This window comes from Phodopus roborovskii, unplaced genomic scaffold (assembly GCF_943737965.1).
Source record: "Phodopus roborovskii unplaced genomic scaffold, PHOROB, whole genome shotgun sequence".
Classification (NCBI taxonomy): Eukaryota; Metazoa; Chordata; class Mammalia; order Rodentia; family Cricetidae; genus Phodopus; species Phodopus roborovskii.
Genome location: NW_026125052.1, coordinates 31,542,769 through 31,649,565, shown reverse-complemented (window position 1 = coordinate 31,649,565; position 106,797 = coordinate 31,542,769). Strand labels below are relative to the sequence as shown.

Here is a 106,797-nt window from a genome sequence, read left to right as displayed (position 1 = left end):
TTAATTCACGCTGTTGTGACACATCTCTCTCTCTCTCTCCCTCCCTCCCCCTCTCCCCCTCCCCCTCTCTCCCTTCTCTCCCCCTCTCCTTCTTCCCCCTCTCTCTCCATCTCTCTCCCCTCTCTCCATCTCTCTCCCCTCTCTCTCCATCTCTCTCCCCTCTCTCTCCCCTCTCTCTCCCCCCTCTCTCTCTCCCCCCTCCTCTCTTCCTCCTCTCTCTCCTCTCTCTTCTGTCTTCTCTCTGTGGTGACATAGTATTTATGATTTATTAAAGCTTGCCTGAGGATTCAGAAGGCAAAGTCAGCCTCAAGCTATAGCGATCAGGTGGTGGTGGCACACACCTTGAATCCCCCCTCTTGGGAGGCAGAGGTGGACAGATCTGTTTGTTCAAGGCCACATTGAGCTACAAGAAATCTATCCAGCCCTAAGAGAAACAGCACACACAAAGATGATCTCAGCACTTGGGATCACACACCTTGAGTTCCAGGACTCATGAGAGGTATCTAAGACAGGAACAGGGCTCAGAGAGGGTACTCATTTCCCAGCCACACTCGATAGGCAGCAGTCTGAGGTCTGGTTAGGGCTGTGGAGACAGGATCAGCCCTTTCTGCCTGAGGTAGAGGTAAGAGCCAATGGCCGGCTGCTTTGCTTTTCTGATTTTCAGCTTGAAACTTGAGCCCCAATATCAGCCTCTGGGTCTTTTATTTTTTTATGCTACACCTCTCCCTCATGGACACGTGAAGACCACAGACAAGAGCTGCTTCAGCCACCATGACTCCCCTGTCAGAATGGACCGTACCCTCTCAAACTGTGAGCCAACAGGCCCCTCCCTCATACGATGCTTCTAGCGGGTCATTGGTCAGAGTGGTGGGGAGTAACAAATACAACATAGCTACAGAAGAATGTCCCAGAAGGCTCAGAGAGGTCCTAATGCCCTGTGCAAGGCATAGAATCTTGGAGGCTGGGGATGAAGGGAGAAGGTTTTACCTTCCATATTACCCACACACGTAAAGTTTCTGTTGAGCAATAGGGCTGAAGAGATGGCTCTGTGGTTAAGAGCACTGGCTGCTCCTCCAGAGATTTAGGTTCAGTTCTCAGCACCCACAGAGTGGCTCACAGCCCTCTAACTCCAGTCACAGGGGATTTTGTGCCCTCTTCTGTCCTGTACAGACCAACTGCAGGCTTGTGGTGCATATACATAGTCTTTCAGGCAAAAGGTCAACACACATAAAATAATTTTAAAAAATGAAATAAGCCAGGTCTTGCGGCACACACCTTTAATCCCAGCACTCAGGAGGTGGCAGAGGTAGGTGGATCTCTGAGTTTGAAGCCTGTTGTGGGATATTTGCATTCATGATTGGTTTAATAAAAAGCTGAATGGTCAATAGCTAGGCAGGAGGTGTAGGCGGGGACTTCCAGAGAGAGAGAGAGAGAGAGGACTCGGGGGAAGAAAAGGCAGAGTCTCCAGCTAGACTTGGAGGGAGTCTGAGGTACAGAATAAAGGAAAGGTTAAAAAGCCACATGGTAGAACGTAGAATAAAAGATATGAGTTAAGTTATAAGAACTAGTTAGGGACAAGCTTAAGCTAAGGCCAAGCTTTCATAACTAATAAGTCTCCATGTCATTGTCTGGGCGCTGGCTGGAAGGACAGAAAGGAACTCGTTACAGAGGCCAGCTTCATTTACAGAGTGAGTTCCAGGACAATCAGGGCTACACAGAGAAACCCTGTCTCACCCCCCGCCCCCAAAAGAAGAAATCGAAACAGTAAATTTCTGATTGCTAACTAGGTGGATCCAATAAAGAATGCTTGAGGTGGCACTGGCTGAGGTCCCTTAGTGCTGGCATCGAAGGCCTCACGCTTGGTGTAGGGACCACTGGGGCTTTGTTCAGAGGTGGCACCCAGTTCCGGCTCCTGGCACTAATGTCAAGCAGCTCACAATCACCGCCACTCCAGCTCTAGGGGATCCGACACCTTCTGCTGGCTTCTGGGGGTACATGGTGTACATGCATACATGTAGAAAGACAAAATAATACATCTTTTTTTTTTTTTTTTAAAGAGCAGAAATGGGTCACCAGCCATCCTAGAGGCTTCTAGCCCTAGCTTCTGGGACTTAAGCACAGGCAGGGCTGCCCCAGATGACGGTGTTACGTGTGGATGGCATCTTCTGTGAATCCCTACAACACACAAGGAGAAGCTCTTAGTGCTAATCTCTTCCAAGGGTCATTCCCACATAAGACTAGCGTGGGACTCTGGCCATTCAGATGGATGGGGCATGACTGTGGTGAGAGCTCCCAGGCCACACACGCGCGCACATGCACACATGTATGTATATACACACACACATGCACGCACACACGCATGTATATATATATATACACACATAAGTATACACACGCACATACACACATATATGTATATACACACACGCATGCACACACACATGTATACACACGCACACACATATGTGTGTATATACACACGCGCACACACATATATGTATACACACATGCACACACACGCACACACATGTATATATATATACACAAGTATACACACACATATATGTATATACACACATGCATGCACACACACACACACATATATGTATACACACACACAAGTGGAGCCTAACAACCGAGGAAGGTACAAACATGTACACCACACATAAAATGAAAGGTTGTTTCGCTGGGCCCTGGAGGCTGGGAAGCCTGGGGAGTTTGGGCTTGACACCAGTGTCTACTGAGGTCTTCTATAGTGTGGTGGGGACAGATACCACATGGACAGGCGGAGCAGGCTCGCCAGTGAGGTTCCTTCCTCTCGTAATCAGCAGTCCTGTTCTTAGGGCCCTCATGACCCTACCTAATTCCAGTTGTCTTTGGAAAGCCACCTTCAAATTCTATGTCGGTGTGGATCTCGGGATTACATTCCCAACAATGTAGCCTTAATGAGACTCAGGAGCCTGGGGTTGCAAAGGGGACCAGGTAGCAGACATGTTTTTCCTGTCATGTGTGCAGGCTTTGCATGGTCCCAGGGATCATTCCTGCTTTCTGCCACCAACAGGGCAGAGCCAGAGGCAGCAATGTGACCATCAACAATCTGCTACTGAGTACACACACACACCAGTCCCTCCAGTCTCCAACCCAGCGAGCATCCTGAGGACTACTGGAGCCCTCCCTTAAAACACCATTATGCATGTGCCTGTCACCTCCCTCAACTGCCTGAGGACCAGGACAAGGCCAAGCAAGGCCTGTGTTTAGAATCTCCAGATCGCTGAGAGAAGGGATTCCTGAGAGAAATTAGAGGGAGTGGTGGAAAACAGGGTTCACAGGCATGCAGCACCATGCTCAGCTTAATGACCGGTTACTGAATAAAGGAAAGAAGAGAGAGCACAGCATTCACACCTAGCAGCCAATAGCCTTGTGCAGATGCCAAGCCCAAACTCCAGGGCAGATCAGTCAGCTCAGAGAAGCAGGCCTAGAGACACTCAGCTGGGAGAGGACTTGTCTAGCACACGTGCACAGAGCCCTGGGTTCAATTCCTAGCACCGCATAAACCAGGTGTGGGGACACACGGTTCGTCCTAGTACTTTGGAGGTGAAGGCAGGAAGATGAGCAGGTCAACGCCAGGTAGTGATAAGTCAGAGGCTAGCCTGGACCACGTAAGACCCAAGTTCAGCGCATACGTGCACGCGCGCGCGCACACACACATACCCCGCACATACTCTGATGCACATAACACACATGTAAATAAAAAATAACTACAAGCGAGAGTGGGGGGAGGAGAGAGAGAGAGACAAAGAGAAGGAAAGAAAAAGAAAAACAAGCAAGCAAGGAAGGAAGATGGGGGGATGTAGGGTCTGGAGAGAGGGCGAGCACTTCCTACTCTTGAGGACGACCTGGGTTCAGTTCCCAGCACCCACATCAGGCAGCTCACAACTGCACACAACTCCAGCTACAGGAGATCGGATACCCTCTTCCGGCCTCTGTGGGTCCACACATGCATAAAAATAAATCTTTTCTGTTTTGTTTTGTATTTTTCAGGGTAAGGCTTCTGTGTGGCCCTGGCTGTCCTGGAACTCATCCTGTAGATCAGGCTGGCCTCAAACTCAGAAATCTGCTTGCCTTTTGGGGTGCTGCCATTAAAGGTGTGCACTACTACATCTAGCTTTTGTTGTTGGACGGATCTTTTCTTAAAGAGTAGAGGCGTGTAGTCACAGGAAAAGGGTTCCTTCTGAGGTTATCGGGCCAAGCTCAAGTCTGGAGGAAGAGCCCTCAGCAGGGTGTGAGGCCCAGGCGAGGCATCAGTTAACCACGGCTCAGGAGCAGGGGTGGAGGAGCAGGTAAGGGTTCAGGGAGGACAGGAGAGAGCTGAACTGAGCTGGCAGCCATGCAATCGGGACTCTTTGAAGTTCATCTGAGCCAACTGCAGTCCTGGGCGTGACTTCTCCAGCGTGAGTTAGATAAGGGGACACGGCCGGCCAAGTGCCAGCTTCACAGCCGCTCTAGCCAGGAGCCTCCAGCCATCTGTAGACAGTGGGTCCCTGGCATTGGTGTCCCTGTCTGAGGAAGGACCCGAGCGGACCCCGAGGAGGTACACCTGTGTCCTGGCTTCAGCTTCTCTGCTGCCTGGGACCCTGCCTGTTCCCAGAACACAGTCTGCCCCAGAGGCCGTTCACCCTGGCTAGGCATACCAGACCAACCAGGGAGCCAGGGGTCTGGAGTGAAAGATGCCAGCTCCACTTAGCTGACCAGAGGACAAGCACTTTGGGCCACCTGAGCTGTCCCTTTGATGGTGGTATCAACTGCTGCCAGGGAAAGCTGGTGAATGAGAGGAAGGTAGAGGCCACCTCTACTCAGGAGCCTGAGGCTTTCTGTCCAGGCTCAAGCCAAGGCCCTGGACAGGAGACTTCAGCCCCCCCCAACCCCCTCCATTGCAGGGATTCTAGTTAGAGGCTGGTCTGAGGAGCCCCACCCCCACCCCACCCCAGAGGACTTTGACACCCCTCCTGTGACTGGGAATGATCTAAGGGAGCAGCCAGTCCATAGAGCGAGTGATCTTCTGTAAAAGGAGGTCCATGTGTTTTACCTCCCAAGGGGGCTGCTTAGGGGCTCAGGCTGGGCGTGAGGGGCGTGCCAGCCTAACTCTGTCTCCCGGTCTGCTCCAGCCTCCCCGTAGACACCTGGATGCCACAGCTGCCACAGTGATGGACGTGGGACTTGAGGCTAGGACAGATGTGTCTGCAGGGCTGAGGGGACCCTGAAAACACTGGGTCCCCAGTCCAAAGACAGGACTTTCGAGATGTTGACAGGAGCCACGTTAAAGGAGCCATGAGGGGTGTCTGACTCAGGAATTGTGCACTTTGAGGTCACTGGTACCAGAAATTCATCCTGAAGGAAAGGCCCCGAGGCTGCCTGGCACCCACCTGGCAGGTGACAGCTTTGTCAGCGAAGGGCAGGCTCTTTTTCCCTAAGTCTGAGAAGGCTCCCTCTCCCTAAGAGGCAGGGCTCCTTGACACTGCCCCTACCCAGGTTTGTTTGTTTGTTTTGTTTCTCGAGACAGGGTTTCTCTGCATAGCTCTGGCTGTCCTGGAACTCACTCTGTAGACCAGGCTGGCCTCGAACTCACAGAGATCCTCCTGACTCCGCCTCTGCCTTCCGAGTGCTGAGGTCAAAGGCGTGCTCCACCAACACCCCTACTCCCTACCCAGTTTTGAAGTCATATCTGGCAAGTTATTCTCTGGGCCCCCATTTCTCTATCTGTGAAATGGGTGTGTTTTTATCCGTGATTTACTACTGAGTTATTTCTCATGACTCACATGCCAGCCAAGTAAAAGCCCCAGGTAATCTCCCCCTACCCCCACCCCCTATCGCCATGACCTCATTTGCTCTCCTGGGGTCACCTCCTGCACTGACTAGCCTCCAAAGTGTAGAAAGCCAAGCCAGCCAGCAGATACGGCCCGCACCCACGCCTTCCCAGGTTCCCCAGTGGGAACACATATTCCTCAGCTTTGGCTTTTGCTGAGCTGCAAAGCGCTCCCCCTAGTGGCCTGGTGTGAAGATGCTACTCTGGGCCGGATCTCACCCCGCGGAGGAAGCGGGAAGCAGCTAGAAGAAGCTGCAACCCCCCCCCCTCCCCTTCCCGTGTTGGAGGCTCCTAAGCTCCTGCCTAGTTTATGGAAGCGCCTGCACACCCGCTTTGTCCCTTCAATCCCTTCAAGCAGCAGACCTGGGCCACCTGCAGCTGCAAAGCAGCGGCTCAAAGGAGACCGCTCCCCACCCCCACCCCACCCCCGCCCGCCGTCGGAGGGGGCCCAGGCCCAGTAACACACAGCAACCAGGGTTCGTAGCTCTTACACAGATGGCAGAAGGAGACAGGCGGGTGATGGACACCTAAAGCCTTGAAGTCGAGGTAGAGAGAAGGTTGCGTAGGAGGAAGGGGGTGCAGGGGCCGACGATGTCTGTGGAAGGGATGAGTTACAGAATGCTCTAGCACTTTAAGCCTTTTAGGTTTTGAGGTAACAATCTCGCTGTGATGCCTGACCTGGCCTGGAACTCACCACGTAGCTCAGACTAGTCTTGAACTGGATGCAGTCCTCAAGTGCTAGGCATGGCCCTACCGACTGTTAACTCCCCGGTATTTTATTGTTGAGACAAGGACTCACTCTGTGCAACAGGTAGCCTGGGACGCTCTATGTAGACCAGGCTAATCTTAAACCCATTGCAAATCTGATGCCTCGACCTCTTCGGTGCTAGGATTACAGGCATATACCACCACACCTGGCCCCAGGCACATTTCCTTGGGCATTCCCCATATAAGCTGAGGGTGACCCTGAACTTGTGAATGTCAGAGTCACAGGTTTAAGCCACCAATGCCAGGTTTATGTGGTGCCCTGGGTGGAACCCAGGGCTTTGTGGATTCCAGGCAAGCATTCTACCAACTAAACTCCACCCCAAACCACCACCACTGCTTTTTAGAGTTTCCCTGGCTGGCCTTGAACTCACTGAGATTCGCCTGCCTCTGCTTCCTGAGTGCTGGGATTAAAGGCGCGCGCGCACACACCCAGCCCCCTGCTTCTCAAACCCTCCTTAAGGATAGATTCCTAAGGGTCCTTCAAGGCTTGGGCTCAGTTGGAGGAGAGCCCAGGCATCTTCATTTCAGACAGCAGGTGAGGCTGATGAACAAATCTGAGTCTCCTAGCTTCCCTGTGGCAATGTCAGCCACCTGGGAACTTATGAGCTTGGCCCCAGGGGTGGGACTTGGAGTCAGGAGGGCCTAGGTGCCCCTCCTGTTTATTTAACACACACCCCAGATTCTGAGGCACCGGGAGGAACCACAGATCCAACGGTACAAGCAAGGGGCGGACACAGGCCCTGGCGACCTCGGCCAACCCCAGGGACTTAGGACAGGAGACACCTGTCCCCTCCAGCGCTGAGTAGTCTAGGGGGCACTTACTTGCCCCACCCCACCCCACAGCAGCTGTGCCTCCACGCAGCCCACCTGCTCCCTGACCTTAGTGTCTATCATCTTGTGAAGCCATCAAGTCTGTGGGATCCTCATTAGCTGAGTTCTTGTCCCAGTTTGCACTTTTACCACTGTAAAACCAAAAGCAGCGCGGGAGGAAAGGGTTCGTTTCCCTCGGCTGGCTGGCATTTCCATGTCACAGTCTGTCTTCAGAGAAGCCAGGGCAGGAGCACAAGGCAGGATCTGAAGACACCGTGGGGGAACGCTGCTTGCTGGCTTGCTCAGCTTGCTTTCTTACACAGCCCAGGACCACCGGCCTCGGGTCGGTACTGCCCCCATCAATCATTCACCAACAAAATGCCCCTCAGACCTGCCCACGTGCCAGTCTGATGGAGGCAACTCCTGAGCTGAGGCTTCCTCTTCCCAGGTGACTCTAGTTAACTTTGTGTGTCCATGACAAACTAACCAGTACAGCCTTTTCAAAAACAAAGACTCGAGTCTTCTGTGTTATCCGCAGGTGTCTTGTCGAGCTTGGTACCATTCACCTCCCCAACAGAAGCCCTGCCCCTGTGAAACGCCCTCAGCTCTTCCGGTCGCAGCCTGGAAGCCCCATTCTCTTCTCTCTGGACTCAGCCTACACACACATCCTTGCGTCCAGCTACCATCACTGAACAGTGTCCTCAAACTTCATGCCATAGCATGTGCTTGCATTTCCTTTTTTGCCTGAGCAACGTTTCATTGCATGGAACAATTGTGTAGCAGACAGACACTTGAGTTGCAGCCATCCTGGCTTGAATGCTTGCCTGTGAACACGGGGGGGGGGGGGGGGTAAAAATGTGTAAAACCCCTGCTTTAATTCTTTGTGTGGTTCTGGGGATGGAAGCCAGTGTCTTATACATGCCAGACAGATGTTGGTGAGGTTACTCTATCTCTCTTTGTTTTTGAGATAGGCTCTCACTATGTGGACCAGGCTGACCTCAGACTCAAATCAGCTGCACCTACTTTTTGAATGCTTCAGCTCTTTTGTTGTTTTGAAACAGGATGCTCCTCCTGCCTGGACCTCTCAAGCGCTGAGATTATAGGTGCCCACGACTATGTCTATGTGTGGGGTCTAACCTAGGACTCTACCAGTGCTGTGGGGTCTAACCTAGGACTCTACCAGTGCTGTGGGGTCTAACCTAGGACTCTACCAGGGCTGTGTGGGGTCTAACCTAGGCCTCTACCAGTGCTGTGGGGTCTAACCTAGGACTCTACCAGGGCTGTGTGGGGTCTAACCTAGGACTCTACCAGGGCTGTGTGGGGTCTAACCTAGGACTCTACCAGGGCTGTGTGGGGTCTAACCTAGGACTCTACCAGGGCTGTGTGGGGTCTAACCTAGGATTCTACCAGTGCTGTGTGGGGTCTAACCTAGGCCTCTACCAGTGCTGTGTGGGGTCTAACCTAGGCCTCTACCAGTGCTGTGTGGGGTCTAACCTAGGCCTCTACCAGTGCTGTGTGGGGTCTAACCTAGGCCTCTACCAGTGCTGTGTGGTCTAACCTAGGACTCCACTTCCCTAGTATATGCTGTCTTGTTAGAGCCCTGATCATTCTTCAGGCCCTTGTCTAAAGTTATTTTCCTACCTCAGGATTATCTTTAAATGCCATCCCACTGGAAGTTAGAGCCTCAACTGTCTATGGGCAGTGTCGCTAACATTATATCTCGGTGGGGTGGGAGAGAAGTAAACAGCATCTCCCCTTCTCCTAAGGCCCCAACACTTTGCAGCCCCAGGCACAATTCAACCAAAGTTCACTCTAAGGAACCAACAGCTTTATCGGCCTTTTCTTTGGGGTGGGGTTGGGGTGGGGGGTGTGTAACCTTTGCTCTGCAAACCAGGCTGACCTTAAACTCAAGACACCTGCCTGCCTCTGACTCCCGAGTGCTGGGACCAAAGGTGTGCACCACAACCAAGCGGTCATCAGACTTTCTTACAAGTTTAGGCGATTGATTGATTGATTGATTACTTACAGGAGTGATGTCCACGACTCTGGAAAAGCTGTACCAGAAAGTCCTTACCCAGCAGGGACCACGGCTCTCCCACTGACAGCTCCATTGTTAGAGCCCCCTCCCCAGCCTATATGCCCCAGCCCCTCTCTGAGGGCAGCTTTGCATGCAACAGGTGTTACTCAGATAAGGCCCTCCCTTATGGACAGACAGCAAGCCCAGCTGGGGTGATCTCTTCAAGCAGGCACAGCTGAACACCCCCAAGATGGCAGCCGTTTGGCTCAGGTGGTGGCAGAGCTGGGAGCAGAGGGACCCAAGCCAATCCTGAGTCCTTTCTCATGCCAGTGTTAGCACCTCGGGTTCTCCAGAGTCTCTGTTGCCCTGCGGCCCAGGCAGCTCCGCCCTGAGGTTGCCTAATGCCTGTCCCAGGGGTCCCTTGGCCTGTCTTGGGTTGTGTCACTTTTCATTTCAGGATGGGAGGCAGCACAAATGACCCCCAAGGAAGAGGAGTATTGAATTGTGTCAGATTCCCCAGTCACCAGCTCTACACACTACCAGGAAGCGGCAGCCGGGCCCCCAAACTGGGGACAGGCCACAGGGCCTGCCCATTTCCTTTTCCATTGTTAGTGGTTTTGTTGCCATCCAGTTCGTAGTCCCTGTGCACAATGTGAGGGCTCTCCATGTGTCAGCAGAGTTGGGCAACCATCACTGCAATCCAGGGTAGAACGTCCTCCCTATCCCAGAAAGAAAAACACCTTTAGCTACCACTCTCCACCCCCATGTCCCAGCCCTGACAACCTCCAGCCTGCTGTCTGTCTGTGGAAATTTCCAGGAGTGCTGTGTTCAGTCATGTGTTGCATGAGCCTGCTTTCTACAAGCTGAGCTGACTTGGGCCCTCACCCTGCCCACCTCTTTCTCCATCCTCTCGTTTTCAGGAGGCCCCTCTGAGGTTGCACCTAGGACCAGCTCTTCCAGTCCAACAACCTGTAGGCCTGGGACAGGGTGGGGAGTGTCTTCCTTTCCGTGCATCTCACACTGCTGGGGTCCCATCACAACATGTCCCAGCAAACGAAGGGAGCATACACATAGTCCATGTGTCTCTTACAGCGCACTACCCGCGTGGTGATGGTGGTGATGATGGTGATGGTGGTGGTGGTGGTGGTGGTGATGGTGGTGGTGGTGGTGGTGGTGATGGTGGTGATGGTGGTGATGGTGGTGATGGTGGTGGTGGTGGTGATGATGGTGATGGTGGTGGTGGTGATGGTGGTGGTGATGATGATGGTGATGATGGTGATGGTGGTGGTGGTGATGGTGGTGGTGGTGGTGATGATGGTGATGGTGGTGATGGCAATGATGGTGATGGTGGTGGCGGCACTACAGAGGGTTGGACTGGCCCTCCAAAAGATTTGCTACCCTGAACAATAAAGGTGATCTTATTTGGCAAAAGCCTATTTGCAGATGTAGGTAGGTTAAGAATGTGTTTTTGGTTTTAGAGTTTTGGTTTCTTGAGACAGGGTTTCTCTGTGGAGCCCTGGCTGTCCTGGAACTCTGGAACTCGTTCTGTAGATCAGGCTGGCCTCAAACTGAGATTCTTCTGCCTCTGACTCCCGAGTGCTGGGAGTAAAGGCATGCACCACCATACCTAGTTCAGATTAAGAATTTTAAAGTCAGGGCCTGAAGGATTAGTGGTAATCCCCAAACACAAAGGTAATTTTTCTTTTAAAGGTGCTTGCTAGCCCAATATAGTGGCACATGCCTTTAATCCCAGCACTTGGGAGGCAGATGTAGGTGGATCTCTGAGTTCCAGGCCAGCCTGGTCTACAGAGTAAGTTCCAGGACAGCCGGGGCTACACAGAGAAACATTGTCCTGAAAACAAAACAAATAAATTCTGTTGCCAACACCCATATCAACAGCTCCCAGGTGGCTCACACCTGCCTGTAACTCCAGCTCCAGTTCCTGTGATGTTTACAGGCATTCATCATCACCTGCACATCACAGACAGACAGACAGACACACACAACAAAAGTAAAAAATCTATTTTTGTGTGTGTATTTCTTTTATTTTTAAATTTTTTTCTAAAGAGAGGCAGAAGAAATGACAGGCCCAGAGCTGCACAGAAGCAAAAGCTACGGTGATGTAGCCATAGCCAAGGACACCAGGGCCCATCAGCTGCTGGAGGACCGGGGTGGGTGGGGGGGACTTTCCTGGGCTCAGGCTTCTGGTCTCTAGGACCGTCATACAATCCACTTCTGATCATAGCACCCAATGCTTTGTTCCAGTGTCCTCAGAAACTGGACACAGGGCTAACCTGAGGGTCCCCCCAGAGCCTGATCTTCTCAGTGTTTGGGCCCAAGCGGGGTCCCTCTTGTCCATGACTGCTGGGCTGTGTAGAGTTAAGTAGCTGGATCCTGCTGTGGCCTGCAAAGTTGCCTCACCCCTTTGAAGTCAGCCCAGGAACCCCCTGTTGTCCAGCTCCCCTGTTGCTGTCTGGGCAGGATGGAAAGAGAGAGGCCACTTTTTCCGAGAAAGATGCCTAATGTGCTTACAGGCACTCCGTTATTACGTTTATTATTTACGGTTAGTTTTAGGGACATGAAATTGCTGCTGTATTGTTGGAAGTAAATTTTATTTCCGTGGCTTTAAAAACACACAAAAACAAAAGTAATAATCCCATTAGCAGCTGGATGTTGTCATAGTCACAGAATAACAACTGTGAAATTCCAAGAACCTGTTGCAGCAAGATTGTTGGAAAGTGACTGCTGGTCCCAAACCCAACCCATCATCTCCTTCATGGCTGCAAAGGGGCCTGCTGGGGAGCGCAGATGGTGAGGGCTGGGGAGCTGACATTACCTGGTGTGTCGGCTCACTGGTTATCCTGGAACTTGGGAGCTGATAGGAAGGTTGTAAGTTCCAGGCCAGCCAGGGCTATGTGGTGAGACTCCGTCTCAACAACAATAAAATCCAAAATCCCACAAAACCCAAAATAAGATGCTAGAGAGATGCTCAGCAATGAACAGCACTGGCTGCACAATCACCAAGATGCTCCCACACGTCCAGCAGGGCACCCTGCACAGATCTGAACCCCAGCTCTGAGGAAGATAGCACACTGGGGGTATTTCTAGGGCTCGTAGGCTTCCAATGATAGCTTCAGGTTCAGGGAAAACCCTGCCTCAAATGAACAGGTGGAGTCGTAGGGGATGCCTAATCCCTTCACTGGTCTCGGTATGTGCACCCACCAAGCTCTCCTGCGTGTGCGAACACAGACATGACATACGTACACAAATAAATCAGTCCTTATTGTTGATTTGAGACAGGGTCTCACTATGTAGCTACGACTGGCCTGGATCATGTACATCCACCGGCCTCTGCCTCCCAAACCTGTGTAGTTCTTGCCATTTGCTCTTATTGCTTCACTGGCGACAGGTCTTAAGTGTGTATGTTCTTACTTTCTCCTCCTAGAGCATACTTGATATTTACTGTCTTGGATCAAGCCTAAATCTTTCCTTTAGATTAAAAGGGGAATTGTAGCGAGACATCCACCCTGCCCACACCTGTTGCACTGACCACGCCCACTGGAGCGTGGGAAATAAGATTCACTGGGACAAAGTGTAGGTTGATGTTTATTCCGGGAGAAATCACTTACACCTGAAACAGATGACTGCCGCAGGTTCCTGCTCTAAACACGCCACCTGGATGCTCTCTGCAACCTGACCAGGAAGAGTGAGCGTGAGCTGGGGTCCGGGACCCCAGACCTAGCCTCTCACAGGTCAAGTGTGCACCTGTGGCCACGCCCCAGTGGGCATGGTCAGTGCGACAGGGGCGGACAGGGTGTGTATCTCACTACAAACCTGAGATTAAAGGACATCCAGCCAAATAAATCTTAAAATAAGACATGGGCTAGGGGTGTATCTCAGTGTCTGTGCTGAAGACGGGGAGTGGGAGTATCACACACCTGAGGCCAGCCTGGGCCACGCCCTTCCTGGAGCTGGGAATATAGCTTATGCAGCATCCCTGAGGCCTGTATTCAACCCCGGGCACCATGAGGGTGGGTGGGGGTGGGGATGCCTGGCCCTAAGCTCTTAGCTCAAACCCAAGCACTACATTAGGAAATAGGCTACACCTGTAGCCCCATTACGTGGCGGGGGGGGGGGGGTCAAGAGGATCAGTTGTTCAGGGCCATCCTCAGCTATGTAGCTGGTTATAGGCTAGCCTGGGCTATACAAAACTCTGTCTCAAAGCAACCAATTAACCAACAGCCAACAACAGAATGCTAATGAGAGAAAAGGAAGAGGCCAGGGCCCCCTGCCCCCCTTTAAGGACAACCCCCCCACACCAATGATCAGAAGACCTCCTACTAGGTCCTATCTCCTAAAGGTTCTTCCCTCCAATGGCATCAAGCAGGGGGTGGAGGGTTAGCCTTTGAAGAATATTCCAGGATCAAACTGCAGCTTGGAGGCTTATTGGGGGAGGGGCAGGGAAGCTAGGACGGCATCAAAGCCTCTGAGCTGCAACCTCAGCCCCCTTTAGTTTGCTTTTTATTTTGCGACAGGATCTAGCTAAGTTGCCCAGGTCAGTGTCTTAGTTAGAGTTTCCACCGCTGTGAAGGGACACCATGACCATGGCAACTCTTACAAAGGAAAACATTTAAGGGTGGCTCACACTTTCAGAGGTTCCGTCCATTATCGTCATGGCGGGACGTGGTGACGTGCAGGCAGACGTGGTGCTGGAGAAGGAGCTGAGAATCCTACATCTTGATCCACAGGCAACAGGAAGTGAACTAAAACACGGGGCACAGCTTGAGCATAGGAGACCTCAAAGCCCGCCCCCACAGTGACACACTTCCTCCAGCAAAGCCACACCTCCTAATAGTGCCACTCCCTATGAGCGCCACTTTCTTTCAGACCACCACAGTCCAGCTCATGCTCTTTAGCTTCACCATCCTAGGTAGCTAGAAGGAGGAGCCTGCTCCACCAGGCCGGTTCCCTCCCATCCCCCTTCCTGTTGCTGCCTTTTCTTGTGGAAGTTCAAAACACTACAGGCAGACATTCTCCTTTGTTGTTGACTCCCTGCATCCACCCTGTTGAGGCCCCCTGCAAGCTCCAGACTAGCCAGTCCTGAGGTTCTGGGTGGTCTTCCTGCCTCTGCCTCCTAGTCTGCTGAAATCTCCGTCTTTTTGTAGGCTCTGGGGATCGATTTTATGTTGTCAGCAGCACCTTCACCAGCTGAGCTCTTACTGGGCCGAAAATATCTTCCAAATAAATGGAGGGAGGGAGGGAAGAGAGAGTGAGTGAGTAACTAGAAAAGAGGAAACGAGTGGGTGAGAAGTGGGGGGGGAGGGAGGAGTGAACATGTAGCTATAACCCTGTGTAGCTATTTTCTGCTCTGAAGTAGGAACTTCCTCGCTTCTCTGATTCATTCTCCCGTAAGTGTGGTGTGTCTCCTTTGCTGGCTGCACCCCCCCCCCCCGTCCTGTAAGGATTTATCCTCTAAGAGCTGACTCCCCAGGCTGGACTCTGCTTGCAGCAGATACCTGAATCCCTGCATTGCCGTTTGCACAGATGACGGTGATGATGTTGTTGACTTGATGATGGTGCTGAGGTGGTGTGTGATGTGATGAAGATAACGATGGTAGTGGTGATGATAAAGGTGATGGTGATGGTCCTTCGGTGCTGCCTTCAGTGAGGGAGTGGTCTGCTCTAGCACTGTGACTGGCTGGGGCAGGACCACATCTGCACATACTTGGCATACCATTTTGTATTACTTCCTCTGGCTACACCCTTAGTGGGATTCTGCAGGCTCTGGGGTCTCTGTTCCCAGGCCTCTCTGCCCCTTTTATTGCTGCAGGAACTTGGGGTCTCGGCAGAGGTGTGGCTTTTGTTTGTTTGTTTGTTTGTTTTTTTTTTTTACAATGTGAGGCAGGGACAGAGTGTACTAGGGTCTTGGCCCTCCAGAACGCTGAAGGGTAAGGCCTATGCACTAGCAAGAGGCAGAGAGCCAGCTGCAGGGGAGAAGCCAGACGGGGCCAATGAAGGGGGGGTGTGAAGAGGGTTGGCCTGGCACCCCTGCAGGACGGACTCTCAAAGCGGACATTTTCCTGGGGGACATCTTAGGGGCTGAGTGAGGCCAGTCGGGGACTGACTCTGGGCATCGATGGTGTGTTTCTCTTCTCCTCTTTCTGGAAGAGGAGGGCACTCTGCAGGCCCTGGAAACTTGCCCAGAAGTCACCTGTGGGCCACAAAGGCTCTCTGTACCAAAGTGGCTGGGGTATGAGAAGTCCTAACAACCTCCCAGGGTGAGCTCTTCACCCCCTGGAGGAGAATGAGGAAGGAGCTGGGGTGGAAAAAAATTATGTCCTCTAAGATGAGAGCGCTGCGTCAGCAGGCTAAACCCAGGGCTGGTCAGGCTTGTCCAGCACAGCAGGTGTCCCTGAAAGCTTCAGAGAGCCTGAGTATCCCAGCCCCTCAGCAGACAGACTGCACCTGAGTGTCTTCCCAGAGGTTGCTTACAGACTCTGTACCTTCAAGCCTGTATTCTGTCTTGACTGGGGGGGGGGGGGAGAGACAGGTGGGAGGCAGCCCAGGGCCCAGGCCTGTGCAGGCAGAAGCTGGCACCTTGGGCAACGCCTCCCCCACCCCCATTCTGCCATTACTGGAAGGAGGAAACCTCCTGGGGTCTCATAGAGCTGGCTGATGGTAAGTCCCCTCCCTAGTGGCACTTGAGCAGCTCCCACAGGCAGGCAGGCCGCTATGCTGGCAGCCCCAGCCCGGGCCCGCATGCCCAGCCCCCACCCCGCAGGTGGTTTCTTGGGGACAATGAGAGTGGGGAATGAACAAGGGGGTATCCAGGCCATCTGCCTCTGCCTTTCTGCCACGGACTTTCCTGATGCCAGAGCTTCCTCCAAAGGTCCATACACCACAAACAGGCGGGTGTGTAGGCTGGAGAGGGCGCAACTTCCCTCTCATTCTCTTCCCAGAAGGTGGGGGGGGGGTTCAACTTTAAGTACCTCAGCAGCCCTTCTGGGGCAAGAAGCCATCATTCCCAGGTGACCTATTATTTCCTGGTTGTACAGATTCCAAAGTCCTCCCTTCAATGCCACCCTTCCCAGCCTTGGGCCGGAGGATGGGTCAAGCGGTGATCTGGAAACATCCATCTGACTCTAGTGGGCACCCGTACACCACTCAGCCCTCTGTGTCCTGGCCCTGCAGCAGGCCTCAGGAGAAGAATGGGAGAGTGGCTCACAGCAGGCTTCCAGCATCCCCAGAGAAAACCCAGGATGACCCGGTGTCCAGATCTGGAGGGTTCCATGTCAATCAGAGCCCAGGGGGCAAGGTCTAGGTCTGTCTAGGTTAGCTTGTCCTGAGCATGAAGCCCAGCAATGAAAACCAGGATTCCTGAACATCACTCAGAGGAATAGATAGGAGGCAGGACCTTCCAGAGCTGGGGGCAAGGGTCTGCCTGTCCTTTGAGTCTTTAGTGGAGGGAGGAGTAGGGTGTGTCTTAGTTAGGGTTTTATTGCTGTGAAAAGACACCATGACCATAGAAACTTTCTTCCTCCTCCTCTTCCTCCTCCTTCTTCCTCTCCTTCTTTTATGGTTTTCATAGACAGGGTTTTTCTGTGTAGTCCTGGCTGTCTTGGAACTCATATGTAGACTAGGCTGGCCTCAAACTCACAGAGATTTGCCTGCCTCTGCTTCCTGAATGCTAGGATTAAAGGTGTACACCACCATGCCCAGCTTCCACAGCAGCTCTTACAAATGACATTTGGCTGGGCTTGGCTTACAGTTTCATAAGTTTGGTCCATTATTGTCATGGTGAGAAGCGTGGCAGCGTGCAGGCAGACATGGAGCTGGAGAAGGAGCTGTGAGTTCTTCATCTTGATCTGCAGAAGGAGACTGCCACACTGGGCATAGCTTGAGCGCATGAGACCTCAAAGCCCCCACAATGACACACCTTCTCCAACAAGGCCATACCTACTAATTGAGGAACTTCCTATGGGCCAAGCATTCAAACACCTGAGTGTATGGGGCCATGCCTATTTAAACCACCACAGGGTGTATGCAGAGGAGGGCAAAGGGTGTGGGGTTGTTTTGTTTGTTTTTTTGAGACAGGGTTTCTCTCTGTAGCTTCAGAGCCGGTCCTAGAACTCACAGAGATCCACCTGCCTTTGCCTCCCAAGTGGTGGGATTAAAGGTGCGTGCCAACGCCACCTGGCTTGTTTTTGATTACTCTTCTCTCACTGACTGAAAATGGGTTTCTTCTAGGCTGGCTCCCTCTGCCCTGCAACACTGGGTCCACGCTACTGCAATGTTTTATCATCCAGTCACCCAGTGCTGGGAACAGTGGGGTAAAGGAGACCCTGAGATGTTCCAGGCACACCTGCTAAAGCTGACTGACCTAGTCAGCAACAGTTCCGGGGAAGAGAAACCTGACTCGACCAGATTCAGCCAAAAATGAAGCTCCGCACACAGCCACAGCCCAGGATATCCCTACTAGGATAGCAACCATAAAAAACAAACAAGGTGGGCTGGACATATGGCTCTGCAGGTAAAGGCAAGCTGGCCAAGCCTGCCCACCCGAATTACATCCCCAGGACTGATTCCCACAAGCTGTCCTATGACTTACACATACACAGCATGGCATCATGTGTCCCCACATATCCACACAAATATATAATAAACAAATAAATATATAAATGTAACTAAAACCAAACGAACAAAACCCCACAAGAGCTGGGGGTGTGGCTCAGCCAGTAGGTGCTTGTCAAGCGTGCTTGAAGCCCAAGGTTTGATATGGTGGCGCACACAGGTAATCCCAGCACTTGGGAGGCAGAAGCAGGAACTGAAGGTCTAATTGGCTGCATAGTTTGAGGCCAGCCTAAAACCAACGAAAAAACAAACAAAACCTCCAAAGCCACAGAGAATCAGTGTTGGCAAAAATGTGGCCAGCCTGGAGACCTGGTGTGCCTGCTATTGTTGGGGCGGTAGAAGGTGTGCCTGCTACGGAAACAATGTGACCATTCTTCAGAAAGTTTAATGCAAGCTCAGCAGATGGTCCTGCAATCCCGCATACCAACCCATCACATGCTGCTCAGCCCAGTAACAGAGGAGATACTATATATATGTTGCTCAAAATAAACAGGTTAGGAACCTAGAGAGGTACCTCAGTGTTTAAAAGGCTGCTTTCTGCTGTTGCAGAAGACATGGGTTCAGTTCCCAGCACATGCTGGGATTACTGGTGTGTACATCACAGCTGGCTGTATGTGGTGCTGGGAATCGAACTCGGGATGCTCTGTGCATGTTAGACAAGTGCTCTACCCACTGAGCCACACCCCCCAGCCCATGTGACTCCTCTCATATGATGTCCTGCAAGTAGATAAACTGACAGGGGCAGACGTGAGGGTGGCTGCTGGGAGTGGGGGCGGGGTGATAGGGGGGAGGGGTGGAACACAAAACGGGGAGCTCTGTTTCATGGAGACAAAGCTTTGACTGGAAGAGATGAAAAGTTCAGGAGATGGATGGCGGTTACACAATTCAAATTCTTTAATGCCCCTGAACTGGACACTTAAAAATGGTTAAACTGGCATGTTTTACCACAATGGGAAAAAGCTTAAAAATTACTTTACCAGGAAATAAAAGGCTGATTAGACAAATATGGGGGAACATTAATAACCCTGAAACCCCAGTGGGGATTGCTTGAGCCCACCGATAATTCAGAATATTTGTGGTGTTTTAAGTGAGATGTCTCCTGTAGCCTGGGCCATTTGTATGCTCAGTCCCTAGCTGTTACTGTTTGCACAGTTTAGTGGGTGTGGCCTTGATGGATGACGTCACTGGGGCAGGGCTCTGAGAGTTTTAAGACTTCCCAGCTCACTGTGGGCTCCCTGTTTGTAGCTATGCTACTAAGAGAGGATACACAGATACCCAGACCCGGAAGGAACAAGTACTCCTCTGTGAGGAATGAAGGGTGGGCAGAACACAGACCTCAGTTCCTGGCTGCCTCAGTTTCCCCCTCAACTCGTCCCATGCATTCTGCATTGACTGCTAACCGTCCACAGGTCCCAGGTCCTCAGCTTCAGCAACCATGAAGATGGACTTCATTTGTGGCTTCTGAAGCTGGAGACAATCCCGGGCACCACACTCAGAACGGGGGTGGGGAGGGATGGGGTGGGGGGAATGGGGGTGGGGGGCATCCTAGAGGTGAGAAGAGGAGGAAGGAGACTCAGTTGGCATCTGTCTCCTCCAGCGTGAACGCATCTGGCAGGCACACGTTCAAGTCTTTCTGTTCCCATGTTTGCTAACTTGGTGTGAGCTAAGTCAGGTGTGAAGTGTAAACCCACATGCAATAACTCATCTCACAGGACCATGGGGACAGTTGGAGGAGGGGTGTGTGTGTGTGTGTGTGTGTGTGTGTGTGTGTGTGTGTGTGGTATCTACAGCTGGGAAAGAAGAATAGCCCCTTAGGAGCTCCCAGCTGGGAGGGAGGAGAAAGCAGACACAGACCCACATAGCCAGAGGATGTAACCACGGCTCTGCCACTCTCCTGCAAGTGCTCCAGACAGACTGAACCCGAGAGAAAGCAGAGGACAGCTCACGAGGCCCCACAGGGGCCTCTTCCAGCACTGGGTGAGGAGGGAGGGTGTATGGAAGCCCGGCAGGCACCAGAACCATCCTGTTACCCAAGTTGTTAGGGTCAGAGCCTGACTGGACCCTGGCAGCACTAACAAGCTAGGCTCAGCCTCCTGTCCCCAGTAGGCCAATTAACAAGACAGACAATGGTGGAAGACAGACAAAAGAGATTTATTCAGTGTGGGCACATTGGGAGGAGACACTTGGAGGTCCAGTGAGCCTCCAAGTCCATCTGAGGGTTCTGGCACGGACAGCTAAGTAGCCCTGGTCAAGGTAGGGACTGGCGTATCATTGCCCTCTCCTATTTGTGATCTAAGAAGTTGCCAGGGTGGTGTGCAACCTCTTCCTGGGAGACAAGCTCCGCTCTGGTTGGCATCAGACTTGAGCCTTTCCTTTCTCCCAGCATGAGACTCCTGGGGAGATTCCAATGTCTTGGGGTTCATCTTTTTAACGGTCTAGTAGCCACGGGGAAAGTGCACAAGTGTCTTGTTAGAATGTCTTCCTACATGGTGGCACACACCTTTAATCCCAGCACTCAGGAGGCAGAGGCAGGCAGCTCTCTCTGAGTTCAAAGCCAGCCTGGTCAACAGAGTGAGTTGCAGGACAGCCAGGGCTACACAGAGAAACCCTGTCTTGAAAAACAAAACAAAATACCCAAACAGAAAGAGTATCTTCCCTCCTGCCAGAATCATTGACACTCTAGCTCCCTGAAGGCAACAGCTAAATCCCTGTGCTTCTGAGGTGACATCTGGTGTCGTCTCCTCCGGGTCCCCCAACTTCAGATCTTCACCCGGTTCCATAGCCTTTTCCTTTCCAGCTATCACAGAGCCGTCACGGCCTGTCTGGAGCGTGGTCACAGCCGACCTCCTTCTGCACCAGCTCCTGTACCCACACTTGCAGGCCCGAACTGATCTGAATCCAGTGAGACCGTAGCTGTTATGATAAAGCTTGAGAGGAGCCTTGTGTGGGGGACCTTGACCAAAGGGGGGGGGGACAAACACCAGAAGACAGAGCTTAAGTGAGGAGTTTTAGTAAAAAGGGGAGAGGGGAAGGAAAGAGAAAAGAGGTAAAGAGACACAGAGACACAGAAACAGAGACACAGAGACAGATGGAGGACAGAAGAGAAGGAGGAGACAGGAAGTCCTGTCTGCCCAGGGGAACAGTGGGAAAGAACGTCAGTGGACGGGGTCTTCTGTCTTTTAAAGGGGTCCTTAGCACCTGTGTGCCGACTACACAATCATGGAATCCTGGGCAGACCAGGGTACTGCCTGAACGCATTGTGCCAGGGGGCAAGGGCAGCCCAGTGTAATGCCTGAGTCATTACAGTAGTGGCTCTAGAATCAAGGGCTAAGTCCTGGGCGTGGCCCTCAAGGTCCCTGGGAGGAGTACTTGGTGCTGTCCCCCAGCAGCTAGGTGAGCACTGCCTTTCCCTGGTCCTGAAAGGTCCCTCACTATGTGGGTCCTCTGGCTGCATGAAAAAGGGGCTAACGCATCCACTCACTCTACAAACTAGAATATTCCCACAGTACTGGCTTCAGAGAAAGGACATTCATGGAGTTGCTGGAAAAATAAAACCAGCATGGGCCTCGCTTAGAACGGGCGGGCAGGCAGCAGGGGCCGAATGAACAAGGCACTACCACACTACCTCTCAGGCGGCTATCAGCCCCTCCTCCAACAGTACCAGGCAGGCACCTCTCCAGCACTGTCCTGCCCGCCTTACTCACCCCAACTGTGTCCATCTGCAAGGCTATTTACACTCTGACCCTAGCTAGGGGGGCAAGGAATGCTTGCTAGATTTCCAGTCTCTCCATTCTCCCTAGAAAAGGGCTGGGACAGGCGGGTGGGCTGGACAGGTGGGGCCCAGGGCCAGCCCAGGATGTCCCCAGTGTAGACAGGCGGGTGGGCTGGACAGGTGGGGCCCAGGGCCAGCCCAGGATGTCCCCAGTGTAGGTACCTCTCTCCAAGAGCTGAGCTTAAGAACCTGCCCCCAGCCTGCCTCTGGCCTTGAACTTAACATTCTAGGGAAGCGTTCCCAACGTGTGACAGGACAGCCCCCCCCATTCCTTCTGCTGGGGAACCCCAGCTCACCTTTGGGGAGACTTAAGGGATAGACAGGGCTGCCTCCAATACCAGCAATGGGGTGTAGGGCGTGGAGACTAAGCGGGGAGGGCGCTCAGGCTGCCTGGTCCCTTCTTGAAGGAGGGGCAGGAGAGACGAGAGGGTCAGGTCCCCCTGCCAAGCTGAGCAGCTGAGCCCCAGAGGGAGCCGGAGTGAATGAAATGCGATTGTGCCCCAGCCGGGCCCACACAGGCGGCCAGTCTCCCTTTATCATCCACGGCAAGCATTTACAGTCAATAAGCAGCCTAATTAATTCCCTTCAAAGACCTCTCAATTACTCATCCGGCTACAGGGTACAATTAGAGCTTGCAGCAGCAGCAGCAGCTCGCTCACAGTGAGAGTGCGCCCGGCCCGCCAGAGCAACAGATGGAACCCACTGGGCCTGCAGTGTCAGTGTCCCAAAGGACCCCTTCCCTGATAAAGGCCTGACCATGGGTCTCTGGGGCTCGGCGCGGTGGTGCCTTTCAGAAGCGCCATCTTCTTCCTCAGACGGAGCCGCGGGGCTGGACGGGGTGGGGGTGGGGTTCGCCCGACTTCACCAGGCAGGACACTGTGACGGAGCCGCTGGGACCCCTGGGTTCCACAGCCTGCAGGACTCTGACTTGCAAAGCTAAACTCCAGGCTGTAGGGACCTTCGGCCTCCCTCCTGGCTGCGCGCGGGACAGGGGAGGAAGCCAGAGAGGGGCTGCGGCTCAGGCCAAGCTCGACAGAACCCACTGTCCTACTTGGAGCTGAGTGTCCCTCTCTGACACACACACACACACACACACACACACACACACACACACACACACACACCCGAGGCTGCAAGACGGTGGTGAGTGGGCCCCATCACGGCCTCCCTGGGGCCCAGGGAGCTAGGCTAAGCCAAGGCCAGCTGGGTTTCCCTGCCCCAGGTTCCAGACTCGCTCAAGTAACTGGCCAACACCATAGCCCTGTCCACTTTCGCGCCTACCCATGACCCCCCCCCCTTCTGGCTCGGTTCCCTTTTCTACCCCAAAGAACAGCCCTCGGCATCTGCAGGGTTAACTCCCAGCTGCTCCCGGCTGCCACCAGGGGGGTGGGGGCCGCAGGCGTGCCTGTCGGGAAGTGTGGATCTCGGCAGTGGTTTTACTGGAAAAGCTGTAGCTGAAGGTGGGAGGGGGTCACCATGGCAACTTCTGGCTGTGGGAACAGGTTGGCTGGTGGGAACCAATTCTTCCCGGGGCCCAAGGGGGGCCGGGCGGCCCTGGCCACCACCAAGGATCCTACCCGGGCCCTCCTCTGTGGCTTAGCGAGGCCAGGAGGCCCTCCCTAACCTGGCTGCACCGGCTTCCCCGCCTCCCCCCCCCCCGCAGTGTCTCCCCAGGGCCAGCCCGGGACTCGGCCTCCCGCCCGCATCTGAGAGCCTTGCACCCCAGTTGCGAATCGATGCACCAATTACCAGGCTGGCAGGACCCGGGTCGGGAGCCGCAGGGACTCTCCCGCCTGCAGAGTTCTCCGGAGAGGAGAGCGCTGCTCACGGGCTCCGCCAGTGGGGTGAGGAATGCTCAATTTCACGGGGAGACTCCTGCCCGCACCCACAAACCAGGCCCGGATGCCAGGGGGAACGTGGCAGGAGCCCCACTAGTATCCCAGTGGTGAAAGAAAACTCGGGCTAAATCACCAACTGCCACTCCTTTCCACCCGACAAACACGCAGGGCCTCCGAAGACCCCTCGGTGTGTGTGAGCTCCCAGGACATCGCCCATGGCGGCCTGCCCTGCCTGCCCTCACTCCCGTGGGGTTCAGAGTAGCTGTTAGGACAGATGCTGCTCGGCTTCCTTTGGGGGGGACTGAGGGGGAGGGGACACCCCAGACCTCTCATCCAGACCCTCCCTGATGCCCTGCCTCAGATGACCCAGAGATCACGGAAATCTGGCTTAGGGTGCACGCACAAGGAGCCCATCGAGGCTGACCCAGTGTGGGAAGGTTGACCTCTGAGACCACAACAACCCTATGCAAGCAGGGGCAGGTGCAGGGCAAAGTCACTTCAGGAATCTCTAGTGGGACTGCAGGGAGGGGTGGACCACACCCACTGAGCTCCCTAAGTCCCCGGGGCAGCTGCTGGGAAGCCCTGGCCTCGACCACAAAATAAACACAGTAAGGCCACTCCCGTTCTCAAGCACTCACCGGAGAGCATGTATCGGGAATGGGTCACACAGATGCTGCATGCCAAGTTTGTGACAAACTGTAGCCCTTGGCTAGTCTTTAATTCCCTGTATTGACCAGGTTTGCCTCGAACTCGCACTCACAGAGATCTGCCTCTCAAACGCTGGGATTATAGATGTGCACCACCATTGCCCAGCTCACATTGGCCTTACCCGGTGTGTATGAGCATTTGCCTGCATGTATGTTTGTGCACCTGTATGCCCGATACTGAAAAAGGGTTTCAGAGCCACAGGAACTGGGGTTACAGGCAGCTGATGGTTGTGGCACCATGTGATGCTGGAAATGGAACCCAGGTCCAGGGCTTAAAATATTTTTTCATTAATTTTATTTTATGTGTACTAGGGTTTCGACTGCATGTATGCACACTGACCACGTGAATCCAAAGAGGACATTGGATTCCCCAGAGCCAGAGTTATAGGTGGCTGTGACCTGCCATTTGGGTGCTGGGCATTGAACCTGTGTCCTCCAAGAGCAGCCAGTGCGCTTAACTGTTGAGGCATTCCTTCACCCCCCTGGTTTGGATTTTGGAGACAGTTTCATGTTGCTCAACCTATCCTAGAACTCACTATGCGGTCCACGCTGGCCTTAAACACCCATGCCTCTTGTCTCTGCCTCTCAAATACAGGGATTCTAGGCACACACGCCAGCTTTAGGGCCCTTCTTAAGGCCTTGTGGTGGCTGGCTGCCTGTACTACTCTGTTCCAAGCATACATCAGGAGAACTGGGCCGTGGTGTAGTATCCCCTAATACCAAAGCAAAAAGGTGGCTAACCCCGCCAGCCATAGATTCGCATGGGTGCAAGACATGGGTGCAGCTTCGGAAAGTACTGCATGGGAGACTGGACGCTGCCAGGCTGGTTTGGGGGCTGCTTGTATCTGCCTGCCTCCACCCTGTCACCTTCTGTGCATGCTTGACAGAATCCCAATCAAACATTTGGGGGAGACAAGTGCTATGTATAAATAATTAAGACCACACGCATATAAACCAACAACAACGAAAATTAACCCCCATTCCAGGAGCAGCTGCCCATGCGGGGCCCTAGGCTGGCTCTTTAGACCCATCCCCTATGGACTCTGCTGGGAGGAGCCCTCTATGTCTCTTCCTGAAGCCCAGGGGCCAGCCCAGAGTAAGCAGAGGGCAGTGGACACTGGTGCCCGGGGTGGAAGCTGGGCACTAGGCTACCATGGGGCACCCTGAAACCCAGCCCCTAGTCAGGGCTTCCCAAGCCCAGTGCCTGGAAAGCTCTAGAAACTCTTGGTTCCCAGTAAACACTTACACAGTGAATTGAACACATGACCTCCAGATTCCAGGGACTATCTGACGTGAAGTGAACTCTGTGGCCGAGGCAAGAAGCTGAGTAAACTTTCAGAGGGTTTCAGCTGCCCTCCGTGCCCCCTGCTCGGTAGGAGGGTTCACTTCAGACTGTAAAAGGAAGGCTTGCTTCTGTGCCTGTGCCGTTCCTGGTTAGGAACTTGCCATGTCCCAGCACAGGCAAGCAGATCTCGGGGAGTTCAAGATCAGCCAGTGCTACACAATGAGATCCTGTCTCAAAAAACAAACAAAAACCAAACCAAAAAACCCCCACAAAAATCAAAACCCTTGAGGGGTCCCTACGGACTGTAGGAGCTAATCCCACTGGTCTGTCCCAGGGCAAGCATAGCTCCTTGCCTGTGATGACGTGCCCCCCCCCCCCGGTGCCCTCTCTCCTTGCTCATGTCTGTCCGTCTGTCCTATTTCTCCAGGGTCATCACCCATCTTGTGCAAGAAGCCCCCTCAACCTTCCTCTCTGAGTCTTGATGCAGTTCCTGAGTATCCACTGATAATGCCTGACCTCATAACAAAGACACAGACATGAGAACCAGTGCAGGTCCCAGTGAGGGACATGGGACAGCAAGTAGCGCCAAAGACAGGCGCTGCCCGGAGATAAGCCAGCCAGGCACAGGAGAGACCAGGGCTGAGGATCTTGGTAGAAGTGGAGCTACCACGGGAGACTCCCTGGAGGAAGAGGCAGGCTTTCAAATGCTGAGTGAGAGCTGAATGGATGGTGCCTCCCAACCACCCTCCCAGCACTGGTCCCTGCTGCCCCCCCCCCCCGCACACAGCTGGTCCCCCACTGTGAAACACAGAAGCCCTACACATTGACCACACGCCACATGCGCAGACTCCAGTCCTGCCACACTTACAGGCTGGCAACTTTACCTCCTGAGCAGCACTCCGGGACCTTGCGGGACATCTCTGAGAGGAGACAGAGCATTCTAACCCAGCACCTAGCAAAGGATAGTAAGCTGGTAGATGAGCTGAGAACCTTAGCGTTTTCGCCCAGAATCTTCCTCCCCCAAACGCCAGCTTCACCTCCGTTCGCTTCATGGCTGCAAATGCACCCGAAGTTGCCGGCACCCTGTGAAGCAGAGGGATGGTTGGCAATGCGGTCTGCAGTCCAGTCAGCCCTGCCTGGTCCAGACTGCCTGTGTGGAATTCTGCTGTTCCCAGAAGCAGGTCTGCCCCAGGTCCTAAGGTCCCACCCAGGGCAGGTGTCTCCTCTGCCTGCTGCCTGCTGAGTAGACAGGTTTTGGGTGTGGCGGGTGTGGCCGTAGGGTCGCACACCTGAGTCAGGGCCACTCAGGCATGTCTCTGCTCCCAACACTTTTCTCTAATGGGGAATGTGCCCACATCACCCCCCCCCCCTCACCTGCTCCCCATACTATGACAATCAAGCCAGCTTGGGACTCTGCTTTACAGACAGCCCTCCAGATACCCTGAAAAGGTATCTGGGCTCAGCTAGCAGGTGCCAGGACCAGAGAAGGTCAGACTTGGGAAACATGACCTTGAAATGGCACACACTAGGACTGTGTGTGCAAATACCCGCCACTAAAACCCAGCACACACACCGTGGTTTACAGACTGTGAGCCTCTGTGGGGCAGGCATACATTACTGCATATAAAATATTCACCAAAAAGCCAGGTGTGGCGGCTCGTGCCTGTGATCTTAACACTTGGGAGTCCGAGGCCAGACTGCTGTGAGTTCTAGGTCAACCTGGGCTCCATAATATAGTCTCCACAGCACATGTTAGGCCAACTAGTGCCACGGAGTGAGACAGGTAAAACAGAAGCCAAGCACCTGGGCCTTGCACAGCTGGAGGGATTGAACTAAGTGGGGCAGCCAGGGGATGACACACAGACAGACACACAGACGAAGAAAAGCCAGCATCCAGTGGTCTGGGCTCTGGTGGCAAAGCCACAGCACCCAGAAGCTTGGCTTTTATGTTGTAGACAATTGAACAGAGAGGCAGGGTTATTACACACAGCTGAACAAGGAGGCGGAGTTATTACATATTACATACAGCTGAACGAGGGGGCGGGGTTATTACACACAGCTGAACGAGGGGGCGGGGTTATTACACACAGCTGAATGAGGGGCGGGGTTATTACACACAGCTGAACTAGGGGGCGGGGTTAATTTCTGTGGGGAGCATTCTTCAGGCCCTAAAGATGGCAGCTGAGAGAGTTGTTTTCTCACAAGAACTGGGGTAGGCTTTGCTGTCCCTCTGAGACCCATGCTGAGGAAGGCTTTGCCATTCTCATGGGGGCTGAGGCGCTGGTCCCTGACACCACTGTGCCTGTGTGTAGCAATACACACTCGCACAGCCAAGTGGGATGTCTTGCCTCCAGCACATATATGAATGTGAAGATAGAAGGGCACGACACTATTAGTTACACTGCAAGTTTGAGGCTGGCTGGTCTGGGGTGACTGAGTTGGAAAGATGGCTCATCAGTTGGGAGTGTGGTTTAAATGCTAAGTGCAGAATCCTGTCCAGGCCCTGTCGTCCAGCACATCCTGAACAATGCCCGGGGACTCCAACTGTGAATGAGTCTGGGTACCTTCTGCTTGGGTCCACATGCCAGCTCAAACTCCAATCTTCCTTCTTCCCAAAGATGCCCAGACTCTGCCTCTGTGGCAAATGTATCTGGGGACCGAGCAGGAGGCCTAAGGTGGCCACTGTCCATCCGTCCTCTGCCAGCCTGCCAGGGGAAGAGAGGTGACAGGTGTCTGTGGAAGGGGATGAACAGTATCGAAATAGGGCTTTGGGGACAGACAACAAAGGGTTGGCTCCTTCTAACACCAAAGGGTGAAGGGTCAACATGGCAGTTCAAGCTCTGGAGTTCGAATCCTGGCTCCAGGGTAAATTATTGCCAGAGAGCCTGCAGATAAGATCACATAGTGGGCAGTCAGTGTGCAGTGTTGAGGGCCTAGTGGGTATTTGACACACAGTAGGTGTTTGTGCACAGTTGGTGTGGGGCACAGGAGGGGTCCAGCACTTGGGAGTCATTACACATGCCCTTCACTCACAGTAGCTATGGAGACCGCCAGAGGCATACAGTAGCAGAGGTGAACACCACCCCTACACACTGGGACATCCCAGCAGGAGCCACAGTCAAGTGGGAGGTGTGGTTTTGCTAACTGTCTCCGTGCTGAGAACTGTGGGTCCAGCCATTGACCAGAAGCTAGGACAGTCCCCTGCCACATGCTGGTAGTCTAGGAAAAGATCAGGACAGGAACCATTTCTGACTGCACCACATCGAAGTCCAGACAGCCTTAGGTTGGGGACATCTGTGAGGACACTGTCCCTGAGCAAAGCAGGATCTGACTGTCCAAAGGCTCGGTCCCAGGTGGGAGCCTTGCAGATGTTTTGTTCACATTCCTTGTGATTTGAGACACCAAAGGATACTAGGAGACCTGGGGAGCCTACCAAGGTGACAAGTGGGCCAATCCTGCAACTGTGCATCCCCAGCAGACCCAGAGCCTTGAACACATCCACAGAGATTTGTCCATGCCCGTCTCGCAAACCTCCCCACACTTACCCACTGGGCTCTGGCCTCAGGCTGCAGAAGCAGGGAATTCAGGGAGCATAGAGGAAGGTCTCACGAGAGGCATGCCTTGTGGGTCCTCTGTCAAGCCCACGGGGCAGAGGGAGGGACACTGTGGCTGACCTGAGCCCCAGGGCCAGAGTCCTCTCCTGCACACAGCACTGGGCCAGTGGTTAATGTGCTAAACCCATCCTGCAGCTGGCCACCCTGCCCCAGAACCTGACCCCTTTGTCTTCCTGCCTAGTGATGCAAAAGGTCAACCCTGGGCCTCCAGAGAGGAGAGGGATCTCGGCAGGCTGGGTGCTGACCCTGCACCTCAGTCCAGGCTCAGTAGCAGGAAGCTTGAGAGGCGTGGTGCCAGTAAATGAGATGTGAGAGATTAGAGGTCTTGCTTGCTGCCTGATCAGAAGTTGCCTGAAGTTAGAGGACAAGTTCCTGGAAGAAGAAGGAAGTTGCACAGTAAATAATGTCAAATGCAGCACTGCCCAGGCCCCAGTTGACAGGAGCCAGGCTGCCCTGTGGGCAGGGAGCTAGGGGCAGGAGCCAGGCTACACTGTGGGCAGGGAGCAAGAAGGAGCCAGGCTACACTGTGGGCAGGGAGCTAGGGGCAGGAGCCAGGCTACACTGTGGGCAGGGAGCAAGAAGGAGCCAGGCTACACTGTGGGCAGGGAGCTAGGAGCAGGAGTCAGGCTACCACTGTGGGCAGGGAGCAAGAAGGAGCCAGGCTACACTGTGGGCAGGGAGCTAGGGAGCTGGCCTGGAGGGAGGGAGGGGAGGACCTAGAAGGGATGTGCAGGCCTGGAAAGGAACAAGGCAGCAGGGAACAGGCCTAGCCTGCTGCCACCTGGAGCTTGGGGCACCTGGGAAGGGGGAGTCCCCACAATCTCTAATACTGGCAGGGGTCAGGAAGACCAGGTCCTCTAAAACTCTGCAGGAGAGCCTGAGGCCGCTTCCCTCAAAGCCTGCGCCTGCCATACATCCAGCCTCTCAGGGAGACCCTTAAGCAGGGGCTGTGCTGTCTCGAGCGTCCCATGCTCCTCCTACACTGACCCCAATCTGGGGCAACAGCTCCCCAGGCTGCCATCTGCTTTTCTAACCCTTTGTCTCTGTTGGGCTCCCAAGCTCCAGAGCTGCCCCCCCCCCAGTTCTCCTTAAGGTAGATCCTGGTGGTCCCAGGCCGGGGAGGGGGGGGACCCTCAAAAATATGGGCACATCAGCCAAACACTGCGGCTCCAAGACATCTCGTCTCAGCCCGTGTGACATCTGGGGAGCGGATGGTGCTGCGGGCGATGAGATTCATTTCAGCCTGGTCAGAGGGAAGCTGGCTCTTAGCAGGAAGTAGAGGCAGATCTGATCATGAGCTGGTCATGACTAACATGTGACCGTTCCCCGGACTGGAAGTGTAACACATGACCACCCCTCCAGCTGGGCCAAGGGAGCAGAGAGTGTGAGGGTGGCTCAGAAGGTCACCTCGGTCCTGCCGGCACCTGCCATGGGCCCTCCCTCACTGCTCCTTAGGAGTCCACATCTGATCTGCTTACTCCTCATCTGTGGTCATTACTCCTTTCGGATGTGTGAGCCCAGAGGTTATAGGCTTGGAGCAGTTTTGACAACTGTGGGTTGTCCAGCACCCTAACTCACCAAGAGCCGAAAAAGGCTCCAGCCCCTTTTAGAACCGAATTGTCACAGTCTTCCCAGGCCACCTCTGAGTCCATGCATTGGTTTTGGTGTCCCTGGCCCCTGTGGTCCACTCATCATTTCTGGTCCTTCTCTAGACCCATCTGAACTGTTCTTTGGTCCCCACCTTGCATCTTGTGGCCTGTCATACCAGCCAGAGCAGGGCATCATGGCCTCCTTAAGGCCCACAGGGCAAGTGGAGGCTCCAAAGAGGGGGCCAGACATCCCTCCTCCACACTGCTACCCCTCTGAGGGGACAAGCATAGCAAATGGTGAGCAAGGACACACCGAAGATGCACACACAGCCTTCTCAGTGTGTGGTGAGCATGCGCGTGCACACACACACACACACACACACACACTGAAGATTCACACAGCATTATTATTTCCCCTTGCAGAAGTTGACGGGTGAGAAAATCCTCGTCCTGGCGTGCTCAGGAGAACATCATAAAGGCTAATCACAAATTGGGCATGGTAGCAGACGACTTTAATTTAGCACCAGGGAGACAGAGGCAGGCAGATCTCTAAGAGTTTAAGGACAGCCAGATCTACATAGTGAGTTTCAGAATAGCCAGGGCTATGTAAGGAGAACTTACCTCAATAAATAAACATTAAAAAAGCAGAATAAATAAGTAAATGCCATACAAGGTAAGACAAACCCGTTGCTTACAGGGAGTCCAAACACAAAGCAAGGTCCTGCACGTCCCAAGGACACACACACACACACCATATGCCTGCCTGCCCAGAGGGCTGGAGTACATCTGATGACGCAAGCGTCATCCAGATAAAGAAGCAGAGGAGCATAGCACTTCCATCCCTTGGGGAGATGGCTTGTGAGCAGCCTGCTGTGACTCACTGGTTCCAGCCCAGGCCTGTGAGAGGAATAGAATGAGAGCCTGGAGCCTGGAGCTAGGATGTTCCCGGCATCACTGTCTCACAAAGCTAACCAGACCCAGCTGAGGGTCTCTGGAACGGAACTGTGTCCTAGGGCCTGCAAGATAGTCCAGCAGGTAAAAACATTTGCTACCAAACCTGAAGACTTGAGTTCAAGCCCCGGGACCCATGGGGGTAGAAGGTGAGAACTGACACCCTAAGGCTTAGGTCTGGAGTGGAAAGGTACACGGCCACCACCAAACAGGAGGGGCACCAAAGGGCGGATGGCTCTCAGGACGGTGCCTACACACAAGAATTCCACACACACGGTTCAAAATCCATCCACAGCCCACTCGCCTGAGAGATACAGGCATACCGGCAAAACAGCAGGAAAACAGGTGATGAGCAGGCAGACGGAGGGGGTGGGTGGGAAGGAAGTTTCTTTTTTTTTTTATTCTTTAGAGTTTGGCAGCCCTGCTGCCTCAGCCACTGCCCAAGAGCTGGCCTGAGCCTCCACCACAGCCAGCTTCACGGCCCCCTCTTTGATGAGAGCGGCCACCACACGGGAGTTCACTTGCTTTCCACATGTGTTTGCGACACACACGCCACAAATCTGCTTTGTGTGCTTTTCTGCGAGAGTTCGATTTCATCACTGAGAAAGAAAAGCAGGAGAACTCTGCTGAGCCCTGGGGTCAGGCCCTCCCCAGCTCTCTCACAGCCCGTGCTGAGGCGAGCTGGCACGGAGGGGAAAGGCATTCTTGGCCTCGTAGGAACTGAAGCCAACGGCAGCCTGTCTGCAGAGCGAGCCTGTCCGCTGTACCCCTCTCCCCACTCCCCACCCTCAGAGTACAGCACTGGCAAGTCTCAAGGGGAAACCTTCCAACCAGGGGGGGTGTCCTCACAGGGGAGGTGCAAGGACTTGGAGGGTACCGCCTTCCCATTCCCAACTAGCGAAACAGGAGGCCTTGGCATAGTGGAGCAACATGGGCCACAGCTAAGCCCAGACAGCACCCCCAACTCTGCTGGCACCTGCCCTTGCCCCTCCCCCATGCCGGGAATGGTGACATCCCGGTCTCCCAGGGTGGTGGGTCTGGGCTGGACCAGTGCCTATGGAGGGGTGGGCTGAATGGATGGGAAAGACATTTCCCCTGTTTACTGGGGCCCAGCTGCTATCTACAGCTCCAATCCGCCGCCTCTCTTTATCTCTGAGGGACCGCCTGGGTTCCCAGCAGCCTCCCCGCCGCTCACTTCCTGCCAGTGGCCCAGCATTACAGGAATACACACACACACACACACACACACACACACACACACACACACACACACAGAGCGCACTGAACTAACTCAGCATGTGAGTGTGTGTGCACGTGTACCCACACCCCACAGCCTGCACCACCCTGGCCAGGTGTCAGGAAGTCATAGGTACCCCAGAAGCAGCCCTCCCCCAGAACCTGACCTGAGCCTCTAAGAATCCTCCCTCAGGCAGCCAGAGATGGCGAGGGTGGGGCTGATAACCATGTTCTCCAGACTGTCCTCAAAGGCAGGACAGCACCTGTTCCCCATGTGTGAATGCACTGACCAAGTGCCCTTCCCTGCCGGCCACTCAGCTGCCACCAGGATGCCTTGACCTCAGGGACACACTTATATGCAGGTCGTCCCTTGTCTGTCATTCACCAAGTCCCAGAACCGGGCTGAGCACACAGGGCCATGACACAAAAAGCTCCCAGCTGGCCTTCTGTGTTCAGTGAATCAGAACAAGTGGCAGAAATGCGCACTGTGGCCGTGGACGGCGGGAAGTGAGGTGCTAGGCGTACCCCAGAAAGAGGGCCTGCTCCTCTCTTGTTGGACGGGGCCAGGTGTTAGAACAGGTCCGCTGAAAACCAAGACTGAGGAGGTGGTGCCTGAGGGGTGTGGGGGCAGCTGGGAGGGGAGGGGCCAGACGGAGGGGATGTGGGCTCCGGACTGCCGGACTGCCATCCCGGGGAAGCGGAGAGCACATCTGGGGAACAGGCTGTCACCCGGCAGGCTGAAGTGCTGGTGAAAAGCCCCAGGGAGAAGGCTACATCAAGAGGCTGGTTACCAGGCTGGAGAGACGCTGTCGGTAAAATGCCAGTCTTGTAAGCGTGAGGGCAGGATTGCCATCATGGAAAAAGCTGTAATGGCGGCCGGCATTTGAAGTTCCTGCTCTGGGGATGCAGAGACAGGCATATTCCTAGCTAGCCAGCCTACCCTAACTAGTGAGTCAGCCCCAGGTCCCAGTGAGAGACTGTCTCACAAATAAGGCCACCACCAGAGGAACGACATGTGAGGTTGACCTCTGGCCTCCATGTACATGTGCACACAGATGCACGTATGTACCTGCACATAAACACATAAACAGAAAGGCCAACTATGGCAGGCACTCAGGTCATTCTGCCCTGCCAGGAGTTCCGGCAAGGTGAGGTGGAACCCCCCCAACCCCCCACCTCTGCAGTGGGGACTATTTAGTGCTAATACTGCAAACAAGTCACAATTAGAGAGGAAAGGGGATTGGGGAGCAGCCTGGGGACCTGGAAAACACCAGAAGATGGGATCAGCATTTACTGGGGGTGAGGGAATGTGCATGGCCAGATGCCACACAGAGAAAAAAGACCACACTCCAGTGTCTTCTGAGGCCTGTGGGCTGGGAAACCTCTGAAATTTTCCATCCCCAATGATCAGTTTGAAGAAAGCTAGGACAGCTGGCTAACTCAGAACTGTTGTGTGGCACTTCCTGATCCAGCCTTGTCCATGGCAGGTGAAAAACCTGCCAGGCTTTTATCTTAAGCTAGGAGGTTGAGGAAGAAGATGACTATCTTGGAAATTTGCCAACTTTTATTACCTGGTTATGCCCCCCCCTCCATATCTGTCTGTCTACCAGGGAGCCTGTCTATCTCCTGGCCTCTCACCAGGATAACTCAAAGCTCAGGCACAGCCAGGAAAGCATGCAAACATGTGTACACACAGATGCACACAGGTCCACCCATAAACATGCACAACTATACACATATACTAGTATACACAATCCACCATTCAGATATACACACATACAACCCATACAGATACACATTCAGATACACACAAACACAATTCAAACACACACACACACACACACACACACACACACACACACACACGAGAGAGAGAGAGAGAGAGAGAGAGAGAGAGAGAGAGAGAGAGAGAGTCAGGCTGACTCTGGTACACTCTCCTCCAAACACAGCTGTTTGCCTGGTTGTACACTCCAGGACCAGACAGGAGGACCCAGCCATACGAACTGTCTGTCCTATAGCCTGGGGCCTGGGAAGAGTATATGCCTCTCAGGGAGACAGACCCACTTGGGAAGGACAAAAGCCGGTGGTCCAGCTCTGCCACCTAGGTGGGGTTCTCAAGCCTTGTTCCCTGTTCCTCCTCCCCACGGCTGCTTGATGATTGACAGGCAGCCCCCTGGGAAGGGAGGGTTACAAGCAGGTGACCAATTTCTGGTTCTGCCATCAAAGGGAGGTGCCTGGTCTTTTGTCCCCTCTCCCCTGAGAGCTCCTGTGGCTGCTCCCAGCCCGTCCGCCCCCCTTCCCATGGAGTCTTCGCTCCCGCCCCCCACTTCCCAGCAGAAGGGCTGGAGCCAGACAATGAGATAAAGGCTTGTTTTCTAAGGACTGGAATTCGGGAATTAGGCTGAGCTTGTGTGGGGGTCAGGGCCAGAGCACCCAGCGATGGGGGAAGCAGGGAGCCTTTGTATTAGGTGGAAGTCCCTGGGGCCCCAGCCCTTCAAGAACTTGACCTCTGCACTCTTTTAGGATGGCTCTGCTAGGACTTTGGGAGTTGCCTCTGTCCCTGCAGGTGGCCTCTGTCTGCTTGCATACTCCTCACTTCTGCTGCCCCCTGGACTTCCCACAGCGTCTCTGCCACCTTACTGCGGCCCATGCAGTCCCTTATCCAAGTCACTCCCCCTCACCTGCTTAGTGCACTGCCCTGTCTTCAAAAGCTGATGTTTCCTCCAGGAAGCCTGCCTGGACTGTTCCTTCCCAGGAAGATGGCAGAGTAGGCAGAGTGACAGAGAGGGCCAGCATCTGAGGCAAGATGAAATCCCCAGAGGTACCTTGATAGACTGTGGCCTCACCTCCATGAGGCCCTTCTGGGACCAGCCTGCCCCCGGCCCACCACAGACAGGTAACTAGCAGGGTTGAGTTCCCGACCTTCCTTTATGAAGGAATGTCACCCTTTGGTCCTGGTAAGTCAGAGTGTACCCCACAATAGAAGCACCAAGTTCCAGGACTTAGCAGCTCCAACATCAGGACAAACAGCAAAGTCTCCCACAAGCCAGGCACAGGGTCAGACTAGAAAAGTACATCCTCCGTCCTCACCAAGTCAGGGGCCCTGGGCACAGCTGGGACGAGGGATCTTATTTTCCTTGCTATTGTTTTGTTTTCCTGAGACAGAGTCTCTCACTCTAGTGCAGACTGGCCTGAAACTCTCAACCATCCCCCTGCCTCAGCCTCCCAAAGGACTGGGATTACAGGCATGAGCCCCCATGCCTACCTTTTTGCAGCACTGGGGAATAAACCCAAGGGTCTCACGTTGCCAGGCAGGTGCTGTGTTACAGAGTTCTTGGGTATGACTTCCATGGAAGCATCTTGCCTCCCAAGGACCATGGTATAGGAAGGAAGGGGATTTCTAGATACTTCTGTGACTCTGTTTCCCGTTATGCCCTGGGAAATTATACCTCCAGCCCCAGGTGAAGACCTCCCTGAGTCTGTTTCCCAATATGTGAAGACACCCTCCAGTCCCCTGCCTGGCATCTAGTTAGTCCTCAGTAAAACCATATTGTAGGCTGACATGGTGGCTCATTCCCGTAACCCCAACACTTGGGAAGCTGCAGGGGGATTTTTAGGAATGAGATCTGGGTTAGTATGATCGTCTACAGCGTCAGATTATCTAAAAAACCAACAACCCCAACACCGGTACTGGAGAGATGGCTCAACACTAAAAACACACTCTACTGTTGCAGGGAACCTGAGTTTGGTTACCAGCACCCACACCTGTAACTCCAGCTCCAGGTCCAAAGACCTTTTATGGCCCTAACTGACAACTATACTTGTGTGTACATACCCCTCCCCCACATACATATAATCTTAAAAGTTTTAAATTCATTTTATTAAAGGCACAGAGAGAGCTGGATATATCCCATTTGGTAGAGTGCTTGCCTAAAATGCTCAGAGTTCCCAACACGACATAATCTGGGTAGGGTGGCACACACCTGTAATCCCAAACAGGACAGTCAGAAGTTCAAGGCTACACAGCAGTGTTCAGAACTAGCCTGGGACACACGAGACCCTGTTTCAGAAGAGAAAAATTAAAAAGATTCCGGCGGTGGAAAGCTACTCTTTAGGGGCAACATGGCACCTTTTTTTGATTTCTGGACTGAGGAACTCAAAGCAGCAGCATCTGCAGTCTGTTTCCTCCTGAGGGAAAGGACTGTGAAAGGCTGGAGAGATGACTCAGCGGTATTCCCAGCACCCAGGTTGTTCAGTGGCTGGCACGCTCAACTAAGTTAAATCTGCAGTGTCGTGAACAGTGCCAGGTGCACGCTAAAAGTCACCTGGAAGTCAGCTGCATTAAAAAAGAAAGAAAGAAAGAAAAAAGAAATCACTCCCTCTTCAGCAAAGCAAGGAACTATCATCCCAAATTCTCCTAGGCTGCACTGCGAGCACGAACTACGATTCCCAGCATCCTGCGGGACTCACCATAAACTATCAAGTTCCAGAGAGGACTACAACTCCCAGAGGACTACAACTCCCAGAGTGCCCCGGGCCTACCCAGCTCCGGTCCGCAGGGGGTCAGAATTGTCCAGCCACACCGATCACCGGCAGGCCCGGAAGAGAGTGTCCACCGCTCCTGCGCGCAGGGAAGGCGGGTGGCATAGCCATGCTCTGCAGACTGGCCCGCGCCGCCGTCCCGGGGTTCAGGGTGCCCTGGGCGCGGTGGTCTAGGAACTGGGCGGGGGTCCCAACCCAGGTAGTAGACCTGCGCAGCGACACGGTGACCCGGCCAGGGCCGGCCATGAGGCGTGCCATGGCCGAGGCGGTCGTGGGAGACGACGATTACGGAGAAGACCCCACGGTCCACGGTGAGCCGGGCGAGCAGGCCCCGGGGCAGGGGTCGTTGCGGTGACCCCCCCGGGCCGCTGTCCGTGGTGCTGACAGGAGAGCCAGGACGCAGAGTAGTGCCTCACGTGACATTTGAGGATGCACCTGCCAGCTGGGTGGTGCGCCCTGCGGCCCTGCTCGTTCTCCTGGAGAGCCTCGGTAGTGCAGACTCTTTGGTCCACGTTGGACTTGGGGAGCCAGGATCTGCATTTTAACAGGACCGCCGGGTGATTTCTGTCCACTGTCATCCAACTGCCCAGATGGGTGTTGTCCAGCCTTGCAAAGAATGGCTCTAAGGTGGCCAGAGAGGAGCTCAAGAACCCGTATCAGGGACAGGGAAGAACCAGGGTTGGAAATGACTTGTAACTACTCTCCTTCATTCACTGACTGACTTCACACAGACAGAACCAATCGAGGAAAGATTTCTGGGCTTGCCGCACCTTCTCAGGGGCAGAATTTTATAACGTAGGCAGTGCTTTAAGAAGACAGCAAACCAAAGCCCACCCAGGGTCGACTGTCATTGCTGAATGAACCTCCAGTGTTGCTGGGGGCGTGTGCAGCTTCTGGGGGTCAGAGATAAACCACAGATCGCCCCTTTGACCCCTGGAGCCCTGTTTGTGGTCCCAGGGGCTATTGAGGCCATTACCAGGAACTTCAAAGATCTGAAATGCTCCTCTCAGATGACACCTGGGGTGTAAACAGGTCCCCACATCAAGGCTGGGGAGGTGGCTTGCCTTCAGGAGTCTGGGGTGGGGTGGGGAGGAGGAGAGCTTGCTAAATTAAGACAGAGTGGCAGCATGCAGGCTGCAGGGAGCTACCTGTGTCTTCTGGGGACAAAATCTAGATCACTTTGGATGTCCTTCCATGGAGGGAAGCCACCGTGGGCTTTACACAGCCCTTTCTCTCAGCCACCAGCTGTACCCTGGGGCCAGCTCCCCCCCCCCACTCCTCCCTGCAGAGAGGAAGTCTGCAGGGAAACCACAGGGCCTCACCTGCCAGGGCTGATGGGAAAGGACAAACAGGTGTGAGAGGTTGGGGTGGGAAAGGGGTTTAAACCACAAGAGTTTCGGTGGCCTGGGGCAGGGGACTATGACCCAGGAGGAGGTAACAGGTGGAGGACTGATGGGGGGTAGAGGGGTAAGGGGACATCTGGGGACACAGCACGTGATTACCAAGACTACACGGATGTGTAGATGGGCTCCAGGCCCCGCCCCGCTCTCATCTGAACAAATGCACGTTTTTTGGAGGGAAGGACTCAAGACAAGGTCTTGCTATGTAGCTCAGGCTGCCCTCAGACTCTGTTACCCTGCTGCGGCAGCAGAGTATAGAAGTACAGGTGTATTTCATAACACCCAGTAACAAGCGCACTGAACTGAGCCAGGGGTACAGTGGCTCTGAGCAATTATTGATAGACATTCTTGCCCTCCCTCCCTTCTCAGAACTGCAGGAAAAGGCTGCAAAGCTGCTTGGGGTGGAGCGGACCCTGTTTGTGCCCACCAACACCATGGCCAACCTCATCTCTGGTGAGTGTCCACCCTCCCTCTGAGTCGGGGCCTGTAGCTCTGGTGGACACGTTCCTGGGTTTCTTTGGGGTGCAGCCAGTGGAGCGCCCTGGCGGAAGCCAGAGGGTGAGCTAGGTCTGCAAGTGTCTGCCGTTCCCCAGCTCTTCCTCCTGGGCGCTGGCCTTGCAGCCCCGGCCCGGGTTGTCCCCAGTGTGCTTCTTTCCTTAGTCTTCCGACAGGGCCTGGCTGCTGCTGGTGCCCTGCGCTGCCTGTCTTCCGGGACGGCACCCTGGCACCCTCCCCTGCTGGAAGTGTTCTGCAGGGGGCCACAGGGTTGTGAAGCCATCCAGAGCTGGTTGCCACACCACCTTTTCACCACGGCAGCAGCGAGGTGCCTTGAAGGGCGCGGCCTCCTAACTGACAGAGGCGGTCTGAGTTCACTGGGGCTCCAGGCTCAGCCAGGCCAGGCTGAGCAGGGGCAGTGGGACCCTCTTGGACCCAGTTCCAAGTTCTGCCTCCTCCATCTCAGTGATGGGTCACTGCCGGCGCCGGGGTTCCCAGGTCCTCCTTGGGCAGGAATGTCACCTCCACGTCTATGAGCAGGGCGGGGTGGCTCAGGTAAGGACCAGGCACCACTCCCCTGGGGCTTTGGACATCCTCCAGCCAATTGGGATGCCAAGGTAGGAACTAGCAGAGAAAGGGAAAGGCACAGGGAAGCCAGCAAGAGAGATGGGAGGAAAGAGGGCCTGGGCCCAGATTTGCTCATCTGCCTCGGTGCCTTACTGCCCCCTAGTGGGCAGCTGGAGCACTAGCACTCCAGAAAGAAGCCGAAGGACAGCGTCCAGACAGAAACTAGCAGCAAGGGGCAGCAGCCTCTCAGCTAGGATGTTGTTGCACGTGCTCAGAACACTCTGGATTCCAGAGGTGGCTGCTACTGCAGAGGGACCTTCCTACCTGGAGGTGCCCCTAGAATCACCTGATGCAGTGTCCTCTCCCGCCTGCAGATTGCTGGGGTGCACTCCCAGCCCCTCCCAGACATGCCCCATGGCACCTTGGACCTGAATGAGCTGGAGAGGGCACTGACTCGGGGCTCCGGGAGCTCCTACCATCCAGTCTGCGAACTTGTGTGCCTGGAGAATACACACAACAGCGCAGGGGGCCGGGTGCTCCCTGTTGACTACCTCCGCCAGGTAGGCTACCTCCCAGCTGGGCCCCGATGCCAGCATACTCTTGACTCTGTGCCCTCTGAACAGTCCCTGTCCCCAGGGATCAATTCCCTCTGGCTCATGCTGTGGGCACCCATCAGTGGCCTGACTGTCATGGGGAATGAATGTGCTGGTCCCAGGCTGAATGGCTTCAGGCTCCTGGTCTCTCTGGGGACAGAAACATCACACGTTCTGTGTGCCTAGGATGTCTTCTCCGGTCCCAAATACACAGAGACACCAGGCTTCTGACTCTAGACCCTTCATGGTTCCTCAAGATGCTGAGCTCTAGGGAGATTGAGAGATGCCTCAGTGGGGATGGGCAGTTGCTGCTCTTCCAGAGCCTGAGTTTGGCTGGATCAGAGACCTGCAGCTCCGCTCTAGAGGATCCAGTACCCTCTTCTGGCTGCGTAGGCATACCACCGTACACGGCACACACCACACACATACACATAAAATAGAAATAAATCTTTCAGGGGTTTTGTTTGTTTGTTTTTTGAGACAGGGTTTCTCCGTGTAACAGCTCTGACTGTCCTGGAACTTACTTTGTAGACCAGGCTGGCCTCAAACTCACTGAGATCTACCTGCCTCTCCCTCCCGGGTGCTGGGATTAAAGGTGTGAGCTGCCATCACCGTCCAGCAATGAAAATAAATTTTGAGGCGGCTGGAGAGATGGTTTGGTGGTTAAAAGCACTGTCTCTTCCAGGAGACCTGGATCCCAATCTCTAGAACCCACATGCAACTCACAGCATTCTGTAACAGCCACCTCTGGGGCCCCCAGTGCCCCTGGTTTCCACAGGAGTTTACACTCATGTGCATGCCTACACACGTGTACATGCCTACACACATGCTAGACTAATTAATCATAAAGTAATAAGTTTTTAAAATCTTTTTTAAAAGAATGGTGCCAAGCCCAAACGCTCTCCTACCCTGCCCCCCCCACTGCCCGCCTGACCTTTGCACCCAGGTGCGCCTCCTGGCCCACACCCATGGAGCTCGCGTCCATCTGGATGGGGCACGGCTGATGAACGCAGCTGTGGCTCTGCGCGTGCCTCCTGCCCGCCTGGTGGAACACTGTGACTCTGTGTCCTTCTGCTTCTCTAAGGTAGGCTGACCTTTCCCGAGGCAGGCAGACGGGGTGTGGGCACCCCAGAGCCTGCCACACCTGCTAGCCCCGCACTGTGGAGACTGCAGCACAGCCCTCTCCACCTCTAGCTGTGGAAAGAGGCCCCAGGGGTCTCTCCTCTCCTCCCTTCCCTCAGGGCCTCGGTGCTCCAGTGGGGGCTGTGCTTGGGGGATCCAAGGGCTTCATTGAGGAAGGCTGGCGCCTCCGCAAAGCCCTGGGTGGAGGTATGCGCCAGGCTGGAGTACTGGCTGCCGCTGCCCTGGTAGGACTGGCTGAGGCTGAGGAGGTGCTGCCAAGAGACCACGAGAACGCCATGAGATTTGCCAAAGGTGCCGGGGCCGCCCCCCACCCTCGATCCACTTCCCCTGCTGTCTGGGCCTAGATGTCCCCAGCGGACCTGCACCCCTGCGCCTCTCACAAGCTTCTGGGGTGGGGCCTGGATCTTCTTGCCTCACTGGGCCCTACTCCGTGGGGCCCTCCCTCACACAGGGATGCCACAGTCGGGAACCAAGGCAACACGGAGCCTCCAACACGGGTCTTTTATACATTTTCTAAATTTCCATAACAACCCTGTTGTGCCCGCACCCCTGAGTTGCAGAGAAGTAGAAAAGCAGGGGTTAACTCTTGTCCCCAAGTCAGGGCTCTGGGTCTGTTCCCAACTACTATGGGCTGCTCTTGTGCCTTCCCTGCGGGGGTGGGGGGGGTGGGGGAGGGTGGCCCACGGTTGGGCCCTGGGGTGGGCCTGCACTCACCACTGTGTCTGGCTCCAGGACTCCAGGACCTGGCATCACCCCTTTGCTCTGTGGACCCTGCGACTGTGGAGACCAACATAGTGCTGGTGCAGGTGGCTGGTCTGCCTCCGGCAGAGCTGTGCCAGCGTCTGCAGGCTGTGAGTGCCGAGGAGGTGGCTCAGACGGGCTGTGCCGTGAGCGTGTTGCTGTTTCCCTGGACAGAGCGCGCTGTGCGGGTTGTGTGGCACCGAGATGTGTCTGCTCAGGACACGGGACTGGTACTGAGGAAGTGGGGCTTTGTGCTGAGGCAGCTGAGGCCCTGAGGCCCCGGCCAGGACTGAAGTGGGGGATAAGGTGGCCCCAGCCATTAGCCTCGCGAAGGCCCGGCCCGTCCTTGTCCTTGTGGGGGATGACGGCACCACTCAGCCTTTGCTTCCCACCAATGGCTCTCACGTGATGGCCTCATTCAGTCAGGAGTAACCGGGCACAGCCCAGGATAAAATGTCAAGGGAAGGGAATGGATAGAGGAAACAGATTCTGGGCCTGGGACATGTAGTATGGGCTGCCTGGTGTGCATAAGCCCTGGGTTCAGTCCCCAGCACTGTATGACAGGTGTGTTGACTCACAGCCGTAATCCTAGCGTGCTGGGGGAGGGGAGGGAGTGTTAGAAGTTCAAGGTCACTCCAGCTACAGTGTGACCCGATCCTGGGCCACATGAGACCCTACCTCCAAACACACAGACCCTTATGTGTCCAGTATAGCTATTAGAGATGGACTGTAAAATAAAGCTTGGAAGGAGCTGTATTGGTTACTTTTTTGGGGTGAAGTCTACATCTGGGAGACACTGAATCCTTACGGTTTAAGTTCCGGTGGCATCAGAGGATAAATGGCCAGAGACAGCCAAGCATGGCGGAGGAAAGGTGAGTGCAGAGCATTTGCAGACAAGTAGTAAGCTCTGAGGCTTCCTAGCTGGGCCCATATCTGGCTGCACGCTCACGGAAGGGCGAATGTCCTGCCTGAGGTCTGGCTGCCACAGAGGCTGGCTCTTGTCTATGTGGACAAGCTCCCCGCTTGTCTCTCTCCTCTCCATGTAAGACACATGGTTCCACTGGAGCCTGCTGTCTGTTCACATCAGTTCTGAGCTGCCAACTCCTCCCTGGGCAGCACTCACCCGCCTTTTCACCTGGGCCTCACAGCCCAGCTACCCAGTGAACCGTAAAACAAGACAAAACCCTTGGGCCAGTTGCTAAGGAGACTGACCCATCAGAGCAAAGGACTCAGCTGGCCTCAGTAGGTCCCGTGTCTGGCCGCATGCCCACTACACAAGCACATACCCTTAGGCAATTGTGGAGATCTTCACAGCCACCATGTGGGTCTTCCCCAGTGTCACCTGGAAGCCTAAAGCCAAGCACATGCACATTCGGTGGGGCTGGAATTGACAAACTAGATCCCAGCAGGCAGGCACCTCAGCAAATGTCCACAAAGCCTGACAGGGAGAGGCTGTAACTTTCCTGTAGCTCCCCATGAGCTAGCCCAGATCCTGCTGAGACCCGAGGCTCCCCTCAGTCTCTGGAGCTCGGAAGGAGGAGGCAGTTGTAGCTGCAGGACATGACAGCATGCACACGCACACAGGATGTCTGTGACGGGCACATGCACATAAATGCACATCGCTGATGGCCAGAAACACACACTAGTGTGTGTGTGTATGTGTGTGTGTGTGTGTGTGTGTGTGCGCGTTTGCCCTTCTAACATAAATTCTAGGCTGGCTCTGGTGAGGCATACTGGAAATCTCAGGACCAGGGCGGCTGAGGCAGGAGGCAGTGAGTTCAGGCCTCAGTAGCGAGGCTTCGTCCCTGTGCACACCCCCTCCAAAAGTAATACACATCGCAGAAATAGAAAAATACATGCATGGCAGCTTATTTATTCAGACACTTGGCAGTGCTCATACATGGAATGGCAAAGATTAGAATACATACTGGAAAGGGAGGTCGCCATCAGCTCCAGTTTGCCCTCAGCGGGTCATATCAGGGCTGTTTGGGGTACTGCACAGCTCCTAACTTACAGCTGTCCACTGCCCGGTTACATGCACAGGTCTGCCCCCTCTCATGTGGCCAGAGATGGTGTTGTCCCAGACAGGGAGTGGGCTGCAGGCAGCCTGTGTGCTGGCCATTCCACAGCTGCAACCAAATCCCCAAGCATGGCTTCTGCCTGCAGCAGAAGTCGCTCTATCTAGGCAACCCGGGGAAGGGGGCAGGCCAGGGATGGCCCCAACTCACCCCGACTGTGGCCAGTCTCAGACACGCTCCTGGTTGTTGCTGCAAAGAGGAAATAGCAGGCCAGCAGGGCAGCAGCCTGTACCAGGACAAGGACCTAGACTCGAAGGTCCACCCTGCCTGGAAGCACTCAGGTAAGTGGCCCACTTGGTGGCTTGAAAAGGAACCTGAACTGTACCCTCCCACCCAGCCCCAAGCCTCCTCCCTACTAACCTCCCCTGGGGAGAGGAAACTAAACAGGGTCCAGGGGCCCTGCCCAACTTCGGTGAAACCCAGATCTGCCATCTGTTCTCCGGTTTTCTGCCTCCCACTCTGTGGCATGGGGTGAGCGGTAACTACCTAGACTGGGGGATGGAGAGGTAAGGAAGCCCTCAGCCAGCTCCTAGCACAGAACAGGACTGTCTCAGCAACAGAGGGCTAGAGTGGACTGCAGCCCCCAGGGTAAGAGCACCCCCTGGGCCCCCAGAACCTCGAGGCACCCCACCAGACCGTGCTGCCAGGAGCTCATGACTCTGCCACTCTAGCTGGAAACGAGCGCTTCCCCAACATGCCATCCCCAGGACACCTCCCCAGCCAGGGTTCCGGCAAATGCTAAGGGTGTCTGAGCCTGCCTTCCCCTACCACCCTGCCACACTGGGACTCAGATGATCACAGAGTGGGGCATCCCTGGGCGTTGGCTCAGGCTGAGGAAGCGGGCAGCTGTGAACAGGAGCGCACCACTGAGCACCTCCAAGGCGCAGGAGCCCCAGGCCAGGGCCAGCGACCAGCCGAAGCTGACGTGCACACCCTGAACGTGCTGCACACCATACAGGCGGGCAGTCTCCACAAATGCCAGGTGTGAGTAGCTGATGTAGACGCTGACCCCTGCCAGGGTCAGGGCACCTGGGGAGAGAGGGGCAGCAAGACCGCTCCATGTGCCACCAGCAGACCCAACGTTAGGTCTCTACTCCTAGGGCAGGCACAAACAAGCACAGTGAAATCTGAGTTTTAGGGGACATAGTGTTAGGGAGTTCCAGTACAGCCCTCCATCCTGAGACCTCACTGACAAATCCCCTTGTAAGCGGTCCCAGAACTCAGTTACATCAGAAAAAGGCCCAGACTATCTGGCCTCCATCTACCCTAGCCCTGGGGCAGGGGGCAGGGTAGGGGTGGGGGGAGTGAGTGGCTTCCTCCCTCCTCCCTCCCTCCCTCCCTCCCTCCCTCCCTCTTTCTCAAGACAGGGTTTCTCTGTGTAGCTTTGTAGACCAGGCTGGCCTTGAACTCACAGAGATCGGCTTGCCTCTGCCTCCTGTGTACTGGGACTAAAGGTGTGCTTCACCACTGCCCTGTTTGAGTGGGTGGGTTTCTAACTGCCTGCAGCAAAAGCCATGGGTTTAATCTGGGGAAGGAGAGGTAGGGACAGGGTCAACACCTCGGTGGAACTGTCGCTCTCGGGCATCCTCAGGAGCCAACACAGGCGTTGTCCACCTCACCTGCCACACCTAGCTCCCTGGAATGGGGACCTGCCTCCCAGCCTTAGCCCCCTCTTACAGTCCCATCTCCCATCTGGTCCCGGAAGCCTCGGCCGACAACTCCAGAGCCATCCGCCTCAGCTCCTGCTATCCTGACTCAGGGGACCCCAGTCTCTCAGCTCCTTTCCCTTCCAGGGTAAAGGACACTGTACCCAGGAGAGCTGTGGTCAGCCGCCTCTAAAGCTGCCCTCTGACCCTGCCTCTGCCAGTGTCTTCAAGAAAAATGCGGGAGCCTCCCAGTTAGAGTCCCAACCCATCAGCGGCTTCCCGTGGCTTCTTCATTGGATCTTGTACTCAGGCTCCCGGGTGGGTCTGAACATCTGTCTCATTAGTTTGTGGCTGCAGGCCCCCATCTCAGGCCCATCGCACTCCTAACAAAGGTCTGAAGAGCCCAGTGTCCCGGGGGGGGGGGGCAGCCTTGTCTGGGAGACCTCACCATTGCCCTGAGAGTAGGACTGGCCCCAGTGATAGCGGGCGGCTGCTGCAGAAGGATAGACCCCTGCAGGGCCACATGCCCACTCTGGTGACAGCTAGCCTAGGTGGCTGGGACAGACTGTACCAAGAAGGTACAGTCCCAGTTTGCTTCTGGCTCTGGAAGCCTTGGGTGTCCAACCTGCTGAAGTGGGCCAAAGGAGCCGCCAGGGTGGCTAGTTAGAGCCCGGGGCTAGGGCGGGCGAGGGCCAAGGATGATATGTCCCTGCCTGGCCTGCCCTGCCTCAACCATTCTCGCCTGGTAGGACCCCTCTTCTTGCACCATCTGCCCATAGAGCTAGTCCTGCAGTTACCATGGAGACCCTGAAGTCTCCAAGGCCAAGAGGCTCCACTCTGGTGCTCCTGTACATCCAGGCCCCACATGGGGAGCCAGTCCTAGGGGATTTCTGCAGGGGGCGGGGCTCTCCAATGCTCAGAGGGGACGAGGGGCCAGGGTAGAGGTAAATAACAGTGAGAACCCCGCCCGCTCCCACGATCTGCAGTCCGAGATCCTCCAAGGGACCCTCACTCACCCCCTAGCAAGAAGTAGCAGCCGGTGAGGAGCAGCAGAGGGACACTCTGGGACAGAGAGCTGAGCAAGCCACAGACCCAGCCACACACGATGAGGATGAGGCTCAGAGGCAGGGCTACCATGACCGTGCGATGCAGCACTGTGGGGAGAAAGGGGGGCTCGGGGCAGGCAGAGGGGCCTGCCCGCCTCTAAAAAGGAGCTGGACAGTCAGGCCTTGACCTGCTCAGGTCACCAGCAGGGCTGAGCAGATGCCCATCTCCATAGTAACACGAGACCCTCCCAGTGGTCACCCCTTTCTGGTACAGCTTCCTGAAGCCAGGCTGAGGGAGGCTCTGCCAATGCCCTCCCCACCCCACCCCACCCCACCCCACCATCAGGGCCTCTCAGGGGCAGTAGGTTGTCTATGGCCGTCCGGCTAGAGAGAGGACCAGGCCCAAAGGGGACTTGTGTCCCATGAGATCTGGTCATGCTCTGAGCTGGTTCACGACCTCATTAAAAATGAACTGAGGTATGAGGCAGGCTGGGATCCCAGGATCCGTGGTCGGGGGCTATGATGGGAACACCCTTAGGGTCCCCAAGGCTGGGGTGAGGGGCTGGGGCTGGGGTGAGGGGCTGAGGCTGGGGTGAGGGGGCTGGGGTGAGGGGCTGGGGTGAGGGGCTGGGGCTGGGGTGAGGGGCTGGGGTGAGGGGCTGAGGCTGGGGTGAGGGGCTGAGGCTGGGGTGAGGGGCTGGGGTGAGGGGCTGGGGTGAGGGGCTGGGGTGAGGGGCTGGGGTGAGGGGCTGGGGCTGGGGTGAGGGGCTGGGGCTGGGGTGAGGGGCTGGGGCTGGGGTGAGGGGCTGGGTAGGGTGGTTTGGTTCCAGACCTGCCTGAAGAGTCAGAGATTGCACTGGCCCAGGACTCACAGAGAAGGTGCTGTATGGAGGGGGAAGCTTCCAAGCTGTCACTGGCAAACGGGTCAATCAGGGGCACGCAGCTGTTCTGTCCTGAAAGCCAAGGTACAAATGGGGGCTGGGAACATGGATGCCATGGCCTCGGGTTCCTATTTAACTCTTGCCTGAAGCCTGGCAGCTGGGCCCCAGCCTCCAGTGCTCCCCTGACCTCCACGGAGGCGCCTAGACCTAGAGAGGCTAAGGAGATACAAACTCATGTTTCTCAGAGGCAAGGAACAGATCGCGGTCTCCCTGGCCGTCACCTCCCAGTGGCACCCATCTCTTCCCAGAGAAAAGTTCTTCAGAACCTAACGCATAGTGCCAGCCCCTCTTCCTCCCACCCTGCCCTGGAGCTTCCTCACACCCTTCCACAGCCCAGCTGTCACCCAGCAATTGGAGAGGGGACTTGGGCTTGGAACCCAGAGACTCCCTGAGGAGCAGACGGAAGGCTGAGGAGGAGGGAGCCGCGGGAAGTAGAGATGGGAGGGGACGGGACTAGGGGGCGTCCGGGTTGCTTCTCACCTTCGCAGGTGCGCCAGAGCCCCGAGTGTGAGGAGAGCTGCTGCGTGCCAGCGGCGCCGCCAGCGTTCGCCACCTCCAGGATGTACCAGTAGTCGCTGGCCACCGCAGCTGCCAGCAGCGCGAAGCTGAGCAGGGCGCCCAGGGCTGCGCTCAGGAGCAACGCGGCAAGAAGGGCCATAGAGCAAGAGCCGGGCAGCAGCCGGGGAGGATGCGGGGTCCGGAGCTACGGACGGACGGGCTGCGCGGAGTGGCAGGGGGTTGGAGACAAAGGGAACCGTGGGCTGGGGGCAGTCAGGGTTCCGGGCAGAACCGATCCAGGCTAATGAAGGTTTAGACGGTGGGAGGGGCGGAGGCCTCAGCCGGAAAGGCATGGGAGGGGTGTTGAGGAGCAAGCGGGCTGGGAGCAGTGGTGGGTGGAGGGCAGGGGCGTGGGAGGGAGAGGCGCTGTCCTAGGTTCTTCAGCGCCGGCTACTTTCCTGCCACCGTGCCTGGCCAAGCCTGCAAGGAAAAGGATGCATCTTTCTGTGCTGGCCAGGCGGTAAGGGAAGAAAGGGGGGGGGGAGAATCGTGGCAGAGCTGGGTTCAAATACCAATGTTGCCAGAAACTGGTTGACACAAGCATGCCTACCCTGCTGTGTGGGGCTGGCAAGAGGGTCAGAGGTCAGCCTGAGACTGCTCCCAGGAGCACGTGCTGCAGCAGCCAGCGCTGGACCACTGCATCAATCACCAATAGCTCCTAGGAAAATGGAGGAGTGTGTGTGTGTGTGAGTGTGTGAGAGAGTGTGTGTGCGTACGTGCGTGCGAGTGTGTGTGCGCGCACGTGTGTGTGTAGTGCAGACAGACCCAGCTGGGCACATACAGGGATGACTCATCTGGACTTGGGGTCCTGGCTTTCATCAGTTCTGAGGACCAATGCGATAAGCTCCCTGCAGCAGGGGAGACTGCATTGTTTCTGTGCAGCTTGCTCTCAGGGCACACACTCACAGGGCACACTCAAAGGGAACACACTCACAGGGCACACTCACAGGACACACTCAAAGGGAACACACTCACAGGGCACACTCACAGGACACACTCAAAGGGAACACACTCACAGGACACACTCAAAGGGAACACACTCACAGGGCACACTCACAGGACACACACAGGGCACTCACAGGACACACACTCACAGGGCACACACTCACAGGACACACACTCACAGGGCACACACTCACAGGACACACACTCACAGGGCACACACAGGACACACAGGACACATACAGGACACACTCAAAGGGCACACACTCACAGGGCACACCCCTACAGGGCTTACACTCACAGGGCACACACTCACAGGACACACACTCAAAGGGCACACACTCACAGGATACACACTCAAAGGGCTCACACTCACAGGGCACACCCCTACAGGGCTTACACTCACAGGACACACACTCACAGGGCACACTCACAGGGCACACACAGGACACACAGGACACACACTCACAGGACACACACAGGGTACACACTCAAAGGGCTCACACTCACAGAGCACACACAGATCACACATAAAGACCCCTTGAGGACAGGAGAGATAATGGCAGGAGAGATAATGATGCAAAGAGGCCTCAGCCAGGAGGAACGTAGGCAACGAAGCTGGGTGGTCAGGGTTATTCTGGAGAATGAGAGGACCTCTGAATCTTTGCCCTGGGGTGGACAGAGCCTGAAGATGGAGGGGATGGTGGTCTTTCTTGAGCACAGGAGCTGTGTGTCTCAGGTCAGCCAAGCCCTCACTTGGACTGTTGGGAGGTCTGTTAGTCCCAAGATAAAAAGCAATCTTAGCAAAGTTATTAAAACAATATTTCAAGTGGAATGCAGACAGAGTACAGAATTCTTCCGGTATTTTGTGACCTGTTCTTTCTACATGTACATCAGGCCATCCCTACCCACACGTGCTGTGTGGCAACCCCTCCAGCTGGCAGGGTCCTACACTCACCCCTGCTCTGGAGCCAGGTGGTAGCCAGTGGCTCACTGACTGGGAAAGACCAGGAACCCGATGGGTACTCAGTGAGCTGCAGCCCTCCCAAGGCAGGAGGAAAGGGAGAAGGGAGACTCTTGATTACAGCTGAGAAATGCAAACTTGAGGTCACCTAGCTGTTATCCCACAGTGTAACAACATGGCAAGAATCAGTCTTGCTTTCTGTCAAAGGCTCCTTTTGTAGAAGATATGGATTGACATGCTGGTCTTCTAAGCATTGCGTCTCAGATGGAAAGGGACTCTGGCACTTGGGAGAGCTACAGAATAGTGTTACAGCTCAGATGGAAAGGGATTGTGGCACTTGGGAGCCAAGGGACACCACAGTCACAGTAAGCTTAGCAGCTCACAGCCCTGCTTCAGGGGAGGGCTTCCCCAGTGTAGCAGCTCTGCTCCGGCAGGGGAGGGCTTCCCCGGCGATACAGCCCTGCTCGCCTTTCTCTGCTCCACTCTGACTCTGGTGAAAACTAATCCTCTGCTCGGCTCCATTCCAGCAAAGGAAGGTCTCACCCAAACCTCATTCAAGAGACTTATTGGGAGGGAAGAATCCCTCTGCCTCTGCCAGGGTAGAAGACAGCCAGACAGCCTCAAGCTGAACGGGCACAGGGTTTACATAGGGCTTCTTAGGGGCAGAGTTTTTCCAGGGAGATTTCTGGAGTAGAGATTGTTCAGATTTTAGTCCCTGAGCTCAGACTGGCTAGACCTTGTGCTCAGGGATTGGTTGGTTTTCTGCACAGGTTTAGGGTCAGATTTGGCTCTGGTTTCAGGGCCAAAGTGAGTTTCTTTCATGGGTCCTTTTAGCCCTTTGGCTCTAATTTTAGGACCAGGGTGCACTTCTTTCGCTGGCTCTGACTCTAGGGACAAAGTGTGTTTCTCTGGCACTGGATTCAGGGTCGGGGTGCATTTCTTTGGTTCTGGTTGCAGGGACAAAGTGTGTTTCCTTGGCTGGCCCTTTCTCCCTACAGGCCCTGTCTCCCTCCCATCAAGCCCCTGCCCTTGAGCTGGTTTGTGGAAGGTTCATGCTCCTGTTGCAGCTCAAGCAGGTCTAGTGCATCCATCAGGGTAGGCAACAGCCATGCCTGAGGCCACCGTTACCCTGGGGAAAGTGACAGCAAGAGGCATCCACACTATCTCTGCACTGATTCCCTCCCTCAAGCTGAGCGGCTGGAAGATGGCCTGCTGAGAGGTCCATACCCACTTCATTTTCAACCCTGGGTTCTGTGCAGCTGAAGCCACTGATTGTCTTCTAGGCAGCAGGTGCTGGTCCCTGAGGGGTGGCTCTAATGAATTCTGCCAGCATACATCCCCAATTGTACCCAAAGACACTGAGTCCAGTCTGAAGAGGTACCGCTTTAGAACGACCCAAGTATTCATTACATGTTGTCTCGTCAAATGTGTAAGCCGTATTAGGCAGGCTGGGTGCCTGCCTCTGGCTGCCAGGGACTCTTCAACACCAGCAAAATCCATTATCACAGATGTCAAAGACAGGTGGGCTCCTGCGGGAAGACGGCTCAGTCTTGAGTAACAAAACAGGGCCTCTTTAACTAGGTCACATTTGCAGCTGGAGCAGGGGTCCGATTCTAGTGGAAACCATCTGGCTGATGAGCCAGCCTCCTGCTCCAGGCTAACTCTGGCTATTGCCTCCAGCCTGAGATTGGGGAAGCAGAACTGTCAGCTAAATTACAGCAGCTGGGCATCAGCTATATGGACAGCTCATCTTACTGACCTTGGCAAACATCCTCTCACAGATGAGCCCCAAATCACTGTCCAATGGGCCCATTCATCCACCCAGCATGCAGGATGCAGCTGGCTAAGGCCAGCAGATGCAAGGGCTCTCCAGAGTTGGAGGGCATAGGCTAGAAACACACAGAAACCAGAGAAAGAACAGATGAATAGGAGGAGTTAGAGAGCAGAGCCAACAGCATGGGTGTGAGGGGCAAGAACCCATGTGTAGACAGCTGTGCAGGGAGCCAGCCACCAGGCTGCGGCAAATGTTTCCAGCACCACGTTCCCCCACTCTACCACCACGCTGCATTTGCGGTGAGCAGAATGTACCTCTCACTCCTGCCCTGTGCTGGTCCAGCTGGGAGCTTCTGACAAGGGCTTGGATGACATGATGATCAGCGGTGCCCCTTCCTGTCACCCAGGGTGCTCCCACCACACGCCTGCCCAGAGAAAGCAAGTAGAAACTTTGTAAGCTGACTTCAGGAGATAAAAATGGGGTAGAGTAGCAGGATCCAGAGTGCACTCAAACTAATGTCATCACTTTGGTGACTACAGGGCAAACAGCCCTTGAGGGATGACAGCCAGTTTGTTCCCTCTCTAGCTCTGGTGAGCCCTACGGACTGAGCCAGTGGGCAGGAAACACGCAGCTGTGCTGGCTCCTGGCTTGGTTCAAGGCTGGGGTGAGCTGGTCATCTGCACAGATGTCTTGTCCGTGTTTGGGGCCCGGCCCCACCTGGGCTCAGATGTCCACTTGGTGCTTGCCCATGGCCTTGAGCTCTCACCCATGTGCTGGCTCTGATCTCTAACTCCTGATTTCCGCGTGGTGAGGTGGAAATAGAGACCAGCTCTTAACATGTATCACCGTTCCCTTACTGTCCTTGAATTACCAATGCAAAGCTGCCCCAAGCCCTCAGGGAGGCCACCAGAATCTGTTAGGTGGTTCTGGAGAGAGTCAAGTCCAAGACATGCAGAGCATCTCCTAAAATAGCTGCCCAGCAGCCATCTAAGTGAGCACAGATGCCTTGTACCATTCAAGTGGAGGATTAGGTGTCTGGGCCTTGCTGTGCTGTTGCAGAAGCAAAGCCCTAACCCGAGATGGCTGGTTTAGTTTGCTGGTGCTCTTCCCGAAGCTAAGCTGCAGGCTGGAAGCCTCTGCAGGCCACCTGGGCTGTCGTTTCTACCACTGCTTTGTGTCCTCCGGGGTTCTGAAAGTCTTCCTGGCTTTCTGTGCTGATCCCCAGCAGCTGATCCCCTGGAGTCAGTGAGGCTGGGAACCCAGGCAGGGACAGAGCAAACCGGGCCTCTGGCTAAAGATGCTTGAGAATAATTTTATTAGCATGGTCTGCATGGAATATGCACAACTGTGAAGTCTGTACCTGTCTGCCTTAACTCTACCGTTTCAGTCACAGCAAAGTGTGCCTGGAGAATGGTCACATGGTTGGTTTGAGCAGGGTGTCCTATGGTCCAGGCTGACCTCAGGACAGCAGTCAGGAAGCAGTTGTCAGTGAGGAATGGGAACAATGAGCGCTGACACTCACCCTCAATTTACACAGCCCAGCATCCCACACCAATTAACGTGACCAAAGCAACTCCCAAAGGCCCATCTCCTGGGTGATTCTAGACATGCCAAGTTGACAGTATGTCCATCACACCTGCCTTGCAGGGATTGTTAGGAAAAGAAAATCCTGCCCCCTGTGAGTCATGCTGCGATCCCAGTGCCTTCTTACCACGGGTCAATCCGCAGCTCATGCTGGGATTGACGCTTGATGCCACCCAGCTTATGACCTTGGAACATAAAACAAACGGCACCAGGTGCAGTGAAATCAGCCAGTGTCTCAGTACCTGAGAGGTGGGGGCGGCAGTTCACCCTGTCTCAAAAAACCAAACACACAAACCATTTCCCTCAGACAGGGGAAGCTTGCAATCCACTGTTTAAGTGATTTTATTCCCTCATCCTGCGGTAGGAGACTCACATCAGAGGACACATAACACATAACCACACCTACAGGGCACCGGTGCATCAGCTACTGGTATGGAGACCAGAAAGACCGTGAACACACAACCCCCACCCCATAGGCTCTGCCACTGGGCACTGCCACTCACTCCCTCAGTCCAGGTCACAACAGAGCAAACCCACAAAACCAGGAGAGGTAGGCACCCAGGCTGAGCCACATCCAAGTGAAGACAAAAATAATATTTGACATCCAGTTTCAAAATACCATTATTTCTTTGTTAAGACACTGCTAAGAGGCCCAGGCTGGCAAAGCTGGGACACGTGGCTTAAATGTGGCACGTCACTCAGGTCCAGTCATCCCGGCAAAGGCTCACTTCAAGGCAACCAGCTGCTCAATGGAGTGGCGGACTGTCTTCGCGGTTTCTTCAAATTCTTTCTGCTTGCTGTTGGTCTCCTTTGCCTAGAGTAACGGAAGGATACATTGGGGCTGGGGTGTGGCCTAGAGGGGCTTGCCTAGCAAGAGTGAGGCCCTCGTTCCATTACCAGTGTGACAAAATAACTACAGTAATTCATGAAACGAAAATGACTATTTGTGTATAGCTCGAAACTGAACCTAGGGCCTTATGCATAATAAGCAAATATCCCCAACTTTTTTTTTTTTTAGAAATAGGAACTCATGCTGCCCAGGGTAGCCTTTAACTTATAATGCCCCTCCCTCGGCCAACCAAATGGACTATACTCTATGCCACCAAGCCAGGGTTAAAGACATCTTATGCACCCCACAGAGCCACAGAGCCACAGCCCCACAGCCTAGAAAACATCCAGGCAGCAGGAGATGGCTCAGCTGTTAAGGGCACTGGCTGCTCTTCCAGAGGACTTGGGTTTGATTCCCAGCACCCACATGGTGACTCACAACATAGGCAGCTCTGGTTCTAGGGGGTCCAATGTCCTCTTCTGTCCTCCACAAGCAAAACATGCCACACACATACAATAAAGTACAAGTAAATGCCAGTGCACGCCTTTAGTCCCAGCACTCGGGAGACAGTCAGATGGGTGTCTGAGTCTGAGGCCAGCCTGGTCTACACAGTGTGTCCCAGTGCGGCCGGGTGCATGGCGAAGGCTTAAAACATCGGTGAGTCTAGAGGAATGCTCCAAAGTGAGGCACACTGGGTGGTGTGTCTTTCCTTCTGAGTGCCTTTCCCTGGACTCTGCGCCCAAACTTGTATTAAGTACCTTTATTAAACCCAATTCTGCTTTAAAAAAAAAAAAAATTCAGTAACAAAAAGGAATATCACAGCACTGCCCACACTCCCTCACCAACCCCAGAGTGTCTGAGCATGCTCCATCCAAGGCTTGCTTCAGCTCTCCTGACAACAAGCCGTCATCCTCAGTGTCTAACATCAGTTATCTCTAAGAACCTGCACCAAGGATCATAGCTCACAAGCTGAGGAGAAACACAGAACACTGGGGCCAGCTGGAGCCCAGCCTTCAGGTGTCAGGGACACAGCAGTGTGTCTGGCTCCTTCTCAGTGTTTTGCCAGTAAGCCCCCTCCCAGAATCTTCCTCCTGAAAGGTTGCCAAGTGTACCACGTAAGAATACAGGCTACCTGCTTACGTTTGAGCTTCAGATAAACAAACGACTGCAGTGAATAAATAACCATGAAAAATGTGTGGCCACGTTTGCTGTGAGCGCTAGCCTCCGGCCCACCTAACCCTTCTAGCTTGTCCACATGGGAGCCACCTCCTTGTGGACTCACCGTGGATGGCCCTGCTGTCCCAATGAACCCCATGTGAATGGACAAGAGGCTAAGTCCGGATGGACCTCTGCTTCTGCCCGCCCTAGCCAATGCTTGCCTACTACACGTTTCCAAATCTCCACCCACACTGCTGCCATCACAGCAGGACCGGCCTGTGCCAAGGGCTTCCCACAGTGGTCCCCACTCAGGTGAGACGGTTCCTGAGGGGACAGCTCTTCTGACTGCATGACCCCAGGACCATACCCCAGGTCACTTCTGTGTGTCCTGGACCCCACAAGCTCCCCAGGGTCGGGAGCACTCCCTGAGGCAGACCCTCGGGGGCTTCTGGGGGACTGGGTTTGCTCTCAGTCCTTATTCTCGGTAATACATACAATTTTGTTCTTGGCTCTTTCCTTGTCCAGTTTCAAAAATTCACTGAGGGTCAGCTCTGCAGACTGCTTCTTGACAGTAAGGAAGGCACACCCAGGCGAGTGCTTCTTATGCTCCTTCCTGGAAAAACCAATAAACCAGCATGGCATCACCAACAGCCGCCTCTCAGCACCATGGCTGTCTTTGGCACACCCTGCTCTGCATCAAGAGCAAGGCATCAGCTCCACACAGCCCAGCTTGTCTCTGCTGTCTTCCCCACCCTGATGGCTGGATATTTTTCTCAAGCCCTGTAGCAATCAACAAGGAAGAGCCAAAGAAATGGCTCCGTGGGTAAGAACACAGCTGCTCTCCCACAGAACCCAGGTTTGGGTCCTAGCACCTGAAGGGACTCCAGCCAGCCTGGGCTCGGGCAAACAGGGCTCTGTCAGGCCTTGCCCGTCTCTCCCATTCCCTCTGCCTTGCTAAAAACCATTAGATTACATTTCTAAAGCTAGCCACCAAAGTCCATTCCCTCATTTGGACACTTCCTCCCCCTGAGGCTGACTGCCAAGGTCAAAGTATTACAATCCAGCAATCAGAAGCCCCCTTTTTTCACCTAATTAACATGTCCAATTAAAATTAAACACCTCATCTTACCTTGGGCTTTCCCCTTTTACCTTTATAAATGCTGTTTGCCTAAGGGTCATGTCTGTCTCCTGGCTCTCTAGAAACAAATACCCCACCCACTTTCCCTTGTCCCTTTCCCTCCCCCCTTGTCTTCTATCCCCTCTGCCACCACAGCCCATTCCACACAGGTGATCCCGCCTTCTCTTCTTAAAATGACACCTGCAAGGTCATTTGCTGCTGATTTCTGCCTGAGTCAGAAAGCAGCCACTGTAACTTTCCTCCCCTGCTTAATAAAGGACCTCTCTGTGGGAACAGGTGTTTGGGTGTGGTTTGTGCTAATCCAGGGTCCCGGAGCAAGCCCCCTTCTACACCCACACCAGCTCCCACCATCTGCAACTCCAGTTCCAGGGGACTGGATGCCCTCTGAAGGAACCAGGCATGCACACAGTGCACAGACATACATGCAGGTGAAACACAGAAACTTTAAATAGAAAACACATTCAGAGGAATTGCATTTCAAGTTCTCTTAAAAACTGGGCCGAGGAAATGGCTCAGCAGGTGAGGATGCTTGCTACCAAACTGGATCACCTGAGTCCAATCCCAGGGACCCACACAGTAGGCGGAGGGAACTGACTCCCCACAGTCCTGACAGCCACACCCACCAGGACACCCACATCCAAAGACACACAAAATAAGACATAAAGAAACGATAATATAAAAAGTTCTGTGGCTGGAGATGGGACAAAGTTAAAGAGTCCCTGCTGTACCAGGACCCAAGCACCCCCACATCAGGAACCTCGTAACTGCCCATAATTTCAGCTCCTAAGGATCCAACACCCACACCCATGGCAGAAACGAACACACGCATGTGCATACTAACCAGAACAAGAAGAAAACCCTGAACTTTAAAATATTTCAGGCAGGCAACGTGGAAGGTGCCCCACGCCACTAATACCAGCACTTGGGAGGCAGAGGACGGCAAATCTCTGCGTTTGAGGCCAGCCTGGTCTACAGAGGGAGTTCTTGAACAAATAGAGCTACACAGAGAAACCCATGTTAAACAAACAAAAATCAAAACAAATGCCTCAGGCAAAACCATGCCAGCTGGCAGCCCTAGGGAAATGAGGCAGGTATTGAGAATTCAAGACTAGTATTAGCTATATAACAAATTCAAGGACAGCCTGGGACACATACCAAGTTAGGAAGGTCATGCTCTTCTACTAAATTCAAATTTTTTTTTTCTCCTCCCCCAACTCCAGTTCAACCCAAAAAGTTCCCAATGGAACCGGGGCACCAGGAAACCCACTGAGAGCAGCCTGCAGGGACTCACATAGGGTCGTCATCCGGCTCCCAGCCTTCCAACTCCTTAAAGCAGAAAAAACACTGGGCCAAGTCAGGCTCATTCTCGGTGGGGCAGTGGATGAAGCCGGCTTCCGCCATCTGAAAAGGAGAGCACAGCTCGTGAGCAGAATCACCCATCAGCCTGGTTTTGACTCTACCCCTCCCAAGCAAGAGTCGTTCCGGGCCGGGCCGGGCCGGGAGCTGGGGCGGCGGCTCTTCGGGGACAGTGGGGAGAGGTGGCGTGTACCGGGCTAACAGCCTTAGCGAAGGGCGGGGACGATGCCGTCTCTGCGCGTCCCGGGCAGCGCAAAGCAGCGTCGCCAGCTCGCAGCGCGGGGCGAGCGTGGGGGCTGGCGGGCCCGGGCTGCAAGGCTGGGGCGGCTCACCCGCTCCGGGGTGCAGGAGCAGCCCTCCAGGAAGGGCCAGTTCTTGAAGGTGGAGATGCGGTGGTCCGTGAGGTACAGCTGCCAGGTCGGGGGCAGAGCCGGGGCCCCCATGACGCCGCTGCCGCCGCGAACGGCCGCCGAGACGCCTGCGAGCGCGATTCAAAACCCGCGGGCGGCGGCGGGCCGTAGAGCATGCCGGGAGCGCCCCGCCCCCGCGGCCCTCTGGGAGTGGGCGGTGACAAGAGCGCCGCCCAGACCACGCCCCCTGCGGGGCCCCGAGCCGCCAGCCAGGCGTGGACGGCGCGAGGGGAGCCGGGAAGGCCCCGCCCCACGAGGCCCCCGCGCGTGGCCTTCTGGGAGTGGCGCGCGCGAGGCGTGCTGGGAGTTGTGGTCCTCTCGGCTGCAGTGCCCGTCTGCTCTGCGAGCTTCCCTTCCTGCAGCCGGCTTTGCTGTTTGCAGGTCCCCCGGGGTGGTTAGATGTGTCCTCAGCCCCACCCAGGTCTTACGGGACGGAAGTCCACTCGCACGCTGGCTTGGGGACCCTGCGCCCTGCAGCCACCACGCCATCCTTCCTGTAGACACCGTGGTGTCTGTGGTTCCTGTAGTAAGTGATGGTGTAGAAGTGCGGCTCTTCTAATCCCAGCACCCGGAGGCTGAGGCAGGAGGGTAGTGAGTCCCAGATTCTAATATGTCTCAGAGCGGGGAATCGAAAATCGATGTCTGAGGCCATCGGCTCGGCTCAGACTGAAGAGAAGCGTCCATTCGCCACCGCAGCGAGTCCATGATGTGGGCCAGCTCGCCTCACATCACAGACTGTGTTAGCACAGGACCCCATGGGCACGACCGGGACCTGTAGCGCCCGTGGCTCCGGCCAGCCCTTCTCACCCTCCCTACCCCTAAACCCAGGGAGCTTCGCTTCCCCTCCCCTCCCTCTCTTGGCCCTAGGCCCTCTGTTCCTCTCTTGGTGCCCTAACCCTCTCTTGCCCGCTCTCCTTCTCTGTTCATGGCCAGGTTCAATCTGGGCTCTTCAGAGGTCTCTGGCTGTTCTCTTCCTCATATCTACAGTGAAACCTTCCTCCTCAACCATACCTTGGAGAGGCCATGTCCCCGTTTTTTCAAAGGCCTCAGGCCCTGCTGTATTATCCATACTCTTGAAAACATTCGGAATGGCAACAGTTGCATGTACTGTGACTCCAATCTTAAGTTGTCTCGAGCCAGCCCTGCACGGGACAGCTAAGATTCCTCTTCTGCCCAACAGTAGTTACAGTAGGGATTTTAGTCTTTTGGTTCCTCAGCACAGTAAGTGAGCTGGCTAATTTTATGTTAACTTGACACAGGCTAGAGTCATCTAAGAGGAGGAAGCCCTGATTGAGAAAACGCCTCCATAAGATTGGGCTGTAGGCAAGCCTGTAGAACATTTTCTTAATTAGTGATTTTTATGTGGGAGGGGCCCGCCCATCGTGGGTGGGGCCATCCCTGGCCTGGTGATTCTGAATTCTGTAAGAAATCAGGGGAAGCAAGCCAGTGAGCAGCACCCTCCATGGCGTCTGCATCAGCTCCTGCCTCCAGGTTCCTGCCCTGTTTGAGTTCCTGTCTTGACTTCCTTCAGGACAGACTATGCAGTTTCATCATAGTGATAGTAGTCCTAACTAAGACAGATAGGTTCTATGTTTTATGCCCCACCCCACCCCCTCCTGCTTCAGACTCCTAAGTGCTGCATCCTTGGTCCTGGCTGGACTTCTAGATGTCCTGAGTTCATTCCCAGCAACTAAATGATGACTCATAACCATCCGTAATGCGATCTGCTGCCCTCTTCTGGCCTGCAGGCATACATGCAGGCAGAGGCAGAACACTGTGTACATACAAATAAATAAATCTTAAAAAAAAAAAAGACATGAAGGGGACATGTTGGTGAGGCCAGCAAGACTCACAAAATAAATGACAATCTTCTACAACGAAAAAGTTGTCCACCCATGTTCCCAACAACAAAAGGACATTCTTTTCTTTTGATTTTTTTTTTTTTTTTTTTTTTTTTTTTTAGACAGGCTTTCTTAGTAGCTTTGGAGCCCGTCCTGGAATTCACTCTGTAGCCCAGCCTGGCCTCGAACTCACAGAGATCCGCCTGTTTCTGCCTCCCAAGTGCTGGGACTAAAGGTGTGTGCCACCTCCACCTGGCTCAAGAGGACATTCTGTAGATGGGCATGAAAAAGAATGTAATTTAAAAAATAAGTTTCTGGGGAAAAAATTTAGAAGATGGCTCACCAGCTCCTACATTTTTTTCTTTCTTTTTGTTACAAAATATATGTGTATGAATATTTTTGCTTGCATGTATGTATGTATGCATGGGTACCTGTTGCCCGTGGAGGCCAGAAGTATTGTGACTCCCTGAAACAGATTACAAATGGTTTTGAGTTGTGTGAGTGCTAGGAACTCAACAGGGTTCTCTGGGAAAGCAGTGCGTGCTCTTAGCCACTGAAGTGTGCCTCCAGCCCTCTCTATTTCTTCTGTGGTCATGCTTTCCTTCTGTGCGTGTGTTTTGCTTTAGTTTAGTTTTGTTTTGTTGTTTGGTTGGTTTTTGTTTTCTTTAGACAAGGTTGCTGTGTTACAGCTCTGGCTGTCCTGGAACTCTCTCTAGACCAGGCTGGCATTGAACTCACAGAGATCCACCCGCCTCTGTCTCCCAGGTACAGGGATTAAAGGTGTGAGCCACCACCACCTGGCCACAATCTGAATTTCTTGAATTTTATACTTAGTAAAGCATTTGTCTGTACACGGAGTTTTTCATCGGAACCTGGATCGGCTCTGTTCTACCAGCTGCTTACTAAATAACCACTCAGAGACTTTATTATTGATATAAATGCTCAGCTGATAGCTCAGGCTTGTTCCTAACTGGGGTTACAACTTAAATTAACCCATTCCTGTTCATGTGTGTGCTGTCACGAGGCTTGTGTGTTTACACCTCTCCTGCATGTCCAGTCTGTCCCTTTCCATCCGGCTGGTGACTCCTCTGACTCCGCCCTTCTTCCCAGCATTCTCTCTGCCCCCCAAATCCTGCCTAGCCATAGGGCCAATCAGCTTTTTATTAACAATGAGATCGATACAAATTTACAGGGTACAAAAATTGTCCCACAGTATTTGCCACGTGCAGTTTTACTGTTCCTGATGAGTTTATTATTTGCCAATAGCCACCAGTTTGGGTTGAGAAAGAAGCTGGCAGGCTGGATTTATTTCTCAGCTTATTCATAAGAAAACTGAGGAGTTTTGTGAGACCGCTGGAAAAGGAAAACAGACTAACAGACGGGCATCGGGGGTCAGGTGAAAGGACAAGGTTGTGTTGGCTCTGTTGGTCAGGCCACTTTGTTTGATGTCCCCAGAGTCCCTGTTTTCTAAAAGCATTGCATAGTGTCACAAAAGTGTGAGGACAAAGCATTTTGAATCGTCACTCACTTGGGAGTGTAAAACAGCTGAGTGGCTTGTAATTTGTATCCACCCCAAAGATGCTCACTAACTTTTGTTTTTTGTAGACCAGGCTGGCCTCGAAGTTAGAGAAATGCCTGCCTGGGCCTCCTGAGTGCTGGCATCATGGGACACCACCGCTGGCTTCCTCAACTCTTCTACAGTTAAGCAACTCTTGCTAGCCAGGCCTCCTTTCTTTTTAGACCATTTTTGTGTGTATAGGTGTTTTGCCTACATAGTTTGCCTACACAGGGGCCAGAAGAGGGTGTCGGCTCCCCCTGGAATGAGAGTTATTAGACCGTTGTGAGCCGCCATGTGAATGCTGGGAACTGATCCAGGCCCTCTGCGAGAGCAGCCATGCTCTTCCCCGCCGAGCAGTGGCTCCAGCCCTATTCCAGGGTGACTTTTAGTTTGGTTTTGTTTTTCAAGACAGGGTTTCTCTGTGTAGCCCTGGCTGTCCTGGAGCTCACTCTGTAGACCAGGCTGGCCTCTGCCTCCTGAGTGTGTGGGCTGGGATTAAAGGAATGCGCCACCACCATCGCCCGGCCTATTTGGATTTTTTGTTTGCTGTTGAAGCCTTGACTTCCCTGGAAAAATGTGTCAGTGAAAGCCCTGTGAAAAGGTTTGTGATGTCACGGTCTGATTAGGCTTCCCCACTCCACCCTGATTATTCAGTAACCAGCTTCAAGCTTCCTGGTTTGGTCAAAGTCGCTTGTAGAATGGAAACTGTCTCCACAGCCATCTGCTGTTGACTTACCTGTTCTTGCTCTAGCCAGGTTATTTGACAAGTAAGTGGAGACTCACTGGAAGGTTCCTGAGTCCAAGTGAACCAGATCCTGGAGTTAATCAACAAGCAGATACTGAATGCTAGGCAACCAGAGAGACCCAAGACAGGCCCTGGCTTCCCAGGCAGAATCAGAGAGCAATTCAGTGGGGCCTCACCCCTAAAAAAACCAAAGCTTTCAAACAACACCAAACCCCCCACACTCCCAAGTGCACGTGAAGGGCCAGGGCACCTGTGTGGAGGTCAGAGGACAAGTTTTGAGAGTTGGTTCTCCCCTTCGTGGGATCCAGGGATCAGGTTCAAATGGCCAGGCTTGTTCAGCAATTGCTTTCACCTGCTGAGCCATATTGCCAGCCCTTCTGGGAGTTTTGAGAGTTTTTCTAGGGAGCCCTGAACGGCCTAAACTCACTATGTTGAACTTACTACTCTCTTCCCGCCTCTGCCTGTCTGCTGGGTTGCCGGGAACCATGTTCCCAGCCCTTTTCTCTGTCACACACTTATATAAATGTCTATGCATCCCTTTGCTCTCGCCTGTCTTCGGGGACAGCCTACGGTGCAACTCCCAGCCCAGGTGAGCAATACCCAGGCATGTGTTGCAAACATTCAGGGAGAGCCTGTGGCTTGTGAGTCACCTTCCTTTGCAACTCCAGAGTGCATTCTGGTCACAGCCATGACATTCCAGTGTCCCAGCATCCAAAGAGATTTCTGAGAATTTTAATTTTCCTAATTCAGACTTCGCTGAGGCCCTCAGTCCTCTTAAATTCTGACTGCAAAGTCAAAGGCTCTGGACCACGTAAACAACCGCCATGTCTTCCTAGCACCGCGCCCTCCACACAGCACCAGAAACCTGCCGTGTGGATCTGTCTGACTTTTCCCTTTCTATTCATTGCTCTGTGTCCATACAGAAATGCATGCAGGCAGTGTGCTCCTTTAGTCCCATAAAGACAGAGGCAAGCTGATCCCTGGGAGTTTGATCCATCCTGGTCCACCTATGAGTCCCAGGCCAGTCAGGGCTACAGAGTGAAACTGTCTCAAAGCCACAAATAAACAAAGCAGAAGCCCGTGGATTTTGTGGCCTCATGTATGGCATTCTGAGACTGTTCTGTATTATGTGGTTGAGCATCTTGCCTTCTATTGCTAAGAACCAGATCTCAGATCTTGATTTTTTTTTTTCTTGTGTAGCCTGGCTGTCCTGGAATTTGCTCTGTAGTCCAGCTGGCATCAAACTCACAGACATCCGCCTGCCTCTGCCTCCCAAGGGCTGGGATTAAAGGCGTGAGCCACCACCATCTTGATTTTCTATGCGATACATGTTGATCCTCCAGTGGCCTCGTGGTGAGTGGCACTCAGATGTTCATGTGCTCGGTGACTTAGGATGGGGCTCTGTTCCAACAAACCCCCTGTGAACCGAAGTTATGCCAAGTCAAAGATGCATTTAATGGATCTGACCTCCCCAGTATCCTGGCTTAGCCCTGCCTACCTGGGGTGGCTGGAGAGATGATGCAACAGTTAAGAGCACTTCCTGTTCTTCCAGGGGATGAGTTCCATCCCAGCACCCATGCTGGATCCCACAAGGCTCGGCTCAAAAGAAACACACAGGAGCTACCAGGCTTAGCTCCAAGCTTATAGAAGCAGTAAAACCGAGAGCAGACCTAACCACATGCAGTAGCCCCAGGAATGAAGTTCCCTGAGTTACCACCATGAAGCAAGGGCTTTTCAGGTTACCTGTGCTCCTGTCAGTAAGTGCTAAACTCACTGGGTCGCTGAACTTGGTGGAATCATCTTTGGTCTGTTGTTGGTGCCCTTTCTGGGGTGAGGAGATATCTGTTCATATCACCTCAGGAAAAGTCGAACAAGGACGGGCAGAACTGGAAGTAAATAGTGAGGGGCAGCTGGTGGCATGGTCCCCAAGGGGTGATAAACGGCAACAGAGGCTTAGCTCCTCTGCCCAGCAAGGGAATGAGCTATGAGCATGCAGATGCCAGTCTAATGAGCCTCCTGTGGCAGGGACAGGTGAGAAAGGGGACCATGGGAGTGTGGGTTTACAGTTTCCTAAAATAGTCAGGGTTCGAGATGCCACTCAGCATCAGCTGTCAACCTCACACCAACCTAGACATGCACCTGGGTAGACAAACTGAGTTGAGGCCTCGCCTCCACCGGAATGGCCTGTCGCCATGTTTGTCGGATTCCGTCTTAACTGCTAATTCATTTAAGAGGGTCCAGACCACCGTGGGCAGAGTCATCCCTAGGTGCCTCTGGAATGTAAAAGAGGACATGGACATGAGTCTGGGAACAGGACAGCAGTCTGCCTCTGCTCGCTTCTGCTCCGAGTGCTTGCCTTGGCTTCCTGCAATGGTGGACTGAGCTGGAAGAGGAAATGAGCCCTCTCCTTCCCAAGGTGCTTTTGGTCACGGCGTTTATCACAGCAACAGAAAAGCAAACCAGACAGACAGAACCAGAGTAAAAATTTGATGTGTGCTAAAGAGCCCTTCCTGGGTCCACAGGCCCTCCTGCCTCTAGGGCTCCAGGGGTGCTCCACCATGTGCATGCCCAGTTTGGGCTTTGGGAGGACCAGTGGCTACAGGGGGAGGGGTGAGCCTGGCCCACATGGGTGTTTTTGTGCAGGTGGTCTCTGCCGGAGGCTGCAGTTCTAAGTAAATCCCTGTGTCCGTTTGCACAGCAGGTACATGCATGGGCTTTTATTACCATCACCATCGTGTGTTTGCTAAGGTATACACATACATGACAGTCAAAGGGTAATCTGGGGCACTTGGTGGTTTCCTTCCATATGGGTCCCCATCTCAAACAGGTTGTCAGACTTGGTGCCAAGCTCTCTGACCTGCTAAGCCACCTCACCAGACCTTTTTCTTTGAGACACGGTCATGCTATATAGCTCTCAAGCAATCCTGCTCTCGTGCTGGGACTCAGGTGTATGCCGCCATACTGGGCGTGATTATCTCTCGGTCTCCTTTGTACCCCTTTCCTTCATTTTTTCCTTGACAATACCAGGGATTGAACCCAGGATCCCATGCATGCTGGTCAAGCATTCTACCCTTGAGCTGGCTGATCTCTTATTTCTCCATTCCTTCTCCCGACCCCACCCTCTTTTGTAGAGGGAGATAGGGGCTGAATGACAGTTCCAGCCTCAGCCAGTCCACATTGATACAGCAAAATGCACAGAAAGCAAGCTGGAAGCTGACTGCCACGCCCCGTCAGCAGGAGGGCTGGCAGCTGTGTGCAGGCCTCAGTGCCAATGTGCAGGCCTCCCCGGGAGCTCCATCCGGGTGGGGAGAAGAGGAGGGGGTTCACAGCAGGGCGTGTACCTCCTGGACAGACAGGCCAGTGTGAGCTGGCAGTCACCTCTTCTGGAGGTTTTCTGAGGCGCACACAGGCTGGAGACCAGGTGTCCTCAGAGTGACAAGAAGATTGTTTTCAAAATGATCTGCAGTAAACAGAGAAGATGGGGCTGGAGAAATGGCTGGGAAGTTTACGAGCACTGGCTGCTCTTCCAAAGAACCCGCATTCAATTCCCAGCACCCACATGGCAGCTCACAACTGTCTAAGTCCAGTTCCGGGGGATCTGACTCCCACACCAATGCACAGAAAATAAAATAAAATTATGTATGTATGTATTTATTTATTTTTAAAGGAGAAGATGGGAGGCTGGATGGCTACCCAATGTAAAAGCATCTGGGACAGCCCGGCCTGGTGGTGCCGCCTTTGACCCCTCTGCCCCTCGTCACCCTGGCCACGGCCATGTGTAGTTCCCACCTGGCAGATCCCTCCACACTGAGGGGAGAAGGTGGGCTACAGAGAGTCCAGGATGCATTTGCTTCCTGTGTCAGGGGCCAGGGGCTTCAACCTACGGGATGCTGAGGTAAGCCAGCCCCTCCATGTATCAGGGCAACAGCACCCACATGCTCCACCTCAGGAGGGCTGTACTGAGCCCTACCTGGGTGAGTATATCATCCTCTCGGGTCAGATTCTCTATGATGTCAAAGTGATCCACACCAGGCAGCTCCTGGAAAGAGGCCTTCAGTCCTACTCGGTGCAGAGTCTGGCAAGAAAGGGGAGGGGGAGGGGGAGGCGTGAGAGAGCAGCTGGGGGAGAAGGTGGGGCTCTTGGTCCCGTGTGTGGCAGGCTCATTTGAAATGCATTTGTTGAATGAATGAATGAATGAATGAATGAATGACCATCTTGGAGTCCAGTTAGACAAAAAGATGTCCACTTATTATAGCCCTGGGGATCGCACCAGGGCATTGCTCATGCTTAGCAAGTATGTTACCACCAAGAAACATATTTCCTGTCCTTTTAAATTTTGAAACAGGGTCTTACTAAGTTACTTAGGCTGGCCTTGAACTAACTTTACAGCACACCCTGACCTCACGGCCCTCTTGACTCACTCGGAGTAACTGGCATTACTTGGTGTACTACCAAGTCCAGCTCCTATGGGCAGAGTAACGAGGAGGATGAGATCAAATGACCCTCAACCAGGCGCCATAAGCTAGCCATTGGCAGTACCTCATAGAACTCCCTGGATTGTCGGTGGAATTCTGGGGAGTCATACTGACCCACAACCACCAACACAGGACAGGCCGGACCCACGGGCCTTGCTGGAGTCACTTCCAAGCATCGCTGTGGGCTGTTTCTCTGAGCATCTTCCCTGGGGGGGGGGGGGACGGGAGAATGGAGGAGTCAGGACAGAGGGGAGGGAGGCCTCAGGAGGGGGCTGGAGATGGGGAGAGGGTAGACAACTCACAGGGCCATGTGCAGAGGGGCATTCTGGGAGGTATGCATGAGGGGCTCCAGGTCGTAGATCCCACTCACCAGGAGAAAGCCTGTGAAGATGAGATCAGGCCAGGGGCCAGGCCCAGCAAGATGGACCTCCCTATCCACAGGTCAGCACCCCAGCCACCAGCCTTTCAACCAGCTGCCCAACCCTCCACCCCTCCAGAGAGGGGAAGAGCTGCCCGGTCAGGCCCCAGACACACAGAAACCTTAAGGACCGGACACCAGCCTGGGCTACCTGAGGTCCTGTTACGACAAACAATAAGAGACCTTGGAGGTTTGGCGTGACACCATGCTTGGTCCAACTGGCAAGGAGCATCATGGCAGCCAGGTGAGCCCCTGCAGAGTGTCCACAGAGGTAGATTCCCCTGGGCCAGGCAGAGAGCTGGGTTACACCCACTTCCCTACAGCACCTGGAGTGCCTGCCTGCATCCGGCTCCCCTCCTCCCTCCACCAAGAGCATCAGGGCTAGGCTACACCTACTTGTTGCTTGGATACCGCCTCTGCAGAAACACGAGGCTGCGGGCCACCTGGTCCCGCATCAGGTCCAGTGTGCCTGAGCAGAGGCAAAGCTGGGTCAGCATCCGTCGGGGGCTCTACCCTCACAACGCTCGGCCCCCAAATCTTCAGAGGTTACCTCTGGGTGCAATGTCATAAGCCACTATTGCCACGACCACCCCCTGAGCTGTCAGCGGGTTCACCATGAAGGCCGAGTCATCTTTACTGTGGAAAGACAAAGAGGCGGGCTGGAGAGCTGGCTGCTCTTCCAGGACTAAGGTCTAACCCCCAGTTCCCATATGGAGGTGCACGCATTGGTAACTCCAGTTCCTCTTCTAGCTCAGCATGCACTAGGCATGCATGTGGTGCACATACATATATGCAGGAAAACACTCGTACATAAATAACAATAACAACAACAATAATAATAATGCTAGGGAGCTTGTAATGCCACACTTGGGAAGGACAGGCGGGAGGACCAGGAGTCCAGCATCATCTTCAGCTACTTAGTGAGTCTGAGGCTAGCCTCGGCTACATGAGACCCAGACTCAAAACAAAAAAAAAAAAAACAAAACAAAAAACAAACAAACAAACCAAAAAAAGCCCAAACAACATAAAAAGAGAGAAAGTGACAGTTGGAGGCATCTTGACCAAGACGCCGTTTCTGGAAGTCCTGGACACACTCATGCTGGCCACAGGAGCTTGGGGACTTAACCTCCAGGCTGGCCCCCTCCGAAGGAAAATCGAGACGGTGTTCCCCCGCTTAGCGAGCTGTAAGAGCTGAAGGGTAAAAGTGAAAAAAAATAAAAAGGCATGCATGCTGGAGGGGCGGGGCAGATCTGATGATGGGCATCTGAAGCTGTAGCCCAGTCCTCCAAGATCCAAGCAGCCTTCTTCCCAACGCACAGACACCAACTGTGTACACACCGCACTGCGTGTAAACATGTATCCCAGGCTGGCCGACTGCTGGGGTCGCCGGTACGTGCCATCACACAGTTTGATCCAGTGCTGACGATGGAACACAGGGTTTGCCGCACACCACAGGCTTTCTACAGACCTCACGGTTACACCCCAAGTTCTTGTTCTGTGTCTTCTGAGACAAGGCTTGCCTCAGACTCGCAGTAATCCTCCTGCCTCAGCTTCCCGCTCTTACTTTCCAAAGCACTGAACACTCCACATCCCCGTGGCCCCAAACAAACCTGTGTAGCTGGTCACTCTGATGTGCCTTTGACAAGCAAGATGGTCAAACACACAAGTCCAGAGACTTGAATTCTATTTCCTGAAAATGTATGTCCAAATCCTGCACCCAAGAGCCCTGGATGTGACGTTACCGGGAATTAGAATCTCTGTAGACAGAACTGGTAATCTTGGCAGGCAGGCTGGAGAGACGGCTCAGCAGTGAAGAGCACTGGCTGCTCTTCCAGAGAACCTGCATTCGGTTCCAGGAACCACATGGCAGCCCACAACTGTTTGTAATTCCAGTTCTAGGAGGTCTGACGCCCCCTTCTGGCCTCCTTGGGCACTGCATGCACATGGTGCACATACATATAAGCACACATAGAAGTTTTGGTATTTTATTAGTATATGTGTGTGTGCACGATGCATGTGTTGCATGGTGCACATGTCACCCAGCATGTGTCACAGTGCATATGGAAGTCAGAAGCCAGCTCTGTGGAGTTCATCCTCCACTCCCACCTTTATGTGGGTCCAGATATTGAACTCAGGTTACCAGGCTTGCATAGCCAGCACCTTTATCCACTAAACCATCCTGCCAACTTAAAATTGATCTTGAGATCACCTAATTAGGGACAGGGACATCTACACCTAAGACAATGCCTTTTAAAAAAACAAAAAATATTTATGGCCAGTGATGGAGCACACCTTTAATCCCAGCACTTGAGAGCTAGAGGCAGGAGGATCTCTGAGTTTGAGGCCAGCCTGGTCTACAGAGGAAGTTGTAGGACACCCAGGTATACACAGAGAAACCCTATCTCAAGCCTCCCCCCCAAAAAAGACTTGTATGTCTGTGCACATGAGTGCAGTTCCTGTGGAGGCCAGTAGAGGGCATCAGATTCCTCTGGAGCTGTATGGTGCTGGTAACCAAACTCAGATCCTCTGGAAGGCTTGTAACTCCTGAGCCTTGTGTCCAACCCTAAGATAGTGTCTTTATGAGGAGCAGGAGCTCTGGGACACAGTAATCAATGACTGTGTGAAGGCAAAAGCAGAAGATGCAGGCACAGACATAGCCCAGCAACACCCAGCTGGAAGCTGCGGGCCTCTCTTAGCTAAGCCTCCATGGTGGCCCCGGCCCCGGGGAACTGTGCTTCTCACTGCCTGGCCCACAGACAGAGTCACACTTGCAGGCTGGACCTTGCAGTAAGGCTTGGTCCAGCTTGGGAACGCCCACCTGGGGAGAGGGTTAGCTCTAGCTCTTTCTTCTCCAGGCAGCCACGCCCCCACTCACCTTCCGCTCTGCCAGTACCCTCCGTGAATGAACAGGAAGAGGGGGGAAGCTGCAGCAAAGGCAGGGGGCGCTGGTGAGTCGCACGCCCCGCCGCCCCTGCCCGGACCAGGAACCCTGCCCATCTCACCCTTAGAATCCTCATCGGGGAAGTAGATATCCATTTTCTCCCCTTCGCCATCTCCATAGGGGACATCCAACTGGCTCCTCCTGGTGGCCCGGGCCTTCCTGGTGGCTGCGGATGCAGACAAGTTAAGCCTGGTACAGCAAATTCTAGGCAGCTCCCAGCAGGAGGCTTCCCCAGCCTTTAATCCCAGCACTCGGGAGGCAGAGGCAAGGAGGAGCTCTGTGAGTTTGAGGCCAGCCTGGTCTACAGAGCTACATAGAGAAACCCTGTCTCGAAAGAAAAAAAAGAAAAAGAAAACAAAGGGAGAAAAGGAGTTATTTTATTATTTATAACAGAAATGGACTGGAGAGGTGGCTGGGCAGTAAGAGCATGTGCTATTTCTTTCTTTCTTTTTTTTTTTCAGAGACAGGGTTTCTCTGTAGTTTTAGAGGCTGTCCTGGAACTAGCTCTTGTTGACCAGGCTGGTCTTGAACTCACAGAGATCCACCTGTGTCTGCCTCCTGAGTGCTGGGACTAAAGGCATGTGCCACCCCCCCCCCCACTGAGCATGCGTTATTCTTAGAGGTGTTGGGTTGGCAAAGATCAACACCAGACTTGATAAACACAAATCAGACTTTGAGAAAGTACCACAGGAGCTGTGGAGACGGCTCAGCAGGTCAAGGGGCTTGCCGCCAAGACTGGAGATCTGAGTTCAATCTCTGGGACCCACAGGAGAGAAACAATTCCTGAAAGTCTTCCTCTGCTACACACACACACACACACACACACACACACACACACACACACACGCCGCAACACATACCTGCCCCCACCCACTCATAAAAGAAGGACAGCAAAACAGATTTTCATAGCCCTGAAGTCAACAAAGACCACACACAACCAGGAGCCCAGGAATAATATCCAGAAAAGAAATAAGAGATTGGGCTGTGATCTTGCCAGCAGAGGCAGGAGGGTCTTAAAGGCCAGCCTGTGCTACATGGTAACACTCTTTCTCATCAAAACAAAGTATTTCCTCATGCGAACAGCAAGCACAGGTCACACAGATCCTACACAGAGGCCCAGTCATTGTTCCAACCCGTCACATGTCACATGGCCGTGTCCCCTGGCTCTGCCCACGACACCTCCACTGCCCATGCTCAGTCAGGGTCCCCCACCCACCAGCGCTGAGACTTCCTGGTGGGCTCTGTCTTGTCCCTGCTCCTCCATGGACCCCTGCGGCCGCCAGCGCGCACCCATCACAATGGGCATCCCATGAGGCCACTCCTTGGCTGAGATCCATCCTTGGCCCTGTATGGGTTATCTTGGGCTGTCATAACAACGCACCCTAACCCAGGGCTTACACAACAGAACTTCACTCTCCCCCGGTTCTGGAGGGTGAAGGTCCAGCTGCTGGTCTCTGGCTAGGAGCCTCTCCTTGGGCTGCAGCCCACCAAAATCTCTGGGCCGGTTCCAGGCCCAGGCTGTCACAAAACACCCTGATGACAGCAGCCATGTGCATCCAATGTTGACCCTGGGAACTAGCACCGGCAGGAAGTGTAACTTCTGGGTCAAAGGGCGTGCTTGTCATTACGTCAGTAGTCTGCTCTGCACAGGAGCTTCCAACCAATGAGCTTCGAGTGCCTTGGGTCATCCGCACCAGGGTCCATCAAAAGCTGTGTGTGCCTCGGCTCGGGTCATCCATCAACTTTCCTGAAAGTCCTGGCAGTTTACCTGACTGGGTTAAATTTACTTGGCGCTAAAACCACACTTTTCTATTTTCTTTTTGAGACAGGGTTTCTCTGTGCAACCCGGGCTGTCCTGGGACTCACTCTATAGACCAGGCTGGTCTCCAGCTCACAGAGACCCACCTGCCTCCGTCTCCAGTCCTGGGACTAAAGGCGTGTGCCACCAACGCCCTGCTTAAAACCACGTGATTGTTCTCTGTTGAAGAACAAAAGAAACAAAGCCCCTGCGAGTGTTGGCACACAGAAATGTCAGACATTCAAATCACCACTGACCTGGGAACAAGAAACTGCCTCAGCCATGAGCTATAAGGGTCTCTTTATATTTTCACGTGCAGCGGATAGGACTCTGGGACTTGAGCATATGGGCAGGTGCTCCACCTGCAGGCCCTTGTTACAGATGCTGGGAGCACATAGTCAAAACAACAGCGGCAGTGTAGTCACAGAAAGGTGGAGGCAGGAGGATCGGGCGGGGCTCACGAAGGCTCAGGTGGGGAAGGAGGACTGAGGGGAGCACTCACGGTCATCTTGACAGGCTTGGGTGGGGAAGGAGGACTGAGGGGAGCACTCATGGTCATTCTTGAGAAGCTCAGGTGGGGAAGGAGGACTGAGGGGAGCACTCATGGTCATTCTTGAGAAGCTCAGGTGGGGAAGGAGGACTGAGGGGAGCACTCATGGTCATCCTTGAGAAGCTTGGGTGGGGAAGGAGGACTGAGGGGAGCACTCACGATCATCCTTGAGAAGCTCAGGTGGGGAAGGAGGACTGAGGGGAGCACTCACGGTCATCCTTGAGAAGCTCGGGTGGGGAAGGAGGACTGAGGGGAGCACTCACGGTCATCTTGACAGGCTTGGGTGGGGAAGGAGGACTGAGGCTTGGTCTCAGAATTTTCAGTCACATCCAATGACCACACAGACAGACAAGTGAAGCAGGGAAGACAGGCAGAGCAGTAGGGAACAACAAGATGGAGGAGCTCAGAGGCGGGAGGGAGGGAGGGAGTAGAGGAGCACCCTCCCCTCGCTCTGTGCGGAGCAGTGCAGAGTCCACAGGAGGCTCACAACCTCCTGCAACTCCAGCGTCAGGGAATCTCACCCTCTCTGGGCCCAGGCAGGCCTGTGGTGCGCAGACACGCATGCAGGTCAAACACCCATACACATAAAATAAAAATAAAATCAGTCTTTAAACGGCAACCACAAACAGCACTGCAGAAGGAGCTGAGGAAAGACTGGATTCAGGCACCTGCACACCCACTAAAAGTCCTTAGGAAGGGCCAGCAGGATGGCTCAGCGCGCAAAGGGGCTTGCAGCTATAACAGTGGTTCTCAACCAGTGGGTTGCAACCCCTTTGGGGGGGTGGGTCACATACGGGGAATTTATATTATAATTCACAATAGTGCACAATCACAGCTATGAAGCAGCAACGGAATACTATGGGTGGTGTCACCGTAACACGAGGAACCGTATTAAAGGGCGCAGCTTCAGGAAGGTTGAGAACCGCTGAGGTGGAGGCCAGCCTGGTCTACAGAGTGAGTTCACATGCACACGTGGCACGCATGCTGACACATATACATACACACGCTAAATAAGTGGACACTGTGCTGGGCGGTGGTGCTGGCGCACACCTTTAACCCCAGCACTCAGGAGGCAGAGGCAGGCAGATCTCAGTGAGTTCGAAGCCAGCCCGGTCTACAAAGGGAGTTCCAGGTTAACCAGAGCTGTTATACAGAAAAACCCTGTCTCAAAAAAACAAAAACCAAACACACACACACAAAGAATTTTTTTTTAAAAAAAGATATTTTTTAAAAATGCTAGAGGCTGGGGGTCTGACTCATCGGTAAATGTGCTTGCCTGGGAGCCACAAAGAGGAAGACCTCAGGAAGAAAGCTGAAACCCAAGCTCTGCTAGAACACCGCTCTGTGTAGCCCTGGCTAGCCTTGAACTCCCAGCCTAGACCACAGTGCCTTGAAATCATAGGGTTCTGCCTTGAGTGCTGGAATTAATGGTGTGCACCACCAGGACAGCCCTGCCAGCGTTCCTTGAGAGCTGACCACGGGTTTCTGAGCAACCACTGGCTATTCTGAACCCGGGCCATTGGCTGCTGATGTCCTTCCCCTCTGGGCTGGCTTTTTATCCCTCTAGACAAGACAGGTGAATGGGCTCACTCCAGACCCACACATCTCCACGTATTTACTGAGATGGCCATAGTGAAGACCCTTTAGAGCCCAACCCAGGGAGCAGCTCCAGCCCACACTAAAGGGACAGAATGTGTGGATTAACCCACGAACCCCCAAGCCTGATCTTCCCCCGGCTTTCTCTGTGGAGGAAACTCCCTAGCGCAGGGCTCTGGTTAGTCAGCCGAGACCAGGCAGTAGGCCAGCATCTAGGTTCCCTTCCGAGTGGACAGCTAGCGGCCCCCACCCCCTACTTCCTCCTTTAAGTAGATTTCCACTCAGCATGGATGCTTCACCAAGGGTCGGAGCCACAGCACAGCTCTCTGGGGCTGACAGAAGACCTCTCTCTCTCTCACACACACACACACACACACACTCACACACACTCACACACACTCACACAGTCCCCAACTTTGATTGTTTTAAAACAAACCAAGGCTTAATTCCCCCGCCCCCGGCCCCGGACTCCCTCCCTCCCTCCCTTCCTTCGGATCTTCCCAGTTGTGGTCTCATGTACCCCAGTCTGGCTTGGAATTCACTACATAACCGAGGATAGCCTTGAACCTAACCTCCTTCTGTGCGAGAATCACAGACGTGCACTACAGTGTAGGTTTGTGCCTCACTGAGAACTGAACCCAGGGCTCTGTGCAGTCCAGCCATCATCCTCCTTCTACACATAGCGATGATAAGGCCTGAGTACAGTGGTGACAGCACCCAGGAGGATGAGGGAAGAGGTTTATAAGTTCGAGGCCGGCCTGGGTTACATAGTAAATTGGAGGCCAGCCTAGGCTATACAGAAAGATTCTGCCTCAAAATAAAATAAAACAATCAAATTAAAAACTGCTGGTTGAGTCGGGTGGTGGTGGCTCAATTCTAGCACTTGGGAGGCAGACGTAGATGGATCTCTGTGAGTTCGAGGCCAGCCTGGTCTTCAGAGCTTGGACAGGCTCCAAGCTACACAGAGAAATCTTGTCTCGAAAACCAAAACCAAAAAACCCTGCTGGTTGGTAGTGGTTCATGCCTTTAATCCCAGCACTTGGAAGGCTGAGGCAGGAGAATCACTGAGTTTGAAGCCAGCCTGGTTCATAGAGAGTTCCAGGACAGCCAGGGCTGCTACATAGAGAAATCCTGTCTCGAAGAACAAAACAAAAAAAAAACAAAACAAAACAAAACAAAACAAAACAAAATTCAAAAAAAAAAAAAAAAAAAGCAACAATATCTTGCTTTCTTTCTTTTTTTCAGCTCACATTTCTGTGCCAACCATAACATGCCCTTTTAGAGCATCGGTTCTCAGCCTTCCTAATGCTGCGACCCCTGTAGTACAGTTAGTTCCTCAAGTTGTGGTGACCCCCTTCCCCAGCCATAAAATTACCTTCATTGCAACTTCATAACTATAATTTTGCTATTAGGAACTCTAATGTGAATATCTGATATTTCTGATGGTCTTGGGCAACCTTTGTGAAAGAGTCATTTGACCCAAAGGGGTCCATGACCCACAAGTCAAGGGTTACAACTCTACAGCCCGGAAGGAAGCCCTTGCCAACCAGGAGGGGGGAGGGTGTGTCTCACTAGAGCTTGGCTTCATCCAAGCCTCTTCTCCTCCAGCTATATTCCTACCTCCTGCCCAGCAGCTGAGGAGGCTGGTGTAAGCAAGTGCCCCTCAGCGCCCCCACGGTATCCACAGAGGGGTCCCACAGTACCCTGGCTTCCTGTCCCTACGAAGGTGTTGACAACGTCCTCCGCCTTCATCCGGATGACCCACCTGCTGGGCGAATACTGCTTCTCCAGCTCCTGTGGGCAAGATAGCGCTCATGAGACATCCCTCAGCTGTGTGTGTGGACCCGCTCGTGACAGACGCTCGTCTCTGATTCTGTGACCCGAAAAGACCCTCTGTAATACGCTCAGCTCCCTTCCAGCCCGTTCAACTTCCCCTAGCTGTCTCCACCTAAGGTGCCCTTGGATTGGTGGCAAAGGGTGATCCCCATGGCAGCCATGCCTTTGACCAGCTAACAGACTTCATGGAGATGAGGTGTTCAGTTAATGACACTGGGAGCCCATATCCTACAGAAACGGAGACCACAGGAGGCCAAGCAGCTCTGTGATCCAGTGCCACGGCTCAATTTTCCTGGGAGGGCAGTATTCTGGTCACAGGTAGACACGGGGTCACAGGGACAGAGGTGATTGAGAGAGGAATCAAAGGTCTGTTTGCAAATGCTGCCCTACCAAATGGCTACAAGCATGGGGTGTGGGGGAGGCAGCTGGGGCCTAAAGCACAGCAGGGAGGCAGCTGGGGCACCCTGATGCTCACCTGCAGCCCCAGCACTGCAGAGGCGGAGGCCAGCCTAGAACATAGCAAGATCCTGGGTAGCCAGGGCCTTGCCTATAGATAAGTGAAGTAAAAAGAAGGAATGTAGATCCATGGCAGATGAAGATATAAGCTGCCCACATTTAACACAGGAAGGAAGGAGGAGATTACAGCTAAAGGGCCCTCTGCCAGCATCACGGGAATCTCGAAGACAGTGTGTCATCACACAAAAGGCCTGGGCTGACCCCATCAACTTTCCCTGCTTACTGGCTGTCTCTAGCCTCGGTCTCCTCATTGATATAATGGGGTGCTAGCACCCCATTACAGGGTTAAGAGAAATAACGTAAACCACTCACACAACAGCTGCTTCTTCCTGTTGAATGGCATTCCTGGTCAATGTTAGTGTCCAGGCTTCTGCACTGACCTGTCCTTGGGGTCTGACAGGACACGCCCTCAGCTGCAGCCACTAAGAGCACCACCTGTGCCCGTTCACTGTGTTCCCTCTTAAAAGGGCCCTGCCCACCTCCCATCTCTCTCTCTCTCTGTTCCTTTCTCTCCTCTCTCTCTGTTCCTTTCTCTCCCTCTCTCCCTCTCTCTCTGCTTCTCTGCCTGTCTCTCTATATCACCCCCAACTCTGCTTCTCTCTTCTCTTCCTCTATTCCTGTCTCCAGAGGCTTGTCTCCCCACCCCACTTTCCCATTCACTTTTTCCCCAATAAAAACCCCTCCACCCAAGCTCTGTGGCATGGCATCTCTCTCTCTCTCTGCTTTTTAAATTATAGCACTCAGAGGTCTTTTGAGCTGTAGAACCCTCGATGCCCACCGGATATGAGGGCTCCACTTGGCCACCTGTTACCAGGTAGCTGAAGCTGGCCTTGAACTCCTGATCTCCTGCCTCGACCTTCCAAGTGGCACTCACGTGCCAAAATCTTTTTTTTAGTTTTAAATTAGCGTGTGTGTGTGTGTGCGTGTGTGTGTGTGCGCGTGCGTGCGCGTGCGTGTGCGCCTCAGAGCATCCTCCTGGAGCTGGAAGCTGTGAGCTGTCTGATACGGGTTCTGGGAATCAAACTCAGGTCCTCTGGAAGAGCAGTACATGCTGAGTCATCTCTCAAGTCCCTTGCCATTGTTTTTTATTTATTTATTTAGGCTTTTCAGGACAGTATTTCTCCGTGTAGCCCTGGCTGTTCTAGAACTTGCTTTGTAGGTCATGCTGGCCTCGAATTCAGAGACTTGCCTGCCTCTGTCTGGGATTTAAAGGCTTGGGCCACCACGGGGCTGACAGATTGTTGTGGGAAGGGAGACAACCACAGTGTCCCTAACTTTCAACAGATCTTGAGATGCCTGTCTGTGACCTACACGAAGAACCTGTTTAATTAATACACACTAACAAACCAGTTAAGAAATCATAACGGAACAGGAATTAGCAAGCGCCAAAATGTGTTGCCATGCTTTGCCTATGCCGCTGGTAACCCCTGCAATAACGCATGGCACATAACCAAACACAAATTCATATGGCAAAGAACACTTGTAGGCATGCTCGGTGTTAGCCATGAAGGCTTTTAGCCGAAACTCAATGAATGTCCTGAAGTCGCTCACTACTGTCTGTCCCTGACAGCTCCCGCCTAGCTTAGCGACTCACAGCGGGGACCCCAGCCTATGACATCTTTCAGCAGACTCTCGCTACATAAACATAGACCCGCATTGTACAACCTCAGAATAAGGTCCAAACCCTCAAGCCCCTTAGTTCTACCGGACTTCAGTTTTCGCTATCTCATCTTCAAAACCAGATCAACAGGCTAAACCTGCCCTGAAAGGAGAAAATGAGGAAATCTGGCACGTGGTCACCCGAAGGGGCGGTCGAGTGCCTTCCCAGCGTCCCAGTCCGGGTTCTGGGCGGCTGCACCCCACCTACCTCTGCAGACAGGGTCTTCCAGGACGCCCGGCCCGCGGCAGGCGCAGAGGCTGCCATGACCGGGTCCAGCGCAGAAGCTTCTGGCTGTGCAGGGACCCGGGAGAGAGGGGGCGGGAGGAGGGAGGGGCGGGGCCCACATGCGCTTTGACCTCGCCACGCCCCTACTTGGGCTGCGATTGGTCGGTGAGTACTTAAAGGAACGCGCGAAGCCGCGGACGCTCCCCACTCCCGGACCGCGGACCCCGACCCCAGCGCCCAGCGCCGGAGCCCGCACAGCCGCCATGAGTTACATCAACCTGCCCACCGTGCTGCCCGGCTCCCCCAGCAAGGCGCGGGGGCAGATCCAGGTGCGGGGCCCGGCCTGCGGGGGTCGGGGCGGGGGCTGGTGCCCGGGTGTGTGTGAGCGGGGACCCCTAAGATGAGATGGCTTTCCTTCCTCCTAGGTGATCCTCGGACCCATGTTCTCAGGGAAAAGGTAACGAGTGGGCCTCCGGGGCGGGCCGCCTCCTGTCCGCAGACCCTGGCTCTCCTCTCCCGCCTTCCCCTCTTTCTAAGTCCCAGACTGGGCGGGAACTCCGCCCTCCCGACCTCAGTGCGCGCCTTCCCGCCCAAATCTCTGTGTCCTGGGTCCCTGCCTCCCTCAGCCCCTTCTCCCCGGGGGCTCTTCTGCCTTTGCGGAGGAGGATCGCAGCGGGGCGCCGCAGGGACCCCAGCCCGCAGCCCCATGTGCCCGCGGGGGGCTGGGCGGTGCGTGCACACCTTCTCCCTGACAGTTTCCTCCTGCACTCCCCACGCAAGCCCGCATGAAGCCTCCGAGCCCAGTTTGCTCCGGGGTGAGGGTCCCCGCTGTGGGAGTCTGCCTGGCCTGGGATTCACTCTGTAGACCAGGCTGGCATCAGAGTGCTGGCATTAAAGGGATGCCCAACAATACCAGGCACACACCGCTCCCCCCCGTTCTTGCCTGACCTGGTGTCACCTGAGTTTTAGGGCGAGGCCCAGCCTCAAGATCTGGGGCCCAGGGGCAAGCGCTTTGGCGCTTCTTTAAGAAGCTTTGTGAAATTCATTCAGAAAACTTGTCAGGACAGCGGGTGTCTGTCTTTGTGAACCGGTGAGGTTCGGGATACCAGCCAGTAGGTGGTGGTGGCGAGCCGCCTTTCGCGCAGATCTCACTTGTAACTTTTTTTTTGGTGGGGGCGGATCTCTGTGACATTGGAGCCTGTCCTAGAACTCGCTCTGTAGACCAGGCTGGCTTCGAACTCACAGAGATCCGCCTGCCTCTGCCTCCCGAGTGCTGGGATCAAAGGTGTGCGCCACCAACGGCCGGCCTTCCCTGGTAACTCTTGCAGCACAGAGCTGATGAGGAGAGTCCGGCGCTTCCAGATCGCCCAGAACAAATGCCTGGTCATCAAGTATGCCAAGGACACGCGCTATAGCAGCAGCTTCTCCACACATGACCGGTCAGTCCCACCCCCTTGGTCCTGTGCTGTGGAAACCCCTGAGGGCACATGGCGTGCTGTCAGATGTATCTGGGCCAGGGGTCCTTGTCAGAACTGGAGAAGGGATGGGCTGCTACAGGCTTCTAATGGGCAGGAGTACCGGCTCAAATTTTAGAATGACCTGTCCTCAAATGGACACTGTGCGGGCAGAGCCTGTGTTGCGCTTGGATAGAGGCCGCACAGAATTTCTTCCTGCCATCAGGTGGCTGTCACCGTCCTGCATTGTGTGCCAGAGCACTGGACACCTCCCTTTGCAGGTGGGAGCCGATTAAAGTGATTCCGTGATAAGTCCGGGTGTGTTCTGAGACTCTCTTTGCTGAGCGTCCTGGGCTGACGCCATAGCCACAGCTGTCCATGAGGCTGGAGCTGCACACCAGGGTTGCTGTAGGCTGGGCCAAGGTTGAGCAGCCTGGAGTAGGGCGGGTTTCTGAAGCGGAACAGGAGTGGAGTGTACACCCTCTAGGAACTGGGCTCGGGGTTGGAATTCAAGCCATGCTTCCTGCCAGGCTCTATGCTGAGATCTTTACCTCTCCATGTGTGTAACCATGGTGTCCACCACGCAGGGTGGGGTGAGCGTCTAGAAGGACCAACACACTGGCCCAGTGTCTGGAGTGGGACACCACCAGGCCCTCTCCGGTCTGCTCTACTGGTGCAGGGAGGAGAGTTTTAAGTGCACGAGTGTTGTGTTGGGTCTGGGTTTGGTGCATGTGTCTGTGCACAGTTCAGAGGACAGCCCAGGGCATTAGTCTTCACCTTCCACCTCCGTTCGTTCAGGTTTGTGAGTTCTGGGGTTTCAAACTCCATTGGTTAGGCTTTTATGTTTCTTTTGGGTTTTGGTTTTTTGAGACAGGATCTCTCTACAGAGCCCTGGCTCTCTGGAACTCACAGAGATCCGTCTGCCTCTGTGTCTGCCTCCCCAGTGCTAGGATTAAAGACATGTAGCAACATGCCTGACCTTGCTTTCACAGCAAGCCCTTTACCCATTGAAACATCTCAACCCTGTTTTTGATTTGTTTGTTTTTTTTTTTAAATGTTTTTTTGTTTGTTTGTTTTTTTGTTTTTATTTTTCAAGACAGGGTTTTTCTGTGCAGCTCTGGCCATCCTGGAATTCTCTCTGTAGACCAGGTTGGCCCCAAATTCTGCCTGCCTCTGCCTCCCACATGCTGGGATTAGAGGTGTGGGCCAGCCCTACTCTGCTGGTTTTAAAATCTTCATATCTTGTGTGTGGGTGTTTTGCTTGCATGTAGGGTCTGTAGACCACTTGCTTGCCTGGTGCCAGAAGGGGGCCAGAAGAGGGCACCAGATCCCCTGGAACAGGAGCTGTACAGATGGTTGTGAGCTGCCATGTGGGTGCCAGGAATTGAACCTAGGCCCTCTGCAAGACCAGCAAATAATCTTAGCTGCTGAGCCGTCTCTCCAACCTGTTTATTGAGACATGGATGGTCACATTATATAGTCTAGGTGGGCCTTGTAATGTGACCCTTCCTCTTCCTGGAGTTATAGGCCAGCAACACCATATCCAGCCCCTCCCCCCTTTAATATTAGGATTACAGACAAGATCTGCTGTGCCCAGCTTCCCAGGTCTTGAAGACTGTGGTAGTGACAAGGCCAGGTGTTGCCAAAGTGTGTGTGCCACCACCGCAGGCTGCTTGTCTGTGTTTTGGGAAACTGCTTTTTCTGAGTTTGTTTTGAAAGTAAGGCAGACATGAGACAGAGAGAAGGCATTGGATACAGCCCAGCACTCCAGTCCTTGGAAAGCTGTGCGGACAGTGAGGGCAGGTTCCCGGTGTCCTTTAATGGCATTCTGGAGCATATCCAAATTGGCTTTCAGAGGCCTGGGTGGGTTCCTCCCTGCCGGGAAGCGGCGTGCTGCAAGACCTGTTAGCAGGGGCCTCTCATCATCTCAGCTCTGCCAGCAGGTAGCCTTTAATCTGGAGAGGGCAATGAATGGAGAGGGCTCTGCGGGTCACTGCTGGCTGGCTCCCAAGCTCGCCTCCTATTCTGGACACTGAACAGGACACTCTTGTCTCGGTCGCTGCTCACAGACTATCCCCGAGCATGCCGTAGCTTTTCTGGGTGCCGGACTCCCTTGTGGGGCTGGAGAGATGGCTCAGTCATTAAGAGCATTTGCTTTTGCCAAGGACCCAGGCTCAGTTCCCAGGACCCACATGGGCTCACAGCCATCAGTGACTCCAGTTCCAGGGAATCTGACACATTCTTCTGACCTCTGAGGGCACCACATGTGCCCTTGATACACAGACATACATGCAGGAAAACCACTAATACACGTATCTGTAAAAAACTTTTGCCAGGTGTGGTGGCACACACCTTTAATCACAGCACTTGGTGGAGAGAGGCTGGCGGATCTCTGAGAGTCCCAGGGCAGCCTGGTCGACAGAGAGACCCTGTCTCAAATGCATTATTTTGCTTTACCTTTAGGCACTGACGGCAGAGCCCTGGGCATGAGCTACCAGGTGTCCTACCGCTGGGCTGTAGTACAGAATCTCCCTGAAGTTGTAAATGTTCTGATGGCAGTGGTTAGGCCAGTGTTGTCCTGGTTTGTTTACTTTGGATTTTAAAAGGAAGGACAATGGTTTTTAGTGCTCAGAGTATTGTGGACCCTATGTCTGGGCCTGGGTATCCTCTGCTGCTGACCTTGCTCATCCTCCGGCCTTTTCTTCCCAGGAACACCATGGATGCTCTGCCGGCCTGCCTGCTCCGGGATGTGGCCCAGGAAGCCCTGGGTGTGGCTGTCATTGGCATCGATGAGGGGCAGTTTGTAAGTTAGCTCGAAGCGTAACCCAGGCCCCTGGCCCCTCTTGTCTCTGTGCTCCAGAATTTCCTTTTGTCATTTGGGAAAGTCAGAAGGCTGGCATGTCTCCCATGGTGTGAGTCCCTGACCGTATTCATGTCATGCAGTGTTTCTTTTCCTGCACAGGCTGGGGAAGAGTCCTTCCCGCCCTGACCTCTGCAGTGGCTTGTTTGTTTGTTTGTTTGTTTGTTTATTCAGGGCATCCTCTGGTGGGAATTGTCTTTTGTGATCTTTATTTCCCTCCCGGTCTTTGGAAGCTTTGGCCAGAAGTCCCTCTCTGAGTGCCTGAGCCGGGCTGGGGATGTTTGACTGGCAGGGCACCGCCCAGCACGCACAAGACCCTTAGTTCCATCCCCAGCACCTCATGAACGGTGTGCTAGCGTGCCCATAATTCTAGCACTGGAGATGGAGGTGGGAATAAGTTCAAAGCATCCTTGGATATAGCTAGTTTAAGTCAACCTGGGCTACATGAAGGCATGTAAACAGAAAGGGTCTGGCCAGTCTGGCTGCTTTTTTTTTTTTTTTTTTTTTTTTTTCAACCAGTTTTAAAGTTATCTCTAGTCCATGTGGGAAGGCAAGGACAGAGGCTTAACAAATGTGCACCAGACTCCAAAACTTAACATCACAGATGTTTTCAAAAATATGTGTTAAGCCAGGCAGTGGTGGCCTTTAATGCCAGCACTCGGGAGGCAGAGGCAGTCAGATATCTGTGAGTTCAATACCAGCCTGGTCTGCAAGAGCGAGTTCCAGGACAGGCTCCAAAGCCACAGAGAAACCCTGTCTCGGAAACAAACAAACAAGAACTATCTGTTGGTGGATAAGGTGGTACTGTAGAGTCCCTGTACATGGGAGATTAAGGCAGGGAGAGAATCAGGAATTCAAGGCCAGCCTCGCTACAGGGTGAGATGTTGTCTTAAATAATGCAGCATAGGGCCAGTGAGGCTGCTCAGTGCACAAGCCTAGAGACCTGAGTTTGATGCCTGGAGCCCTCAAAAGGGTCAAAGCAGAGAGCCACCTCCATGGAGTTGTCTCTGACCTCCACACATGTGCTGAGGTACGAGTAAGACAGATAAATGGGCTGGAGAGAAGGCTCAGTCATTGAGATCACTTGTTGGCAGTGACCCAGCACGCATGTTTGGCAGCTCTGGCTGCTTTTAATGCCAGTAACGAGGATCTGATGCTCCTGGCCTGTGTGGACACCTGCATGCATGCACACACACATATCCTCACATAGACACAATTATCTTAAAATCTTAAAAGTTTAGCCGTCAACTACTCTCACAATCTACTTACTGTATAAGTAGCCATGCTGGGGGGGGGGCAGTCCGCTCCCCGGACAGAGTAAGGCAGCCCCCAGCTGCGATGCCCTTCGGGTGTAAGTCCTGTCCCTGTTCCAGCCTTCCCTCCCCGTGCTCTGTGACAGCTCTAGATTCCATTCCCACAGTGACATGCGCGTTCCAGCGGTTGGCATCTGTCCATCACCTGGACATGCCAGCTCTGTTCTCGTCCTCAGAGGGAGACCTTGGAGCATGGCGGCTATGCAGACATTGACTTAGTCAGGACAGGGCACAGCCCCTCCCCTCAGGCCTGCTGCGGCGACCTGCCTATTAGTATGCTCTCTTCCCAGAGGCTCGCGCCTGGCACCAGACTCCCTGTTTCCCCAGTGTTACCCATCCCAGCCTATGGGAGAGATTTGCTGCTATACTTCCCCGCTTATGACCAAGAAAAATGAATTCATTTAGTGGGTACTTTGACTTTTTTAAAGATTTGCTTATGTATGTGTTTATGCATGAATGCTCTATCTACATGTATAAAACAGCATGTCAGGAGAAGGCATCAGAACCCATTATGTATGGTTGTGAGCCACCTTGTGGTTGGGGAAGATTTGAACTTGGGACCTCAGGAAGGAGGAACAGCCAGTGCTCTTAACTACTGAACCATCTCTCCAGCCTCATACTTTGATTTTTTGGGATGGGGCCTTGCTTTGTGGTCCAGGTCAGCCTCCCGAGTGCTGGGATTACAGTCCCGTCCCCCCCCCCCCAGCTTCAGTGAGTATTCGTTGAGTCTGTTGTATAAATACCAATTATTCCATTTTGCCCCAGGCTCTAGAACCTTTCTCTTTACAAAATCCAGGGTCGTCCTTTTGCAAAAGGAAGGGACCTTTCCTCCTTCCTGTGTCCTTGACTTGGACATTGGGTAGAGGGTCGCTTAGGGGCTCCTGAAGCCATGGCTGAGGGTATGGAGCCTTCCATGTGTTCATTTGGCTAAGGCCCACAGGCTTCTTGGCAAGAGCAGAAGTTAGGCATCTTCAAGAAAGTTTGTGTTTCGTTTCTGTTTGACACAGGCTCAACCTAGGACACAGTAGAAACACACTAGAAAAGGGAAGTTTGCCATAGATCATCTCTGAGCCAGAGACCACTGGGAACACCCTGCGAGCTTGACGTGGAAGGTTCTAAACCCTGCCTTGGGACAAGACAGTAGTCATGGAATAGTGGGATTTTAGAGGGGGAGAGGGCTCCCGTGAGTCCTTTGGCAGGAGGGCTGGAGCCTGGCTTTGCTGAGGACCAGGAAACTTTGCGAACCTGAACCCTTGGTTGTGGGAGGGAGCCGGGCACTTGCGAAGCAGAGGCAGGTGGATCTCTGTAAGTTCCAGGACAGCCAAGGTTGTTACACAGAAAGACACCGTCTTGATAAATACACAAACAAAAAGTTGTGGGAGTGGCCTGGAGGGTGGTGCCTGACTGGTTCCTTTGGCATAGAGTGCACCTGTGTTTGCTGATGACCAGATGTGAGTGGGGAGGGGGTCTTCATCCCTGGTTGCTAGGGTGCCTTGCCTGATGTTGGCCCAGGAGATTATGCTCAGCCAGTTCCAGGACTCTGAGTGAATGCCAGTCCAGCCTGGATGCTTCTAATTATATACATGTGTTTTTATAGAGCAGGCCATGTCACATGCTTCGACTATTGTGGGAATAGCTGGGTCCAGGGACCAATCACATCCATTCCAACTTTCTGCCCTTTGGCTGTGGCATTCTAGGTTCTAGAGACGAAACTGGAACTTCCAGCTCGCCTATGCTGGTGGACTACAGCTGGGAGGGAATAAGGAGGCAGGCAGGTGGGGATGGTAGAGCATTGGGGGAGTATTTAAAAAAAAAAAAAAAAAAAAAAAAGGTCTGAAGAGCCCGGCACAGTGGCAGCACCTGTGAACTCAGAAGGCTAACTGAGGCGGGGGTGGGGAGAGAATTCGTTTAATGAGGCACTGGCTCCGCAAACGTGAGGACCTGAGCTCTGATCGCTAGCTCCCTGTAAAACACTGGTTACTGCCAAGTGTCCATGGTCCCAGCATCAGGGAGGCAGGGGCAGCCAGCCTAGCTGAATCACTGAACTCCAGATTCAGTGAGAGACCTTGTCTCAAGCACAAGATGGAAAAGCCAGGCTTGGTAGCGTAGGTCTTTAATCTTGGAACCTGAGAGGTAGAAGCAAGTAGATCTCTGAGTTCAAGGCCAGCCTAGTCTACATAACAAGTTCCAGGCCAGCCAGGGCTACAAAGTGAGAAGAGGAAGAAAAGAAAAATAAGCATGTGGGGTGAAAAGCAATTAAGGAAAATGCCCATGGCTGGTCAACTTGGCCTATACAGGTTCACACACATTCTTGGACATGTATGCTAAACAGAGAAGGGCCTGAAAGAACAGGAGCCAGCAAGATCAGTGTTGGGGAAGGGTAAGGGCCCACCTAAGGCTGTCAGGAGCCAGCTGGGCAAACTGCACACATGCCTCTTCTCGTTGCCAAGACCATTTTTCTCTCGATTTTTCTTGTTTGACAGAGTTGTTCTGTGTTTCCCTGGCCGTCCTGGAGACCAGGCTGGCTGTGAACTCCCAGAAATCCACCTGCCTCTGCCTCCAGAGTGCTAGGATTAAATGCCTGCCACACCACACCTGACAAAGTTCTTTCCTTTTTTTTTTTTTTTTTTTTTCCTTTCTTAAATGTGCTTAGCTGTGTGTATGCATATACACTGTGTGTGTAGTGCCAACAGAGGCCAGAAGAGGGCGTTGGGGGCCCTGGAACTAGAATTAACAGATGGTTGTGAATGATCACAACCTGAACAAGGTCCTTTGTAAGTGCTCTTACCCGCTGAGCCCTCCCAGAAGTCTGTTTTAAACATACGTTGTGCTTAGCTTCTAACCCTGCCTGCACAACTTTAAGCCCCAAACTTTGTGCACTGACAGTTCCAGAAGGCAGAGATCCATGAGTGATCAAAAGTATGGTAGGGCCACCAGGCCTCTGATGGATACGGAAGTCTGCTGGGAAGCCCTAGACAGCGCTGCTCTGCTGACGATGGGGAAGGGACTGGGTAGCAGCGGGCATGCAGTTGGGTGTTTCACGGGAATGGTGGCATGGCCTGGTCTCTAGCTCTGGGCTGATGTGCGTGGTCAGGCCCCATCGCGGTCTCCGTGAAGCCCGTGCTCAGGGCAGTCACCTCACTTCTTCCCCCACCGACTTCCCAGTTCCCTGACATCGTGGAGTTCTGTGAAGTGATGGCCAACGCAGGCAAGACAGTGATCGTGGCGGCGCTAGACGGAACCTTCCAGAGAAAGGTAAGGTGACTGACTGGGGCCTGGCAGTGGATCCTAAGAGGGAGGTGGGGATCTTGAGCGTGAGAGCACACAAGATGTCCCCAGAAGTAGGTACTGGCTGGGGGTGCTCTGCGTGGGCCATGGCCTCTAGAGCATGAGGGTGTGGCTTTCTAGAAAAGCGGGATGGGGTGAGGTGCCCTGAATCATAGGGCTGGCACAGCCCAGGCTCTAACATGCTCGCCCGGCACAGCATCCCTGCGTTTTCTCCTCAGAGCCCTCTTGGGCGTGGTGGTGTGCATTATTATCCCACCATTGGGCGGCAGACACGGGCGGGTCTCAGCTCACCGGCACGCCCGCCTGGCCTACACCGCAAGCTCCAAGGCAGCGGAAACCCTGTTCCAAAGAACAAAAGCAAGGTGGACGGTGCTGGAGGGCAGCCCCTAAGCTTGCTCTCTGGCCTCCGCACACATGCACATGTGATCACAGACCGAAAGGGAAGTACCTGGCTAAGTGACCACACTCACCCCGTCCTGTGTGCAGGCGTTCGGCAGCATCTTGAACCTGGTGCCCCTGGCCGAGAGCGTGGTGAAGCTGACTGCCGTGTGTATGGAGTGCTTCCGGGAAGCCGCCTACACCAAGAGGCTGGGCCTGGAGAAGGAGGTACCTCCCGGTGCTGCTGTCCAGGGAGAGGGGCGGGGCGGGGCGGGGCGGGTGTGGCTGTCCAGGGGGCGGGGCGGGCTTGGGCTGAGTCCTACCCTTCCGTGGCCCTGCCCCAGGTGGAGGTGATTGGTGGAGCAGACAAGTACCACTCTGTGTGCCGCCTGTGTTACTTCAAGAAGCCCTCGGTCCAGCCTGCTGTACCGGACGACAAAGAGAACCTCCCGGTTCTGGCGCCACCACCGCCGCCGCCAGAGGCCTCGGCTGTCAGGAAGCTCTTCGCCCCTCAGCAAGTCCTACAGCACAGCTCTGCCAACTGAGAGGGGCTGGGACCTGACGGACAAAGTGCCCTGGACAGGCTCACCCGCTTGTCACAGTCTTTTTAGTTCCCTTTTCGGTTGCTGGGATGCTTCAGCCCAGACTAGAGCTAGCGCCTGCCTGCGTGGTGGATAGGGTTTGACATCCAGCCAGAGGTGAGGACAAAGCCACACAGTGTTGTGACATTGGAGGTGCTGGCTTCTTCCTTCTAGGTGGCTTTCAGTCTCACAGGGCCTGGCCCCTTACCGAGGCCCCAGCCCTCACAGCTCTCCCTTTGGTCTGAGGTTTGACCCCAAATGGCCCCTAGAGCCGATCTTTACAGAGGTGCTGTTCTTGCTCTGCCCAGAGCCCCAGTCCCGAGACTCAGGACTCTTGGTGAGAGCCTGTGCTTATTGTGCTATAGTGCAAAGTGAATAATTAATATTAAAGTTTGTTACTTGAGAACGTATTTCTCTTTAACCTGGATTTCCCCAAATCTTGCCGCCAGGGTCCATATGACTTGTGGGGGAGGGGTTTCTTCCCAAGTCTTTTTGTAGCACTAATGATCACCACAGCCCAAGGGGAACTTCTGTCTGGCTGGTTTCAGGACAGATTGTTAAAGGAACGGAGAGAGACGGGGAGGCTGGTAGCCCTCGGTGGTCTCCACATTTCTAGCCAGCCCCTGGAGGTCAGAGTTTGTAAACGATGCTTGGTGATTTGGGTTGAGAAAACAGCTCAGATGTGCCTTAGAGGAGTGTGGCAAGTCCCTGGGTCTAAGACGTGTCCATGTGTCTGTCCATGGTGCCGTGCCCAGCTTCAGGGCATGCTCTGGGGGTAGCCAACAGACAGCTCAGCTGGGTAAGCGGCCCTGGTAGTTTATACTTAGATTTTGAAAGGCTCTGTCAGAACCCACTGTTGATGGCCTCATCATTGCACAAGAGCCAAGAGTTGGCTCAGGTGCTTCCGCATAGACATGGGTCCGCTCTATGGTATGTCCCAGGAAGGCGTCAAGAGGGGCCAGACTCGACCCCCCCCCCCCACTGTGCCCTTCACCTCTGATAGGAAATGTTTGCTCTGGAAGAGGCATCCAGAGGGGCAGCCGTGGTGCTCAGGCTCCATCTAGGAAGGTAGCAGAACTCAGGCAAGAACAACCCATCTTTACAAGCTGTCTTAGGATCTTAGGACGCAGGGTGAAGAATGAAGACCCCGTTAGGGGGAGCTGCCACTCCATGTTCAAAGTACATGTTCTAGCTGTGTGTGATGGCTTACACCCACTCCCAGCATTCAGGAGGCAGAGCCAGGTGGCTCCCTCTGAGTCCCAAGATAGCCAGAGCTGCACAGTGAGACTCTGATTCAAAAGAAAAAGTTCTAGAGCTAGGCTGAGGCAGGAGGATTGCCTCAAGTTGGAGGCTAGCCTGGGTTACACAGTGAGGTCCTGTTCTAGCTAAGCATGGCAGCACACACCTGTGCCTCAGAGTCTGTGGTATGTTTGAGGCCAGCCTGGGCTATGTAAACTCTATCTTTGAAAGGCTGGGGTATAGCTCAGTTGCCTATCATGAAGTCCAGTTTGAAACCAAGCACTCGGGAAAGGTCAGAGCGTCATCTTTGGCTATTTTAAGTTTGAAGCTTTTTCTCAAAACATTGCCAATCAAAGTGTATCTACCCCCAGCCTGAGGCGCTATCAAGTACAGCACACTGAGAAAAAAAACGTTTATTTCATCCCCAACTAGTCTACAGAACCCGAGGGCAGGGTGTCCCCACCAAGTCTCCAATACATTCAGTGCAGGGGTGCCTGCCCTCCTCGATGGCGTCTAATAGCTGCTGGGGAATATTTACATACTCAATGTAAATATTAATTCTGGGTATTCTCCAGACAAAGCTTCCTCCTGCCAGGGCGGGAGGAGAAAGATATCCAGTCCCCCACCTGCTCCACGACCGCCAGGCAAGCAGTCTGGGGACAGTTGGGATAGTGGTGACCCCAGAAGACAGCAGTGAGCACAGAGTCCAGCCAAAGCTGGGTAGTGGCCCTGAGTGAGGGAGTGTGTAGCCTAAGCCCAGCACTCCAAGGCGATAGTGCATGGACCCCAACCTTGTCTTTGGAAGAAAAAAAAAAGCCTCAAGCTGAGCTCAGCCTTCCAGCTGAGGGGAAACTATGGCATATGTCAAAAGCAGGCACCTGCTTCTGGCTGAGATGGGGTTCAGGGTTATCAAAAGCAACATGAGCCGAGCACACAGCTCAATGGTGGCACTGGCTAAGCAAATTCAAGGCCCTGGGCGCCATCCCCGGTACCGGGGCCTGGCAGAGAGAGATAACATCTTAGTGAAAACCCTTTCCTGAAAAAATTCCCTGGAGGATCGGGTGGGCACAGGCACTTCAGGTGGGCAGTCGAGCCGCAGCTAGAATGCAAAAATGGGCTCTTTGGCTGTCAACTCGAACAGAAGGGACTGCAGTTCCAGGCAGCAAACCTCCAAAGAGAAGTCCAGGGGAGAGGAGCGGCCCCAAGCACTCTCCCTGACTTCCCCTGGCTGCTCAGTACACAGGGGGAGGCTGGTAGCCCTCAGTGGTCTCCACGTTCTGGGTGAAGGGGGGCTGCTGGTAGTTTTCCACCGAGGAACTGGGGTAGGAGGCGTAGGCAGTGTTGGGGTCTGGAGTGGGGTCCACGTAGTTTTCAATGAAGGCGTCCACTCCAGCCTTGTAGCGCTGGTAGGCCAGGGAAGCCAGCACACCCTGCAGGGGGGGACCCAAGGTGTGGGCAGGGCAAGGGGACATCAGCCTTCACCGAAGCCTCCAGAGCTGCCCTCCCCAGCCCACCTACCCAGGAAAAGATGGAGAAGAAGCTGAAGGTGATGGCGGCCCGTGCTGAGTCGGCTCCCACCAGCACATCCTCAGCTTTGGTGGCTGCCCACTGGTTGGTCAGGAAGCAGAAGCCAACAAACCACAGGAAAGTCCAGAGAGCTGGGGAGACAACAGGGAGGGAGGAGTGGGCCCTGGGGACAGACGGGACTCATAGGGGCCCACCCTCCCAAGGCTTTGTGCTCTGTGACCTACAGAAGCAGAGGGAAGCGAGGCTTAGGGGTCAGCTGTTAGGCGGGATGGATGAGCACAGAAACCTGATGCCACACCTCACCCTTATGCCCATCACCCCTGAGTTTCTGTAGTCAGAGTCCCTGTGTGCCATCCCAGCACACAAGGGGACCTGGGGGAAGGGCCCTGGATTGTGAAGCCCTGCTCCAGTGCCACGCATACCTGAGAAGAGCAGATCACCAATGACCAGGTACTTGCGATCAGTAGCATTGCTTATCTGGGAGAAAAGGGCGTCCACCACGAGGAAGAAGGCTGAGGCCAGGAAGGCCAGTACCCCAATGGCACTGCCGTAGCGGCAGGCATCCTCGTTCCGGTTGAATACACAGTATAACTGCTCAGTATCATGAGTGTTGCTGTAGCCCTCGCCGAAGATGCAGGAGAACACGATCAAGGCCAAGACCTGAGGGGAGAGGGTCATTGATGGGCAGGGGCACACACCCGTGGGCCATGTCCCTGACAGACCCCTCAGCCTAACAGGGCATCAGGTGTCTCTTGCCTCTCTACTGACGCCCTGTTCTGAGGCTGGTGTTTCAGCCCCTTCTGGACTCCTGGGAGTCAGGCGATGGGCAGGCTGTGGCCAGGACATCCTCAACAGTTACTCACTACCAGGGGCTGGAGGATAGAGGCTATTACAGGAAAGGGCTACCTACCCCTAGCTGCCTCTCTATAGGTGTCATCTCATTTAGGTTTATGACAAAGGCAAAGAATAATCTACTCCTCTCCATTTGAAAATGAGATGTGGGTTGGGTTTTATTTTTTTGCTTTTTCTTTCTTTCTTTTTTTTTTGGGGGGGGGAACAGGGTTTCTCTGTGTAGCCCTGGCTGTCCTGGAACTCACTCTGTAGATCAGTCTGGCCTCCATCTCACAGGGATCAGTTTGCCTCTGCCTCCCTGAGTGCTGGGAAAGGGCATGTTGCCACCACTGCCCGGCTGGAAGGGTTTCGTTTAGCCCTGGCTGAACTCTGTGTACCCCAGGGTGACCTTGACTCCTGACCTTTCCGCCTTCACCTCCCAAATGCTGGGATTACAGTCGTGTACTACTATACTTGCTTGGGGCTCTCCCAACCCTATCCCATCCTCCTTGGGCAACTGCACCACAGATTGTTGGTGGATTGTGTTTGTTTTTGAGAGGCCTCACTATGTAGCCCTGGTGCCCTGGAACTCATGAAAAGGCCTCTGCCTGCAGAGCTGAGAGAGTGCTGGGGTTAAAGGCCTGAGCTGCCACACCTGCTCCAGTTAAGGGCGCTGAGTGCTCCTGCAGGGGACCCTGGTTTTGTCCCAAGCACCCACCGCCTTCTGACCTCTGTGGACACCAAGCACACACACGGAGAACCTTCACACACACAGGCAAACGCACACACAGAAAAGGCAGGGTCTCACTCCGGCTCGGGCTGGCCTGAAGCCTATGACAATCCTCCTGCCTCAACTACCTCTGAGCTGAGATTACAGGTGTGAGCCACCACAGCCCATTTGAGGGGGTTTCAACAAGATGGGCCACAAAATCACGGCGGGGAGACTCAGTGTCTCATCCAACCCTCACCCAACACCCTGTGCCAAGCCAGTCCTCCAGCATCAACCATCTTCCAAAACCCCGTTCAACAGCAGCACTGGCCCTTCCAAGACTCTGCTGGTGCTCCCAGCCAGCCAGCCTTCACCCAGCTTACTCAGCATGCTGCCTGGTCCCCTCCTGAGAGCTACAGTCTAGAACCCAGCCCTTCACCTGCTCCCCTCAGAACAAGGTTCTTGGGGCGGTCCGATCGATCCACAGGTCTGTGGGCCAGGCTGGGAGCCCTCTCAGGAGCCAGGGCCGAGGTGGGAAACTCACCCGCAGAAACTGCCCAGTTTGGAAAACATCCCCTTTGGAGTCATCCTAGTCATTTCTTCTCCTTCTCACACCTCAAGACCAAGGCCAAACCCAAACCCACCTCTACACGGCAGATGGAGCCTGCCGAGTCTGGGGGCACCTGGTTGTCTCCGGACTCCCAGGGCCAAAGCAAACTGATTCTCCCGGAACACTCTATGGGACAGTGGAACTTAAGTCACAAGCCCCGCCTCCAGCTGGAGATGAAGCCGGAACTCCGGGGCTGCCTGCAGAGTCTGGGTCAGGACTCCTGGCACTGCCAGGGTACAACCCAGGACAGGACGGAGTCTGCTGGACTCCACCGCTAGCTCGGCTGGGAGGCTCGGGGAGTGGGGGCACCTCCAGGACTCCAGGCCCGGATCCCCTGGGAGCAGAAGGCCCGCCCTCAGTCCCGCAGCCAAAGCCCAGTTTCAATGTCCTCGTCCCAAGACACAGCCAGCTGGTACGGACGGGCCGGGCAGGGAGCGAGTACATTCTGCGTGGCTTAGCAGACCTGCTGCCGCTAGCCTCTGAGCGGGAGGCGGGAGGCGGGAGGCGGGAGGAAACCCTACGCGGGGCGTCAGGCCACCCCCTCCTCGCACCCCACGTGGCCCCAGAAAGTCCCTTCCAGGTGAATTCCCCACGCTGGGAGCCGCGGCGTGCAGGCCACTTGCTGTGGCGCGGCCCGGAGCCCCACCCGCCGCCAGCAGGGCGAAGGGCCGGCCTCCCCGGAGCGAGCCCCTCGGGGACATCCATCCCGCACCGGGGCGTCCGGGACGAGCGGCGGGGCCCGCCCGGGCCCGAGCTCCGGAGCCACGCACGCAGTGGGACAGGCGACAGGACGCTCTCGGCCGGGCCTGGGACGCACGGCCGCAGCCACCTGTCGCGCTCGGAAGCCGGCGGCCCACAGGGCCCGGTGGCCGGGGCGCGCGGCTCCGGGTCCCCCAGCCCCCACGGCCGACTCACCATGCTCACGATGCGCGTCACCACCTGAGGCTGCGACACGAAGCGCCTCAGGTCGAAGGAGCCGCCCGCGTTGGCCGCGCCGTAGGCCCCGCTCTCCATGTCGCCGCCGCCGCCGCCGCCGAGCCGCCGATGGCAGAGAACCAGCCGGACCGCCCCGCCCCGCCCCGCCCCGGGGCGTGGCCGGCCGCCGCGAGAGGGCGTGGCCTGCCGCCGGGGACGCGCCGCGGGGTGCCCCTCCGTGCCTGCTGCGCTGGCAGGTGGCAGGAACTGGGAGCTGCGCCTGCGGCGCCAGGGTGGGGCACAAGGAAGGAAAAGCTCGCCCCTGGGAGGTCCGTCCCGCTAAGCTCAACCAGAAAGGATCTGAGAGTCTCCTGGAAGAGAAACCCGTGGCGGCCCGCCCACCTTACACCTACCTCTCCAGAACACTCTCCAGACACCCGAACCTAGGCTCATACACGTCCAGAGCTCACCACTCTGCTCCAGACCAAAGGGCTGGGGCGTAAGTTCTTGCCTAGAACATCAGAGAGCCCTGGGTTCGACCCTCGGGACCACAGTAGGAGTAAGTCTGGCCCCAGCAATCGGCCACTCTTTCCTCCCTAGCTGGAGGCCTGGGAGGGGTTGGAGGACAACCCTTTGCTACCCTTCTTGGACCTGCCAGGGAAAAGGCTCTGACGGGCAAGAGTGTCCGCTCTTTTCTAGACACCAAGATCGTGCGCAGCAAACAATGCATCTGGGGGATAGTCCCAGGAGGAAGAGGAGGGGGAGGCAGGAGAATAAGGAGTTCAAGACCAGCCTGAGCTGAGATCCTGTCTCAAAACGCACAAGCACACACACACAAACAAGAATGTAATTTTAAAAAATTAAATAACATCATTAGTTCAGAGAACCCGGTTACCCCTCCCCCCAAAAAATATAACCTGGTGCTTACTGTGTGAAGGGTTGTGTGCCAGCACAGGGGCCTCGCTGACCGACAAGAGGCTTTCAGACAACCTTAATGGACAACACACATGTGTTGCCATGGCAGACATGGCTGCTGATGGGTGTGGAGGGCTAGGCAGGCACAAAAGGGAGTCAGGACAAGATGGCACTACCGTAGTCACTTCAGTGCGTAAGGAGTAATGAGGGCATACATACCTCAGTAATAGAGGGCTGGACAGTGACCTGGTACACCAGAGGGGTGCATGGGGAGAAGACAGGAGAGGGCACAGAGACCGGGGAGGCGGGGGGGGGGTGGGGGGTGGGGGGGTGGGGGGCTGGGACCTTTTTTTTTTTTTTTTTTTTTTTTTTTTTTTGAGACAGGGTTTCTTTGTGTAACTTTGGAGCCTGTCCTAGAACTCACTCTGTAGACCAGGCTGGCCTCGAACTCACAGAGCTCTGCCTGCCTCTGCCTCCTGAGTACTGGGATTAAAGGCGTGCGCCACCACCGATGGCTGGGGCTGGGCCTTTTAACCATCTATCCCCATGCTCCCCACACTTACACAGAGGGAGTTCAGGGCCACCCCTTGTGTCTAACTCCTAAAATCCATACACACACACTGAGTGTTTGCTGAGGGAGCCCTGTGGGTGGCAGGACTCCCCACACCTTCCTAGCCAGGAAGCACAGTTTTAACCCCAGTACTCGGAGGCAGATGCAGGCAAATGTCTGTGAGTTGCAGGACAGCCAGAAGTGTTACATAAAGGGAACCCTGTCTTGGAAAACAAACAAAAAAGAAATAAATGAAACCCCTTTCCTTACATGTGTTTAATTGTTGTGTCTGGAGTGGGGTGTCGGCGTGGGACATGGGACATGGGAGAGAGAGGGCGTCTGCTATGAGACTGTCATTTCAGCCCGTGCGGCCCTGGGGTTGCACTCAGGCTGACAGGCTTGGCAGCAGGCACCTTTTCCCAGCTCCCTGGCCCCTTTTTAGGTCCTGTCGTTTTGTTTTGAGCCAGCTTCTCATTCACTATGCAGCCTGGCTGTCCTACAACTCCCTCTGTAGACCTGGCTGGCCTCTAACTCACAGAGATCCTCCTGCCTCTGCCTCTCAAGTGCTGGGAGCCAAAGTGTGCGCCACCACACTCGGCCAGTACGCCAATTTTTGTTTTGTTTGTTTGTTTCTTTTGAGACCAGACTCTTGTACCAAGATTGACCCGGAACCCTGGTCTTCCTGCCTCTCCACCTTTCCCTAAGTCTGGGATTGCAGGTATGAGCCACCACATACACAAACCTGTTACTGTTGCCAAATTGTTGATGACCCCCGCTTCAGTTATGCAACCCCCAAAGGGGTTGCAACCAGAAGTTTAAGGAGCGGGGCTCTGTGTGCCTGTGGGCAAACACCCACTCAGTTACTGGTGTTCTCGTAGCAAAAACCGCCAACAGTCACTCATGCAGCAGGAATCCTACACACCACACAATTTTATTCCTTTGCCCGATACACACTAATGCTCCAGGCTTCTGGGCCCCTTTTGGGGGTGCACTACTTTTGGTACCCTGATCTGTGCATACACCCTTTCTGCCCTCACTCCTCAGGCTCCTTTCTCGCTCCAGCAGATGGTTCCTGTATAGGGCAGGGAGGCGAGCCTGGTCTCTGTCCTCTGGTCACAACCTGATGACAAAGGACACTGTGGGTCAGACACACTCACCCAATCTTATGGTTTCAAGCGCATCCGTGATCTTACTCACGCCACTAAATTCACTGAATCACCAAGAGGTTACTTGCTGGTCCCTGGTTACACAGTCAGCAGGAGCTAGGCCTCTGTACCCACATTTTACAAACGAAAACAATGAGCCCCGGAGAGGCAATGCGCCCTCCCTAGAGTCTAGCCTATGGACAGTCTTGGGACCAGAAGTTCCTGCAGGGGCCGAGCTAAGATGTCCAAGGAGACAGAAGTGGCCACCGCAAAAGGCCAGGAGTTGGTGCTTAGAGATCTGTGGTGCCTGGAGCCAGATGCTCCTGCCCACCCTGGTCCCTGGAGGCCCCACAGGGAAGTACCCCTGCAGATGTCAGCGAGAGCCCTGGTTAGAGCGGGGTGTGTAAGGAATGTACCAGACACTGTAGGCTTTTGGCTTTAACAAGCAGCTTCAGGTCGGGCACATGTACCTCAATGACAACCAGTCTTACAAGACTAACCTGCTGTTTCCATTCAGAGCCCTGGCTCGTCACAGAGGTGGTCAGCAGCCGCTCACCAACACCCCCATCAAGCCCCCATGCATTACCTGGTCAAGCTCAGCACCCCGGAACTAATAGCTGCGATGGAGATGAGGCTGCCAGCCAGAATGCAGGTGGGTATCAGGGGCAGCTCCCCTGTAGGATGGTGAGGAGCCGGGGTTGGGCTTCTGCTTGGCCAGGGACAAGGGAGGCATCTTCAGGCCCACCCTGCCCTGGGTAGTGGCAGATAGTCATCTCCCCAGCTCTGACACCTTCCTGAACACACTGTAGCCCCTGCCCCAGGCCTGGACGGGTCTTCTCACCTGGGGACAGGAGGAAGGGGGCACTGATATGGGCACTGATACTGTTTGCAGCTTCGCACTGGAACCAGCCGGACACCTGGGACAGCGGGATGGAGAAGATGGCAGGCTCCCCATGGAGGGGCCTCTGCTGTGCATGGATATGTCCGTCATCCCCAACCAAGCGGTAGATGATGGGTGGACTGCCGGAGGATGCCAGGCAGGACAGGTTCGCGGTGCGGCCTGAGTCCCCATCGTACAGGGCGATGACGTCAGTCTGCGGCTGGGAAACGGGCTCTGACAGGGAGGGAAAGGGTGACTCCAATACATTCTCCTTTTCATATGCCAAATGAACCCAGAGACTTAGCTGAGACTCCACCTCCTCAAGCTGCCTGTCCTCTGCTCTGCTTGTCTAGGCTTCTAGGCTGCTTGTGGTATATACTATATATGATCCCATTTTTAAAATGTTCTTTAAAATATATTTAAAAAAAATTTTTTTGAGCTGGGAGGTAGTGGTGCACACCTTTGATCCCAGCACTCAGGAGCCAGAGGCAGGAGGATCTCTGTGAGTTCAAAGCCAGCTTGGTCTACAGCATGATTTCCAGGACAGCCAGAGCTTCACAAAGAAACCCTGTTTTGAAAATAACAACAAATAATAATTTTCTTCTTATTTTTTTGGTGGGGGTGTCAAGATAGTTTCTTTATGTAGCCCTGGCTGTCCTGTAGCTCATTCTGTAGCCCAGGCTGGCCTTGAATTCAGATATCCACCTGCCTCTGCTTCCTGAGTGTCAAGACTAAAGGCATGCATCACCACTGCCTGACATCATTGAGTAATTTTAAAAATTGTTTTGGACTAAACTCCTCCGGACACCAGGCTAAAAATAAAACTGAACTCATAAGAGCTAGGTTCCATATCACCAAGCTAACCCTGAGCAGATAGATAGCAGTCAGGGTTCCCAGGCAGCCTGCTAATTCCTAAACAGTGACCTGGCTGGACATGGCAGCACATGCCTGGAATCCTAGCCCTCAAGAATGTGAGGCAGAAAAGAATAAAGAAATAAACGTGGAAAGAGGGGAGGGCAGAGAGGTGACTCCACAGCTGAGAGTGAGTGCGTGCTATTCTTGCAGAGGACCCGGCAGGCTCCCAGCACCCATGGCGGGTGCCTCACAACTCACTGCAACCACGGGTCTCATGACTCTGACCTCCAAAAGCACTTGTACAAACCACAACAAATAAGTAGGCTGGGCATGGTGGCACATGACTTTAAACCCAACACTACAGAGGCAGAGGCAGGCATATCTCTGAGTTTGAGGCCAGCCTGGTCTATATAGTGAGTTCCAGGACAGCTAGAGATATGTAGAGAGACCCTGTCTCAAAAGAAATCTTCTCGGTTAAAACAAAACAAAACAAAACACAGTTGGAAGCATGGGAAATTCCCATGAATTTATAGCCAGGCTGGACCACACAGCAAATTCCAGGCCAACCTGAGCTACAATGTGAGACCTGGCCAGGTGTGATGGCCTGCACCTTTAATCCCAGCACTGGGGAGGCTAGGCTAGGGATGTACCTCAGCAATTGGGTGCTTGCCTAGCCTGATACACCTGTGGCCTAGAGATTATAGGTAAGAGCTGTGGAGCAGGAGGACACTCTTATCTGATGGTGCTAGCTAGGCAAGCTCCTTCAGGAAAAGAGGTACCACTCGGAAGAATGAAGGATGCACAGAGCATCCCCACTGACCAGCAGCTAGCTGTCCCAGCTCCAGCCTCATCGGTGCAGAAGAATGCAACCTCCCTTACAGCTTTTCAAGCCCCCTGAGGTGCCTGGTTGTCATCTTGCTTGACAGACAAAGCAACTGTGGCCCAGACATTGAGAGATTTGTTCAGGATCCCACAGCCAGCTCACAAGGATATCCCAGCCTTCTGCGTGCTGGGCTTCAGACCCTGTTTGCTTCTTTCAGGCTCTTTGTCCTGGTGATTTTAGGGGGTACGGATGCTGGAGGAGAGTATACTTTCTTGTTCCTGTTAACGGTGAGTGAAAGCTGGGGTGGAAAGGGAAGGGAGGGAATACAGCTCTGGGGTGGGCAGCGTGGGGGATGAAAGCAGATGTGGTTACTTGCAGGTTGTCTAAGCCATGCCCTCAGCCTCTGAGAACTTTGACTTCTCCAGTGTCAGTGTCGAACCTGATTGCCTCCCCATGGGTGTGGGTGAGATAATTAGCAGCAATCCCTTGATTACCAGCCCCATGTCAGAACCCACTGAACCTTCTGGCCCTTTCCAGGAGACTGTGTCCTCTAGTCGCCGCGGACTGGGCACAGCCTTGAAAGCAGGCAGTCTGCCTTCCACCCCCATTCTGCTGCCTCCTCCTCTCTCCCTGCTAAAATCCCCATCTCAAAGTCCAGCATCCCCTCCCCTAACCCAACCCCTCCGTTGATTCACGTCCCACGAGCCTGACCCCTGTACTCACTGTCCCACAGCTCTAAGTACATCAGCAGCTTGCTGCTGGGCCCGTAGGTGCCCAGGTTAGAGGCTGCTTGGCAGGAGTAGGTGAGCAGCTCTGGGCTGGACTTGAGTGTGATGTTGATGTTGAAGGAGGCTGGCTTGTAGTCGTGCACAACCCGTTTTGCCACCAGGATACCTCGGCTAGCCATGAGAGAGTAAGTGATGGGCCGGGGTGCGTCAGGGATGTCGCAGGTTACGAGCACACGGCGGCTTCGAGGGTAAACTTCCAGCACTTTGTAGGAAATAGTGATGTCTGAGAGGTGGATCAGTCAGGGAAAGAAGGATACCAAGATGGGTCAAGCACTTTGAAACTCTGGTTGGACAATTCTTCAAAAAGTTAAATAGTCAGAGCTGGATAGAAGGCTCGGTGGCCAAGAGCACTTCTGGAAGATTTGTGTTTCGGTTCACAAAGACCCATGCAGAGGCAGATGCACACAGCAAACACACTCTTGAAAGAAGTGTGAACCTAGGGGTTTAGTGTGTATACCAATGGCAGAATATAAGGCTAGCAATTGTTAAGGCCCCAAGTTCAGTCTCCGGCACCATAAAAGGGGTGGGAAACATTAAAAGAGTTAGTGATGACTCAGAAATTACACTCCTAGGCACATCCCAACAGAATCAAAGAGACTCAGCCAGATCTGTCACACACATGTCAGGGCAGCTCCGGTCATGGCTACCAGGAGGAAACACCTTCACATCCTAATAGCTGAACATGATCTGTGCAAGGAATATGATTTGACCTTGAGGACAAATGAGGGTTTGGAGGTATCATGTCTCGGCAGACCCTGAGCCTGGCATGTTCAAGGCCCTCTGTTTGATTTCCAGTGAGGTCAAAAGGAAGATGTGAGCCCCACGCGTTTCTTGATTCCACAGCACCAATATCACATGACTCCATGCCGGAGGCAGGAGGGAAAGGGCTGTATAAATACATTGGTGGCGGGCTTCTGGAGAGATGGCTCAGTGGTTAAGAATGCTTTCTACTCGGAGTTCACAACTGCCTGTAACTCCATTCCCAGAGGGAATCCAAGCCCTCCCCTGGCTTCTGTGGGTACTGCATGCATGTGGTGCACAGATACAGACAGACAGACCAGAGACCAGGCATGGTGTCAGCCTTTAGGGTCAGCCTTTGGAAGGCAGATGTCTGTGACTTTAAGGCTAGCCTTGTGTACATAGTTCCAAGGCAGCCAAAACTACACAGTGAAAGCCTACCTCTAAGAGGAGGAGCAGGGGGAGGAGGGGGAGGAGGAAATAATTAACATCCCAGACTCCAGACCAGATATATTGCCCTTGCTCTACTGGGCCTGGAAACTGTACCATGGTCAGGAAACTTTCCATGGGCCAGGGGTGGTGGCACACACTTTTAATCTCAGCACTCTGGAGGCAGAGGCAGGTGCATCTCTGTGAGTTCAAGGCCAGCCTGGTTTACAGAGTGAGCTCCAGGACAGCCAGGGTCACACAGAGAAACCCTGTCTTGAAAAACCCCAAAGAAAAAGAAAGGAAGGAAGGAAGGAAGGAAGGAAGGAAGGAAGGAAGGAAGGAAGGAAGACAGCCAGAAAGCCAGACAGACTCACTCCACAGACTTCAGGCTGTCTATCACAAACATTTCCTGGGACTTTCCCACCCCATTCTTGTGACAACTGTACACACTGTCTTTCAGATCCTAATTCCTGCTTGGGGGAACTTGTGTCTACTGGCACTCTAGCCAAGTGCTGAGTCCAGGGACCCACTCCACACCCCACAGCAGGAAGTGAGCCATTGAGACACAAGCAGCCCCCCCCCCACCAAAAGAGGACAAGTTCTGGAGCCACCTGACCAACACCAACAGAGCCCTTCTTCTGTGGCTTTTTAAACACTTTGCTAAGTACCCCTCTTTGTGGATGAGATCTATTTTATTCTTTTAATCAAAATTGATTTCCAATTTGAGATACTGGACCTAATGCTAAAATCAGACTTCTTTTTCTATGTTTTGAGACAGGGTTTCTCTGTGTAGCCCCAGCTGTCCTGGAACTGACTCTGTAGACCAGACTGGCCTTGAACTCACAGAGATCCACCAGCCTCTGCCTCCAGAGTGCTGAGATTAAAGGCATGGGCCACCAACACCTGGCTTTGGCAGACTTCTTCTAACGGCTTGATCAGCTTGGTCTTCGGGGACAACAGGTCTTATCAGGGTCCAAGGAAGGTATTGGGGTGGACTTCGTCTCACGGGGTGGGGGAAGGAGTGTTGGGCCAAACTGTGGTTACATGTTTGTTTGGTTTTTCCCTTTCCTTCATGAAGAGTAACGAGCGTGACTTATAAAAGTGAAAAGAAAATAAAACCGGTGCCTCTCATTTCCATTTTGGTGGCCTGGAATAGAAGCTCGGTTTGCATACGTGGGGACTGGAAGCCCGGTCTGCTCCCCAAGCTGGAAATAGAAAACATCGCCCTCCACGCTGAGCCTGCTGCGGTGACAGCTGCTGCTTTGTCTTTTTATTCTGTTTTGTTTTTTTGAGGCGGGATCTCACAGAAACCCTACTGCACTGCCTCCTAAGTGCTGGAATTAAAGGTGCCCAGCCAGGGCTGGCGCATGCTCCTCCCCCTTACATTTTAAAGATACTGTTTCACTTTGAGCTCTCTAACTCCCAGAAACCACCACGCCCACTGATGCTTTCCACTCTCACTCTCCGGGTCCCGGCAGGAGGGGGACTTACACTCTTGATTCTAACAGCCTGGGGCGCTCACTTGTGCTCTGTCGGTCCCTGCAGGAGGGGTGACTCTATTCTTTCAGAACCTGGATTATCCTCGTGCCGGCAGCCAAACATCCTCTGAGGTTTGTGAAGAAACAAGGAGTCAGCCTTCAGAAACCTCCTTAGCGGGACTCTGCCAGCAAAGGCCATGGGCTGAGGGGACAGGAAGGCAGGACCACCTCTGCCCAGGTACTTTCCTGAGACCCAGCCACCAGCTCTTTTTTTAGCTATGACACTAATAACCTTTTTCTTTTGTAGAGAAATGAGGAAATGGTAGTTTGGTCTGTGCCTCATCCGTCTGAGGACTCCGTAAACGCCACCGTGCACCTCCCTTAAGCAGAACAGAAGGGGATGCCCAGGGACTCAGGGTGAAGGACGAGACACAGAGGTGACTGCCTGCCTCCACCCCGAGGGAGGGGCACAGGCTGGGAGCCAAGGGAGGGCCCATGAAGGAGAGGGGAGGGGAGGGGGCAAAAGGCTAGATGGAGTAGGCCAGGGGCTGTGATCTTTCCTGATTCCCTTCCTTCCTGGCTCTGTACCTGGACTATTGGCGGGGGAGGGGAAGAGAAGGGGAGAGGAGGAGGGAAGGGGAGACAGAAACACACACACACACACACACACACACACACACACACACACACAGAGAGAGAGAGAGAGAGAGAGAGAGAGAGAACACTCACTCTCAGCTGCTTCCAGAGCAAAGAATCTTAATATCCAAGTTCCCCAGCAGCTCCCTCCTCCCCTCCCAAGGGCCCCTCCTCCGGGGATAAGTGCACACTAGAATGCCCTGGTCTGTCTGTGGGGCTTGGGGCAGGGGAAGTGTGTCCCCATGAGGACCTGGAGCCCTGTGACTGGAGCTCAGCTGCTGGGGAGTCCTCATCTTCACACACTTCGCTCTCCATGCCCCCTCCAGGCCTCACCCAGCCTGGAGGTGGGGTGGGGGCCAGAATTATCCATCTGGGTACCCCCAGACCCCTTCCTCACTATCAATAATCTCTCTCCAGCCAAGGCACCCACCCACCACAAGCCTGCAGCTCTGGCCCAGGCGTCCTCAGCTAGATCATCTCCCCATAGTGTGGGGCTACTCACCTTCCATTGGCTCCTCTGAGGAGCTGCAGGCAGCTGTAAAGAGGAGAGGGGTCAGGGGAGAGGAGGGAGACAGCCCAGACAGCTCCCTGCCCAGGCTGACCCCGATCTTGAGGCCTCAGGAACCGTTAGCAACTCTGATCATGACAACTATTTTATTTGAGTTTACCCAGGGCCTGTCCTGTATTCCAGGCCGTCCCTGAATGCACTATGTACCTGAGGGTGGCCTGGAACCCCCGACCTTCCTGTCTCCACTGCCCCAGTGCTGGGATTATGGGCACCACCATCAGCCTGGTCTAAATGAATGCTTTCACTTTTGGAAACCCCACTGCAGGCAAGTTAAGGGGAATCAGGGAACCAGGACACCCTGCTCAGCCACACACACACACACACACACACACACACACTCTCTCTCTCTCTCTCTCTCTCTCTCTCTCTCTCTCTCTCTCTCTCTCTCCCTCTGGCGCTTCTGCCTTCAGATCTTTCTCCAGCACCCCATTCCCCATGCCTACTTCCTCCAGGCCCTTCCCATGGTGTCTGCAAGAGACTCACCCAGCATGGCCATTAAGAGCAGCCAAAGGAGCCTCATGCTTCTGCGGGAGTGGGGCTGTGTGAGGCCTCCGGTTTAGGCTGTCAAGACCTCCTCATCTGGCCTCTCCGCCCTAAGGCTGTGGATGCTCCTTGGATGGCTGCCTGCAGTTACTAGATAATCCCCGAAGGTTGCAGTTACTCAGGGGCCCCTGAAGCCCTGCAGGACTAGCTCCGGGGATGTGGCCTGTGGGGGAGGGAGGGACGGAGGCTTTACCTACTGAGTTACACAAGGGGCTTTCTTTATCAAGGATCTTTTTAAAAAACATTGTAACAAAATTTTTTAAAGATTATTTATATGAACCAGGCATTGGTGGCACACATCTTTAATCCCAGCACTCAGGAGGCAGAGACAGGCAGATCTCTGTGAGTTCGAGTCCAGCCAGGTCTACAGAGCTAGTTCCAGGACAGGCTCCAAAGCCACAGCGAAACCCTGTCTCAAAAAAATAAATAATTAAATAAAATAAAAAGAAAAATAAAAAAAAAGAAAGAAAAAAGATTATTTATTATGTATACAGTGTTCTGTTTACATGTGTGCTTGCATGTCAGAAGAAGCATCAGATCTTATTACAGATGGTTGTGAGCCACCATGTTGGTTGCTGGGAATTGAACTCAGGGCCTCTGGAAGAGCAGCCAGAGCTCTTAATCTCTGAGCCATCTCTCCAGCCAGTAATGGTTTGTTTTTATTCTATGTACATCGGTGTTTCTGTTGCACGTATGTCTGTGTAAGGGTGTCAGATCCTCTGCAATTGGAGCTGTAAAAGTGAGCTGCCATGTGGATGCTGGGAATTGAACCTGGGTCCTCTGGAAGAGCAGCCAGTGCTCCCAACTGCTGAGCTGTCTCTCCAGCCCCACGAACAAGGGGCTTTCTTTATTAAGGAGCCCTGGTGTGGTTACCTGCTAAGGGAGAGACGCTTAGGTGCATGTCTATTGCTCTATATCTGCTCTCCGCTGACAGCTACAGCAGCTGCGTTCTGTCTCCTAGTTAAACCTCAGGGTAGATAAGGCTCTCCCTCACCAGAGAAGGTGGAGCTGTGTGCCTAAGGGGTCCAGAGAGAGGACCTGGACCCAGTCTGACCTAGACAAAGGGGATTAAGTCAGGCTGCCAATAGTGGTATGGCCCTTCCAACCCTAAGGCCACACCAGGGCCAGACCCTGAGGGTCTAAGGGACACAGAATGCCACGGAAGCAGGTGATATGGGCACTAGAACATGCTACCCTGTGGGGGGCCTCTCATAGCTGCCCATGCATGTATCTGGTTCCTCACCCCAGTCTAGGCCTGGGCCCAGAGGAGACCAGCCTGTGGCTTTCTGGGCATGCTCAGTGACTGCTCAGCACACACCCATTTTGGCAGTTTCTTCCCAGTCGAGGTCCCCTGCTGCCAGGTGACATCCTGTGTCAGGTGTAGACCTCCACAGAGCCCGGTTGGTAACTGTACTGAAGCCAGCCCTGCCCGCTGGGAAGACACACGGGATCTAGGAAGGCCCCTCCAACCTAGTCTCCTCTTGCCACTCCTGGGGGATCGGTGGAGGCCTGGTTTTATCAGCTATCTGAGCAGAGGGAGAAGCCACGAGAAGAACCAGCATTGGTGTCAGGCCACCGGCACAGGAGCTGTGCTACTCA

At 54.1% G+C, this 106,797-nt stretch overlaps 7 protein-coding genes across 7 annotated transcripts; 2 read left to right on the top strand and 5 right to left on the bottom strand.

Annotated features, from left to right (window-relative positions):
- Positions 1-37,660: 37,660 nt before the first annotated feature.
- Positions 37,661-43,308, top strand: LOC127219859 (uncharacterized). Its single transcript, XM_051181610.1, has 7 exons — positions 37,661-37,934; positions 39,393-39,476; positions 39,985-40,073; positions 40,460-40,645; positions 41,625-41,762; positions 41,920-42,112; positions 42,554-43,308. The coding sequence occupies exons 1-7, from the start codon at positions 37,733-37,735 to the stop codon at positions 42,835-42,837; spliced, it is 1,176 nt and encodes a 391-aa protein (XP_051037567.1). The 5' UTR covers positions 37,661-37,732; the 3' UTR covers positions 42,838-43,308.
- Positions 43,309-45,427: 2,119 nt separating this feature from the next.
- On the bottom strand, positions 45,428-48,931 carry Tmem235 (transmembrane protein 235). Its single transcript, XM_051181612.1, has 4 exons — positions 48,754-48,931; positions 48,205-48,285; positions 47,303-47,440; positions 45,428-45,669 (listed from the first exon to the last, which is right to left on the bottom strand). Exons 1-4 carry the CDS (start codon positions 48,929-48,931, stop codon positions 45,428-45,430), a joined length of 639 nt encoding a protein of 212 aa, XP_051037569.1.
- Positions 48,932-54,703: 5,772 nt separating this feature from the next.
- Birc5 (baculoviral IAP repeat containing 5) lies at positions 54,704-59,051 on the bottom strand. The gene is made up of 4 exons (XM_051181590.1): positions 58,909-59,051; positions 58,512-58,621; positions 56,578-56,695; positions 54,704-54,909 (listed from the first exon to the last, which is right to left on the bottom strand). The coding sequence occupies exons 1-4, from the start codon at positions 59,017-59,019 to the stop codon at positions 54,820-54,822; spliced, it is 429 nt and encodes a 142-aa protein (XP_051037547.1). The 5' UTR covers positions 59,020-59,051; the 3' UTR covers positions 54,704-54,819.
- A 6,787-nt stretch (positions 59,052-65,838) lies between these two features.
- Afmid (arylformamidase) lies at positions 65,839-79,206 on the bottom strand. Its single transcript, XM_051181611.1, has 11 exons — positions 79,128-79,206; positions 76,612-76,702; positions 71,026-71,130; positions 70,899-70,947; positions 68,574-68,659; positions 68,420-68,492; positions 68,207-68,304; positions 67,908-67,986; positions 67,670-67,811; positions 67,101-67,205; positions 65,839-66,590 (listed from the first exon to the last, which is right to left on the bottom strand). Exons 1-11 carry the CDS (start codon positions 79,182-79,184, stop codon positions 66,558-66,560), a joined length of 918 nt encoding a protein of 305 aa, XP_051037568.1. The 5' UTR covers positions 79,185-79,206; the 3' UTR covers positions 65,839-66,557.
- Positions 79,207-79,398: 192 nt separating this feature from the next.
- Tk1 (thymidine kinase 1) lies at positions 79,399-89,305 on the top strand. Its single transcript, XM_051181556.1, has 7 exons — positions 79,399-79,474; positions 79,571-79,602; positions 80,474-80,584; positions 83,309-83,402; positions 87,938-88,027; positions 88,547-88,666; positions 88,783-89,305. Exons 1-7 carry the CDS (start codon positions 79,409-79,411, stop codon positions 88,981-88,983), a joined length of 714 nt encoding a protein of 237 aa, XP_051037513.1. The 5' UTR covers positions 79,399-79,408; the 3' UTR covers positions 88,984-89,305.
- Positions 89,306-90,656: 1,351 nt separating this feature from the next.
- Positions 90,657-94,973, bottom strand: Syngr2 (synaptogyrin 2). Its single transcript, XM_051181576.1, has 4 exons — positions 94,851-94,973; positions 92,208-92,445; positions 91,777-91,916; positions 90,657-91,688 (listed from the first exon to the last, which is right to left on the bottom strand). Exons 1-4 carry the CDS (start codon positions 94,947-94,949, stop codon positions 91,491-91,493), a joined length of 675 nt encoding a protein of 224 aa, XP_051037533.1. The 5' UTR covers positions 94,950-94,973; the 3' UTR covers positions 90,657-91,490.
- Positions 94,974-97,261: 2,288 nt separating this feature from the next.
- On the bottom strand, positions 97,262-105,145 carry CUNH17orf99 (chromosome unknown C17orf99 homolog). The gene is given in 7 exon segments (XM_051183086.1): positions 97,262-97,435; positions 98,047-98,137; positions 98,140-98,169; positions 98,302-98,574; positions 100,742-101,029; positions 104,590-104,622; positions 105,139-105,145. Coding segments are annotated over 7 exon segments (729 nt in total). The 3' UTR covers positions 97,262-97,428.
- Between the last annotated feature and the right edge of the window lie 1,652 nt (positions 105,146-106,797).

What these genes read in the sequence shown, in the direction of transcription:
- LOC127219859 (XM_051181610.1), top strand. Translation starts at nt 37,733, where the DNA reads ATGCTCTGCAGACTGGCCCGCGCCGCCGTCCCGGGGTTCAGGGTGCCC. An exon ending in CATGGCCAACCTCATCTCTG is followed by an intron (nt 39,477 to 39,984) that starts GTGAGTGTCCAC and finishes CCTCCATCTCAG; the next exon opens with TGATGGGTCACTGCCGGCGC. An exon ending in AGCAGGGCGGGGTGGCTCAG is followed by an intron (nt 40,074 to 40,459) that starts GTAAGGACCAGG and finishes TCCCGCCTGCAG; the next exon opens with ATTGCTGGGGTGCACTCCCA.
- Birc5 (XM_051181590.1), bottom strand. Translation starts at nt 59,019, where the DNA reads ATGGGGGCCCCGGCTCTGCCCCCGACCTGGCAGCTGTACCTCACGGAC. An exon ending in GAGCCGGATGACGACCCTAT is followed by an intron (nt 56,696 to 58,511) that starts GTGAGTCCCTGC and finishes TGGTTTTTCCAG; the next exon opens with GAAGGAGCATAAGAAGCACT. An exon ending in AAAGAGCCAAGAACAAAATT is followed by an intron (nt 54,910 to 56,577) that starts GTATGTATTACC and finishes CCGTTACTCTAG; the next exon opens with GCAAAGGAGACCAACAGCAA.
- Afmid (XM_051181611.1), bottom strand. Translation starts at nt 79,184, where the DNA reads ATGGCAGCCTCTGCGCCTGCCGCGGGCCGGGCGTCCTGGAAGACCCTG. An exon ending in AGGCGGTATCCAAGCAACAA is followed by an intron (nt 68,305 to 68,419) that starts GTAGGTGTAGCC and finishes TGCCTGGCCCAG; the next exon opens with GGGAATCTACCTCTGTGGAC. An exon ending in AGGATGATATACTCACCCAG is followed by an intron (nt 66,591 to 67,100) that starts GTAGGGCTCAGT and finishes TGTTTACTGCAG; the next exon opens with ATCATTTTGAAAACAATCTT.
- Syngr2 (XM_051181576.1), bottom strand. Translation starts at nt 94,949, where the DNA reads ATGGAGAGCGGGGCCTACGGCGCGGCCAACGCGGGCGGCTCCTTCGAC. An exon ending in TGGTGATCTGCTCTTCTCAG is followed by an intron (nt 91,917 to 92,207) that starts GTATGCGTGGCA and finishes TTGTCTCCCCAG; the next exon opens with CTCTCTGGACTTTCCTGTGG. An exon ending in TCTTCTCCATCTTTTCCTGG is followed by an intron (nt 91,689 to 91,776) that starts GTAGGTGGGCTG and finishes CCCCCCCTGCAG; the next exon opens with GGTGTGCTGGCTTCCCTGGC.
- Tmem235 (XM_051181612.1), bottom strand. Translation starts at nt 48,931, where the DNA reads ATGGCCCTTCTTGCCGCGTTGCTCCTGAGCGCAGCCCTGGGCGCCCTG. An exon ending in GCTCTGGCGCACCTGCGAAG is followed by an intron (nt 48,286 to 48,753) that starts GTGAGAAGCAAC and finishes CTTGGCTTTCAG; the next exon opens with GACAGAACAGCTGCGTGCCC. An exon ending in CTCCATACAGCACCTTCTCT is followed by an intron (nt 47,441 to 48,204) that starts GTGAGTCCTGGG and finishes TTCTCCCCACAG; the next exon opens with TGCTGCATCGCACGGTCATG.
- Tk1 (XM_051181556.1), top strand. Translation starts at nt 79,409, where the DNA reads ATGAGTTACATCAACCTGCCCACCGTGCTGCCCGGCTCCCCCAGCAAG. An exon ending in ACGGAACCTTCCAGAGAAAG is followed by an intron (nt 88,028 to 88,546) that starts GTAAGGTGACTG and finishes TCCTGTGTGCAG; the next exon opens with GCGTTCGGCAGCATCTTGAA. An exon ending in GGCTGGGCCTGGAGAAGGAG is followed by an intron (nt 88,667 to 88,782) that starts GTACCTCCCGGT and finishes GCCCTGCCCCAG; the next exon opens with GTGGAGGTGATTGGTGGAGC.